General features: G+C 38.0%; 3 protein-coding genes and 1 long non-coding RNA gene across 9 annotated transcripts; 2 read left to right on the top strand and 2 right to left on the bottom strand.

Annotated features, from left to right (window-relative positions):
* The first annotated feature begins 26,432 nt into the window (after positions 1–26,432).
* Positions 26,433–50,845, top strand: PCF11 (PCF11 cleavage and polyadenylation factor subunit). Of its 4 annotated transcripts, none has more exons than XM_058545503.1 (16): positions 26,433–26,930; positions 30,644–30,769; positions 32,706–32,894; positions 33,248–33,442; positions 34,407–35,524; positions 35,926–36,106; positions 36,213–36,303; positions 37,239–38,803; positions 40,695–40,794; positions 44,180–44,299; positions 44,820–44,922; positions 46,954–47,137; positions 47,635–47,790; positions 48,197–48,289; positions 48,806–48,841; positions 49,761–50,845. In XM_058545503.1, the coding sequence occupies exons 1-16, from the start codon at positions 26,739–26,741 to the stop codon at positions 49,974–49,976; spliced, it is 4,665 nt and encodes a 1,554-aa protein (XP_058401486.1). In that variant the 5' UTR covers positions 26,433–26,738; the 3' UTR covers positions 49,977–50,845. The 4 variants fall into 4 exon arrangements, with proteins under 4 accessions (XP_058401486.1, XP_058401484.1, XP_058401483.1 ...); XM_058545501.1 differs by having other exon boundaries at positions 44,817–44,922; XM_058545500.1 differs by having other exon boundaries at positions 36,213–36,696.
* LOC131408586 (uncharacterized) lies at positions 49,851–59,455 on the bottom strand. 2 transcript variants are annotated; one of them, XR_009220787.1, is made up of 4 exons: positions 59,032–59,455; positions 57,757–57,870; positions 51,288–51,382; positions 49,876–49,935 (listed from the first exon to the last, which is right to left on the bottom strand). It is a non-coding gene; the product is annotated as an uncharacterized LOC131408586 (long non-coding RNA). The 2 variants fall into 2 exon arrangements; XR_009220786.1 differs by lacking the exon at positions 51,288–51,382 and having other exon boundaries at positions 49,851–49,935.
* Positions 59,456–59,534: 79 nt separating this feature from the next.
* Positions 59,535–105,504, top strand: ANKRD42 (ankyrin repeat domain 42; the record flags this gene model as incomplete). Its single annotated transcript, XM_058546219.1, has 12 exons — positions 59,535–60,546; positions 64,076–64,239; positions 70,368–70,475; positions 73,436–73,555; positions 74,576–74,711; positions 78,853–79,053; positions 83,488–83,613; positions 85,216–85,321; positions 89,196–89,371; positions 94,120–94,246; positions 97,623–97,767; positions 105,372–105,504. Coding segments are annotated over 12 exons (2,511 nt in total), but the record flags the coding sequence as incomplete, so codon positions are not given.
* Positions 105,505–111,803: 6,299 nt separating this feature from the next.
* Positions 111,804–130,624, bottom strand: CCDC90B (coiled-coil domain containing 90B). Of its 2 annotated transcripts, XM_058545498.1 has the most exons (10): positions 130,442–130,521; positions 127,753–127,837; positions 125,900–126,019; positions 124,597–124,700; positions 119,720–119,821; positions 119,020–119,061; positions 118,852–118,923; positions 118,379–118,432; positions 116,573–116,687; positions 111,804–112,566 (listed from the first exon to the last, which is right to left on the bottom strand). In XM_058545498.1, the coding sequence occupies exons 3-10, from the start codon at positions 125,982–125,984 to the stop codon at positions 112,505–112,507; spliced, it is 636 nt and encodes a 211-aa protein (XP_058401481.1). In that variant the 5' UTR covers positions 125,985–126,019; positions 127,753–127,837; positions 130,442–130,521; the 3' UTR covers positions 111,804–112,504. The 2 variants fall into 2 exon arrangements, with proteins under 2 accessions (XP_058401481.1, XP_058401480.1); XM_058545497.1 differs by lacking the exon at positions 127,753–127,837 and having other exon boundaries at positions 130,442–130,624.
* Between the last annotated feature and the right edge of the window lie 13,555 nt (positions 130,625–144,179).

The raw sequence follows: 144,179 nt of genomic DNA, 5'->3' as shown, positions 1-144,179 counted from the left end.
GCAGCAAGCGCTGGATTTTCCCTTCCATATCCTCATAACTATTAAGGCATATGATTATGGGGTTTATAATTAGACCAGATTTTAGTTCTGTCTCCAATACTATACAATCTTAGGCAATTCGCCTATCCTCTCTGAGCTTTAGCTCCTTTATCTGTAAAAAGATAACATCTATCTCAAAAGGTAGGAATTAAATGTGTGGAAAGCATGTAAGACACAGTCTAACACAGAGTAGGTATAGGGACACTCTCTACCACAAAAGGAAATGTGAATTCCCCTTTCCCTTTCCAAAATTCATTATTCCGGGGAGATTTATAATCCAGTGGAAAAAAGCAAGATCTACATAGATGAAGTAAACATTAAACACAATCGAAATGAACTTAGAAAACACATAGCACTTGCTATGTGCCAGACACTTTACTAAAAGCACTTTGCAAACATCGCCCATTTAATCCTCGTAAGAGGACTATTATAACCCCAATGTTAAGATGAATAAACTGACATCTCTACAGGTCCCACAGTTAGTAAGAGGTGGAGCGCAGGCAGTCTGGTACCGGTGTCCACACTCATAACTGCTGCATCGTACTCATTCATGCCTTGCATGTAGTAGGAACTGAAGAAATATCTTCAAGTCTCTCTTCTAATCCCTTTGACCAAAGCAAAGAGAATCACCACACATTCTCAGAAAAGCACTCCTTATCTATTCTTCAATCAAAAGAGTTGGCTGCTTTGCACAGAGGCTAAAACTCCAGTCTAGTCTGGTGCAAAGGAGCCAGGGGAAAACTGGAGTACCTTATACTGTCAAGGGTCTGGTTCCCCTAGGGCTAGTGACTCTGTAATAAGAAATATCCCAGAGTGTGAAGAGGATGACATTTTTAAATGTCCCTTTGGACTCCGCAGTCTCTTTCAGAGAGACATCATTTGGCAAGCCCCTTTTATATTGTTTTTCTCATTTAATTCACGTAACTAGCTTATGAAGTATTACTTATAGATCTAATTTATACTAATGGAGAAATTGGGGCTCATAGATTTTCAGTTCCCCAAGGTTAGCCTAGCCAGGAAGTGATTTAAGATTTGAACTTTGACTGTCCAAAGCCACTGATGTTTCCATTATCCTACTCATGGAGATGGTGATACCTATAAGGCTTGGCTGGGAATCTTTGCCTTATCACGACTGGAATCACTCACCTGTGGACTCAGAATTCTGACTACTTGTGTGAACCCTGGTATACTGTGAAAGAGTGTGAATCTGTCCTTAGAAACATTTGGAAGCACTCTGTGTTCTCAGTCAACAAGGAAGGGGTAACTAGCAATAACATTTTCTCTTAAAACAGAACATTTAGAATACATTTTCAGGATGCTAAGTTAGTAGCTCCGATTTAAGGCCATGATAAGGGGCAGAGAACATTTTGTTCTAGCCAGTCTGTGGCTCTATCCACCAAATTAATGATACCAAAATACTTTGAAGGTTCAGACTCCTGTAGAGAGACTAACTGTAAAAGCCCTGACTTTGATTGTATTTAACCTTGATTCGATAATGTTAATATCTCATCTTGCTGGGGAGGTTTTGCTGTGAGTGTCTCATTAAGACATTCGAGGATGTGGCCAGGAATATGGTTAACACCTCTGATGTTGATAGTTCTTATTGAAATCATTATGGACATTGACTTTTCTTGAAGTAAACAATGTAACCAGTAGAAGTTCCACAAATTTATATTTTTAAGCAGAACCTACACTCCATTCGAAAAGAAACTCCAAAATAATTCCATCACAAGGCATACTTTTAATGAGAAGATTATCTAGTTCCAAGGTGATGATCAAGTTCTTATATACAAGAACAAATGAATTCTGAAATCTCATTAATGTAGACATCACCTGTTTAGACTTGGCGATAATTTTGACTGGATTTAGGGTAAATTTACCTTAGCTTAGTAAACCCTTTTTTCTTGAGATTAACTCACAGTGTGGGGTTCCTGGATACAGTGAGGGGATCTGTGAAAGCAGTAATGGAGGTTTCAGAACAATTTTCAACCTCAAGCGGGCCTCCTCAGGCTAGCTTCCATCTCAACTTTGGGGTTGTAATGATCAACTCAGTGTGAAAGACCAGCTCTGAAGGGCGGTCAAGATGTTCTTGACTATTTAAAAATAATGAAACAAATAATTATTATGAATTAACATGGTTTGGTTACCAAAATTTTTCAAAATTTGGGATACATGATGGTAGAAGGTGAGGTGTAGGTGTACAAAAAAAGGTCTTTGATGGTGAAATGTTTGAGAATTACCATCCCAGAGTATAAATTCATAAAATCATCAAGACCACAGTGGGATATTAAAAATATAGTATAGTTTTATGCATATTATGAAAAGAATTGGATGGAAATAACTGAAATGTAACAGTGGTTATTTTGGTTTGTAGTCTATGGGCAATTAATCATTTTCTTCTTTTCTGTATTTTCCAAATTGTATTTAATGAGTGTGCATTAATTTATAATTGTAACTACATAAAATTTTTGCAATTAAAAAGTTAGATCATGAGGCTGGCCTGGTAGCATAGTGAAGTTCACATGCTCTGCTTCAGCAGCCCAGGGTTCACAGGTTCAGATCCTGGGCGTGGACCTATGCACCGCTTATCAAGCCATGCTGTGGCAGGCATCCCACATATAAAGTAGAGGAAGATGGGCACAGATGTTAGCCCAGGGCGAATCTTCCTCAGGAAAAAGAGGAGAATGGGCAACAGATGCTAGCTCAGGGCTAACATTCCTCACCAAAAAAAAAAACAAAAAAACTTAGATTATTATTTCTAAGCAAGTATTTTAGAAAACACTAACCTATACATTTTTATGTATTATTCTTATCTGTTTCATTTAATCAAGGTCCTTAACACCTCTACCTTTTCCCTATGTCACCCAGTTCAGACCTACTCGCCTCATTTAAAGCTTTTAGGTCAATGACGGAATGACTTATTGGGACCTTAGTCTTGATATTGGCTTGCAAATTTCAGAAAATAATGTCAAGCCTGTCAATTGATTGGGAGTAATCTAAAAGGGGATAGACCAAAAGCATACCCCAAGACAGGGCTACAGATTCTTCTCAAGAAGTAACTCTAAGTTTGCTGAAGTATCCAAGGGAATGAGTCAATTAAACCTCCAAACTCTATGCTGGGATATAGCCAAAAGCTATTCTTCCAGCGCATAGCCTGGGAAACTTATTTTTAACAAAAATAAAGTATTGGTTTTTATTTTCCTTTTGAAAAAAGCCATACATGGTCAATGTAGAAAAAAAGTAGAAAACAAAACAAAGCTATAAAGCAAAATAATAAAGAAAAAGTCACCTCAGATAAGTTTTTCTTCCTTTTTGGGATACTCTTTTAAAATATAGATTCAAGGGTTTTACCCTCAATCAACTGAATCAGAATATCTTGGGTGGAATCTAGAAATCTGCATTTTTGACCATCATGCCAGCTGAACTACTATCCAAGTGAAGACTGGTTAACGTGTACCCCATCTTGGGCAAAGTGCCTGTAGGGTGTTGAACTCAAGATAAATTGATTGCAAAATGTACACCCAGGTTCCTGATGAGTTATCTTGATATCTAAGGTAAGTTAGCTTTACACTCTCCTATTTTTTTTCTCATTTTAATTTAATAGCTTCTTTTTAGATATTTTGGCTCAATATACCTATGGAAGCCATGTGAATAAAAATTGAGACATCTCATATGGATTCTGTTATTCTTCTTCTTCTTCTTCTTCTTCTTATTATTATTATTATTACCACAACTACTACTCTTATTTTGATTTGGCAATGTATGTTAAAAGTCTTACAGTAGTATAAAATTAAGTTATGTTAATTTATGGAAAAGAATGAGATGGAAACAATCCTGGCAAATTTTGGACAAATGGTTTCTAACACTATGTAATAAGTTGAAGTATCCTTAGACAGAGGAAGGTCATAGAGTGAAGCTAATAACAAGGATAAAGCAAATATGTAAATACCAGTAAAATAAAATGTAAAACAGTATAAGTGTCAAAAGAGAAACACAAAGCACATGGAAAGGTGCTCCACATTGTATGTCATCAGGAAAATGCAAATTGAAACAATGAGATTCCACAATACACCTATTGGAATGGCCAAATCCAGAACACTGATGACACTAAATGCTGTTGAGGATGTGGAGCAACAGGAACTCCACTGCAGAATTCAAAAAGGTACAGCCACTTTGGAAGACAGTTTGACAGTTTGTTAAAAAACTAAACATACTCTTACCATATGATCCAACAATCACATTCCTTGGTATTTACTCAAAGGAGTTGAAAACTTATGTCCTCACAAAAATCTGCACATGGATGTTTATAGCAGTTTTATTCATAATTGCCAAATGTTGGAAACAACCAAGATGTCCTTCAGTAGGCAAATGGATAAATAAACTGTGGTACATCCAGATAATGGAATATTATTGAATGCTAAAAAGAAATGAGCTATCAAGCCATGAAAAGACATGGAGGAACCTTAAATGCATATTACTAAGTGAAACAAACCAGTCTGAAAAGGCTATATACTATAAGATTCCAACTATACGATTCTGGAAAAGGCAAATCTACAGAGACAGTAAAAAGCTCAGTTGCTGGCAGAGGTTAAGGGAAAGGGAGGGATGAGTAGGCGAAACACAGAGGATATTTAGGGCAGTGAAACTACTTTGTATGATACTGTATTGGTGGATACATGTCATTATACATTTGTCCAAACCCACAGTATATACAACACCAAGAGTGAACCCTAACGTGAACTACGGACTTTGGATGATAATGACGTGTCAATGTAGGTTCACCAATTGGAGCAAATGTACTACTCTGGTGGAGGATGTTGATAATGTAGGAGGCTGTGCATGTGTAGGGGCGGGGGGTATACAGGAAATCTCCATACTTTCTTCTCAGTTTTGCTGTGAACCTCAAACTGCTCTGAAAAATAAAGTCTATTTTAAATAATGAGAGAGAGATACAAATAACATGATATAGGGCTTCAAAAAAGAGAGAATTCTGTTAATTATGCATGCATGCATGCATGCGTGCATTCATTCAACAGACGTTTATTGAGCACCTATTATCTACCAGATACTGTGCTAATAAAGAGAGGAATGTCTGGGGGAGGTTTTTTTTTTTTTTAATTGAAGTATAATTGACATATAGCAATGGAAATTTTAAACTTAACATTATTGTTTGCCAATAATTTCTTCCAGGACTTCAAAGTCTATCTGTCCAGACCTGATAGGAACTAGATGTGTTGTAATTACAGAATTTTGCATCAAACGGTAGTTTCATGAAGGATGGAGGGGAAAAAAAACAGACATTTCTTGAGTGCCTACTAAATGCTAAGCATTGTGATACCAGCTTTAAAAACTTTATCTCGCTTAATCCTTACAACCTCCAGAGAGGTAGGTGTTTTTATCCCTAATGTACAGATGAGGAAACTGAGAAGTAGGAGTTGAAGTAACTTGCCTGAAGTCACACACAATATGATTAGGACTGTATTGAAACTAATTCTACTAATTGCATTCTGAGTACATTAATACTGAAGTTTTAATGGTGGTGTTTCTATAGAAACAGAATAGTTATGATCTCAGGATTTAAAAAAATTTTTTAATCAATTTATTGTTTTTTAGGAAAAATAAACAAATTTGTGGTGGAAGCTGTAGCTACTAATGCATAGTCTGCCCACAAAACCCAAACACACAAGAGAAAACTCTTAGAAAGGCTCAATCCTTGCTTAACATTCAAGCTTTTTCTCCTAGAATTTGTGGGTACCCCATATGCCTTGATGCTCATCTGATAGATGTTGTGTCTGGGTTGACTGTCCTGTTTCCAGGGTTTATTTGTTGAATTGATCATCAGTGTCTGCAGCAGAGAACATCAAGATAATGATTATTAAGATTGAGGAAGTATTTATGTTTTCTTTTATTAGCAGACCCCTGGAATTAAGATAGCCCAAAGAAAGAGAGCAGCAGAACACTCCAGTTAATAGCAGATTAGGAATAAAATGGTAGGTGCAAAATGGATGACTAAAATTCTGAAATTACCCATATTTGAAGAGGGCTAATCTGTAAAATGAATTTGCGTCATTATTCATGAGCTCTGTATATTTCAGATTTTGTGAATTTCTGTGATCTTGGACTATTCCTATTCTCAGGGGAGAAATAGGTTGAAGTGGGAGCACACCCCATAAGGATAGTTTCCAAGTTAGAGAGTGCTAGATCAAGAGGTTAGAAGTGATCTAGTGAAACACTGTCTGTTGGAAAGTTGGAACCTTCATTGGGAAGTGTCAAAATAGCATGATTAGGAGCAGGCAGGGAGAAGGCCTAAGGAGCAAGAGAAAGAATAGAGGAAGAAGACCTGTGAGAGAGAAATAGGACTGGATGCAAAACTCGAGGTGGAAAGGAGTCTGGTGTTTCCAGACCTGTCCCTGTGGCCGAGATTGCCACTGCCTCTTGTGTTCAATGTTTTCTGTTTGCTGCCTAGATCCACTCTTCACTTTCCTTCCCTACTCTATGCCTCAAGCTTCAGTGCCTTCCAGCTTTCAGTTAGGGTAGCATAAAGGAAAGCCCTGGCCTGAGAGTGGAGGGAGGGTAGGGTATTTATTGCCTTGGCTTCCTCCCTGCAAGGCCACTTCTGGCTGGCTGAGTCCCTCAACAAAAGTCACAGTTCCTCCAAGGCCATCAAATCTACAGATCCCTCTCTCCTTTTGGGTTCTGAGACTCCTCACTCCCTTGTCCCTTTGGATCTTGGGTTGGTAACAACATGGCTGCTACAAGCCCCCAGGTCACTGCACTGTGCCTTGTGGAACCCTGATCTTCACCTTTATAATAGTTCCTTTGTAAATAAACCTTCCTGAATTTAATGAGTATCAACTGTTTCCTGTTGAGATCTTGACTATTACACTTCCTATTCATTTCCCCCTTCTTTGGAAGCAGAATGCTCATTTTTACCTGAGTCTATTGCTACCCAGCTAAAAAACTATTTTTCAAGTTTTCCTTGTAGCTAGGCAGGGCCACAGTAACTAGAAATGATACATGATTCTTCTTATATCTCTTTAAAAGGAAGAGTATCTATCTTGGAAAATGAGAATTAGAGCCACACCCTAGAGATGGTGGAATAGAATGTTAGAAGGGGCCTGAGTCTCTGACAACTTGGTAACTTGCCATAACAGCCTTGAACTACCTATATCTTTTGCATGAGAAATAAACTCTATATTGTGTAAGTCGCTGTTATATTGGCTTTTTATGTTATGTGCAGCCAAACAAATCCTAAATAATGTATTTCTGGAACTGAGATTCTATGCTATGGTAGCTACCTGTTTACATAACGCTTATTACCTCCTAATGTATTTTTTTTATTACCTGTTTCTTCCCACTAGAATGTAGGCTCCTTAAGGGCAGGGACTTTGCCTATTTTGTTGTATTCCCAGCCCCTAGAACAGAGTTCACCACATAGTAGGGGCTCAATAAATATTTGCTAAATGAATGAATGGTATCTGGTGCAAACTGCAGAGGTGGGCACTGCTGATTAAAGTGGTGACTCCAGGAAGTGTAACTAGAATTCATTAGTGTATATTGATAACACTGAAGCCGTACTGTTTCACACCTCCATTCCTTTGCACAAGCTGTTCATTCTGTCAGGAATGCCTCTTCCCCTTGTCCACCAGTTGCACTCCTACTTACATCTCAAGTTTTCACTTAATCACCACTTTCTCTTGGACACTGTCCTCCAGTTACCACAAGTGGAGTTAATCTTTCTTTGTTCAACTCTATTTCCAAATCTTAGTTGAATTATAGCACACTGCATTGCAATTGATTGTTCACATGTGTGCCTCCTCGTCGGGACCCTGGGACCTTGAGGGCAAAGTCTATGACTTATTTATCTCTGTATTCCCAGCATTTATCCTAATTCCGGGCTCATGGGTGGCTCAGTATATATTTGCTGAGTTATTAGCAAGATGACAGATCTGAGGCTGTGATTTGATTCTGCTAGTGGGAATAAAAACCATAAAGATACTTTTGGATTGTTTAGTAGAAGAAAAATACTGTACTGGACCGGGTGAAGGAAAACCTGGATTCTGGTTCCAATCCTGGAACTTCCTACCCAATGACCTCTTTGAATATTTTTAGCCTCTTTGAACATCTAAACTCTCATCTATAAACCGAGATATAATGTCCTCACAGGGCTGTTGTGAGCATCAAGTCAGCGATTGTGGCTGAAAGTTTTTTTTAAATAAACTGGTAAGCTTCAGGCAAGAACAAACTTAAAACTGCCCAAGTACAGAGTTTGTCCTTTTTAAGACAACAATAATCCCTAGAATATTCTCCTCCCAGTCCTCTAGGCAAAAAGATAACTATGCTGTAGTTTAGGTCTCTTCTCCCTGTTCTCAGTCTTTGAAAGAGCTTCCGTGAGCTAGGGCAGCTTTCAAATTTTGAGGCCTGTCATCTTGAATCAATCTCTCTCAGATGTAGCTAGTCCTAAGGATGCATATATTTCATTTAGGATTAATGTTTATGACAAGGCCTTTCCTTGCCCCCTGCAAATTCAACACTAAATAGCAGCCAAAATCTGAGGCCTCCTTATGCTTGAAATGTGGGCTAAACGGCTCTGTAAAAGATCCCTCGCCTCGGCCTCTCAAAAGGGGAGGACCTCTTCTTAGTAGGAATAAGAAACAGTATAACACTTATTTTGTTTTTCTCTTATGCTTTGAGCCTCGCCTTGATTTGCTGTAGCAGTCTAAAGAATTTAGCAACTCAGCAGATGAGAGGGAGTCATTATGCTTTAGTGGGAAGGATGGAAGAAGGGGCAGGGAGGAGATTACAATGAAAGAAGTGCCTTGTAATTGGCTACCCTTAGTGCTCAGTGATGTTTTCATGTCCTCACCTAGAGCTATACTTAGGATCAAATGGAAGATGGGATCCTTAACTCAGCCCTGGAATGCAGTCCAGCAGCACAAATGAGGTGATTGCTACAGTCTGATTCCTCTGGGCTGGCTGCTCACAGAGGGTCTGGGTTGTTGGGAGATCATGAGCATTTTGCAAATTTCTCCAGTGCTCCCACTGCTTCTGTTTTCATGATAATTTTAACTACCTTTTCCCGTTTTCCCTTACTGTGTCTATAATTTCAGGTTAGTTTTCTGGACTGAAACGTCTTCCTTTCCAGGTCATAGGTGCCCCCATGAACATTGGAACAGCTATGGCATTCCATTTTTCAGACTTATACTCCGTTCAAACTATTTCCACCACACTTGCCGTAGTTAATCTTCCTTCCTCAGCTTTGCCTTCACTATTGCCACCACCCAGAATGCTCTACCCTTGTTAATCTTAAATTCTTCCCAGCTCTCAAAAGCCATCTCAATTTAATTCAACTTTTCTCAAACTCCTACTATCTATTGCGTAGTAGGCATTGTGTTAGACTGTGGGAACACAAAAGTTAATGGAAGAAGAATTTGGATCCTGACCTCAGGGAGCCCACATTCTTGGAGGGAAGGAAGGCAGGAAAACTAATTGAATACAATGGGATCAGAAGATCACTTAGCAGTATGAGAAATGCACATGCCTGGAAGAGGTTAGGGTAACTTATATATTTTCTATGAGGCTATTTTGAACCACTTAAGCCCACATTTATGTGTATTTTCTGGGAACTCATTATACTTGGAGTCACTTAGTTTAGTTCGTGTTATTTTTGTGTCACAACCTGATTTAAACTCTTAAGTTGAAGAATCATATTCTTCTGTATCCCACCCATGGCACATAACATTCAATAATACTTATTTGGCTTAATAGTTGGTTGCTTGATTTGGGGTAGAATGGGATTGGGGAAAGATCTTGGGTTGGGGAATCAAGCAGCACTGGGTTCTAATTTTAGCAATGGCATTTGTTAGTGGTGGACTTTGGCAAGACATTTCACTTCTCTGAGCTTCAGTTCTTCTTAAAATGGAGATAAGAACATCTTCCTCTCAAGTTGTTATGATTTAATTAGAGAAGTGAAGTGTCTGGCTTTAAAGTAAAATTCTCTTTCTTCTTCCTCCTCCTCTGTCTGAGAGAACTTCTGGGAAAGACATGATCCTTTGTGTCTCTTCACAGCTAAAGTGACCGTATTTTTAAAAGTGAAAAATATGTACACAAGCTTTGAAAATTTTTTTCCAATTTGTGAGTTTATTCATATGAAAAGTCTTGCATGAGCATAAAAATTAAACCACATCTAGTAGATTGTAAGCTCCATGAGGACAAGGATCATGTCTGTCTTGTTCAGTATGGTAGCTGTGCTTATCTCATAATAGGTATTCAATAAAAATCTGAGGAAGGAATGAATAAATTGATAATAAATTTATATAAAAAGAAATATAACAATTCACAAAAATCGGTTTAAAATATATGGATATTTGAAATTTGGACTGTCTCAAAAAACTCAGGTCAAATCTCTATACCTCTGACCCCAATCTGACTGCCTGTGGCATAGCCCACAAGCCTAGTGGAGTTTGATTCAGGGTGACTGACAGTAAGTTTTCATACCGAAGCAGTTGCTCCTGACAGCTCAGTGGCACAGCTGCAAGCAGAGCAGGTGCAGAAAGGGCAGTTTCACACAGAGTAAAAGTCTAAAAATGCCTCAAAATATTGATTTTGAGAAGAATAGGAAGAGTCACACCCATCTAGCCAACTATTCTCTGAAAAAAAATGAGGCTTTTGACCAGTCAAGGGTGAGGTAGGGGACAGATAGCACCACATCCCTATACTATTTTCTAGTTTTCAAAACACTTTTATACACATTCTATCATTTGATCTCTACAACAACTGTGTAGATAAAGTAATTCAATTTAATAAACATTTGAGCATCTTCTAGGTCCAAGGTACTGTGCTTAGTACCATAGGACATAAATATAAATGTCATTGTTCTCTCTTTACAGTAATAATAATAATTATCATTTATTGGGTTCTTAGTACTTGCCAACCACTAAGTTGTTTTTTAAATGGATCACTTCATTAATCCTCAAATAACCTGTGAAATTGGTACTTTTTTTGTGCTTGTTTTAGACATAAAGACACTTAGAGGTGTTAATAACTTGTCAAGGTCACATAGTTAACAAGTAAGATTAACTAGTAAGTTAATAAGTAAGATGTAGGACTCTAACCTGGGTTTACCTGGCTCCAAAGCCCCTGTTCTCTTAACGAGCTACTAAAAGATCCTAGTAAATAATTTAGCTAACAATTGCTCACTGCTAGAAATGTGTCTCAAATCCTATATGAAATTAAATAGGATATATGTTAAAAAATTAAAAATTTTAAATGGTCCTTGCTAAATAGGCACCAACTTTTTTGGAAAGCTATTTGGCATTATAAATCAAAATTTAAAATGCTTAACACTTGAGCCAGGGATTCTATTTTAGTAATTATCAAATGAATCTAAGTAAGCAAATATATGATAATGTTTTAGATTGGGTTCCTCCTGAAACAGTCCCTGGGACAAGGATTTGAATGTAAGTGGTTTATTTGGTCAGTGACCCAGAATCACTGGTGAGGAAGTGAGAGAGGGAAGGGAAGGCAGCCAAAACAGGGTGCAAGATTAATTAACAGGTTACTACTCTGGGCAACTGAGGCTCAATCCTACTCAAGGGGACTATATAGAATTTGTCTCAGATGTGTTTTACCCAAGGAAGCTGGGGTAGCTATCCACAAATTCCCATCCATCATTAGATGGTGGGCTGCTGGGTTGTTAACGCCCTGCCCATGTGTAGACCAAGCTCTCTCCTCCCACTGAGAAAGCCTAAAGCAGAGTCACAAGTGCTTGAAGTGGAAAGACATCCCCAAGTGTAAGGAAACAGTGAGGGCCAAGGGAGTATCCGGGGCACCAACAGCGTCTGTTATAGCATATTAATAACATACAAAAGTCTTAATTGAGTCATTGTGTATAATAGCAAAACACTATAAACAACCTAAATATACTTTAGAGGGGATGAACAACCCCTTATGGTTGCCTAACAATCATATGACAAGGAGATACGATTTCTGTTAAGATTTTTTAAAGACTTAAAACCAGGGGTCCTTAACCTAGTCTGGAGGGTCAGGAGGACTCTTTATAAAAGTATGAGTCAGTCATTTTGTATGTTGGGAGGAGGGGATGCTGAGGGCAACAATCCAAGCAGAGGGAATGGCATTGCTAAAGCCCTGAGAAAAGAAGAGACTTGGAGCTTTGCTTATGTGGCTGGAATATAGAGAACCAGGGCAGACTAGCTTCCTGAGGCTCAGGGGTAGGCAAGGCCCAGAGTAAATGGGACCTTGCAGGATTTGGGACTTGATCCTAGGGGCAATAGGAAGCCATGGAAGGGTTTAAGGTTTTGCGGCACATGTTTAGAATGACGGCTCTGGCTCAGACTAGAGAACACAGGAAACTGCACGACACTGCTTTGCCTCTAAGTTCTTTGGCAAAGTGAAAAATGTGGGCTGTCAAGAATGTATTCCAAGTTTTCTAACAGTCTGATTGTTGTTACATTTATTTATTTATTTACTTTTTTGTTTATTGCAGTAACATTGGTTTATAACATTGTGTAAGTTTCAGGTGTACATCATTATACTTCTATTTCTGAATAGATTACATCATGTTCACCAGCCAAATACTAACTACAACCCATCGCCACACACTTGTGCCGAATTATCCCTTTCACCCTCCTCCCTCCCCCCTTCCCCTCTGGTAACCACCAATCCAATCTCTGTCTCTATGTGTTTGTTTGTTGTTGTTATTATCTACTACTTAATGAGGGAAATCATACGGTATTTGACCTTCTCCCTCTGACTTATTTCACTTTGCATAATACCCTCAATGTCCATCCATGTTGTCACAAATGGCTGGATTTCATCGTTTCTTATGGCTGAGTAGTATTCCACTGTGTATATATACCACATCTTCTTTATCCATTCGTCCCTTGATGGGCACTTAGGTTGCTTCCAAGTCTTGGCTATTGTGAATAACGCTGCAATGAACACAGGGGTGCATGTATCTTTACGCATTGGTGTTTTCAAGTTCTTTGGATAAATACCCAGCAGTGGAATAGCTGGATCATATGGTAGTTCTATCCTTGATTTTTTGAGGAATCTCCATACTGTTTTCCATAGTGGCTGCACCAGTTTGCACTCCCACCAGCAGTGTATGAGAGTTCCCTTCTCTCCACATCCTCTCCAACACATGTTGTTTCCTGTCTTGTTAATTATAGCCATTCTGACGGGCATGAGGTGATATCTCATTGTAGTTTTGATTTGCATTTCCCTGATAGTTAATGACGTTGAACATCTTTTCATGTGTCTGTTGGCCATCTGTATATCTTCTTTGGAGAAATGTCTGTTCAGGTCTTTTGCCCATTTTTTAATTGGGTTGTTAGTTTTTTTGTTGTTGAGATGCATGAGTTCTTTACATATTTTGGAGATTAACCTCTTATCCGATGTATGGTTTGCAAATATCTTTTCCCAATTGTTAGGTTGTCTTTTCGTTTTGTTGATGGTTTCCTTTGCTTTGCAGAAGCTTTTTAGTTTAATGTAGTCCCATTTGTTTATTTTTTCTATTGTTTCTCTTGCCCGGTCAGACATGGTGCTTGAAAAGATGTTGCTAAGACCAATGTCGAAGAGCGTACTGCTTATGCTTTCTTCTAAAAGTTTCATAGTTTTAGGTCTTACATTCAAGTCTTTAATCCATTTTGAGTTAATTTTTGTGTATGGTGTAAGGTAAGGGTCTACTTTCACTTTTTTGCATGTGGCTATCCAGTTTTCCCAACACCATTTGTTGAAGAGACTTTCTTTTCTCCATTGTATGTTCTTGGCTCCTTTGTCAAAGATTAGCTGTCCATAGATGTGTGGGTTGATTGTTGTTATATTTAAACAAAACAGTGATATATTCATTTCAAATAATCAGAGATACTTTTAATTTTATTACCTAACCTAATTCAACAAAGGACTTTGTTAACATGAATTTTTAACTGTCCAAGAGTGGCTTTGTATATAGAACAGACTTTTCATTGATATTGGAGTTTTTAAAAATTAATATTCAATATATTAAGATGACAATTGAAGAAACTTAATTTTCGTTATAACTTTGAGTTAAAATAATAAATTTGGTTAATTAATTTATATACCTAGAAAATGTTAAAAATTGCCTAATTACTGGTCAATCAACTCCGCTTGAGTAAACAAATCTTCATCAGATAATTAATGCTATTTCCAACTTAGATAATTGCATTTTTTTAAACCTTTAAGCTGCATTTATAAATTCAATACATTCTATTTTTTTAACCACTTTAAATACTTGACCTCATAAACAAAACCTTTCCCAGTTCTTGATTTCTTTTAAATATTGCAATACTGTTTATGAACAGTAAAATTATTTTAAAAGTCTAAAATTAAGTAATCAATTGCACATTTTTGTTTGGAAATTGTAAGGTTATGTGTCAAAGTCTCTGAAATGCTAGATTCTCTAAAATTATAGATAGTACTTTTTAAAAGTGACTTACCCAAATTGATGTAATTTTCAATTTATTTAAATAATACCACTCATCTCAAAACAATGAGAGTTCTTTGAGAATATCATAAAAGATATAAAGTAGATTATCTGAGGCATAATGTTACAATTCTAGTTCAGAGGCAGATGTTCTTAGAGAAGGCTCTGGCTGTGGATTCCTTTGATTTGTAACAGGGAGAGTCAAACCATTTCAAGGATGGTACAATAAAACCATGTGAAATGTCTTGCAATCAGAATTTTTCTTTGATTTAAAATGAAGTGAATAAATAGAAAAATGAAGTGAATAAATGAAAACTCTGGCTCCTCCGAGATCACAGGGCAGCTGATTTTTCTGTATTAGTCTGTAAATGTCAAAACAATTTAAAAATAAATACGGTTATTTGTTTGACGGTAATAGAACTCTCCCCGAAATGTTCTAGATGGTGAAGCTGTATACGAGGTCATGAGTCCAAAACAGGGTGCATTTACAGACTTCTGGCAAAGGGTAAAATATGCATTAACATAAAAAATAAAACAAATCCTCTGAGAAAATGGTTTACTTAAGAGCTAGAATGTTAATGTGTTGCTAATGAGATCAAGATGTTTCTCAGGTCTTTATCAGCTATACCAAATGATCTCACATATCGAGTCAAGATGACTAGGAAATAATGGCCAGAAATTTACTGAGCCACCTTTATTTTTTTCAGTGAAGAAGATTAGTCCTGAGCTAACATCTGTTGCCAATCCTCCTCTTTTTGCTGAGGAAGACTGGCCCTGAGCTAACAACCAGGCCCACCTTCCTCTACTTTATATGTGGGATGCCTGCCACAGAATAGCTTGATAAGGGGTGCATAGGTCCGCGCCGGGGATCTGAACCTGCGAACCCCAGGCTGCCAAAGTAGAGCGCGCCAACTTAACCACTATGCCACCAGGCCGGCCCTTGAGCTACATTTTTAACTGCATATTTTTTCTTTTATTTCTATAATTTCCATTTGGTTCTCTTTTTTAGAGAGAGAGAGATTCATTTCCCTGTTGAAATTATCTTTTCATTCACTTTGTTCATCTTTTCCTCAAATTTCTTTAGCATATTTATAATAGTTATATTAAAGTCCTATTTTAATTCAACATATGGGTCATCTGTGGATCTGCTTCTACTGACTTTTTTTTCTCTTGATTTTGGGTCCCATTGCTCTGCTTCTTCTCAAGTCTTTTAATTTTTTTTTTTTATTGATGTTTTAATGGTTTCTAACATTGTGAAATTTTGGGTTGTACATTTTTGTTTGTCCATCACCATATATATGACTCCCTTCACCCCTTGTGCCCACCCCTCACCCCCCACCCCCACCCCCACTGCCCCTGGTAACCACAGTCCAGTTTTCTCTGTCCATGTGTTGGTTTATATTCCACATATGAGTGAGATCATACAGTGTTTGTCTTTCTCTTTTTGGCTTATTTCACTTAACATAATACGCTCCAGGCCCATCCATGTTGTTGCAAATGGGACGATTTTGTCTTTTTTTATGGCTGAGTAGTATTCCATTGTATATATATACCACATTTTCTTAATCCAGTCGTCTGTCGAGGGACACTTAGGTTGCTTCCACTTCTTGGCTATGGTGAATAATGCTGCAATGAACATAGGGGTGCATAAGCCTCTTTGGATTGTTGATTTCAGGTGCGTTGGATAGAGTCCCAGTAGTGGGATGGCTGGATCATAGGGCATCTCTATTTTTAATTCTTTGAGGAATCTCCATACCGTTTTCCATAGAGGCTGCACCAATTTGCATTCCCACCAGCTGTGTATGAGGGTTCCTGTTTCTCCACATCCTCTCCAACATTTGTTGTTTTTTGTCTTGGTGATTATAGCCATTCTAACGGGCATGAGGTGGTATCTTAGTGTTGTTTTGATTTGCATTTCCCTGATGATTAGTGATGTTGAGCATCTTTTCATGTGCCTATTGGCCACCTGTATATCTTCCTTGGAGAAGTGTCTGTTCATTTCCTCTGCCCATTTTTTGATCGGGTTGTTTGTTTTTTTGTTGTTCGATTGTGTGAGTTCTTTATATATTATGGAGTTCAACCCCTTGTCTGATGTATGTTTTGCAAATATTCTCTCCCAGCTGGTTGGTTGTCTGTTCATCTTGATTCTGGTTTCATTTGTCTTATAAAAGCTCTTTAGTCTGATAAAGTGCCACTTGTTTATTTTTTCTTTAGTTTCCCTAGTCCGGGTAGGCATGTCATCTGAAAAGATTCCTTTAAAACCAATGTCAAATAGTGTGTTGCCTATATTTTCTTCTATGAGTTTTATAGTTTCAGGTCTCACCTTCAGGTCTTTGATCCATTTTGAGTTAATTTTTGTGAATGGCGATAGCACATGGTCCACTTTCATTCTTTTGCATGTGGCTGTCCAGTTTTCCCAGCACCATTTATTGAAGAGACTTTCCTTTCTCCATTGCATGTTCTTAGCACCTTTGTCGAAAATTGGCTGTCCGTATATGTGTGGTTTTATTTCTGGGCTTTCAATTCTGTTCCATTGATCTGTGTGTCTGTTTTTGTACCAGTACCATGCTGTTTTGATTACTATTGCTTTGTAGTATGTTTTGAAGTCAGGGATTGTGATGCCTCCTGCTTTGTTCTTTTTCTTTAGGATTTCTTTAGCTATTCGGGGTCTTTTGTTGCCCCATATAAATTTTAGTATTCTTTTTTCTATTTCTGTGAAGAATGTCATTGGGATTCTGATTGGGATTGCATTGAATCTGTAGATTGCTTTAGGTAATATAGACATTTTAACTATGTTTATTCTTCCAATCCACGTGCGTGGGATATCTTTCCATTTCTTTATGTCATCATGGATTTCTTTCAATAATGTCTTGTAGTTCTCATTGTATAGGTCCTTCACCTCCTTGGTAAGATTTATTCCTAGGTATTTTATTCTTTTTGATGCAATTGTAAATGGTATTATCTTTTTGAGCTCTCTTTCTGTTAGTTCATTATTAGCATATAGAAATGCAACTGATTTTTGTAGATTGATTTTGTACCCTGCAACTTTGCTGTAGTTGTTGATTGTTTCTAATAGTTTTCCAACAGATTCTTTAGGGTTTTCTATATATACAATCATGTCATCTGCAAATAGTGAGAGTTTCACTTCTTTGTTACCTATTTGGATTCCTTTTATTCCTTTTTCTTGCCTAATTGATCTGGCCAAAACCTCCAGTACTATGTTGAACAGGAGTGGTGAGAGTGGGCAGCCCTGCCTCGTTCCTGTTCTCAGAGGAATGGCTTTCAGTCTTTCCCCGTTGAGTATGATGTTGGCTGTGGGTTTGTCATATATGGCCTTTATTATGTTGAGGTACTTTTCTTCTATTCCCATTTTATTGAGAGTTTTTATCATAAATGAATGTTGTATCTTGTCAAATGCCTTCTCTGCGTCTATTGAGATGATCATGTGGTTTTTATTCTTTGTTTTGTTGATGTGATGTATCACGTTGATTGATTTGCGGATGTTGAACCATCCCTGCGTCTCTGGTATAAATCCCACTTGATCATGGTGTATGATCTTTTTAATGTATTGTTGTATTCGGTTTGCCAATATTTTGTTGAGGATTTTTGCATCAGTGTTCATCAGCAATATTGGCCTGTAATTTTCTTTCTTTGTATTGTCTTTACCTGGTTTTGGTATCAGGGTGACGTTGGCCTCATAGAATGATTTAGGAAGTGTTCCATCTTCCTCTATTTTTTGGAATAGTTTGAGAAGGATGGGTGTTAAATCTTCTTTGAATGTTTGGTAAAATTCACTGGAGAAGCCATCTAGTCCTGGACTTTTATTTTTTGGGAGGTTTTTGATTACTATTTCAATCTCTTTACTTGTTATTGGTCTATTCAGATTCTCCATTTCTTCTTGGTTCAATTTTGGGAGGTTGTATAAGTCTAAGAATTTATCCATTTCTTCTAGATTGTCCAATTTGTTGGCATGTCTTTTAATTTTTAAGTGATGTCAGCCAGATATTGTTTTAAAAAGCTATGGCGATTGGTGTACATATTACCTTGCCTCCCCCAGAGAACACAGCATTTCTTCTGTTAGGCATCTGGGATGAGGAGATGATCACTTTGGTCCAATCAATAGTTGAGGTGGTCAGGGGTGGGTTGCATCTTTAATTAGTTTCATTTTATTTCTGATTTCAAATGTCTTGAGGGAAAGATAGATTCTGTGTATATTAGAGGACTCTCTTTTAGTAGCTTGTTGAGATCTAAGTACCACAAGACCCTGTCTTTGCCATTGAGCACAGCCCTCAGTTTTATACTCTGTCACACACTCAGCAAAAATCTTGCTGCTGGATCTTCCCATCATTCATGATGACCTAGTGTGTGATGGCAAAGGCACCTTCAGATGCTATACTCAGCAAGGCGGAAGGCCAGCCTGGGGTCAAAACATGGAAGCAGCTCGCACTGGCAACAAACCTCTACTGTGACCACTATCTTGCTCCCTTCTCCCGCAAATCAATACCAAATATATACAGATTATTCCAATAAAGTTTTGATTTACTTCATTGTCTCTATGTTTACCAACCCAAGGAAACTGGGGTTACCAGTTCAGCAGGATAAGGTTGTTTATGGATCAGAGATTTTACATCTTGGACTGCCTATACCCAGAGTCATTATTCTTGAGCTATTAAGGAGCACACTGAGCTCTTTTAAAATGGTGTGACATGGGGCTGGCCCCATGGCTTAGCGGTTAAGTGCGCGCACTCTGCTGCTGGCGGCCTGGGTTCGGATCCCAGGCGCCCACCGACGTACAGCTTCTCTGGCCATGCTGAGGCCGCGTCCCACATACAGCAACTAGAAGGATGTGCAAGTGTGATATACAACTATCTACTGGGGCTTTGGGGGAAAAATAAATAAATAAAATTATAAAAATTAAAAAAAAAATGGTGTGACAGATTGAATCATTATTCCCAATGCTTCATGACCTTCCTCTATTGGAATTCTATATCCACGTCCTTATCATATGACTCTTTAGTGTCTCTCACTAAAGGAGGCAGAGGACACCTCCCCTCCTCCCAGCTGAAGATATGCTTCGCCATGTAACTTGCTTTGGTCAATGAGGTGGGCCAAAGTGACAAGTGTGCCAGTTCCAGGCCAAGACCTCAAGAGGCATCTTATGTTTCTGCTTACTCTCTTGAATTCCAGTGACCCTCCGTGAGAAGAACATGTCCCAGGTAGCCAATGGTCCAAGGAGAATGAGGAAATATGTGGAACAGGCTTGAACCCAACCAGCAACCTGAAGTCAAGCCCAACTGACTTTAGTTAAGCCTAGCAGAGCCAAATCCAACCTACAGGCCTGTGAGAGAGGAAATAAATACCAGTTGCGGTAAGTCCTTGAGAATTTAAAGTTGATTGATATGCAGCAAAAATTGTTTCAAACCAATGGTTAGTATTAAATATTTTTAAAAGTGTATGCTGATTTGGCTTTATGAAATTTTCTAATTCACCTTAGGTTTCTTCACTTGATTGATCAGGTAGCTTGAATTGGACATTATTTGCAGATTCTTATTTGGCTATCTCCACAACTGTTATGATCTTTCTGATAACAGATTTCAAATGACTAAAATTATCAGGATGTTCAGATTTTGTGTATTTAATTCTGAGGCAGTTTAATAAGTGTGTGCATTCATAATAATAGATTTTCAATTGTTTTACATTTTCCCTATTGTTAAAAATCTTTTAAAATAATCGTTTTATCTCAGAATAAAAAGGCACTCTCTATAATTTATTGAGCATCTGCCAGGCACTGTGGCAAGTATATTTATATCATCTCTTTCTTTGAAAACAAATTGATTTTTTTGATTAGTTAATATTTTCATAACGTAGAAAGTTCAAAAGGCAAAAAAGGGAATGAAGTGAAAAGATTTCTTCTTGCTCTGTTTCCCAGGCTGTCCAGCGGCAATTAATGTTGCCAGTTTCTGTATATTCTTCCAGTGATATTACCTGCACATACAAGCATATGCATATCTATATGTATATATTCTGTTTCTCCGATTTTTATAAATGAATGCAGTGTTAGTATACTATTACAGTGTTCTATACTTTTCTTTTAGTTCTTTTGTTTCACTTAACAACGTATCTTAGAGATTTCTCTACAGCAATGCAGAAAGAGCCTCCTTATTCTTTTAAAAAGCCACATAGTATTCCAATTCACTGGTTCTCAAAATGAGACGGAGTCTTGAGGTCAAAATTATTTTCATAATAACACTAAGATACTATTTTTTCTTTTTCACTTTCATTCACTACAGGACAATGGAGTGTTCCAGAATCTACATGTCCTGTGCTATTGCTGCGCAATGAGTACAGAAGCAGACCTAAAAATCCAGCTGTTTTCTATTAAACCAGATGTTCAAGAGATTTGCAAATGTATAAACCATGCCACCTTTCTTACCGATTTTTTTTTTGTTTTGGAAAATATAGTTACTTTTTTAAAAAATGTGTTATTTATATTAACATGTAAAGGGTTTATTGTTGTTATCTTTAAATGAATAAATATTTTTATAATTTCTAAGTTTTAATAAATATTGATAGATGTAATCCATATAAACTAAAGCTATTGGGATCCTCAATAATTTTTAAGAGTGTAACAGGGTCCTGAGACCAAAAAAAAGTCTGAACTGCTATTCTAATGCGTAGATGTACTGTAATTTAACCTGTCCCCTACTAATGGACATTTCAATTGTTTTCAATTTGTTGTTACTACAAGCTATGCTGAAATGAATAACCTTCTACACACTTTATTTCACACATGTGTGAGTAAATCTGTCTTGTGTTCTTAGAAGTGGAATTACTGGGTCATATATACCATGGTAAAGTCCCACAGTCGTATATATCATCTCATTCCATTCTTGTAATAACCTTATGAGGTGGGAGCTATCATTAATTCCTTTTTACATATAAGAAAATGGAAGCTTAAAGAAGTTATATAACTTTCTTTTTTTTTTATAATTTTTATTTATTTATTTATTTTCCCCCCAAAGCCCCAGTAGATAGTTGTATGTCATAGCTGCACATCCTTCTAGTTGCTGTATGTGGGACGCGGCCTCAGCATGGCTGAAGAAGCAGTGCGTCAGTGTGCACCCGGGATCCGAATCCGGGCCGCCAGCAGCAGAGCGCGAGCACTTAACCGCTAAGCCACGGGGCCGGCCCTATATAACTTTCTTAGAGTCATTGCGCTAAGAAGCTGCTACAGAGACAGGAGTGAAACCATTATATCAGACTCTACTCTTCAAACTACTATTTTAAGTTACGGTTTCTGCATGCAGTACATGTACACATTCCTTCAGTTTAATTCACTTATCTGATACCAGTCTCTATTCTTGCCTTGGCCTAAGTTATTTCCTGGCACAGAATAGTCCTGAAATTAGATGAACTGGGCCTCTCAAAGCAAAAGTCAATACCAGAAAATGATAAGTGATAAGAAGAATAGAGCTTTTTATTTTGACTCATAAGAATTCCAACCACCAAACAATCTGGGAAATCAATTTTAGAATGTGATGCAATTAAAATTATTTCACATAATTCTCAGAGTAAACTTTATAACCAAACCTATATGTCAAAATAATGTATTATGATGTGTTTCCATTTCCCCCCAACAAACTTATACTGTACTGTTACTTTTGATTAAGCAACATCATTTTCTGCTTAAATACAAAAAGAAGACAACCCTAAGTGTTTTTAAAGAAATGTAATTTAATTTTTACCAAACCCGTAAATTGCAGAATTATCTTTTTGATACAAAAATCTGGCCACTCCCCTATAAAAATCCTTTAGTGGGCTCCCATTTCTTGTACTATAAAGCTCATAATAAGTCACTCCTGATTGGCCCTTATCTCATAAATTCTTCTACTCACACATTTTGATCTGTTTTGAAATACTTGGAGATCTCAGAGATCTGTTTCCTTCTTTGAATAGGTCTCTTCAAATAGGTCGATACACAGTAAAACTTACACAACCTCACTTACATGTGCCATAAAATTTTATATTTGTAATTTTGTGTTATTTTTCTCCAAATTGTTTATGCTTTGGGCTCCACAAAGCTTAGATCTACCTCTCTCTTTTTGCCTGGAATGCCCCTTTCTCTCTTAATTTACTTACTCCTAGTCACTCCTATGAAACCTGCCAACTGTCAGCCCTGCAGGAGGCTTCCCTCACCACTCCAGTCTGATTTAGATGCTTCTTTCACGCTCCCAGTCTATGCTGCTGTCTTATTATACTCTACTGTATGATTCGTCACACTGTACAGTAATTGGAGGTTTAATTCCTTATCTCACCCAGCAGACTATGATCTCCTTGTGAGCAGGGGCCATGTTGAATGAACTAATGAAAAAAATGAACAGCTTTTTATCAAGGAAATCTATTTATCTAAAATTTGCTATGAAATCATACTATTTGGGAGGTTTTCTATTAGTATTCATTTGCTGCATGTTCTTTTGCTTTTTTCATCCACGACTGGAAGGAAATGCCAAATGGTTAAGCTAAATATATGAGAGCAAAACTTAAATTGAGAAATTGTATCACTCATCATATTTTTGTGCAAATAAATGAAAAGGTTGCTAAGACTAGGATTGCTGGCAAAATAAGTGGAAAGATTGCCAAGACTAGGGTTGTTGGCAAATAAAATTTCTAAGCCCAAAAACCGTGAACTGGTTTTTGGAAGATAGTGATCACACCATCTGAATTGTCAGTCAGCCTCCCTCACTGATAATCTCTCTCTCTAAGCTCCATTACATCAAGACCAACCTCTATCCCAGGTTCTCAAATAAGCCTGTATTAGCCTGTTTGAGCTAGTGGAATAGAACAGTGGACAAGCAAGGTGAAATTGAAATCAGAAGGTCTGAATCAGTCAACAAATACTCATTGAATATCTACTACACATGGAATTTAAAGCTTCCTCTTGAGCTAACACTAGAATGGGTTTATTCTTGTGATAGCTATCTTTCTAAGCCACAAACTTTAAAAACAAATACTTTGAATTATACAACTTTAAGACTGCTCATGAAAGGATGTCCATGATACCTAGAGTTTAAAAAGCAAGTAACGGACTATATATAATGATCCCATTTTTGTAAAGATCAAAAATAAAAAGCTGTGCACATCACGTTTTTGTGTGTGTTCCTTGGAAAAGAGATGGAAGGATACACATTAAACTGCGAACAGTGATTACCTTGTGACCAAGGGCAGAGAGAGGGAACTTTCATTTTTTATTTAAATATTTGTATTTGAATTCCTTAGAATAAACATGGATTACTTTTGTAATTGTAAAATGTGTAAACAATAAAGAAAGTTTAAATAGGTAAAAAGCTTATTCGTGTTTTCAGCAAGTATATACATTATATATAATGTGCAAATATTTTTTATATATACATAAACATATATAAATATTATTCTTGCATTATTTACACAAATTTACACATTATTTACACACACTGAATTCACATGTTAAAGAGGAAATTCCACCTGTTGCAGTGCTAGTTATCTGTTTTAAAGGGATTGCCTCTTAATTCATTTTCCCTTGGTTCCTTTTTACTTTCTATGTTTGGTATACATATTTCAGTCTTTCTGATGACATCAAAAATTTACATCAGAAGGCTGCTTGATTGCCTAGAACAGAGGTTTTTTTTGTGTGTGAGGAATTAATTCCTCTTGTAAACACTTTGTGAACCAGGGGAGTATAGGTTGTTTTCTCAAAAAAATGGAAAGGCATCATATTCTGCAGAAACACAATAATCAGTGGGTTTGAGTTTTGAAAATAGCTCTGGGATACCCACTGTTTCCTGGTCAGATGTAGTCCTTTTTCATATTATTGCATGAGATTATAATTGGGCTATAAATTTTATGAAGGCCAGGCCAAGGGCCTGTCATGTTCACCACTACACCTAGCATAGCGGTGGGCAGATAACCAGGGCTTGATGTAACCAGGGCAGAGTGCATTAGTTGCATATTCAGATGAAAGAAATGGCACTGAAATTATCATGGGAGAAGTTTCATGCAATCATTTTTATATGTAAAATTACTGATTATCTAGTTTGTGGTCTGTCCTGAGGATCTAGAAAAAATATTCTTGTTGTAGTATAGCACAGGATTCGAATAAGATTGCTACATCACTCTTGAGTTTTCCTGGTCTTTTGTGGGTGAATAGATTTGTTGATTTATATGCTAAGCATATATTGTTTACTCTGTGTGTAGCCTGGGAGGGATACAATAGCAGCCAAATGAGGGCTTTGAAGGCTTTTATTTTTTAAAAGTTCATTTAGTTGTTAAAAGGATATTAAAAAATAATGAAAGGCAGATATTTTCTATAACTCAAAGTTTAGTAACTAAATTCATCTTTAAAATTACAAGGAAAACTGTTAGAGAACTATTTTACCCTGGACATTTCCTCCTGGAAAAAAGGAACTTTGAAAGTTCCTTAATTTTAACTGTGTCTGTTATATTTAAATATCACCAGTAACAATGGCATGAAATTATTGAGATCAATAAGTATCTACTCAATCATATTTCTTAAGTTCAAGTGAGAAAAGACAAACTCTCCTCCGCAGGCTTTACTTCTCATTCACACGCGATATCATGTTAAGAAGAAATGAAAAATACCTACGTCAAAACAATCTTGTTGTACACTTTAAGTATGTCAGTTTATTATATATCAATTATACCTCAATAAAGCTGCCCAAAAACCCAAAAACAAAAGAAATGAAATGAAAATGTTACTTTATATGGGACAAATAAAGGAATTCATTTATTTAAGAGCGGTTTCTTCTGGGTTACGACAAAGAGCCTAGTAGCCTAAGGAGGACAATGGCGAGGCAAACTTTACGTAACTAACACCTAATTTTTTTTAGCCTACATTTAGTTTACTATCTTTACTCAACGAAAAAATACTCTTCTAGTTTATTGTGGCATGCTGCAACTCCACGGAGAACTATTTCGACGCTTTGTGTTTTGAGAGCATCATTTCCAGCCTCCAAACAGGATGTTATTTTAGAAGCCTGGGAAAACATCCTTACAAGTAAAATATATAGTTTTTCCTTTGGTGCCCCAAATAGCGTATTCTAAGGCTGTTTCGAAATGCAGACGATTGAGAGGAGCTATCAGGCTCGGGGCTGGATGTGGCTGTTGTGAGAAACACTTCCTAGAGATCTGAGTGGGCTCCCCAAAGTTCCCCAAATCCCTAGGAAAAAGCCTTTCAAACACAACCTGTAAATAAAGGCATTTTCCTGAGGATTCAACACAAGAAAGCCAGCTTAGGTGTTTTTGCTTGTGGCCGTGGGAAGCAGCTTGCTGGAGTTGACGCTCCAGCGACTCTTCCCGAGGTTCCGGATAAAGTCGGCGCCTCCCTCTCGGTCTTAGTTCCGGGAGGGACAGTGGGCCAGGCGGCTGGACCCGCCCAGGCTCTCGGGAGCACCTGAGACGCGAGCGGCAGGGCGGGTGGGGCGGGCCGAAAGCTTCCCCTTGCCCCCACCCCGGCCGCGGCCGCCGGGGCAGGCGGGATGAGGAATGATTGACGGAGCCGCTCAGTGGCTGGGAGACTGCAGAAGGAGGGACGAAGAGGGGAAGACAGCGCTGTCGCCTTAAACTGGTTGGGTTGGGCCTCGGGAACAGCCTCCCCCAGGTCTATTGGCCTCCCTGAATGGGTTGTTATGGTAACAAATGACCGAACAGTCCCTTATGAATCGGCCAATGAGAGGGGCCGTCTTTTCCAGCACACCTCTGAGCAGTAGGTGTTGCGAAAGCCCGGGGAGGGCTCCGAGAAGAAGGCGGTGCTAGGACGCCCTGCGGAAGGGCCGGGGGCGGGGCTTGTGACGTTGCCCGGCGAGCCAATCACGCCTGGTTATATCAACGGCCCCGCCCCTTTACCGCACATTTCCCCTCCCCTAACTCATTTCGCACGACGCAGCGGTTGGGAACACAGACATTTTCGGAGCTGGAGCCGCCACTGCCGCCGCCATTTTGTGTCAGTGGAGAAAGAAGCTTCTGTGGCGGCTGGAAGTCGACGGAGATCACCCGTGAGACGGCGGCGTTTCATACCCGAGGTTCCCCCTGTGTCGTCCCCCAACCCCCCTCCGCGGTCAGCATGTGGTGAAGCCGGAGCCGCGAGAGAGCTGGGAGAGGAAGAGGAGTCGGAAGGGAGGCGGGGTATCGAGAGCGGCTTCAGCTTCAGCTGCGGCGGACCTCGGAGGGGGGCCGCGGCGCAATGTCAGAGCAGACGCCGGCCGAGGCCGGTACTGCGGGGGCCCGGGAGGACGCCTGTCGGGATTATCAGTCATCACTCGAAGACCTGACCTTCAATAGCAAACCGCACATCAATATGCTGACCATTCTAGCCGAGGAGAACCTGCCCTTCGCCAAGGAGATCGTCTCTCTCATCGAGGCCCAAACCGCCAAGGTTTTTATACACCCCGCAGCCTCCTATTCTTCTAATACTCCCTCATTTTAGGGTCAGCCTCATCCCAGGTCTCGCTTCCATCCAAAGGGGGGGACAGTGTTCCTCCTCTCCAATCCTCCCCCTCCAACTCAGGCTCGGTCTTTGGCCCAGGCTTCGAGCGTGGGCCTCTCTTGGGGGGAGGGAGTGGGGAGGATAAAGGGTGGGGTCCCACTTCCGCTCACGACTCCTATTTAGGCCACCGCATTGTATATCCCGACACACACGCTTTGACTAGAGCCCTTTGGGGAGGGGGAGACTTAAAGGCAGTTTGTGGTGTGGGGGAGTGAGAGTTAAAACCATTTTAATCCCTTGGGAAGGTGGGGAGTGGTTCTTCTCCCGTTTCCCCCCCAGTCCCCTTTGAGTCATTGTGCTCTGTGGGTTGGAAGGAGGTGAAGGGGGACCTGGGAGCGAGCTGTTGGTGGGTGGGAGTAGGGAATTGGTCCCGAGTGGAGCAGCCGCCTGTTAGGAGCCCAACATGGCGCCTGAAAAGCACATGATGCGAAAGGGAAGAGAGGAGAATCCATTCCCTGCCAGCCAGGCAGCTGCTCACACCCGTCAGCCCCATTTTGGGGTGGGGGCGGCTAGATAGAACTTTACTTCTCCTATCGGAGGGTTTAATTTGCCCCCAAATGCGGGAAATTGGGGTTGAGGGTGGGGTTCGGGTGGGGGAGGAGATCTTATCCAACCTGTAGGTGGAGAACTGGCCCACTGGGTAACAAGTACTTGTAGTTTTTTTTTGAAAAGTTCAGTCCCTCCTCCTCTTCCTTTTCTCTTTATTTCCTCCCTTCCCTGGTAGTGAAGACGTGCTTTTCTTCACCCCTTGACAGAAGTGGTCCTCTGCCACCCTATATTTCCCTGTAGTCCTCCTCTTCTGTGGATTTATGTGGGAGCGATATGTCATTTAAGTAAAGTTACTGTTAAACTTAGTTATCATAATGAGTTTTAATAGTTTCCCAGTACTACGTTTTAAGTTATTTTTCAAGCTTGTACTTATGGTTTAGTTTTTTCTAGTGTTAGTGATTGAAATTATCAGGATGAGCCTCCTTTTAGCAGAGTGAACCCCTTTTAAAAGGCCACTTGAACAACAACCACCAATATATTGTTTAGAGGCGGTTTCTGTCTAGTGTAAAACTGAGTGGTCTGACTCTAATAAATGGTTTTGAAATGTGTGACTGGTATTATAAAATTTGTGAATAAAACATATAAAATATGTATTTGTCTTTTTTATTTACCTTTGTAAGGTGTAGAATCTGTTTCCAAGACTTATTTTTATCTACGTGGTTGTGTGTTTTAAACAAAAGTCTTTAAGTGACTTGGGTTCATTCTTCTTTAGGTTCCATCCACTCTTTTGGGTAAATCTGTTCACAAGATACACGGTTTCAGGTGGTCCTTTCATACCTTAATTTAAAGAGGACAAAAAGTAAGGTTTTTTTTTTTTAAGGGCCCAACAAGTTTGTCATGCTCGTCTGACAGCCAAAATGCAAGTCTTCATTCATCTTTTCCTGTGAATGTCTGTCTGAAACAGTTATTGTTCTCTTTTTAAAGTATGAGATTTAAAAAGGAAGCATTCCTCATACTCAACATCCTTTTTATTGATACCACAAACATGTTGGACACGAGAACTTAGTTTTTGCCTTGTTGAAGGCTTAACTTGACATTGAATGCCTTTTTTAAGAAACAAAACTGCACTTGCGTTTAAAAAAAAATAACATTGATTTTTAAAATCTGATTATCTAGTATTTTGGGGATTACTAATATTCCACAGAGCCTAATATTTAGCAGCTCAGGTTGTCACTCAAGGAACAGTTTCCTTGCTAGTTTTTAATGGATCCAGAAGACCTTTAAGAAGTGAAAACTAAGTGCTGAATATAGTGACCACGTTAAAACTTGTGTTTGTGTACGGCTGCACAGAGTGGTGAAAATAGATGGACTATTTGCTGATAAAAGACCGCTGAAATTTTTTTGGCACACGTTTCCTAGTTATTTTTGTAAAGCCAGATTGAGGAAAATATGTAAAAGTCACTTTGGGGAAATAATCGGGGTTGGGGTTGAGGGTGAGGGGAGGGATTTTCTGTCATTTGGTAGCAAACTGGCTTGGTTTTGTGCTTTTGGAGGTGAATGTTTGTGTCCTTATTCTCTGGCATCTCAGCATTACTAAACGTAAGGATTCACACCTAATTTGACTCCTCCCATGAGGCAGTAGTAGTGAAAAAATATTACATATAAGGATTCACTTCTACAATAAAAAATTAGCCTGCTGAACAGCTTTTGGTTTTAAAGAGAGCGTGTTTATCTTAATAAGTACAACAATGACTAAAATGGTGTAAAACATGACATGGTAAGATGAAGACACAGCAATAAAGCATTTGACATGTTGGTACTTAATAGTTTACCCACATGCAGTGGCCTTGTGACCCCTTTTATTAGATAGAACCGTGAAAGAAATTTTTCATACAAAGTTATTCAAAGGTTTCTTTAGCCAACTTTGGTTGTAAAGGTGTTATCAGAAGCAAGAGCACTTCCACACACTTGTATGGGCAATTGGTTTTGTGAAATATGATGGCATTGTGTACTGCGGAACAGTGAGCCTACCCTAGCTACAGGTAGCTATGGGTAAGTGTTGTTCAGGGTTAAGATTCCTATACACATGGGATGGGTAAATGGGGATGATTTTTTTTTTTTTTGGTTTGTTTGTTTAAATCATGGGTGCCCCTGTGGAGTCAGAGTTAACACTTAGTTTATATGGTGTGTCTTAATGCTCCTCAACAAGTCTGTGAACCTGCTGATGCTTTCTGGAAACTTGCTGTGCCTTCTGAAAGCCAGTGATGGGTAGGCGTTGTGGTTGAACTGGGGCAACATTGCTTTGCTTTGGAAAGGGCCACCTGTATCAGCGTCACCACACTGGCTCTGCACAAATTTAGCACCTCTGGTTTGTGCATGTCAGAGGGAAAATATTACGACGGAGAGTCCATGCTGTGAAGAAAATCTTCAGGACAAATCCTGCTTTCCAGAGTCGAGCTCAACCTGATTTACATGACTCAGCGGCTGCTCCATCCAGTTTTTCTTGTATCAGTAACAACTTGCACCTTGTGTGTTCATGTGCAAGTTTAAAAGTGTTTTTTTGCCATTAACTTCGTATGTGAAGTGTACTTAATTTCTTTGTTCATTGGATTATAGAGAAGGAATCCTAATGATTTTACAGGTAACAAAAGATTCATAGACTAACATATAAAATATGCCTATGGAAATTAGGGTTTCTGCCAGAAGTCTGAAAACTTGACCTCGTTGAGTCTAGGTACACCATTATAAATTGATGTGGGTCACAAAGTTTACACTTGGATAACAGAAAATAATCCCCCCACCTTTTTGGTCACTTAAAACACAGGTCTTTACCATATAAACCTGAAATTCCATTGTGTGCTAAATGAGTGTACTAGAGATTACGGTTTTTCTACCTGGTAATTCTGAGCTTATTTTGTATGCTCAACTAAAGATCATTGTAAGAGACGAGAACTTGATTGAACACTTAAGTTTCATAAAGGTTGCTATTCAAAAGTATTTAATATCAACAAAAAGAGAGGTCTGTATTGTAGGTTTAAAAACTCACTTTAAGAAATAATTCTTTGGTGGCAATTCGTTATACTAAACTTCTCAGTTTCTTTTTATTGCTTCAGGCTCCTTCCTCAGAGAAGCTTCCTGTCATGTACCTTATGGATTCTATCGTGAAAAACGTTGGAAGAGAGTATCTCACTGCCTTTACTAAAAATCTAGTTGCAACATTTATTTGTGTGTTTGAAAAGGTATATATACATTTAGAAACATTTGAATTTTTAGAAAATGTTCCTGATTAAATAAATATTTGCCTTGGTGTTGGGTTTTCTTGGGTGGTGAAATGTTTTATTTTCTTGGATATTTATCAAGTACCATGCTAAAGTTAGTGTTTTATGTTAAATTTTTAAAGCAGATGCTAGAGGTTTTACATTATCCATTCAAGAATAGGTGGATTTGCTTTTAGAATTATTTGTGTGTGTTTTTTTAGTTGAGTTTGTTCATTTGATTGAAGATCTGTTCATCTGTAGAATTTGGGCAAAAAGACATGAAGCTATCAAGAGTACTTCAGAATGGTGTTAGGCTGTTGATTATTCCTATCTGGACAAAAGTATAATCCTCTAGTGTGTCTCAACTTGTGATTGATATGTGAAACTTATGTGATTTTTTTTTTTTTCCTGGAAACGTGTCCTTTTTTGTTACTTTGTTCAAGTATGGTTTATGTGAATGTTCTAGGTATGTGTGAATGGTGGACCAGTTAATTGCTTTAGGTTATTTTAGAACACCCCCTCCCCCCAATGTTTAGAAGAAAGGCTTGTTAGTTTCCATACCTAGAGATTGTAAATTCCTTCCATAACATTGTATCTGGTAGTTTGGTTAGTATGGTATTATGTTGAAGAAGACAAGGGGTTTTTCTGAAGTAATTCTCTTCCCATCAGGCTGTATCTTTCATACTAAGCATTAAGGGCATTTATAAGATATTTAGGTTTAAAGATTATTTCCTAACATGAAAAATTGGTGGTAGTTTTTATATTTTAGTAGATGCACCTGTTGTGTCTGGAGAAATCTTATAGTTGTCAGACTTGGAGAATTGGGATTATTTTGAAAGAACTATTCAGTATCAGATTTTACTGGTTTATTAAAGAGAAAATGTGTAGTTGCTACTTGAGTAATTTTTTTTCTTCTAAGTTCTTGGAGAAAAGAAATAGTGCTAAGTAAGTATATGCAGATGAAATTTGGAAAGCTGTATTTCAGATTGTATTAAGGAGCTTGTTAATAGTGTATTGTAGACCTTTGCTAAATACTGCTTACCTGAGACTGTAGTCTAAGGAGAAGCCAACTTTGTGTTATAGAAGTTGGGGAGCTAAACCAGCCTCTTGGTTACCATTTCAGTATGTTCAAATTCAGTTGGGTGTTTGGTAGAATACTTTTGCTGAGTCTAACAGGGCCTTAACACTACAGTTGATGGAACTGACCTTGTAGTAAATATAATTATTATCTAAAGACTCGAATAAAGTCAAGGCTTTATTATACTAGAGTTAAAAGTCTAATTCAGTTTTCCCAAGTACTAGCTTTCTCTGATGGCTAATTTTAAAAATATTGTTGATATCATGCCTGTCACAAGCTTGAGCAGATAAATTATTTAAACTAAAGACCATCAGTGGGTAAGATTTTGTGGGCTTCGATTATTAAGGTACCTTCCACACAAGTAGCTTGTTCATAGGTACCAACCATATTGTATTGCAGAAGGTTGGTTAGTGAGATAGTTTTGTCTTAATTTTAACTTTGTACTACCATGTTAATTTTGAAAATTCAAGCCATCAGGTAAACTATATTCTAGTTTTATATTTTTGTCCAGAGTGAGAGTAACATTAGGAATACTATATCAAGCCCTAAAACTTGGAAACATTTTGTATTTTTAAAAATACAAAGACTTGCCTAGTTGTTTGCTTTCCTGTAGGCTAGGTGATAATAACTTTAATTTTTCTAATTTTTTTGAGGGAGAAATTTATTAACTTTATTTGCAAACCAAATATACCTTTAATAAATTGTTACTGTTGTTTATGTTTATGAATGAGCAGTATGTGTGCTATATGTGAAGTAGAAAGAGATTTATGTAGCTTATAATTAATAATACAAAACATTCATAGTAACTTAACAAGCCATAGAATTGTTCTGTTGTTCTAGGTGGATGAAAATACTAGAAAAAGTTTATTTAAATTACGTTCCACATGGGATGAAATATTCCCTTTGAAGAAACTTTATGCCCTGGATGTCAGAGTCAATTCATTAGATCCTGCTTGGCCTATTAAACCTCTACCCCCTAATGTGAATACATCTAGCATCCATGTGAATCCTAAATTTTTAAATAAATCGGTAAGTTTTAATACGAATGGTATATAACTAATATTTCTAACTATCAAATTTTGACTTCTCTAACATTTCTTGCCAGAGAGAAATACCAAGAAGACCCTGTATGGAATCAGTTTAGTTTAAAAAAGATTTTTTTCCCCACCTCAGGTTCACAGTGCATTTAAAATATATTTTCCTTGTTTATACTTATCTTGGTTTTTAAATTCCTGAAAAGTTTTCTGTGTGCTTTTAAACATGATTGGCCATTTAAGATTATGGATTTTATTTACTAAGAGATAAGCTGATAATTTTTTAGTTCCTCCTTAGGTTCTTTTTTAGCTGTGATATATATTTTAATGAATTACTTTTTCTTATAGCCCGAAGAGCCTTCAACACCTGGCACAGTGGTCAGTTCCCCTAGCATCTCCACTCCTCCAATTGTTCCTGATATACAAAAGAATCTTACCCAAGAACAACTAATAAGGCAGCAGTTACTGGCAAAACAAAAACAGTTGTTAGAACTTCAGCAGAAAAAGCTGGAGCTTGAGTTAGAGCAAGCTAAGGCACAACTGGTAAGTAGAGGAGATTTGGCATTTTAAATATTTTAAACCTGTCTTTTGATAGAGAAGTAATTATTTTGTATTTGAATTGTATTAACATGTTACTCTTATTAATAGTGTATTCTTTTTCCACTTATTTTTGCAAATTATGATGTATTTATTAGACCAAAATTTTATATACTTATTGTAAAACTCACTTGAATAGCAACTGTACACTGTTTTCTTTCAAGTACTTTTCTATTAGATTGCTATCTTATAAAAATAGCACCTTAGTTTTTTTAACAGTTATATCATGTGGACTTGAATATCAATCCCAAGGTGGTAGGTGTGTTGTGGCAAATGTTTTTGCATAGTCTTTAATGTTTTATGAGCTTATGCTTTCTGAGCAGAAATCAGGTTCCTAGAAGCCTGCAGAAGAAAAGCCATCATAAGATTAAAGAGGCCAGGAAGATTATATATTTCTATGCATGAATGACCTTATACTAAGTTATTTTACTTAGCACTTGGACTCATTTGAGAATGAGGAGGTACAGGAAGGTAGAATTTTATATCTCTATCACTATCAGTGCCGCTTTGGGAGGAGCTCAGTTTTATGACATAAGATTTAGCTGGAATGACTCTTTGACTCTTGTGTAGCTGGAGTGCAGTGATTGATTTAGCAGTTTTTTAGTAGCAGTCTGGCTCAGAATCCTGAATAATTAGGAAGAGGGAGGATTCTTTTTTTCGTTCTACATAGAGATTATATTATAAAACCCCAAAGTAAAGGACTAGTAAGAAATAACAGGCCACATAAGTACATGAGCTTTCTTTTCTTTTCATTTTAATCTCCACTTAAACACTAGAAATAGACAATGTTAATACAGTATTGAATAAATGAATTTATTGAATAAAGCAATATATTCTTTAATTTTCAATTTCCTGACAAATAATCTGCATGTTTTACAGTATTAATATGAACATGTGTTTTGTATTTCAGGCAGTTTCTCTTAGTGTTCAGCAGGAGACTTCCAACTTAGGTGCTGGATCTGCACCGTCCAAATTACATGTTTCACAAATTCCCCCAATGGCAGTTAAAGCTCCCCATCAGGTTCCTGTGCAACCTGAGAAAAGCCGTCCAGGTCCATCCTTACAAATTCAGGATTTGAAAGGAACTAACAGGGATCCCCGTCTTAATAGGATGAGTCAACATTCTTCTCATGGAAAAGATCAGAGTCACAGGAAAGAATTCCTAATGAACACATTGAACCAATCTGATATTAAGACAAGTAAACCCATACCTTCTGAAAAACTAAACTCATCCAAGCAAGAAAAAAGTAAATCAGGTGAAAAAATAACCAAGAAAGAACTTGACCAATTAGATTCTAAATCTAAATCTAAATCTAAATCACCATCACCTTTGAAAAACAAATTATCCCACACAAAAGACTTGAAAAATCAGGAATCTGAAAGTGCAAGGGTCTCTGAGATGAGCAAGAGAGATCCAAGATTAAAAAAACATCTTCAGGATAAAACTGATAGCAAAGATGATGATGTAAAAGAGAAGAGAAAAACTGCAGAAAAAAAGGATAAAGATGAGCACATGAAATCATCTGAACACAGACTGGTTGGAAGTAGAAATAAAATCATAAATGGCATTGTACAAAAACAGGATACAATAATGGAAGAATCGGAAAAACAGGGGACAAAACCCGGGAGATCAAGTACTAGAAAGCGATCAAGATCTCGATCACCCAAGTCACGGTCACCAATTATACATTCTCCAAAGAGAAGAGATAGGCGGTCACCCAAACGAAGGCAAAGGAGTATGTCTCCAACCTTGACACCCAAAGCTGGAAAGATTCGCCAATCAGGAGTTAAGCAGTCACATATGGAGGAGTTTACACCACCTTCCAGGGAAGAAAGAAATGCCAAGAGAAGTACTAAACAGGATGTTCGAGATCCAAGGCGAATAAAAAAGACTGAAGAGGAACGACCACAAGAGACTGCAAATCAGCATTCTACCAAGTCAGGCACTGAACCAAAGGAGAATATAGAAAATTGGCAAAGTTCCAAGTCTACCAAAAGATGGAAATCTGGTTGGGAAGAAAATAAAAGGTAGGATTTTTAATCAAGTAGAACAATATGTACATTTTAAAATACAGTGTTAATTTAAAAATTGGATAATGTTTAGCAGGTGCTATAATTAGTGCTTTGTTTTTCCATTTAATTCTTACAACCCTATGGGTTAAATACTATTATTATTCCTATTTACAGATAAGAAAATTGAAGTTTAGAAAGGTTAACTAATCTACCTAAGGCTACATATCTAGGAAATGCAAGGATCAGAATTAATATCTGATTTTTCTGACTTCATATCTTGTGCTCTTAATCATTTAATTAACTTTTATGGTTACATATATTCATTTTAACCAGATCCTTTGAAAAGGATCCTTAAATATGGTCCTGAATATTTAAAAAAATTTTTAAGAAATAATGTACTGCTTTTGTGGTTTCAGCTTACAACCGGGTGATGAACATAGTAAATCTCCTCATCTAAGGCATAGGGAGAGCTGGTCAAGCACTAAAGGAATCTTGTCTCCTCGAGCCCCAAAGCAGCAGCATCGATTAAGTGTAGATGCCAATCTTCAGATTCCTAAAGAGTTAACTCTTGCAAGCAAAAGAGAATTACTTCAAAAGGTAGTTACTGTGATCCCATGTGGTCATTATTCGCCTTTGTTTAAGTTTTTTGATAAGTACTTTATATATTTAAAATACTTGATTTCCTTTTATCACCCCTATGCAGACGAGTGAACGTTTAGCATCTGGTGAAATCACACAGGATGAGTTCCTTGTTGTTGTGCATCAAATTCGACAGCTATTTCAGTATCAAGAAGGTAAACATAGATGCAATGTACGGGATAGTCCTACAGAAGAAAATAAAGGTGGATTAAAAAAGAAACCTCTCTTATCTGATGCTGAATTAACCTACTATGAACATAAAGCAAAACTGAAAAGGACACAGGTTCAGCATTCATTTCCAAGACTTGATCTCTTAGATCCTGATATTTTTGACTACCCTTTGACTGATGCCTTGTTGTCTGGAATAGAATGTGAGCCATCCAAAAGTAAACATGCAAGTAGGAATAGTGGAGCACAGTTTGACAGAAAAGAACAATTTAGTGAAAGAGCAAGACGTCTTTCTCCTATATCTGGGAGTCGTACTTATGCTGAGAATCTTGCACCCCATGAGGGCCGGAGAAGACATGACGAGCAAGTCTCTGCTAAAGGTAGAAAAAGTTAAATCAGATTATGCCTATTGAATCACACAGCAGTGAAGGGAAAAATGAACAAGCTAAGTGGGGAAGGATTTTTGTGACTGTTCAGACTACTCTTTTTTCTTTGTTTGTTTGTTTTTCCCCTCAAAGGGAAGGGAAGGGAGCTAATATTTATAAGGCCAACTGTGTGTCAGGTACTTTACTAGGTTCTTTATGTATGTAATCTGATTTAATCCTAATAACAACCCAATGAAATATATATTATCCCCATTTGACAGGTAGGAAACGAGACCAGAGAGGTTCAATAACTTGCTCTCAAAGTCAAATAATTAGTAAGTTGACAGAATGGGGATTTTTTTTTACCCAGGTGTTTCTGACTCTAGAGGGCATCCTCTTACCTGCTATTTGATGCTGTCTCTTCCCTCTCCTCTAATAAAGTGAGATAGTTATAGATATTTTTGAATATACATTTACATGAATGTAGAAAGACGATTTTAAGATAATTTGATATAAATTCAGATTCAGGGAAAATAAATTTTTTTTCTTTTTAAAAGGTGTACGAGAAGAGCAGAGATCGCCATTCAATGATCGTTTTCCACTTAAGCGACCTAGGTATGAAGATTCAGATAAACCATTTGTAGATAGCCCAGCGTCGAGATTCGCCGGCCTCGATACAAATCAGCGACTTACAGCTTTAGCTGAAGACAGACCATTATTTGATGGACCTGGTAGGCCATCAGTAACGAGAGATGGCCCAACCAAGATGATTTTTGAAGGACCTAATAAATTAAGCCCTAGAATTGATGGACCTCCTACACCAGGTTCTCTTCGGTTTGATGGGTCACCAGGACAAATGGGGGGAGGTGGCCCTTTGAGATTTGAAGGACCACAAGGTCAGCTAGGAGGTGGGTGTCCTTTGAGATTTGAAGGTCCTCCAGGACCAGTAGGGACACCTCTGCGGTTTGAGGGGCCAATTGGTCAAGCAGGAGGAGGTGGTTTTCGGTTTGAAGGTTCCCCTGGTTTGAGGTTTGACGGATCTGCAGGTGGTTTGCGATTTGAAGGACCAGGGGGCCAGCCTGTGGGTGGTCTCAGGTTTGAGGGACATCGGGGTCAACCTGTGGGTGGTCTAAGGTTTGAGGGACCTCATGGTCAGCCTGTGGGTGGACTTAGGTTTGATAATCCTCGAGGTCAGCCTGTAGGTGGACTTAGATTTGAGGGGGGTCATGGCCCATCAGGAGTTCCAATTAGGTTTGATGGACCTCATGGTCAGCCAGCAGGTGGGATCAGATTTGAGGGCCCTTTGCTACAACAAGGAGTTGGAATTAGGTTTGAGGGCCCCCATGGTCAGTCAGTAGCTGGTCTGAGGTTCGAAGGGCAACATAATCAACTTGGTGGGAATCTTAGGTTTGAGGGTCCACATGGTCAACCAGGGGTTGGGATCAGGTTTGAAGGACCTTTAGTCCAACAAGGAGGTGGAATGAGGTTTGAGGGTCCTTCTGTACCAGGAGGTGGCTTGAGAATTGAAGGACCTCTGGGTCAAGGTGGTCCAAGATTTGAAGGTTGTCATGCTTTAAGGTTTGATGGGCAGCCAGGTCAGCCATCACTCTTGCCAAGATTTGATGGATTACATGGTCAGCCAGGTCCTAGATTTGAAAGAACTGGTCAGCCAGGCCCACAGAGATTTGATGGACCACCTGGACAGCAGGTTCAACCAAGATTTGATGGTGTACCTCAAAGATTTGATGGTCCACAACACCAGCAAGCATCAAGGTTTGATATTCCGCTTGGTCTTCAAGGCACACGGTTTGACAATCATCCTTCACAAAGGCTTGAATCAGTATCTTTCAATCAAACTGGTCCATACAATGATCCACCTGGCAGTGGTTTTAATGCCCCATCCCAAGGACTACAGTTCCAAAGACATGAACAAATATTTGATTCACCTCAAGGACCAAATTTTAATGGACCACATGGCCCTGGAAACCAGAATTTCTCGAATCCCCTTAACAGAGCTTCTGGACACTACTTTGATGAAAAGAATCTTCAGAGTTCTCAGTTTGGAAACTTTGGCAATTTACCTGCTCCAATAACAGTAGGAAATATTCAGGCATCTCAACAGGTAAGTCTGTTGTAGTTCCTCTAAAATTATGTTGTATGCAGATACAAACCATTTTTAATGTTTCTAGGGCTTGAGGAAGGTTTTCAGGAGATAGTTTATTCTATAGATTGGAACGTTTTTAATGTACTCTAAAAACTCCCCATGGTAGGGAAGTGGGATGAGAGTCTTCTGGGGCTGAAATTTTCAATTTAAATCCAGAATTGATCTTAGCTCTTCCAGGATCTAGAGAAATCTCTCATTCTCAATCTCTTTCTCTCTGTGACACACACACAGTTTTTGTTTTTAATAGACTATTTGAGTCGTTTTAGGTTTATAGCAAAATTGAGCTGTGAGGTACAGAGATTTCCTATATACTCCTTGCCTTCACACATGCATAGCCTCCCATTATGTTTTTTTTGTTTTTGGCTTCAAAGCTAGTAAAATGTTACACAATTGTGTGTTTCATGGGCCTCTGCTACATTGTAGAACTGTTGAGCCCTGATAAGCTTTAAAGTAACCATAGAGCTAATTTTTTAGACTTTTCTTTGATTAAGAACTTCCTTAGCCTGAGTTAAACAAATAAGAAAATCAAATTGCCCATGCTTTTATAGTCTATAATTCTTTTTTTTTCCCTCTCTTACTATTTTTTTACCACCTTTCCAGTCATTCTGGTCAAATACAATTGTTTAATATTAGTGTTAACACAGCAAACTTAGAACTTGCCTCCCAAATATATTCATTATATCACCTAAATATGTATAGTTACCTGTTGGTATTCTTTTGCACTCGTTCTGCATACACTTTAAAATGCATATTGAAATAATTTTAAAGCAATGTGCTTACAATTTGTGATTAATTCAGTTGATATTTAATGACTACTTTTGCTTGCCTGCTGAAATTCTCCTGGGCTAAATTTACTTTTTTTCCAGGTGCTGATACTTTCTTACTAGGACAGATTCATTTCATGCCAGTAACATTGCATGGAAGAAAATGTAAAATAAGAGGAAAGATTTTAAAAGCACATTATAAGCATTATAGAAAGCAATCTTCTATTCATATCCAATGGTTTAAAAAAAACAATTGGCCTACCTAGAGTTACTCTTGTATGTTCTTAAAAAAAAAATGATATGTTATTGACAGAGACTCTAGAATGGGACTTAGTCTTGTTCCTATATTATACAAAATTGGTGGGGTTTTTATTATGTATACATACTACTGAAAGTTCATATGGCTACTGAACAGGCTTATAAATGGATGTTTGTTTACATAGCAGCAACATGTAGAAGTCCTACCTCACTCTGGACTATGAATGTAGTATTTGTATGCCCGTACAGTACTTGTTTCATGACTTTTATTTTTTAACGTTCCCTTGATGTGTTTTAGAATCTACTTTGTAACCCAAAGTATGATGGCCAAGCAGGATGATCACAAAGGAGTTCAGATAGCTGGTTAAACCAGACTTTTGACGTCTGTGCAAAGGAGTCAGGTCAGGAGTTCTGGCTTCAGCTTTACTCCTAACTAGCCATTATGATTGTGTACAAGTCATGTGTTTGGATGTCAGTTCTTCTATTTGTAAAATAAGGGAAAGCACCTGCAAGGTAAAGTGATTTGTGTAAGGTCACACAGCTAGTTGTTGGCTACTTTATATTTGCGTGGTATCTTAAACTTCAAAGAAGCATCACATCTGTTCTCAGTGCCTTATAATTCTGTGAAACAGATAAGAGAAGGTGTTACTGTTCCTTGTTGTAGAAAGCCTAGAAGTGAAGTGACCCAGTCAAGTTATACTTGTAAATCTTTATTATCATAGAAACCAGACCTTATGATATCTATGAATATTTTTATGTGATTAGAATGTTAAAGTTTTACTTAAAATATAGAAAAGATGTTCTTAAAACCAAGGTTTCTCTTAAAGGTTCTGACTGGTGTTGCTCAGCCAGTAGCTTTCGGCCAAGGACAACAATTTTTACCAGTTCATCCACAGAATCATGGAGCATTTGTTCAGAATCCTTCAGGTATGTACTTCCTGAACTTTGTGTTTTTCAAGAGACAAATAATTGATGTTTTGTTGAATAGCTACCTTGTCGATTTTAGAAAATGACAATTTTGAGAAGGCATATGCAATATAAAGAAATTTAATCGGGCTAGATATTTTGTTCCCTTTTTGAGTCTGTTTACATTGTTGATGTGTATTCACACTGATCCTGTTTACAACCAGAAGTGGTTAGCCAGGACTTGTAGACCATGAAAAAAGAGGGAAGGAAACCTGTTGGGTGGAAGCTGGAGAGAGGGTAGGAATATGATATTTGTGTTGAGGTAAAATGAAATAAATGACAAACCTCAGAAATCTCAATTATTTGATATTTTGAGTTTTTGTTTTGTGGTATGTGTGTGCGATGATCCAATAAACATTGAGTACTGGGAACATCGCCTTATAAAGTTGATTCATTCATATGTCTTTATGGGCACTCAAATAATAGTTGTACACAACATGTTAAAGACAAGTAGAGAAAAACTGTGATTCCCTAGCCAGGTCTCCTGATAAAGGTAATTGTTACTAAGGGGTGAAGCATAACAATATTGTTATGGATGCTGTAACAATATTGGATATGAGGGCTTTAAAAATGAATTTCAGTTTAAATGTGTGAATAAATGGCAAGTATATAAATTATGGTGATTTATAAAATAACTGCAAAGTTAATGTATTGAAACCAGCCCAACCAAATTGTAGTGGTACTTGCTTTATTTCTGAATCATTAAAACAGCCATCTTCAGAAACATGCTCTAGCATGGCACTATTCAATTTACAAATTTAGGGAGTTTTCCAAAACTTCTGTAGTAACTAGGGAAGTCCTAGCCAAGCTTTAGTTTAGGCATTGGTTTTTAAACTATGTCATCACAAGAAATTCATTCAATAAATTTGAAAACTTTTTGTTTTTAATTTCTAGATTGACAATTAGTATTAATTAATATTTTTTTTTATGTTTTTTGTTGTCACTGTAATGAAAAAGGAAGGAAAGAATTTGGGATCTAAAATCAGAAGACCAGGGTTAGATGCTCCACTCTGCTACTCTGTAGGTGGGCAGGGTGTAAGCAATTATCCTCTCTGCGGTTCAGTTTCTGACTCTGTAGACAGGATATGATAAAAGTCAGTATTTGCCTGGGAATTTTTTTAAGAAAATCTAATGAGAGTCCAGTTGGTCCTCTGTATTATTGGGTTGGTATCCATGGATTCAACCAACCTCAGATCAAAGGCCTATGGTGGTTGTATCTACTGAACATGTAAAGACTTTTTTTCTTGTTATTATTCTCTAATCAATACAGTATAACAACTATTTACATAGCATTTACATTGTATTAGGTATTATAAGTAATCTAGAGATGATCTAAAGTATACAGGAGGGTATGTGTAGGTTACATGCAAATACTACACCATTTTATATAAGGCACTTGGCCATCCTTGGATTTTGGTATCCTTGGGGTCCTGGAACCAATCCCCCGTGGATACCAACGGACGACTGTGTATGCAGAAGTACTTTGTAACTTGTAAAGTGCTATATTATTGTATTATCCTTTAGAACTCAGTTTTTCTTGTTGAGTGGAGGATTTGTTGTATTGGGGTTGGTGAGATAGTGCGCAAAATTTTCTTTTTGGTGTGAGATGATATACAAAAACTGCAAATTTTCTTTTCGCATTTACAACCTTGGGGTGTATGTGTATGTATACAGGGCCTAGCAGTGTCACAGGAGATCACATCTTATTTCCCTGGGTTGGAGGTATTGAATGAGATGTTACGTACGCCTTCCTTTTTTAAATTATACTTATTCTTAAAGGGATGTGAAAAGTATTCATTATTCTCTTCAGCTTCTCTCAAGGTTTCTTCTCTAAATTGAAAGTAAAAACATCCCTTTCCTAGTATACTGATCATTTGCTGTATGCTAGCCATTGTGCTAGGATGAATTTAATAAGGTTCCTTCTTCTAAGAGCTTTATAGTGTAGCGGAATCTATTGACTTTTTTTTTTTAACAAACACTGTGTGTAGTGCCAAACACCTCAGTGCCTTACAAATATTAATTCATTAAATTGTCATAACAACCTTAGGTAGGGACAGTTATTATTACCCTTTTACAGGTAAAGGAAACTGAGGCATAGAAAAGCAACTTGATCATGTCACACAACTAAAAAATCGCATTTCTAGTTAGAATCCCAAGAGTCTGGTTTCATAGTTCGTTCTCATGACAACTAAACCTGGCTGCCTGACACACATGTGAATAGCTAGTTATGACTGAGATATACAAAGAGTAATTTTAATGAAATGTAAATGTTAAATTAGTGTGTGAAATGCTATTGTAATTGACTAACTATTGAGGTTGATTAGTCATTCATGTATTCAGACATTTCATTTCAGTAGACATTAATTAGCTACTGTGTTCAAGGCATTGTGCTAAGTGTATACAGTATGCAATGATCAAGGGCAGGGATTATGTGTATTGTGGATGCAAATTGAATTTCTGTTATTAAAAGGAATTTTTAGTGGTTTAGAACTTTTTCTAGAGGTGTAGTAAGATGCATGATAGTGACATACAAATACATTAAAATATTGTTTTTATAGTTAAAGAGTTGTGATTATTAGAATAGTGCTTAGCAATATATGTAATTGGATTGATTCCCCACCAATGAGCTTAAGGAGATTATTACCCTTGTCTCATTTATTCAAATTATTGAAGCTTAGTAAGCCTAACACCTGTTCAGCAACAGCCTGAACTACTTTGCAAGGGCAGTAATTCAGCAAAGGTCAGAGGGGCAGGTATACTCAGCCACATGGCTCATCTCCCTGCATTAGTTCCCCTGGGTAGTCATGGGGGAAGCGGGGGGCAGGAGTATTTCCACTTCGGCTTTGGTTGTTATTTCTCCTAGAAATCTGTGGTAAGAGATGGTACTCTACTTCATCTATACAAAACTGCTTTTCCCAATATGGTTAGAAGATGAGGAATAGAAAATTAGGAAGGTGGGAAGCTGGATCTAGAGGTGGTGTTATACTGCACAGAAGGAGCATGAAGCTTTCTGCTTTCTGTATTCTTCTTTTCTTTGGCATGGATTTAATTAGGCAAAAGTATGTAATACTGGATTTTTTAGATAATACATATGTCCTTATAAAGTATCAGTGTTTTCAGTGTTAGTTTGCAGTATTTGTCCTAGAATATATTTTTAAGAGGTGATGATTTGCTGCCCTAAATGAAAAGTTCATTTTAGGAGCTTTTGAGATAATTCTCTCATTCTTAACAAGATTTCGTCACATTTATTGTTGCTAGGACATCATGAAGAAAACTTTGAAAAATCCTTAGTATAATTTGCATCTTTAAGTTCTACTTTCATTTTAAGAGTGTTATTTTTTTAAAGGAGCCCTTCCTAAGGCATATCCTGATAATCATCTCAGTCAGGTGGATGTAAATGAGTTATTTTCAAAACTGCTAAAAACAGGAATTCTCAAATTATCCCAGCCTGATTCAGCTACAACACGTAAGTATGGTTCTGTACTTCATCTACAAAAAGCTTTATTAAGTTATAAAGATGTATGATATGATATAATGATGTAAGTTATGATAAAAGTTCTTACAATAATTGAATTCTTAGGTATAGTTTTTATTTTTGCTTTTTGGATATCAAATATAATTGGTTTATAATGAACTTTTTAAATTTTCTACAATGGAACTATTATCTGTATAGTGGTCACTTTCATTTAACTAACATTCCTGCAAATATCATGTGCAGAATTTTTACTAGTTATTCTATATTAATTTAGCTTTTTAAAATAGTTTGAATATTAACGAAATAAAATTTCATTAAGATTGACTTTTAAGAGATCAGACCAAATATCACTCATCAAAATAATTAGGTTGCTTGGCCAGTAAATGTATGATCAGAAGCACTGAATGGATAAGATGGGGTTCTCTATATGCTTATAACAATATAGTGTTCCCCTATAAAGAATACATGGAGAATGGTGTTGAGAAATTTATGTTTCTTTTCATTGAAGAAGTAAATGAAGTTGCTGCTCAGCCTCCCCCTGAAGAGGAGGAAGATCAGAATGAAGATCAGGATGTTCCAGATCTTACCAATTTCACAATTGAAGAATTGAAACAGTATGTACTCTAATTTTCTTTCTAATTTTTTAAGATAAAAGGGACAATGACTTTAATAACAATGGACATTGTTACTAGTGCTGTTCATTTTATTCCTCTTTTAAAATTTAGGAAGCCTGATTTCCTTTTTTTTTTTGGTGAGGAAGAATGGCCTTGAGCTGACAATCTGTTACCAATCCTCCTCTTTTTGCTGAGGAAGCTTGGCTCTGAGCTAACACCTGTGCCTATCTTCCGCTATTTTATGTGTGGGGCACCTGCCACAGCATGGCTTGATAAGTGGGTGTAGGTCCATGCCTGGGATCCGAACTGGCAAACCCCGGGCCGCCAAAGTGGAGTGCGCGAACTTAATCACTATGCCACTGGGCTGGCCCCTGATTTCTTTTTTTTAATGTAGTGAAATACATATACATAATGTAAACTTTAGGAAGCCTATGTTTAAATCTAAAATATGACTGCTGCACAAGTATTTAGGCCAAAAGCCCACCCCAAAATTTCTATTTTTTTATATCTGTGTTAGGTACAGCAAATATAGGGAGTTTAAATATTAAGTGTTGATAATCACTCATGTCTTATTTTTATCTTCATTTTCTCTTAATCATCATTATTTTTCCTGTTTTGATTTTCTTATGTTTTTGAAGTTAAGAAAATGAGATTTTTGTAGTCTAATATTAAAAAAATTTTTTAAAAAATCTATTTTCATTTTATAAGTAATGCATGTTCGTTGTGGAAAATTAGAAAATACAAATAAAGTCAAGAAAATCAAATTACCTACAGTTCCCACTTTACTGATAACCACTGTTAACATTTAATGCATATCTTTTAATAATTTTCTATTGCCTATATTACTTATATAAAAAAACATTAAAGCTGCTTTATGGATTCACTATATCCTTATGAGTACTTTATAAAAAAAAATAGAACAGCTAATGGGTTTCACTTTTTTAAAGTCAATTTTTTTTTCAAAGTAATACTTTCACATAGTTCAAGCTCTCTAATGAAAGGCTTATAATAAAAGCTCTCTAATGAAAGGCTTATAATAAAAGATGGCATCCTTTTCTCTTAGTACTACTTCTCACCCAGAGGCAAAGATTTTTTTAACTCTTTTAACTATGGTTCCTTGCATTTACTTCTCTATTAAAAGATACATATTTTTCTGATTTATCATATGTCTTGATTTATCACATTTAGACAATCTCTTGACTTCCTGATAGTGAAGGTTTAGCTAGCTTTTTTACTATTCTACCAACTCCCTCATACAGTTATAAAACCATTTTTCATTAAATCGTTATTCAGTATTAATGTTATGACTCTAAATATTTATTTGTTTGCTGGCATACAAAGTATTAGTGTACTGTGCTTTGCTTTATTCTACTATTAAAAAAATTTTTCTTGGAGTTAATAACTGCCCTATTTGTTCATTTACTTGGTCTGTGTACCTATTTCTTTCCAAATAGGAAGCCCAGAATTTTAACAACTGATTATTGCTGACCTCAGTTTCTCATTAGTCTTTTAATGTTTCTTTTTAGTTATCTGTACTATTATTTCTTCTGTACCTCTTTCGCTGTGTTTTAGACCAGTGTGGGGCAGTTGAGTTATTCAGAACTCCAGAGATCTGGAGAGGTGAAATCTAATTGTTCTGCCATATCCACCTGCCATGTCCATCTTGATACTGACACTAATCTAAGAACAGGCCAACTATTGCCTTATTAATTAGCAGATGGTCATTCCATTTTTAGCTAGAAGGAAGTAAGTAACTGAGTCAGGCCTGTCAATAAGAGGATAAACTCCATGTTCCAAAATTCACTGAAGTTAAGGTAAAGAGAGTCAGTGACACACTGTTGGAGAATAACATTGATCTTTGGGTATTAACTGTTTCAGCCAACTTTTGGCTGAACCATTATTTTGTCACATAATAATGGCTTTACCATTACTACAATATGGAAAACTGAAATATTTGTAACTGCCTTTTTTTTAAAGGCCCTTAATCCACGCTACCAAAACTAAAGATTATTTGTGTGTTTTTCAAAATAGACGTTATGATAGTGTTATAAATCGACTGTACACTGGTATTCAGTGTTACTCTTGTGGAATGAGGTTTACAACATCACAGACAGATGTATACGCAGATCACTTGGATTGGCATTATCGGCAAAATAGAACTGAAAAAGACGTTAGCAGAAAAGTCACTCATAGACGTTGGTACTACAGTTTGACAGTAAGTAATCCATATGCCTCTGAACTATCTTTTAACCTTTAAATTATATCATTCTAAAAGTATATCAGTTTAAATTATTGCTGAGAGCTAACTTGGGAATTTTCTGAATAAAATTTGACCCCTAGAATATAAAAGCTTTTTTAAATAAAAGAAATTTTAAGAGTATGTATTTGCTTTTTGAGATTAGAGTAGGACACAAGTTTCTTCTACGTCTAAAATTCCAAGTTTCTGTGACTTAATTTGTTTTTTTTTTTGGTAAAAGATTTGTACATGGAATTTATCAGGTAATGGAAAATTAACATTAAGATCTTAATTGTTCATTAGTTGCTTTATGTTGTCTATTATGGGGTTCAAAGAGAAGCTATAATTTTAAATAATAAATATTAAAGCATATTGTAAAAGAATGTACCCTTATATTTAAATGGCATTCTATTGAAGATATGCCTTAAAATTTAGAAACAAATGAAAATATTTTTCCTAAATCAACTCCTTTTAAGGACTGGATAGAATTTGAGGAAATAGCTGATCTAGAAGAACGTGCAAAGAGCCAGTTTTTTGAAAAGGTGCATGAAGAAGTTGTGCTCAAAACTCAGGAGGCTGCTAAAGAAAAGGAGTTCCAAAGTGTACCTGCTGGGCCAGCTGGAGCAGTTGAGGTAGGAGAAGAATATTAAATTTTCTGCCTCTGGTCATGCTCCTCACTTCCTTTAAGGAAATAATCATCAATATATCACTTTATTTACATCCTTTTTTTAGTGATTTTAAGATTTCTTGTAAGCTTTACTCTTCAAATTTACTCTTATGATCTCGCTTTGGGTTTCATAACCACTGTAGATACATAATATCAGTGACCAGCAGCAGTGAACCACTAACTGTTTTTGTGTGGAAGAATGTAACATCCCTAGAACTTATTTTGTATCTGTATTATATATTGAACATTGTTTAAACTTTCAGAAAACACTTAGATTCCTTCCTGTACTTACCAAAATGTTTATATATTTTTATTTAGTGGGATTAGATGTGTTCTATTATGTAAATTTCATTTATATGATTCTGTTTTAGAGTTGTGAAATCTGTCAAGAACAATTTGAACAATATTGGGATGAGGAGGAGGAGGAATGGCATTTAAAAAATGCGATTAGAGTGGATGGAAAGGTAATTTTCATTTCTTTATTACGGAAGTGTTAAGATTAGTGTTTTTGGTAGGGATAGTTCACGACTTAGGAAGAAAAATGTTAATTGTTTTTTGGTTTTAATAAAAAAGGTATTTGGAGTCATAGAGTTTTTGAGTTGGAAGAGATCTTAGCAGTCATCTGGTTCTATACTCATTTTATATAAGAGGTTGCATAACTAGTTAATGATAAACCCAGGACTAGGTCTTCTGAATCTAGTCAGTCTTCTGCCTAAAACCACACTATTTTGATTCTGAATTTATAATTCATCATCAAAATTACTGTCTTGAAAACATACCATGTTATCTACTTAAATGTATAAAGCAAGTTTAAAGAGAAATGAGGATGAAAATTTTGTTTGTGGTGTGACCAAATGATTTTTCTTGCCTGTCTAAAGATAGCTGTCTTCTGGTTTAAATTAAAAAAGAAAATCTTATCAGAATAGCCATTAGGAATGAATATGCATGTGACTACATACTATTTTTTTTTTTTGCTTTAGATTTATCATCCATCATGTTATGAAGATTATCAAAATGTAAGTTCTTTTTGGTTAGTGTTTCTCATTTACATTACTAAATTGTTTTTTAATTTTTTTACATCAGAGAAATATTGTTTTAATCTTATTGAGCTGTTTTTATGTTTTGATGTAGCATTTAGATTGTTCACTAAATATTGGTGCTCAAATGATAGAATCTGATTTAAATTTTAAAATTTCTTTATCACTTGTACTCTGTTCACTTGAATCTTAATGATGTCTTTTACTAGAGCGCTAGGCCTAGAGAAATGTGAGGGAAACTAAAGAAGGATAATGATGAGAATAGGTTTCTTGAGGTAACGGGTTAGTATTTACTGCTTTTTTTTCTTACATACTCCACTCAACCATTTAATATAGGAATAATTTTTAAATGATCACACATGAAATCTAAAAAAGACATCAGTCTGTTAACTTGAGAATTTCAAATTTTCATATTCGTAAAGTGACCATTTTTTTAAACAATGGAACATATGGACTTTCAAAGAATATTTGTTCCACTGGGTTCAAGAGGCAGTTTGGAAGATATATTTATAGTCATCAAAAGACTAGACTTTCTAGGATGTTTTGATGGTTTGTGGGGATTTCAAAAAATCCTCAAGAGTATGTGCAATTAGGAGTCACAAAAATCCTACCATCTATGTGGGGTTAAATATAGAAGCACGTCTAAGCAACTTGTTTTGGCCTTACATCAGTTACGGCTTTTCTTTGTTCAGCTCATTGCTGAGTACATATTAAATGCTCGATATACATTTTATTATTTGTCTGCCTTTATGGCATGTTTTGTGGGAAAGCAGGTATTTCAGTTACATTCGTTATATGTATGTTTCTTCACGCATACAAAGGTCTTACAGAACTAAATGTCATTTAATGCGATACTTTTGGACTTGAATCAGTACTTATAGGGCTTTTCATTTTGTAGACGTCTTCATTTGATTGTACACCATCTCCCAGCAAGACACCAGTTGAAAACCCCTTGAACATTATGTTGAACATTGTCAAAAACGAATTGCAGGAACCCTGTGAAAGTCCCAAAGTTAAGGAAGAACAAATTGATACTCCACCAGCTTGTACAGAGGAAAGCATAGCAACACCCACTGAAATTAAAACAGAAAATGATACAGTTGAGTCAGTTTAAATAAAATGAGAAAGGTATGTTTTTCTTTTTTAAAAAAGCTGCTGTTGGATCTAGGTGAAGAATTTTTTATGTATATATAGACATATATCTATATAAATTGTCTGGCTGAGGCAGGGCCTTCAGCTATCATTTGGTTAATAAATACATTTTAGTATTTGCATTTCCTACTGCCTGCACAGTTTCAGGTGCTTGTTGTGTGAAAGTTCTGTAGATGTGTGCAAATTTAACAAAATGAAATTGTATGTGTAAAAATGTACGATTTTCACTTGCAAAACTGTAAATTATAAATAAAAAATATTTTTGCTATCCATGGAGTGTAATATTTATGCACACCATCAAATAAAGAGTGTTTCTGTACTTTTTATTGGGTGAAAATGGCAACTTCAACATGATTTTTTTTCTAGTAGCTTCCCATGATCAAAGAAGCAAAGTCTGAAGTTTTATCCTTCAAAAGGGGGTTGTGAGAGCACTGCAGGACTTTTCTCAAATAGAAAAGCCAGATTTGAAAAATTTTTAAAAACGAAATAGAACATATTTGCATATATATATATATCTCCAGCTATAGAGAAGCATCCAGATGTCCATTTTTGAAAAGTATCTAATGAAGCAACTTTTATTCTTGAACTTGGACACTGATGTCATCAAACGATTAACAAATATATTTAAGTACTAAACGTGATTTTTTTTTTAAATGACATTTTTCAAATTGTCAAATGATTTAATGCAGATGAACATATTTCTATTTTAAGTTACAGGGGAATCTGTAAGAATGTTCATTTGAAACATGGTTAACTTTTTTCCTTTGTTAGTTTTGACTGAATTAGATGGATACCATGAGATGTTAATATTCATACATGTAATAAATAGAATGATGAAGAAACTTCCAGTTTGTATCTCTTTATTTCTTGAATGGCTTTAGAATGTGAGTTTTTTTTCTTATGTCTGTCTTTCATCATTGCTCTTTAAAACATGAATGGGGCACCTGCTATGAGCCAGGCATTCTGAGATGCAAGATTAACCATTCCTGCAATCTATTAGAGATAGGCATGTAAAATAATGAATGTCATAGTTTGTTGAGCACCTACTTTGTGCTAGGCATTGGCACTCTTTTTACATTTATTTTCTTTGGTACTTACAAATAATCCTACATAGTAGATGGTATCCCCAGTTTACAGATGAAACTGAATCACACACTTAAAAAGTTGTATATCAAGAATGTGAACCTAGCTTTGCTTCATCTTATACTATTTCTGCAATTAAAAAAAAATACCCTAATATAATGCTAGGATAGAAACAGGCACATCAAACTACCTGGAGGTGGCTTAAGACAGACTTGATAGAGGTGGTCATATTTGAGTCTGTCTTGGAAGATAACTAGGAGTGAAGTCCATGTCGGTGGGAAGGGTCTATGGAGAATGAACAACAAATATAAAGGCTTGAAAACACTTCATGTGTATTCAAAATTAAATTTTATATGGTTAAAACCCAGTAACTTTGAATAGGTGGTTATGAAGAGTCTTCTTGGTCATGCTAAAGAATTTGTTCTACACCAATGACCATGGGAGCCACTAGAAATTTTCAACAGAAGTGACACCCTATCTGCATCTGATTTTTTTTTTTAAGAATTAACTGAATAGAGATTATCAAATGCAACAGAGAGGTCCAGTAAGAAAACTGGTAAGTGTCCACATGTGTAATAGCTGAACTTGTGAAGAACATTGTCATGGAAGAAATGCTGGGGTCTGAATCCAAAAATGTAGGCAAAATTTCCTGTTGTGCCTTTTTCTAGGGAGACCATCCATAGCTTTTATCAAACACCTAAAAGTATGTGACAATCAAAAGGAAGGTGGGCCAGCCCCTGTGGCCTAATAGTTCTGTGGCCTAATAGTTAAGTTCAGCGTGCTTTGCTTCTGCAGTCCAGGTTTGGTTCCTGGGCACGGACCCACACCACTCATCTGTCAGTGGCCATGCTGTGGCAGCAGCTCACATACCAAAAAAAGGAAGATTAGTAGCATATGTTAGCTCAGAGTGAATCTTCCTCAGCCAAAAAACAAAAAAGTAAAAGGGGCAGGGGTGCCAGCCCGGTGGTGTAGTGGTTAAGTTTGCACACTCTGCTTCAGTGGCCCAGGGTTTGCGGGTTTGGATCCTGGGCACGGACCTACACCACTCATCAAGCCACGCTGTGGCAGCAACCCACATACAAAAAAATACAGGAAGACTGGCACAGATGTTAGCTCAGGGCCAATCTTCCTCAAACAAAAAGAGGAGGATTGGCAACGGATGTTAGCTCAGGGCCAATCTTCCTCACCAAAAAAAAAAAAAAAAGGAAAAGAAAAAGGCAGGCAACATTCAAAGCTGCAAGTATATCAAGCATATTCACATAGAGGGAGAGAGTGAAGGACAAGTCCCTGGGGAACAAACATTTAAAGACTTGTAGGTGAGAAAGAAGCACTATTGAAGAAGTAAAATAGGAAAACAGCAATAGGGAAAAAAGTTTCCAAGGATGGGTAGTCAACAAAGTCAAGGAAATGTGGAAAGATTGGAAATACTTGCTAACTATTGACTTAAGACGAGTTGAGTAAGGTGGCCAACGGCAATTGCAATGGGTTGGGTGGGTGAGAGGTGACAAAATACTAGGTTACTCTCTTATGGGATTTAACTGGAGAGATTAGATTGTAGTTAGAATGAGACAAATAGGACAGACATTAGCATGTATGTTAAAAGGACCTCACTAGAGCGACAGGTTGAAGATAGAGATGATTGACAGGTCAGTCTCAGAGCTGGAACAAGATCAATAGCACAAGAGGAATTAGCTTTGGAATGGAAAAGGGACAGTACTTTCTCTGAGATGGTCACAGGTATTTAGTTGGAATTGAGAGTTCAATTCCTAATTTTTCTTTTGAGGTAGGAGGCTGGATGTGGGATAGTGATTTAGATGGGTGTGTCCAAATTTGGCTGTGCATTAGAATCACAGTGAATGTTAAGAACAGACTGCTTATCTCTGGAAAGTCTCATTTAGTAGATTCTCATTCAAGGACACCTCTAATAATTAGGAAGCTCCATAGTTGATTCTAATGAACAGTGAGATCTGATAACTGATCTAGAAATCAGCAACACTGAATTTTAGCCCCAAAAGATAGAATAGTAATAGTCAACACACACAATGTATTACACTGGAAAGTGCAGCAAGGAAGGTTGAAGGAAGCCTCAGGGAAGATGGAACATTGTCCTTTGAATTGAGTTGAAGTTTGTGAAAACCAATAAAAGGAACATTGTGTGATATATTTCCTAAATCTAGAAATTTCATTGTTTATACCCTCTTTACAATGTCCTGATTGCCACATAATTTACCTAATTAAAACTTCTAACTTCCATGTTCTGGAAAATACTACAAAGTAATCTGTTATTCGGCTAAAAACGAAATAAGCTTTGAGGAGAAAAAAGGACCTAATTATATACTAAAAATTTACAGGTTCTCATGTAACAGCTTAACCTAAAATAGAGAATTCTAGATTCTAGTTATATTTTCCTGGCTTTCTTTACAGCCTATTTAGCACCTAATAATTGCTTTCAGAAGTTTATACAAAGTATTCAGGAAAATATAAGGAAGCATCTATGTCCACAAATAGAAAGATTAGCTGACTAAAGAGGAGGTACTATGGAGGTAGAAATGGAAAATCAGGCTATTATCAAGAACTAGCCCTGAACTTCTGTAGGAGTGGGAAGTTTTCTCCTAACTATATGGGGTCAGCTCCCTGAAATAATGGACACTGTTGGGCAGGTAGGGAAGAGCAAGTTAAAAAGCCAAAAAGCACCTGGGGGGTGCCCTAGTGAGGGTGTGGAGGTGCACCCCAAAGGAAGATCAAGAATGCCTGGGAAGCATAAGAAGTAGGTACATAGGCAGAAAGGAGTAGATACGATTACCAAAACCCACTTAATTCAATTTTTGCCCTGGAGTTGGCCCTCCTCCCTCTTCTGAAACTAGAAGCAAAGACCTGATTTATAAAGGATTAAGGGGACATCCTGATTTATCACCCCACGTTGGAACAACTGAGGTAGAGGTAGAGGACTAGCCATTTTTACTAATTGGGACCATAAGCTTCCTACTCACAGAGTTCCAATTCTCTGGAATGCTGAGATGCCCACACACTTGTGTGTGTTCTGAAACTTGTTTCACTTGTCTCCCTTCATAGTCAGTCCCTCACTTACCTTGAAATCCTGTGCAATCTGGTTTTTACATCTTGACTATTTCATTACAATCGCTCTCCTCAGTATTATCAATGACTCCTTGCCAAAACCAGCGTCCTTTCCTTAGCCTCTTAATCTCTCCTGGCCCATGTACTCCTTTTATCTTTTTTTTTTTGTGAGGAAGATCAGCCCTGAGCTAACATCTGATGCTGATCCTCCTCTTTTTTTGCCGAGGAAGATTGGTCCTGAGCTAACACCTGTGCCCATCTTCCTCTACTTTATATGGGACACCGCCACAGCATGGCTTGACAAGCAGTGTATCAGCGTGCACCTGGGATCCGAACCCGCGAATCCTGGACCGCCGCAGCTGAACGCACGCACTTAACCGCTTGAGCCACTGGGCCGGCCCCCCACGTACTCCTTCTTAAAAGTATCTAATTTTACTTTACATAACAGTGCATGTTTTCTTGTGCTTCTGTGTTTTTAGGAAGAATTAAAAACATTTAAAAATCAAATACAAGAAGTACAGAAAATAAAGTCTCCTTTTGCATCCTCTTTCTTGTTCTATAAAGTAACCGCTGAATTAAAAATTTGGTATAGATCCTGCTCAAACTTTGAAAAAAAATACTTTTACAAAGTAATTTTTAAAAATTAAATGAGATCACATATGTATTGTTTTGCCTCTTTTTTTCATTTACTATATCTTACCAACTCTTTTCATGTTGATTAATACAAGCAGATCTGCATTTCTACCACTGAGTAATATTTCATATTATGAATGTAGCATAATTTAGCCATTCTTTCATTGATGGATATTCAAGTTTCTAATTATCCAGTAATTTCAGTGTTGCAATGACTATCCTAGTACATACATCTGAGCAAGTTATTTTGAAGATTTTACAACTGGATAGTTGCTGGTTCAAGGGTAACATATATTTATTTTGACAGATATTGCCAAATTGTCCTTTATGGGTCACACCAAATTAGTCTTTCACCAGCAGTTTTCAGAGTGCTTTGTTTAGCCATCCTCTTCCAACACTCATTATCTATTATCTTTTAGTTTTTATCATTGTGATGTGAAACAGCAGTCTTGATGAGTTAGAGTATCCCTTGTTGATTTGCTTTTGGCATTTTTATCACGTTTTTTGCTGATTAATTTTTCTATTGTCACTTTCTCACCGACTTAAATTTTTAGAAAATAATAAACATTAGGTCTTTCTCTGGTCTCAATCTCCTGGTAACATATCTTGTAGCTTTTTAAATGTTTATCTAGTAAATTTTTTTCTCTGTGGCCTCTAGGGCTTGTCTTTCTTATTAGGAAGGCCTTCCTAGGGTTTATAAAACAAATTTTCTGTATGTTCTTTGTATTTGTTACTATCTTTAATTCTTCCGAAATTTTTACATATGAAAATACTGAAGAGCCTACGTTTCTCTATTTGAAATGCCACCACTATAATAAACATATACGTGGCGTTATTTCTGGCTTCTAGTTTGTTCCACTAATCTATTTGTCTAGCTCTGTTCCAATACCATCCTCTTCGAAATATTCTAGCTCTATAGTTCTGAAATGTATTTGGGTAAGTCCTCATTCTCTTTTCAAAAATGTTTTGGGTTTCATCTTGCACATTTATTCTTCCAGATAAACTTCAAAATCATCTTGCCAATTTCCACTAAAAATTACATTAGAATTTTTACTTGAAATGCAACAAATTTATAGTCTGTGGAGAATCATATTTTTATAACACTGAGCCTACTCATGTACGGGCAAAGCATGTCCTTCCACTTATTCGGATCTTCAGTAACATCCATTAATGAAGTTTTATGGTTTTTCTCATGTCAGTTTTACTCATTTCTTGATAGGTTTATTTTCACCTATCAAGAATTCACCTAGAATATTTCACCATTATTGCTAATGTGAATGAGATCTTCTAAAATTGATTACTTTCAGTTTATAGGAAATCTTAATTGTGTGTTGCTCTGATAGCTTACCATCTTACTGAACTCTTTATTCTAATATTTAATATTTTACAGTTGTCTTAGATTTTCCAGGTAAAAAATGCTATCATTTGTCTTAATTTCCTTCTTTCCAGTTTCATACCTTATTTATCTTGCTTATTATTATTACAATGGGTCCAAAATTCTCAGAACAATGCTGAATTATAGGCATGATAGCAGATAACCTGAACCATGACATTAAGTGTGCTATTTATTTCTGGTTGATACCTTTCATCCAGTTAAGCAAACTTCCTTTTATTACTTGCTGAATATGAATTTTATTTTCTTCTTTTTTTTCTGTGAGGAAGATCACCCCTGAGCTAACACCTTACGCCAATCCTCTTTTTGCCGAGGAAGACTGGCCCTGGGCTAACATCTGTGCCCATCTTCCTCTACTTTATATGGGACGCCAACACGGCGTGGCTTGATGAGCAGTGCATTGGTCCGTGCCCGGGATCTGAACCTACGAAGCCCAGGCTGCTGAAGCAGAGCATGTGCACTTAACCACTACGTCATGGAGCCGGCCCCTATTTTCTTCTTTTTGAATCGGTAACAGATGCTAATTTTTCAAGTACTTTTTTAGTATCAATTAAGATCATACAGTTTTTTCCCTTTATCTATTAACACAGGCCATTTTCATTACTGTATTGTCTAATGTTGACCCATCCTTGTACTGGCAGGATAAATCCAACTTGGTTATCACATTATTCTCTAAACTCACTGCTGGCTTCATAGTTTCTTTAGGATTTTTTCATGTATATTCATAAGTAAGAATGTGCTATAAGTTTTTTTTCACTATCCTTGTTTAGATTCTGTTAGTGTTATGCTACCTTCATAGATGGAAAGTACTCCAGTCTTCTCTATGCTTTGTTCCTGGTGGCTTTTGTCATGGATACATATGGCATTCTTTTATGATAATCAGTTTATTAAGGTTTCCTAACTCTTGAAGCCAATCTTTTGAAATTTATACTTTCCTAGAAAATTGTGCAAGTCAATTTTCAAGATTATTAGTATAAGTTTACACTAAATAATTCACTTTTGATTTTCAAAGTCCCTCATATCTGCAATGTTTTGTTTCCTCTCCTTTTCTTCCTCAGATTTGCTATCTATTTATTGTTCTTTTCAAACACCCAACTATTATTATGATTGATTTTCTTTTCTATTTCATTAATTTCTGTTTTTTTTTTTTTGTGAGGAGGACTAGCCCTGAGCTAACATCTGATGCCAATCCTCCCCTTTTTTTCTTGAGGAAGATTGGCCCTGAGCTAACATCGGTGTTAGCTTTGTATGGGACGCCGCCACAGCATGGCTAACAAGTGGTGCGTCGGTGTGCGCCCAGAATCCGAACCTGCGAACCCGGGCCGCCGAAGCAGAGCGTGTGCGCTTAACCGCTTGCGCCACCAGGCCGGCCCCAATTTCTGCTTTTATTTTTAATTCCTTTGAACTTTATTTTGAGAGATTTTACTTTCTCTGCTTCTCTATCTGTTTCTGTTTCCTTTTCTGATCCTTCCCGCCATCTTTGTATCCTTCAAGGATGTGCTGCCTCATTCTCTCAGTGAGTTTATCCATACAACATAGCAAAAAATAAAGCCTTTACCATTATTATATAAGTGGCTACAAGCACTGTATTAATTTGGAGTCAGTCATAATGGGTTCCAACTCTGCACCTCCTACTTATGTGATCTTGGCCAAATCTGAGCAGTTTCTTCATCTGTAAAAATAGAAATAATAATACAGATTAAGTTTGAAACTATTTGCAAATCATTTAACATAGAAACTGGCCCATACTAATAATTCAATACATGTCTGGTAAGACAAAAGGTCTCAGTTGCCCCATTTCTAAAGACAAGGAGACTGGGATGACTAATCTCAAATTCCCTTCCAACTGTGAAAAACTTTCCTTTCAGCCTTTCAGTTCACCAACTAGACAATAAACCCATCAACTCACCCACTCACCAGTTACTAAGCCCTTTCCCTTGAACTAAGTATTCTAGATGTTAGGAACACCAAGATGAACAATGATACAGTCCCTACCTTCCAGAAGCTCAGAGTCCTTATAGAGAAGGAGTGAGGATCAACTGTTAAATATAGGTAATTATAACACAATATGATAAGTGGTCTAATAAAGGCTGTGGGAGTTCAGAGACTTTGAGGAGTATGTGCAGCAAAAGTAAAGATCTAGGTTGGAAACCTAATTCAGGTACTTACTACTTACTAGCTGTGTATCCTCGGGCAATTAACTTTGGTGCTTTATTTCTCTATCTGTAAAAAGGAACAGTAATACTATCTGGGTACGTTATATTAAGGATTAAATAAGAAAACTAACATAAAGCACTTAGTACAGTGCCAGATTCATCATATAAACTCAACACAGCAGTTATTACTATCATTAATATTACAAGATGCCATGTAGTTAAAGAAAAGCAATTTACTGTACTTCAAGAGAGGAAAAGTAGGGTCAGGGGAATTTCCCAAACGTGTTCACAAAACCAAACCTGTGGAAAGGCAATAAGGAGACAAAAAAACAGAGTGAGAGAGGAATTAGGGTGGGTGATGCCCTTGGAGGACAGAGAATTCTAATTTTTCTATTCTCAGCTTCTAACACAAAATCTGACCCATATATTTGTAATAAACAGTGAATGGAAGAATACACCTTAAGCAATAGGGTTGGAGAAAAAGATTTGGGCCAAACTGTTGAAAGTAAACATTTTACAGCAAAAGGAACCCAGGATTTGGAGTTAGAAGATCTGACACAGCCTTCCGACTAATGACCTGTGTTTTTATATTGGCTCTATAACTTACCCGCTGTTTGGCCTTAGCAAATTACTGATACCTTGAATTTCCTCACCTGTGAAATGGGGATAACACCTACCTTACAAAATTACTGTGAGAATTAAGTACCAAGCGATTATCAAAGAGGTTGGCACTAGTAAACACTCAACAATGATAGCGGCTGCAGCTGCTAACTTCTCCTTTAGGTCTTTCTCCACACTTGTGAAATAATGGTAAAAACAGATGTTCTCCAACGATCCAACTGGCAGTGAAAAATTACACTAGGTTTGCCAAGGACGAAAGGCCCCGCCCGGTCCGCGCCACGCAGGTCACCTACGCAGACTGCAATCCTGGAGCCTCCCCTGCGTCGCTGAGTCACGGAGGGCGCCATCGATGCCAGGCGGTTACAGAGACTGGGCCTAGATATGCTGGGTGCGAGACCGAACGCAAGCTCACCCAAAACCAGACTGCACCGCCATCCGATTTCTCTAGAGGCGAAGCCTTGGAAAAGGTGAAGGAAGAGAAGCCGGAAGTGACGCAAAGCCGCGAGGAACAGGAAATGAGCGCAGCACGCCGGAAGTTTATTTGTTTCCAAGGTGACGGCTCCTCCACCGCTCCGACCAGGTGGCCCGACACGGGACGGTGGAAAGCGACTCGGAGGAGAGGGTCCCCGCTGACGGCGGTCGCCGCCACAGCGACACGCGGGGAGCAGCAGCCGAAGACGGCGGCCGCCGCACTAACCATCGCACGTGGAGGATAAACGGCCGACACGGCCATCGCGGCGGCCAGCCAAAGGAGAGAGTTAGCGAAGACCAGGACTTGAGTCGCGGCGAAGACTGGGAAAGAAGCCGGGAAGACGGCGAGCACCGCTGCAGGGGCTCTACGGGAAGAGGAAGTGAAGACGTCGGCTTCTCCCGCAGTGACTCGAGAAGGGTCAGCGAGGACCTGGGCCACCGCCGCACTGTCTCTCGGGAGAGAGTTAGGGGAGACGGTGGCCTCCGTCCCAGCAGCTCTTGGGAGAGGGTAAGGGCGCATCGCAGCGACGGGAATTTAAGTGAAGTCGGCGGCCACCAAACTAGTGACTCCGGGGGAGCGGTCAGAGAAGACGGTGGCCTCCTCCTCAGTGGGACTTGGGAGGGAGTCAGGGAAGTCCGGGGCCCGCCAACCGCCGACTCCGGGGAGAGAGGCAGTGATGACCGCAGCAGCCGCCTCAGTGGCTCTGTGGAGGGGGGGAGTGTCGATGGCGGCCCCAGCCTCAGTAGTTCATGGGAGGGAGTAAGTGAAGACCGCGGCTACGCGGCCAGCGACTCCTCCGCGGTGAGCGTCGGCGAGGACGCCAGCCGCCGCCTCAGTGGCTTCTGGGAGAGGGACAGTGAAGAAGAAGGTTTCCGCTGCGGGGGCTCCTGGGAGAGAGCCAGGGAGGACGGCGGCCCCGGTCCTAGCGACGACGACGAAGACGGCCGCCGCAGTGGCTCGTGGGTGACAGCCAGTGAAGACCGCCGCAGCAGCAGCAGCGGCCGGGACTCAACCCCTCTCCGGAGTCCGAGGGATCGCGCCATGCCCGGGGTGCCCGGTTCAGGCCCCTCCACCTCCTCCGCGGAGACCGCAACCCCGGGTGAGTCGGACGGCTTCGCTGGCCCTTGTCTCTGCCACGCTCCTTTTCTCCCTTCAGCCCCCATCAGCCTTGGCCCTGTCTGGCAGTTCCCTTTCTCAGCTGTCACTCTTTGTTTTCCCTAATTGCTATTTTCAGTGGGCCCCAAAGCTGTTCGCCTGTCCCCCATCCTCCCTCATTTCAGCTTTCCTCCCTTTTTTTTCCATCTGCACCGTTCCTGAGACTTCTTGCCCAGATTGACATCAACTCTTGTTAAATCTTACTGACTCTTTTAAGTTCTTACTTGGCCTCTCTGCAGCGTTTGACCCTATGTAGATGACATTAGACTTACCTAGTTTTCTTCCTTACGTTCTGTTGACTCTCCCTTTCCTTTGCTGACTTTTCTTCCATCCTCTCCTTAGATATTGCTTTTTCCCTGGATAGTGCCATCACGGGTGCTTTTTTTCTTGTCATTTACTATGACTTCATCTCCCCTGAGGACCCCCAAATCTATGTTATTCGTTCAACCATCCAGTAATATTTGTTGAGTACCTATTATGTGCTATGTCTTCAAGATATGTCAGTAAAGAAGACAGGCACATTCCTTACTTTCTAGTGGGGAAGAGAAATACTGAGCAAGTGACGACTTGTGTGATGAATATTACAAAGAAGAATACAGTGCCATTGGCTCCAGTATGGGGTGAGAATGGGTATCAGGAAAAGCTACCAAAACTGAGACACCTAACACTGAGACTGAACTCCAGATTGTTCCTCTGAGCTGCAGACTCATATGTACAACTCCCTTCTGGAACTCTTCCTTGGGTACCTCAATATCAACATGTCCAAAATATAATTTTGTATCCATATGCCCTCTCTGTCCTTCAGTGTTCACTCTCTCAATGACACCATACCACTCAGACACCTTGGAGTTATCCCATGCCTCTTCCCTTAGTTCACTTACTTTATCCATCCGAGTTCAGTTCATCCTATTTCCATAATATTTGTTGAATCTCTTTCCTTTTCTGCTCCTACTGCCACTCTCTTAGTTGAGGGTCCCAACTTTTCTAATGTAGATTTCTTACATGGTCTCCCTGAATCTCTAGTCTTGCCTTTTTGCTGCCCAGTCAATGAAGTCCTCCCACCACAGCCAGCCATATAAACGCAGCATTACAAATCTGATCGTTGTTATTCTTCTGTTTAAAATCCCATGACTCCCCATTCTCTGCTCAAGTCCAACAAGTTCTGCCATAGCCTGTCCCTTGTCTAATTCTAGCCTCTTTTCCTTCCACTTTATGCTTCAGCAATAGGGTGGGGTTTTTTGTGGTTTCCTGACCATATCCTACTGTTCATGCTGTCTAGGATGCCTTTCCCTGCTCCCATTTTACCTGGTAAACTCCTGCTAATTCTTGAAGATTCATCTTAGATGTTACCTACCCCAGGAATCCTTTTCTATTCCCCTTCCTTATCTTAGCTGAGCTAGAAGTCTTCTGTGCTTCCATAAGTTCTTTTTTTTTTTTATAATTTTATTTATTTATTTTTTCCCCCAAAGCCCCAGTAGATAGTTGTATGTCATAGCTGCACATCCTTCTAGTTGCTGTATGTGGGACGCGGCCTCAGCATGGCCGGACAAGCGGTTCGTGGGTTTGCACCCGGGATCTGAACCCGGCCACCAGTAGTGGAGCGCGCGCACTTAACTGCTAAGCCACGGGGCCGGCCCCATAAGTTCTTATGAATATTTCTGTCATTGCTCTTACCACATTATTTTATAGTTTGTGTTTGTATCTCTCTGTGAGTTCCTTGAGGATGGAGACCATGTCTTCATCTTTTTATCCTCATGGTAGGCACCAAATTAATGTTAAGTGGATGGATGGGTGGATGAATGAATGAATTGAGATGGAATGTGGTGCGAAAAAAGGCCATGAAATTGGATGGAACCAAATTATGGGAGGATATAGCATGTCATACTGAAGATTTGGGCTTTGTTCTCTAGACTAGCAGTGGATAACCAGAAGCAGTTTGGAGTAGAGGCATGAAGTGGTCAGGATAGTGTCTTTGTATACAATGGTTTAGAGTGGTAGAAGATCATTTGTAGATCTTGCTGTATTAGTTTAAAGGAGAAGAATGAAGGTCTGACCTAGGAGATTAATTAACATCCTTAAACATTTATTAAGTGGTTTGGTTTTTTTTGTTCCCTTCACCATATGCATATATCTTAATTGTTCCCTTCACCATATGCATATATCTTAATTGTTCTTCAAGGTCTTGCTCAAATGTTTCCTCTTCCTCCTCCTTAATTTTACCTGTACTCTCTTAGGACATTACTCTCAGGTTTTTAGTTTCATTGAGTTTATCCAAATTGATTTTAAAGTGTTGGTGGAAAGCAAATGTATTAAATCTGAGTCTATTTTCCATTATGTTACCATGGTACCTGCCACATGATAGATGCTCAGAAAGGATTTTTGAGTAAAATCTATAGCATTTTGCTAAGAGTTGATATAAGATATGATTCCAGCCCTCAAGAAATTAATGTTCTGATTATGGAGAGAGGACATATACATAGATAAATAGTAATACGAAGTCGCATAGATTATCTGCCAGAAGTGTTGGTTTGAGGTCAGGAATTGTGCCTATTTGTTTTGTTTAGGAAATGCTTTGTTTGAACTCTTCTTCCTCCTCCAGCCACTGTCTATTCATGCTTAGACACCTTTATTGCTTCTGGTTCACAACGCACGTTAAAATATTTCATAGTACAGTAAGCCTGAGAATGCAGTCTTGATGTTTGGAACATTAAATTATAATATATGACACTAGAGTGTATGAAGTAAAAATTGTGACCTGCCATTCCTTTCTTAGTGTAGGACATATGAGAAAGATAAGAAAAATATTGATAAAACATATGGTATCTGCCTATGGGAGATAAGGCTCTGGTAAAGTCTTTTTCACTGGAGAGTAGGTCTTTGTTACAGAGAATGCACTGGGCATATTTCAGGATGGTTACTCTTCCCCTCCCCCTGCCAAAGACATCAGGTGATTTTTCTTGGCTTTTCACAGTAATAACCTGGTGGCATTTTGAAGGTAAAATCTATGAAAATGTGAGGGTCTCCTAAGACTGTGGCCCCAAGGAGTTTCTCACTCTGAGGCTAGTACATACCCAGCCCCTAGCAATTTGTCAAAATCGCCGTTTAAGTTCTTCTAGCGGTTTATGGCTCCCGTGGCTTCTGCTTCAGGTAAGTTGAACTTGACTGTGTTTCTCTATATTTGCCTGTTTTTCCAGATTCAGTTTACCCTGAGACCTCAATTCTCTGATGAGTCCAAGGAAAAGCATCGATTTTCAGTTTGTTCAGCTTTTTCCCTCTATGTTCGAGAGTGACAACTTCCCTGCTCTTTACGTGTTAGAGCTGGAATGGAAGTCTGATTAAGATGTTAGTCACAAACATCTTTGTAGTAAATTATTTGGAAAGCCAAAGTGATTTTCTGCTCTCTGTTGAATCATTGCTTTAGGTTTTTTTTTTTAGTTTTGTAATACATTTTAAGCAATTTGATTTTTCAATAGGTGCCAGGAAGAAGGTGCATTTTGGTAGCGTACATGATGCAGTACGAGCTGGAGATGTAAAGCAGCTTTCAGAAATAGTGGAACGTGGAGCCAGCATTAATGAAGTTGACATTCTTCATAAATTTACCCCTTTACATTGGGCAGCACATTCTGGAAGTTTGGAGGTAAGAAGCTATATAAATTATTAAACTGAAGTAAGTTTACAGCTGTTAGTAGTTTTGTAAATTTAGCAAACAGGACTGAGGTGTTATGCAATGCCTGCAAATATTTTTCTTTTCAATTCAGTCAAATATTTGGGTGTTCTGGTTCCTATGGCTTTGTAACAAATTATCCCCAAACTTAGTGGCATAAAATAACCATTTATTTATGCTCAGAAGTGAACCAGGAATTTGGATCCCAGGACAGCTTATCTCTGCTCCATGATGTCTGGGGCTTCAGCTAGAAGATTCAAAAGCTGGAGCTGGAATCTTCTGAAGGCTTCTTCATGCACATGTCTGGTGGTAGATGCTGGCTGTTGGCTGGGCGCCTTAATTCCTCTCCATGTGGGCCTTTTTGTGAGGTCTCCTGGGCTAGTTTGTGCTTCTTCACAATGTGGTGGCTGGGTTCCAAAGGCAAGCATAGAGGGTAACTTATAGGGGATAACATAATGAATACCTAGCTCTATCAAATCCTAACATTTTTGCATAGTTGCTTTAGATTTTTAGAAAAGAAAGGGAGTATTACATATACGTTTGAAGTCCCTGAACACTCCTCCCAGGTACTATTCTTCTCCTTCAACTCCAGAGATAACTGTTGCCCTGAATTTGGCATTTATTATTCCCATCTATGTTTTATGCTATTATTACGTAGGATTATATCATTGTTTTAAATGACATTTTATGTAAATGACATCATATTATATGTATCATTCTGTAGCTTTTTTTTGTTCAAAAATGTGTTTTTGACTTTTAACCATGTGGTTACAGTATGTATTCTAGTTGATTTCTTTCAGCCATGTTGTAATAATCTATTCTTAGACTAATATCAGAATTTATACATTTTTTGATTGATGGATATTTAGTTGGTTTCAATTTTTAGCTAGTACAAGCAGTGCTTAGTGAATATTTTTATGCAAAACTGATTATTCTTGGGCTGTGTACAAAGCCAACTGGAATTTTTCTCATGATTCAAGGTTGTGTGTGGGGAGCTTATTTTAGCTACTACATTTCCCCAGCCTGTAGGCTGCAGTAGGTCCGTTCACTATGCAGTCTCTTTTTTTTCCCCCCGCCACACAAACAGAGACTGCTTTCTATGAATATGGCTTCTCTGTGCCATTTCTTGTTTGTTTGGGCTTCTCTGTTTCTTGGAACCAAATCTGGTCCAGAGAATCTCTCTCGACCAGTTTGTGTGCCCTACTTGAACTGTTGTAAACAAGGATTTTCACTTTGGCCTTTTAGTGGCTTCCTCTCACCTGGGAGATATGTGCCTTGATGAGTCTTTCTGCACTTGCAGCCCTGGGTTGCTCGTTTCTCTGTTGTTTCCTACCACATCCCTGTTTGATCTATATGTTGGCAGCTTTTCCATCTGTTTTGTGGTTTGTTTCAGATGCATCTTAGTTTCATCAAAGGTGGGATTTTCTTCCTTTTTTTATTGTTCTTTTTTTTGTGATGAAATTGAAGAGAGAAGGAAATACTGATTTTACTCTGCCATATTCAAATAGGATAGGATTTCTTGATATACCATTTATTTCATCTCTTTCCTGGTATCCTTTCAGTCTCTCTGATTACTCTCACTTAGTCTTGTTTGGTTGACCTACCCTACCTATTGTATAAATATAGGTATTCTTTATGCTTCTGCCAATGGCCTTCTCTCTCCTACTTTACACTCTCTCTCCAGGCAGTCTTTTAGACTTCTTGGCTTTCTCACTTCTACATAATAATTCATTGATTTGGTTTTTCTCCTGAATTCTGGCTTATGTATCAGGTGCTTGATCAATAGGTTATGCATATCTGATTAGAATGTCAAATTCAATTATTCTAAAACTAAACCATTATTCTTTTCCCTTCCTTTTTTAGTTTTCCAGGCTAATGGCTTTTGAATCGTTATTGAGTTGTCTCAATTTTTTATAGAAGCAAAACACGTTATAAAGATTTGTCTAGATGAAAGTACACTTCATGATGCACATTGATGCAGTGAGAACTGATCACTAAATCAGTTGATTCTGTTTCATCTTTGTCTTTCGAATTTGTCCTCTTCATCTGCTTAGCCACTGCCTTAGATCTGATTGATTTTCCTCTTTTGTGTCTCGTCCACCTCTAGTTCATAGTCTGTATACAAAGTTACCACTCTAAAACTAAAATCTGATATTGCTTAAAGCCCTCCTTAAGTCCCTGTGGTGACTCTCTATCCCCTATAGGATCAAGTTCAAGCTATTTAATTTGGTAGACTTATCTCTCCAACCTCATCTCCCATCATACTTGTTTTATGCTGGAGTACTGGTGGAGTACTGTCATTTCCCAAATTAGTCTACTGTTTCATGTTATCCTAGACTTTGCACATGCTGTTTCATCTGCCATGTCTCACCTCTTCCCATCGGTTACCTGATTGAAATCCAGGTCAGGCAGCACCTATTTGGTAAAGCCTTCTGTGTTTCTCCTCTTAATATCCTCCAACTAGCTGCTTTCTCCTCAGTGCCACCTTTAAATCTTACACGTATTTTTTTTATTGTATTTATCACATTGAATTATATTCTCTATTAGATTTTGAGCTCTTTGAAGGTACCATTTTGGTTTTACTCATCTTTTTTTTCACAGCATCTAGCATAGTTTCTGGCATATTGGAGTCATATTGTAGGTTCTCAATAAATGTTTGTTGTATTGCTGAATTTGTTGGATTAAATTTAATTTATGTTTTTAGTCTAGCACAGTGCATAGCAGATGTTCAAGAAATGTTTGTTGAATTAAACAAAAACAAATCTAAACCAAAAGGTTTTAGTGCCTTTCTGCTTTCCCATTTAAAGATAATCTTCTAATTCTCTACTTGAGTACTACATTAACGCCCTTACATTTTGTTATCTTTTCTGACATTTCTTAGAACTTGTGGTGCTTATATGTTGGTAGTATGAAATAATCACTAACAACTGGTGAAAACTATACTTTATTAAACTTAATTTTTTTCTCTTGTCAGATGAAATCAGGTATTGAGCCCCTGTAGTGAACTTTTTATTTCAGATATACCTTTTACCTCCAGAATTTTCATTTGGTTCTTTTAAAAATAATTTCTATCTCTTTATCTATATTTTCTATTAGATGAGTCATTGTTGTCATACTTTCCTTTAATTCTTTAAACACAAATTCTTTAAAAAATAGTTTCTTTCTGAAGCTATCAATAATAGCTGCTTTGAAGTATTGCTAAGTCCAACATCTGAGCCCTTCCAGGGATAGTTTCCATTGATTGCCCTTTTTCTGTATATTGGTTATACATTCTTGTTTTCTTTGTATGTCTCATAAATTTTTAGTTTGACTGGACATTTTGAAAACTGGACATTTTAGATTATATATTGTAGCAACTCTGGAGTCTGATCCTACTCCCCTCACCCCTGCCCAGGGTTGATTGTTGCTGTGTGTTTGTTTGTTTGTTGACTTGCCTGGACTAATTGTGTGGAGTCTGTTTCCCTCACAGTGTATGACCAGTGTTTGTTTTTTTCTTTTTTCTAATTCTTGTTTTTATTTTTAATTCTGGTTTCCTAGGGGTCACTCCTGGGTCAGCATAACTTAGTGGTCAGCCAGTAATTTATCAGAGCATTTGCTTAAATACCTTGAGCCAGTAAGGATTTTGTCTTTTACTGATGGGTCTATGTGTGGCTTGGGGAATGTTTTCAAAGTCCAAGCAGTGTACAAGTCAGCCTGACATCTTTTTTTTTTTTTTCAGGGGAAGATTCACCCTTAGCTAACATCTGTTGCCAATCTTACTCCTTTTTTTTCCTCCCCAAAGCTCCAGTACATAGTTGTGTATAGTTGTAAGTTCTTCTGGTTTTTCTATGTGAGCCACTGCCACAGCATGACTACTGACAGATAAGTGGTGTGGTTCTGTGCCCAGGAGCTGAACCTGGGCCGCCAAAGCAGAGTGCACCAATCTTTAACGGCTAGGCCATCAGAGCTGGATCTCTCTCTCTTTTTCAAATGTGTTTGTAAGGGCTCATGTTGGACCCTCTTCAGTCTTCCCTGAGTATGAGCAGCCTTGTACATGCACACAGCCTTTTAGAGCACAAGGGATAAGTGGAATCTTAGCAAGGCCCTCTTTAGCTGTCTCATTTCTTAGATTTTCCTATTAATTTTCTGGATGATCTTTAGTTTTGTTGCTTGCCGCAACCAGTATCATGACTTCAGGCTAGTTCTGATGTTGGCTTTCTCAGATTGTTTGCCACTGAAAACTGGAATTGTTTTTTGACAATGTGCCTAGGCATGGAATTTCTCATGTTCAGCTCCAAATAAAGTCAATCCCTCCAGCAGGGCAATAGAGCTGTTCACCTGGGTAAAACTTCTGTGCCATTCAGCTGGGGATAGGAATAGTTGTAGTCTGAGGTTAATATGCCACAGACTCTCCCTGTTCTTACTGAGATTCAGTAGAATTTCTTGAATAAATGCTTCTTATTTTGTTATATACCTTTGGTCAATTTCCAGAGTCTTTAAATGGTTGTTTTTGACAGCTTTGTCTAGTTTTATTATTGCTTCTTGGGGAGGATTTGCCAAGCTCCTCACTTAGCCATTTCTGAAGTCCTACTGATTTGTCAATTGATTTTTGATAAAGATGCAAATATAATCTAATGGAGAATAGATAGTATTTTCATTAGATGGTGCTGGCACAATTGGACATTCATATGTAAGAAAATAAACCTTGACCTGTACCCGGCAACATCTGTAAAAATATACTCAAAACAGATCATAGACAAATGTGAAACTTAACCTTAAAAGACTTCCAGAAGAAAACATAAGAGAAAATCTTTGTAAATCATATATCTGATTAAGAACTTGTAACCGGAATATATGAGACTCTCACAACTCAGTAGACACCATCTCAAGGATGACATATGGATGGCAATTGAGCATATGAAAAGATATTCAACATCATTAACCATTAGGGAAATGCAAATTAAAACCACAATGAGATGCCACCACAAACCTATTAGAATGGCAAAACAAAAACAGAAAACTAAAAAAATGACAATGTGAAGTATTGGCAAGGATATGGAGCAACTGGAACTCATACGTTGCTGGTAGAAATGTAAAATGGTATAGCCACTTTGGAAAACAGTTTGGCAGCTTCTTATATAATCAACATATACTTAAGCGTGTCCTAGCTATCTTACTTCTCTGTGTTTACCTAGGAGAAATAAAAAACCTGTACATGAATATTTACAGTGGTTTTATTCTCCAGTGCTTGTACAGTGTTAGTATAGGATAGTCTCTCCATAAATATTTGTTGAATAAATGAATGACTTACTGTGATTATTAGTGAAGTTGACCTTTCTTTTCCGTATTTTGTTGACCACTAACCTCCATGACAAACGACACCTAAATGATAAGCCTTTTCAACAAATGATATGGCTGTGAATGATGTGACAGTGTATTTCCATAATATAATCAATTCTTTTAAAAAGAAAGAAACTTCTTGAAGATGGAATCTACAAACTTGAACATATAAAGACAATAATACCATAGGTGGCACAGACTTCTAAATACTGTATTATATTGAGACTTAGGTTAATTTAAAAAAATCTTAAATGAAGATGCATTTGACTCCTACCCCCCTCCCATTTTTTATATAAACCACTTATTATTTTAGAGAGTATCATCAGAATAACAGTGTTTGCTTTGCTACAAAAGCTTCTGGACTCGTTTAAAAATCTATGGAAGAGGTTGCAAACTGGTAGCACTTGAGTGAATTTGGCTCACAGATATGTTTTGTTTGGCTTGCACAGTATTGGTCAAACATAAGATTTGGATTGGCCTTCCACTCACAGCAACAACTGGCTAGGATTGAGTAGCATCTGCACCTTATGGACAAGGAACGTGGTCTTCAGTTTGCTGCAGTTCCCACTGCTCCCTGTTGTTTACCAACAGTAAGGCCAAATGTTGGTTACCATATCACTGTGCTTGTGTTTTGGTTTTTCTTACACCTGGCCCCCTCATTCACTTATTATGCTTCTCAGGCTTCAGTGAGTATTTCATGATGATAGACTAAAATTAAAAGATAAAAAATGTTTAAAACATTTGCCTTATTACTTGTTAACATGGTTATTTTCTTAATTTAGTGTCTTCATTGGCTCCTCTGGCATGGAGCTGATATTACACAAGCAACTACAAGAGGTTGGACAGCAGCTCACATAGCTGCAATCAGAGGTCAGGATGCTTGTATGCAGGTAGTAATAACTTCATTTACTTTTTTAAAATTCAGTAAGTTTAATTACTTTAGCATAGTTCTGTTAGGCTATTGCTTTTATTCTAATAATTTAAACTCATAGATTTTACTTCTGTGTTCTAAACAAGAACTTACTGGATTCCGTGACTTAGATATTTTGCTATCAACTATCCACTTAAACAAATGCTGTGAGATAAAAGATCCTTTTATCTCTGAAGTAGTTGGCTATCTTTTGGGTTATTTTAAGGGATGTCACAGTCGTGCCCAGATTGTCTCCTTTATAGCTTGCCATGCCTAAAATTCCTTATTTAATGTATTTCCTGGCCAGAGTAACATATTAATATGTGGCATATTAATATGTGGCAGGGTCTAGTTTATTAGAGTAACTAGACTTAGTCAGTGTATTGAAATAGACTGGAATTTAGAGAAATACAAAATTGTATAAGCTAACAGTCCCTGCCTGCAAGAAGCCTGAGATTCTGTTTGGAGTGATAGGAGCTTTACTCAGTGAGTTTAAAACAATGTGAAGCACAGTCTATGATTAAGGTTCTAATGAAAAATATAGAGAAAAATTGTAGAACTTAGGAGGAGATAGAGGAATCATAAATGGAGGAAATAAAACTTCAGCTAAGCCTAAAAGAATGGATTGATTTCAAAGAGGTAAGAGGTGAAGAAGCACTGTAGGTAGAGAATACGTCAGGAGCCAATAAAAATAATGATTATCATTTATTGGACATTTTTTATGTGTTAATCATGGTCTCCCATGCATCAGCTCACTTAACAATCTTATGAGTTCCCCTTTTTATAGATTAGGAAGCAGATTCAGAAAGTTAAGTACCTTGCTTAAGTAAGTGACAAAGCCAGGATTTGAACCTAGACTTCATCCTATTAACCTCTATGCTATGATTCTCTATGAAGTCTCTGAATAGGAAAAATGAGGCGTGTTCAGGGAATATACATTTATATGAGTTTGACTGAGTGTAGATGGTTTGTTGTGTGGCCTGTTACAAACTAAGTTTGGATAGGCTAGATTTTTAAAATATTTTAGAAATAGAATAAAGATTTTGGATTCATTTGCATAGGAAAGAGAGTTTTTATACATGTATTACATGTATATATTTATATACATATATACATACACATGGACATTAACAGGAGAATGAGGTAATGAAAGCAGTATTTCAGGAAATTATTCTAGCGAGATGTATCCAGGATTAACTAGGATGAAAAGACTGTGGAGGCAAGGATACCAGTTAGAGACTTTTGGTGTAATCACTAACCATAGAGGGTGAAATTAGGTGGTGGCAGTGGGAAAGAAAGGAAATGATTTAAAAGGTCTTGCATAGGAGGCGTTCACAGAGTATAGTGAGAATTTCAAGTTTTGAGTCAGAATGACATAATTATGACACTGTAGATAGGGAAATCTGAAAGGCAGGAGAGATTTGGGAGGAAAGATGTTGAGTTCAGTTTGGCTCATTTTGAGTGTAAGGTGCCTATAGGTCATTCAGGTGCAGAAAGTCCAGGCAGTTGAAAAGGGGGCTGGAGGCAAAGATTTCAAGAGTAATAAAAGAGAAGAGTATAGAGTATTGAGGATTGAGTGTTGAAGAATGTTGCTAGTAGGGATGGGAGGAAGCAGAGAAATGAGTAAAGAATTTAGAGGAGGAAGTCAGAGAGATAAGAGAGCCAGAATCCATTAGGGCTGTGCAAGTGAAGGAAGAAGTTTAAGAAGTTAGGCAGAGTATCAGCAACAGAATAAAACTAAGGGGAATAAAGCCTAAGGAAATGCCATTGAACTTGAGAGGTCACTGTAGGGGGAGGTTGGCTGTATTTCTTTGCAGTGATAGGAATGGCACCCAGTTTGCAGGTGGATTGGAAATTGAGGCATTGAGGTATTAATTTGAGAAGTAAGCAGTGAAAAGAAGGAGAAAACACAATAGTAACTTTAGGGGACATCAGGGTCAAATGAACTTTACTTGATGCTTTCCTTCCTCCAGGTGTTAGTTCAAACCAATCCCTCTGCCTTGGGTGTCCTTCTCTTCCTCAAAGTGATCTCTTACTTCTCAGAGCTGTTGAGGTGCTTTTTTTTGTACTGTACTGTGTAGTTGTTGCTTATCAAGGACTGCTTTGTACAGTTGATTATCTTTGTCTCTACATCTGTTCTAATTCCCTAAGTTGATATGTCTTCATATTCTTTGTAGTGACTTTTAAAACACAGTAAGCACTCATTATATCACAATACTCAATTGTGATGATTATTGAGTTTGTTTTGGGAGTCAGACAAAATCATGGAGACTATTTTTCCTAAAATTCTTAATAGGAATTATGACTGAGTAAAATTTGCTAAGATACTGGCAAATATAGGCTGGTTAAAAAAGAAAAAAGGCTGAGGGAGAAAGGATTAAAAATATTAACTAATAATTCCTTTAAACCAATTACTCTGTATATTATGTAGAGGGGCATTCTGTGTATATGATATAACCCATATAGAGAAACTGGGCCAGTTGTAAAGTCAGTTAGAATCTCCTCAGATGCAGTTAAAAGTTTGATTTGGAGCTTAGAACTAGTTACTTTAATAATGCAATCCTTTTGTTGTATTCAAAACCTAGTTAATAAAAGATTCTGCTTTTGAAATAGCAGAAGTTTAAATTTCAGTTTTATTAGCTTAGTATTAAAGTATTTAACTTAGTAGTTATTAATCTATGCTCATGTAAAGTGTGTCTTATAAATCGTATGTACATGCTCAAATCAGAATGTGAAATCAAGTATTATAAATATTTCCTAGGCAATGGTAAAAAGGATTTCAAGCGTTTTCTTAGGATTAGCTAAGAATTTCTCACCCTTTGTCTATGGTACATATATAAGAATATATGTAATAATTTAGCTATAGGTTAATAAATTGCTTGCCTTTAAATAATCTATACCTGCATTCATGTAAATTCATTCTTATTTCTCTATTTTTAGGCTCTTATAATCAATGGAGCAAATTTGGCAGCTCAAGATGATCGGGGATGCACCCCTTTACACCTTGCTGCAACACACGGACATTCTTTCACTTTACAAATAATGCTCCGAAGTGGAGTGGTGAGAGATTCCTGTTAATATGTCAGAATGTATAATCATATAGATGGAATAGCATTTGGTAGTCTGGTTTTCTCTTCCTGACTTTTTAAATCCTTTATGTGACTGAGGAAGTAATTTGATCTCTCGGTTTAGCTTTTCCATCTTTAAACATGGGAGTAATAATTTAGATAAATCTTTAAAAAAACCAGTTTAGTAGTACAAAATATTTCAGAGGCTATGGGTTCTTCATGTCAGTTCAGAGTTTAACTGGGAAGATTCTGAATCTTCCAAACATATCTTAACCAGTGATTGTAAATCTTTCTGAATTTCTCTGTGTTTACCTGGGTCTTTCTTTTGTAACACTTATTTCATACACTAATTTAGAAAGTGATTTACATATCCAGAAATTTCATTTATTATGATGTTTATTTTTAATATTACCCAGTAGTTGTAAAAAATAACTTCTTATAAGAAGAGAACTACCTATTTGAAGACATCATGTTAAGAGTTGGTGTTTCTATAGTTAGAGAAAAGGTAAAAAAAAGCCTATTAAATGTTTTTTCATTAACTCTTCGTTTATATTCTCAAGGATATAATTTGATCATTTGAATTCATCCCTTTCATTTTATTGGTCAGGAACTTGTGACCAGTAGAATAACTAGTTAAGTTCCTTTTTTTTTTGCTGGGACAGATTCACCCTGAGCTAACATCTGTTGCCAATCTTCCTCTTTCTTTTTTTTTCTTTCCCCCAAACCCGAGTACATAGTTGTATATTCTAGTTGTAAGTTAAGTTCCTTTTTAAAGCTATTTTGATGTGACTGGTTATATTCTTTTAAAAAAGACTATTTTTTAAACTTCTGTCATATCTTATTAGCTCATATGTTCAAATCAGTGGTTGCAGTAAATTTTCTCTTATATTTAGTGTTTGCCTTATAATTTTAAGAATAGCCTCCAATTCTCATTTGCAGAATTAAGCTGCTAGACTTAGTGTTTCCCCTACAAAAGGGAAAGAAATTGAGTCTTGGTGAATGTTACCTCTAGGATCCCAGCGTGACTGATAAGAGAGAATGGAAACCTGTACATTATGCAGCTTTTCATGGGCGGCTTGGCTGTTTGCAACTTCTAGTTAAGTGGGGATGTGGCATCGAAGATGTGGACTACAATGGAAACCTTCCAGGTAGTCATAAAAGCAAATATTTTGTTTTTCATTAATGTGAACTTTTAAAATGTTTGATCAGGTTTAAGAAATTTAAACTGTCATCGGTCTAATAGTCCCCTCACAAAACTAAAGTAGTAAATATGTTGACAGGAACATTTTTAAGCCTATGTTATGTATGTGTCATATGATTGATTTCTTTTCTGGAACCATATCAGCAAAAGAGAAATTGAGAAGGTTAAACTTGGATTTACTCTTCCTACCAGCTGTTTCCTTCATCTACTGTCTAGTGTTGTTATTTTTTAACTTCCTATCTCTGTCCCATAGACTACTTTAAAAAAAAATAGTATAAATTGTGGACACTAGTGTATTTGAGTTAATTTTCTGACTGCAGTTGTCTAGTCTGCAATCAACTGGCCAGTTGAAACCTGTACTCTAAACACCCTATCTTCTTCTAAGATGTGCTGTAGAAGCTCAGAAGAGGGATAGATCACAGTGAGATTGGAGTGAGAGTTACTGAAAATAATACTTGAGTTATGTCTTAAAGGAATCTTAAGCAGCAAACAAACGGAGAAGTCCAGGCAGAATTATATGAACAAGTTTGATCAGATCACTTTGCTGCTTAAAAACTCCCTGGATCCATAAGGAACTCTGATTCCTTGGCATGCTGCACCTTCATAATTTGGCTCTTACCTACCTCCCAGGCCTCATCTTCCGTCCTTTTACACTACTTTCTGGGATGGTTTTTGCTTCTATCTGAAGTATATCCTTTAGTGTTCATTTAGTAAAGGTCTGTTGGTGTGAACTCTCTCAGTTTTTGTGTTTCTGGAAATGACTATTTAGCTCTCATTCTTTTTTTTTTAAATAAATTTTTAAATTGAAGCATGACATGCATACGGAAAAGTGTTCAATTTCAAATGTACAGCTCATTAAATTTTCACAAATGAACACTTCTCTGTAACTGTTAGCTGGATCAAGAAATAGAATAGTCTCCTTCATGTCCTCTTTCAGGTTACTACCAACCTCCAAAGTTGATCACTATCTTGACTTCTAACATAAAAATTAGTATTTTTCTCTTTCTGAACTCTATAGAATAAAATAATACACTGGTATTCTTTTGTGTCTGCCTTCTTTTGATTTTCCAAGTGGTTGTTACCAATTTATACACCCACGAGCGGTGTTTAAGACTTTCAGTTGCTCTGCTTTCTCATTAACACTTGATATTATTAGTTTTTTTAGTTTTATTCATTCTTTTGGGCATATAGTAATATCTCACTGTTATTTTAATTTGCATTTTCTCTGATGACTAAAAATGTTAGAGTGTCATTTCATATGTTTAATGACCATTTGGTTATTCTCTTTTGTGAAGTGCCAGTTCAAATCTTTTGCCTATTTTTAATTGAATTGTCTTTTTTTAATTAAATTGTAGGGGTTCTTTATATATTCTAGATGCAAGTTCTTTGTCACTTACATGCACTGCTTATATCTTTTCCATTTAAATATCTTTTCCATTCAATAGCTTACCATTTCATTCTTTTAAGATATCTTTCGATGAATAGAAGTTTTAATTTTAGTGTAGTCCAGTTTAATAAGCTCTATCTTTATGGTTAGTGCTTTCTGAATCCTGTTAAAAAAATCTTTCCCTACTCTACGGTCATGAAGACATTCTTTTATATTTTCTTCTAGAAATTTTATTATTTTACTTTCATATTTAGATCTCCCACTTACCTGGAACTGACTTTTCTGTAATACAAGGTAGGGGGCAATTTCATTTTTATTTAGTTATTTATTAAATATGCCTGATCATTTTTGTTAATCTCTTATAGCCTGCTCATTAAAAAAATGGTCCAACTTTTATTTCTTTAAACGTGTATAATTATTTTTATAATCATGTAAAATATGTGTTTTAATATTATAGTGTAGAGGTTGAGAATATGGCCTCAGGACTAGACTGCTTGTGTTCAAACCTCTCTCTTAAAAAATTATTAATTCACCATTTATTTATTGAGCATCTACTATGTGTCAATCCCTCTTCTAGGTGTGGGGATGTCACAGCAAATAAAACAGACAAAAGTTTCTGCCTTCCTGTGGTGGTGAAGGGGGGGACAGACTATAATCAAATGAATGAATGAAATATATATTAAATAGGGATATGTGTTTGGATAAAATAGGAAAGGGGAGTAGAGTGGTAGAGGGGATGAAGTTTAAAATAGGGTGGTCAGGGAAGCCTTCACTGAAGAGGTAACAACTGGGTAAAGACCTGAAGGAGTTGAGGGAGCAAGTCTTGTGGATAACCTGGGGGAAGGACATTTCAGGAAGAGCAAGGGTAAACCTCCTGAGGCAGGGCTGCTCCTGGTGTATTTGAGTAACAGCAAGTAGTAACAGCGAGTCAGTGTGGTTGGAACAGAAGTGAGGGGGTGAGTAATAGATGATGAGATCAGAGAGGTAAGCGGAGCCATTGAAGGATTTTGAACACAGGAGTGATGTGATCTGACTATGTTTAAAAGCATCATTTTGGCTGTTATGTTTGTAATAGATTGCATTGAGGGTGTGGGGGTGGCAAGGGCAGAAATAGAGCAATTAGGAGTCTGATGCAATAATTTAGGCCATAATTTGGTTGGACCAGAGTAGAGGCAGCAAAGATAGTGACAAGAAATTGTGGTCTGTGTATATTTTAGAGATAGAGCTAATAAGATTTGCTGATTGATTAGATGTGGAGAGTGGCAGAAAGGGGATTCAAGGTTGGCTCCAGTGTTTTTGGCCTGAACTACATGGAAAGGAGAGAGTTTCCATTAACTGAGAATGGGAAAGACTATGTAAGGAAAATACATGCAAGAAGCATTCACTTTTTTTTTTTTGGTGAGGAAGATTAGCCCTGAGCTAACATCTGTTGCCAATCCTCCTCTTTTAGCTGAGGGAGATTGGCCCTGGGCTAACATCCCTGCCCATCTTCCTCTACTTTATATGTGGGATGCCTGCCACAGCATGGCTTGATAAGTGGTGTGTAGGTCCTCACCTGGGATCTGAACCTGCGAAGCCCAGGCCGCTGAAGCAGAGCGTGTGAACTTAACCACTATGCCATGGGGCCGGCCCCTAAGGAGTTTACTTTTTGACGTAAGTTCGAAATGCCTATAAAACATGTAAGTAGTACATGATGAATAAGCAGTTAGAGGAGTCTGAAGTTTCAGGGAGGGGGGAGTTTAGTGGGATATTTGGCTGAGAAAATGCAGAGTGGCAGGTATCAGCCACTTATCTTTTGAGCATTGTGACTTCTTGTTTCTTCTGAGTTATACTGGCCACTTGGGCACTGCCCTGCTTCTCCAGAGTCAAGATTTGTGTGTTGATTGGGCTATTTCCGAAATAGTCACTTCTCAAAAGGTGTAAAGCCTCTCTTATTTTTTTGTAATCATTACCTCTAAGCTTGTAATACCCCAGAACCATTCCTACTTTTTTGCAGATTTTGGATTGTGACTCTCCCTCAGTCTGATTCAATATATCTTCTTTCAGGGATTCCTTAACATTTCTTGTCCTTCATGATGTTCTTGTTTGTTTTTCTAGTCCTTTATGACTTTAAAAAGTATCTTTTCTATTATTTTCAAGGATTTAGAGTAGAAATGGTGAGGTAGTATGTGTACTTAGTCTGTAGTTTTGATCCGGTCTTCTTGTTTATAATAAAAATAATAAATGTTTATGGAAAAGTGACAAAATACATAGTGATAAAAATAACATCATTCATATTTGCATGATGACTATTTTGGTTTATTCTACTTTTTTTCAAAATATTAAAATAAATCTATCTCATCTATCATCTATCTTACATAGCAAGCATTTTCTCATGTAATTATAAACGACATAATTGGGATTTCATGTTCTAAGAAAATTTTCTGGGGCCTGCTCTTTGGTGACTCTCGTCTGGCCTTTCTATAGTCACGGTAAGTGTAACTATTCGACCATTTTGTGTATTGCTTTGACATGACCAGAAGGCTGACTGAGTAAGGAGAGGTAGGCTGGAAAAAAGGTCTATGTTTGCTCAGAGTAAGTCCCGGTTATATAGGGCAGGGATAGTCATCTCCCTATGAGGATTAGAGCCAATGTGTTACTTTTATTTCAAGTTATTTTTTTGTCAATTTAAAATTAAAAATTTTTTTTCTCTCACTTTTAGTTCACTTAGCAGCCATGGAAGGCCACCTTCACTGTTTTAAATTCCTACTCAGTAGAATGAGCAGTGCAACACAAGCTTTAAAAGCTTTCAATGATAATGGAGAAAATGTATTGGACCTGGCCCAGAGGTTCTTTAAGCAGAACATTTTACAGTTTATCCAGGGGGCTGAGTATGAAGGAAATGATCCAAAAGATCAGGAAAGTAAGTAATAAACCTGAAATGTTTTAGCATTTAATAAGTGGAATAAACGGGAAAGGAAAATAAAGTTTTAAGGCAAATATTATATTAAAATATGTTATATATCATTGTCCACACGTTCATCCAGATTCTTTTCTTTATTATGAAATATTTTAGGCAGAAATATATAGAGATTGATGTAATTAATACTCTTTATATCACTGAATTTAAGAATAAAATATTATAGATACAGTTGAAGCTTCTTGGATCTCTCTCCCTAATACCATTCATTCCCTCTTTTTTTCTCCTCAGAGGTAACTATTGTTTTGGATTTATAATTCTATTCTGTGGTTTTATATTTTAGTATATATATGTACTCACGAAAATATGCAGTACTGTGCTTTTTTTTTTTTTGATGAGGAAGATTTGCTCTGAGCTAACATCTATTGCCAGTCTTCCTCTTTTTGTGCCTGAGGAAGATTAGCCCTGAGCTAACATCTGTGCCAGTCTTCCTCCGTTTTGTATATGGGTTGCTGCCACAGTATGGCTTGACAAGTGGTGTAGGTCCATACTCGGGATCCAAACCTGTGAACCCAGGCCACCGAAGTAGAGTGTGCCAGACTTAACCACTACACCATGGGACCAGGCCCATGTTTTGTGCATTTTTAAAGTAAGAGACTAAACTGTTATAACTAAGAAATCCTAAAATTCAGCGGCTTAAATGATATAGAAGTTTCTTTCTTTTATATGACAGCCTGGGGTTGGAGAGTGAATCTGTTCTATGCAGTCATTCAGGGACCTGCTGTCGTCCCAACTAGCTCTCTGTAGTTGTTGCTGATCCAGCAGGAGGTGGGGAGGGAACAAGAGTATAAGCCTAGGACCAGAGATTTTCAGTGTCTAATTTGCACTTATCACTTTTGCTAACATTCCATTAGCAAGAGTTGAGTCACATGGCCATATCTAGCTGCAAGAAAGCCTGGAGGATTCAGAACCTCGCTGAGAAGCCTCATCTCAGCTGCAAGTCTCTTACTGTTGAAGGAAGGAAATTTTAGTGGACAGCTAGCAGTGTTTGAAACTTCTTTTAAAACTTCATAAAAATGGCCTAAAACAGTTTGTATCCTTCTGACTTGCTTTTTTCGTGAAATACTATGTTTTTGAGATTTATTAAGTTGATAGATATGTCCTAGTTTATTCTTTTTAAGTGTTGGTATAGTATTGCATTTTATAAGATTCATTTTTTTAATCCATTCTCCAATTTGACAGATTGTTTACAGTTTTTCACCGTTACAGTCAATGTGGTAATGGCTGTTCTTGTACATGTCTCCTTATGTACATGTATAAGAGTTTCTTGAGAGAAGTGCTGCCCTACTTTTCTCACACATAGTCCACATAGAAAATGATATTTGTATGGCACACTGGGATCGTTGGATGATGCTTCTTAAAGTACTGTCTATCTTCTCTGAACATGAGAGTTTGGTAAATAGTTGGGAAACTGTATTTTGGGTTTTTCTTGGTGGAATATGCCCATCTTCAGTATAAATAGGTATTACTACATTCTTCATCAAAGAGGTTGTAGAAATTTACACTCTCATCAGTAGTGCGTGGTGAGAGTTTAGAGAAATAATATTCAGTGTTGTCAGACTTTAAAATTTTTGCCAGTTGGTTGGGTAGGTTTAATTTGTTTTGATTTGTGTTTTCTTGATTACTAATGAGGTTGAACATCCTTTTGTAAAGTTATTGCCTATTCTGGTTTTGTCTTCTATGAATTCCCTGCCTATACCTTTCTCCCTTTTTAAAAATATGTTCTCTGTCCTTTTCTAAATAATTCGAATTCTTTATAGAGTCTTTTTTTTTTTTTAATAATTTTATTTATTTATTTTTTCCCCCAAAGCCCCAGTAGATAGTTGTATGTCATAGCTACACATCCTTCTAGTTGCTGTATGTGGGACACGGCCTCAGCATGGCTGGAGAAGCAGTGCCTCGTGTGCCCGGGATCCGAACCCGGGCCGCCAGCAGCGGAGCGCGAGCACTCAACCGCTAAACCACGGGGCCGGCCCTCTTTATAGAGTCTTGATACCAATCTTTTATTAATTTTATCTGATATAGAAATTTTCTCTCACACTGTGCTTGTTTTTTCATTTTGATTATGATGTCCTTTTTTTTCTTAAAAAAACAACTTTATTAAAGTATGATTTACATACAATAAACTGTATTCATTTAAAGTTTGCAATTTGGTGAGTTTTGACATATGTATACACTCATGAAACCACCACCACAATCAAGAGACAAAACATTTTCATCACCTTGAAGGTTTTTTCTTACCCCCTTGCACTTCATCCCTACTTTCACCCACACAACCACTGATTTGCTTTCTGTCACTATAGATTAGTTTGAAAATTCTAACGGAACCATTTTGAGGTTCATCCATGTTATGTATATATTAGTAGTTCATTCCCTTTTATTGCTGAGTAGTATTCCACTGTACGGATGTACCATATTTTGTTTATCAATTCATGCTGGTGAGCATTTGGATTGTTTTGAATTTTGGGCTATTATTAATAAAGCTACTCTAAACATTTACCTAGACATATGTTTGCATTTTTATTGGTAAATACCTAGGAATGGGGTGTATGGAGGGTGTGTGTTTAATTTTAAGAAGTTGTCAAACCGTTTCCCAAAGCAGTTGTATCACTTTACATCCCCACCAGATATGTGTTAGAATTCCATTTGATCCATGGAATTGCCAACACTTGATATAGTCAGTCTGTTTTATTTTAGCCACTCTAATGGATGCGGTAGTGTTATCTTATTGTGGTTTTAATCTGCATTTTCCTGAGAACTCATGATATTGAGCATCTTTTCATATGGACATTTGTATATCTTCTTCTTCTTTTTTGTTTTTATTGTGAGGAAGATTAGCCCTGAGCTAACATCTGTTGCCAATCATCCTCTTTTTGCTTGAGGAAGATTGTCCCTGAGCTAACATCTATGCCAGTCTTCCTCCATTTTGTGCTTGGGTGGCCGCCACAGCATGGCTTGATGAGTGGTGTGTAGGTCCGCGGCCAGGATCCGAACCTGCCAACCCCAGGCCTCTGAAGTGGAGCACGTGAACTTAACCACTATGCCACCAGGCCGGCCCCTATATATCTTTTTTTATGAAGTGTCTGTTCAATTCTTTTGTCCATTTTTTAAGTTGGGATGTTTCTCTACTAATTATTGAATTTTGACAGTTTTTTATGTTTCATCAGATATATGTATTGCAAATATTTTTTGCCATTTTGAAGCTAGCCTGTTTTGGCTAGCAGTGTCTTTCAAAGAGTCAAAGTTTTAAATTTTGACAAAGCACAATTTATTATTTCCTTTTACAGGTCATGTTTTTTGTGTCCTATCTGTGAAATATTTGCCTATGCCAAGATCAGCAAGATATTCTTGTATGTTTTCAGAAGTTTTACAGTTTTGGCTTTTTAATTCAGATCTTTATCTCCATCAAGTTAAATTTTACATATTGAGTGAAATAAAGTATTGATTTAAAAATTTTTGTTTCTTTTTTTTTACGTATAGCCACTTGTCCTACCACAATTTTTTTGGAAAGACTTCGTTTTTCCCAATGAAATATCTTGGCAGCTTTGTCAAAAATCAGTGGCCTGTATGTGTATGGCTGTATTTCTGGCCTCTGCATTCTGTCTTATTGATATGTCTGTTTATTTGACGATACTATACTGTCTTGATTACTGTAGCTTTATAGTAAGACTTAGAATCAGGTAGTGTAAGTCTCCAACTTTGTTCTTTTTAAAATACTCTTTGGCTGGTCTAGGTTGTTTCCTTTCCATATGAAAAAATGAGAATAGCTCTATCTCAGTGTTGTTAAGAGGATTAAATGAGGCAATCCTTACAAATGCTTACTGTTGTGCCTGACATTCAGTAAGGGCTCAATATATGTAGTTATTATCATTAAAAACATTTATCAAGTATCTACTATGTGCTAGACACTAGGTCAGGTACATTCACACATATATATGTATTTGTATGTGTATACAAACACGCATATACTTTATCTGCTTCCAGTTTATTTTGCTTTCTTTACTTCCTTGCAAATAGAGAGAGTGGTGTGTAAATTCAGGACTTGACACCAAGTATGTCTTTATATAAAGGGTTGAAAATGACCATCTCCTTGTGTTTTGTGGTGGCATGAGGGAAAAGGGAATATGGCTAAGAATAGTTCTGGTACAATACTACTCCTGGCATGTTGGAAGTCCTGAGGGTGGAAGGGCTACACAGTTAATAATACTCTTACTTTATGATTCTCTTTTTATTACTTGTCATTGCATCAACTGAACTAATTCCAATATAACATTCTCATACTTGGGTTAATGTTGAAACTTGAAATGTGTGACTGTTTAAGGCAGGGAAAAAGAATGAACTTATGTATTTACTGAAATGCTGAATTTTTTTTCATAGCTTTAGCATTTCCAGGTCATGTGGCTGCCTTTAAGGGTGATTTGGAAATGCTTAAGAAATTAATAGAAGATGGAGTAATTAATGTTAATGAACGTGATAATAATGGATCAACTCCTATGCATAAAGGTGAGTTATGATTCCTACTTCATTTTCAGTTCTAACACAATTGTCATTGAGTTATTTATCTTTTAAAATAATTATCCATGAGAAACACATGAAAATATAAAACTTTTCCTGATACCCTACAGAATATCAGTCTACCTTATATAGTATATAGAGTGCTTAAGATTTTTTTTTTGTGAGAAAGATTAGCCCTGAGCTAACATCTGATGCCAATCCTCCTCTTTTTGCTGAGGAAGATTGGCCCTGGGCTAACATCCGTGCCCATCTTCCTCTACTTTATATGGGACACCGCCACAGCATGGCTTGACAAGCAGTGTGTCCGTCCACGCCCAGGATCCAAACCTGTGAACCCTGGGCTGCCGAAGCAGAGTGTGCAAACTTAACTGGTATGCCACCGGGCCGGCCCCAACAACTAGAGATTTTTATAAGTCAGGAAGTAATTAATGGCAAAAAGTATTTGGTTGTTAAAATACATACAATAGGAATTCAGGAGTAGGAATTCGGGAACAGAAGAAGTTGCTAGGGGTTAAATTATTGAGGAAGTGTTCATGGGAATTCAGAAATAATACCTTATGTTTCTATGACACTCAATAGGGTGCAAAACTGTCATCACACTTAATCTTTATTGTAATTTTATGAAGCAGCAGTGTACTCTCCTTGTAAGTATGAAATCAACTCTGTAAAAGATGAGGAAATTGAGGTCCAGAGGGATCAGGTTTCTTGACTGAGGTTACATAGCTAGTAAGAGCAGAGCTGAGATTTCATTCATTTTTTTCATTCATTCATTCACTCATCAACTCTATAGATATTTCTTGAGGGTCTATGTGTGCCAGCCACTTGCTAAACTCTGTTCTGTCCTCTAGTCTCATGGTTTAGTAGACATAAACTCAGATCTTTTAAGTCTACTAAGTTTTTTCCCCACAGTTTCCCTAAGTCTTGAGTTGGACCTAGAAGGATGGGTAGAAGTTAGATGAGCACATAGTTGAGTGATGGGCACTAGGTGAGAAAACATGTAAGCAGAGTTGTGGAGGTGAAAATTAATATTGAGTGCATGTGTTTTAAGGACAAGATCTAGAAAAAGATGGTTAACAGTTGAGGTAATCAATGAAGGGCCTATACATTTTGAGTTGTGAGGGTCAGGAGAATAAGCTGTAAGATGGCACAAGATTTTTGAAGTCATTGTGGGTCCCTATGGCTGGATTGTGCTCACATTCTGGTCTGATACAAGATTGGTTAGGAGCTATATAGATAGCAGACGAGCACTGGATAAGGATTAGAAAAACCTAGATTCTAGTTTCAAATCCATTACTTTCTACGTGTGTGATGTTAAATAAATAACCTCTTTGAGCTACAACTTTTATATCTGTATATAGAATTTTCTGTATAGGGGCTGAGCACAGTAGATATTTGATTAGATGTTTGTCTAATGAATGAATAAATGAAATAGAGAAAGTAACATCTGCCCAACCTACTTTTGTTGGTTATTGCTAGGATCAGTACTTATGAAAGTACTCTCTAATGCTACTGTCCAAAATTTTAGAAAATTGTTACTAGTAACGATAACTTTTTTGTGTATTTTCTGGTTATTATTATTACTTTTTACAGCTGCTGGACAAGGCCACATAGAGTGTTTGCAGTGGATAATTAAAATGGGAGCAGACAGTAATATTACCAACAAAGCAGGGGAGAAACCCAGTGATGTGGCTAAGAGGTATCCCTATCCACTTTGCTCCTTTGTTTTGTTTTTAAAGTTTTGTATGTACTTCCTTATATTTAGAAATCTCTGAGGATTTAATAGAATTATTTGCTGATGGAATGGCAATTTTCAAGCTGAATTAACATTTGACAGTATATCAGCTCTTCTCAAGCAGTGATTCTCAACTGGGAGGTAGTATTGTCCCTTTTCTGGTGGGGAGGGACATTTCGAAATGACTGGAGACCATCACTAATATTTAGTGAGGTCAGGTCCAGGAATGCTAAATGTTCTACAGTGCTCAGAACAGTGGGGCACAATGAAGAATTGTCGCCCCAAATGCCAGTACCTGTTGAGAAATATTGTGTGATTAAAAAGGAGTAATCAAAAGGAGTCCCATGGGTTTTGAAACAAATTTTGATATTTACATTTGAATTAAATGTAATACTTATTATCGAACACCTCTAGCTCATTCAAGTCAGGTCCTCAAGGAATCCATTTGTTCATTTGGTTGTTTTTTCATTCAACTTCCTGTATACTTACCATGTTCTAAGTGCTATGATTAGTGTCAAGATTACAAAGATGAAAAAACACAGTCCTTGCCTTCAAGGAGCTTATAGTATTGTGGAAAAACATATGTACAAACATAATTATTATTAATTATCATTATATCATATCACATGTTATATATAAGGTACAGTAAAAAAAGGTACAGAAGAAGTGCCCAAGTCTTCCTATTTGCAAGTTATGGAGGAGAAACGTTAATATAGATGTGATGGTAAGAGTTATGAAAGAAACTTAGGGGGAGAGAATTTATATAGAGGTCAGGGAAAACTTTTATTTTTTTGGAGGAAACACTTTTTTTATGCCAACACTTGAAGGAGAAGGAGTTCTAAGGATAACACTTTGTGTGTTTGAGGAACTGCATGTGGTTCAGAACTGCATGAATCATAAAGTAGGAGTGTAGGCTAAAAGTTGCAAATGAGGCTTGACAGGAGGCAAGGACCTAATCGTTCATTAAATTGCCATGTAATTTTTGTTTGTGAGTTCATGTTCCTTAGAATTTTGTCTGTGGAATTTCTTTTTTCTTCTTTATTTTTTTTGTGAGGAAGATCAGCCCTGAGCTAACGTCCATGCCAATCCTCCTCTTTTTGCTGAGGAAGACCAGCTCTGAGCTAACATCTATTGCCAATCCTCCTCCTTTGTTTTTTTCCCCCCAAAGCCCCAGTAGATAGTTGTATGTCATAGTTGCACAGCCTTCTATTTGCTGTATGTGGGATGCGGCCTCAGCATGGCCAGAGAAGCGGTGCGTCAGTACGCGCCTGGGATCCGAACCCGGGCCGCCAGTAGCGGAGCGCGGGCACTTAACCGCTAAGCCACGGGGCCGGCCCCTGTCTGTGGAATTTCTTTGAAGCTTTTGAGTGTGGTTTTCTTGTACCATGTACCTACGATCTTTATCAACTCAGGCCCACTTTATTTTTATTTTTTAGAACAGTTTTATCAAGGTATAATATGGATACAATAAATTATTTACACATATTTGTATAGTACAAACTGTTGAATTCTGTTATGTATACACCTATGAAAGCATCACTACAATCAAGATAGTGAATATATCCATCACCTCAAAAGTTTCCTTGGTTCTTTTTGTAATCTCTCTCCCTTCCACTTCTCCCCATTGCCTCTTCCCCAAGCAAACACTGATCTGCTTTCTGTCACTATAGATTAATTTGCATTTCCTAGAGTTTTATATAAATGGAATCATACAGTATGTACTTTTGTAGATCTGGCTTCTTTCACCCAGCATAATTATTTTGAGATTCATTCATGTGTATTAGTGGTTATTTCTTTCTTGTTGTTGAGTAGTATTCCATTGGATGTAGAATTCCATAGTATTCCATAGTTTGATTATCCACTAACCTGTTGAAGGACATTTTGATTGTATCCATTTTTTGGTGATTATGAATAAAGCTCAGGTACAAGTTTTTGTGTGAACATAGGTTTTCAGTTTACTTGGGTAAATACTCAGGAGTAGGATTGCTGGGTCATACACCAAGAGTATGTTGAACTTTGTAGGAAACTGCTAAAGTGACTTCCAAAGTTACTATACCAATTTGCATTCCCACCAGCAATGGATGAGTGTTTTTGTTGCTCCTTATTTTGTCAGCATTTGATATTGTCAGGTTTTTTGATTTTAATAATTCTAATAGATATGTAGTGGTATCTTACTGTGGTTTTAATTTACCTTTTCTTAATGAAAAATGATTTTGAGCATCTTTTCATATATGTATTTGCCATTTGTATATTTTCCTTTGGTGAAGTGACTGTTCAGATCTTTTGTCCACTTTTTAAAATTGGATCATTTTCTTATTGTTGAGTTTTAAGAGCTCTTTATATATTCTGGATACTAGTTCTTTCTCAGATTTCTGTTTGCGAAAATTTTTCCCAGTTGTGGCTTGTTTTTTCACTCCTCTAACAATGTCTTTGTAGAGCAAAAATGTTTATCAATTTTTTCTTGTATGGATTATGCTTTTAGTATCATATCTAAGAAATCTTTGATTAACAGCAAGTCACAAAGATTTTCTCCTATGTTTTCTTTTATATGTTGAATAGTTTTAGGTTTTACATTGAAGTCTATGATCCATTTTGAGTTAATTTTTTGAATATGGTATGAGGTATGCATCCAAGTTTGTTTTTTTTGTATATGGGTATTCAGTTGTTTTAGCACCATTTGTTGAAAAGCCTGTCCTTTCTCCACTGTATTGCCTTTGTGTTTTTGTCCAAGTCGGTTGTCCATGTATGTGTAGGCTTATTTCTGGACTCTGAATTTTGTTCATTGATTTGTCTATCTTTATACCAATATCACATGGATGATTTAGTACTATGGGTTTTTCTGGAGCTGTTCTTAACTTCTGGCCCATGTTTCTTTCTCATTCAAGCATCAAAATGCTAGGTATGAGTGTCGTGTTATAGAAATAACCTTGAATCTGGCATAAAGCAAGTCGTCAGTAAAAGATAGCTGTTAAATTACAACCTAGTAATAATAGAAGTAATGAATTCTATTAACCTTACAACTTCCTACATATGTTTATTACTATATCTTTAATGATTTGCAGTGCCTGGTGAAAGGTAAGGATATATGTGTGCATGTGCATGTGGTTATGTAAGTATGTGAAAAAAATAAGATTTGAGGTTTTTGTCTTTAGTGAGTAATTCTCCATGTCCTTATAGAAAGCATTAAACATTTCAATTAGTGAAACTATGGAAAAAATGTGCAGATTCCTTGCAATAACAACAACTCTAAACCAAGAGAATACTACTGGAAGCTTCATAGAGATGTGGGAAAGAGCAAAGAAAATAGAAAAGGTGGATGAAAAAGTTATTATTTTTTCATTAAATTTGAAAGCTGTGCCAAGTGCCTTGGGTTGAGGAAGGATGAAGATTAAGAGAGCTAGAGCTATAATTAACCCTAAAACTGAAACCAGATCTAATTCTACAACCTAAATTAAGCCATCAAAAAAAGGTAGTAAATACAAGTAATCAAGTAGGGTAGTTCTGGGTTTTTTGTTCAGTTTAGCAGCTCCGTTTGGGACCCACCAAATATTCTTTTGATATTGGGTCTCCCTCCCAGTTGGATTTTTGCCCATAAAAATTATGGAATTAGTCTTTATAATATTTCTGCTTGTCCTTAGTGTCCAGCAACTGTTTGAATTTCCCACGCAGCTAGATATACATCGAATTGTCACTGACCTTCAGATACAGTTTTGCTCCTTTACTGGTTGGTGGGTTGGTAGCATAATATACAGAGTGTAAGTCCCTAAATTAAGTTCAAACTGCAGTTTCAATTTGAAGAAGATTGTGGATCTTGTTAATTATTGATTCTTTCCTACAGGTTTGCCCATTTAGCAGCAGTAAAGCTATTAGAGGGACTACAGAAGTATGATATTGATGATGAGAATGAAATTGATGAAAATGATATGAAGTTTTTTATAAGACATGGTGTTGAGGGAAGCACTGATGCCCAGGATGATTTATGTCTCAATGAGTCAGATAAAACAGATGCCAGAAGTAAGTATGCCACCTCTGTCACGATTTATCCTTTAAGAAATACCATAGCCAGTTTTTACCACAACTTTGGAAATTATTCTAAAGACAATTACCATCTACAAAGTAAAATAGTTTGATATTTTTTTGGGAACCAGAACTAGTACATATTTTTGTACTAGGGGTTATTGAACATATAAAGAATGTAAGACATGATCTCTGTCCCTCAAGGAGGGAAAAGTTATACAAGAGGGAAAAATACTGAACTGGCTCATAGGAAACAGGGAAAGAGACATCTGAAGGATTTCAATGGCAAATTATTTTTACAGATAATACTAACAACAAATATTTAATGAGTGTCTACTATTTGCCAGACACTGTTGTAGGTATTAGAGAAATGGTGAAAAAAACAAAGTCCTTGCCCTGCCACCAGGAACTTATATTCTGGTGGTGGTAGTGGTTGGGGGAGGGTGACAAATAATTAATAAGAAAATAGATAAAGAAAACAAAGTAGGGTGGTGCTATAGATAAGAGAACCATTAGAGGAGGCCTCTATGAGAGGGTGACATTTGAGAAGACACCTAAATGATGAGAAGAAGCCATATGAGGATCTTAGAAGAACATTCCAAGCAGAGGGAGCAGTATGTGTGAAGGCCATGAGGTGGAATTGAGCTTGATCAGTGTGGTTGGAGTAGAATCCCGACCAAGGAAGTAGTGACAGATAACGGTGGAGAGGTAAGCAGGGACCCAATCAGATCATATAGGGTCTAATAAAGATTACAGATTTAGATTTTACGCCATTGGAAGGTTTTGGGGTCGGGAATGATGTGATCTGATTTATGTTTAAAAATAATATCACTCTAGCTGCTGGGTCGAGAATAGATTGGGAAGTGGAGGGGAGCATTTCAGGTGGATTATGAATAGGTGGGAAGAGAACATACTCACCTGCCAATTAAGGTTAGATGAAGTTTCTGATATAATTTAAATTTGCCAAGGATATTAAATCAGAATTTTACAAGAGCAGATGCAGAATATCTGCATAGATCTCCTGGGCTCCTAGAGTCCCTGGTGTGGGCCTGCAACTACCAGTGATGCTGGAAAGCTCCATTCCTGTTTTGCTTCAGCCTTTTTATCCTCAAGGCTTTCATTGTCATTCCAGAAGAGCTCACATAAACAATCTATGTATTTCCATTTAGTGATATTTATATACCAGGCTTTTTAGGTTTTTGAACCAAACAGCATTAGTGAGACCATACTTTATCTGGAGAGTGGTGAGAGAGAAAGCCAAATCAGGATCCAGTTGGCCTTGACTATTTTTGCCTCCAGGTTTCCAGTGTTGTGGAAAGCCCATTTCCCTTCACAAGGCAAAAGTAGAAGAGAGGAGATCAGTTAGGGAGCCGTTCAGGAGAGAATCGATGATGGCTTGGACTAGGTAGAGATGAAGGGGGTGGTGAGAAATGGTCAGACTTGGGTGTATTTTGAATTTGCTGATAGATTTGGATATAAGGTGTTAGAGAACAAGAGTAATCAAGGATGACTCTTAGATTCTCGGCCTGGGCTACTAGGCGGTAAGTTTAAAAGGACTGTTCACTCAGGATAGAGTAGCAGGGAAGGCTTTTCAGAAGTGGAATTTGGACTTTTCTTTGAAGCATGACCAGGACTTAGAGAGACAAAGCAGATGAGGGAGGCATTCTACTTATCTAACATATATTTGAATGTATACTGTGTGCACAGTCCTAGATTAAGAGCTATAGCAGTGCATCAGAAATAGTCTTGCTTTCTGGAATTCAGAAAATATTCTGAACCTTTCAATATAGTACTAAAAGAAGCAACTGAAATTGTGCATAATCAGTTCTTCTTTCCCATCATTCAACGTCTATTTATTGAGTATCTGTTATGTGTCAGGCACTGTTCTAGGTGCTAGGGTTACATTGGTGAACAGACAAATTATTTCTCCATGTTCACTTGTTTCCTAAACTGGTCTGATTTTTTATTTTTTATTATTACTTTTTTTTGTGAGGCAGATCAGCCGTGAGCTAACATCTGCCAATCCTCCTCTTTTTTGCTGAGGAAGTCTGGCCCTGGGCTAACACCCATGCCCATCTTCCTCCGCTTTATATGGGACGCTGCCACAGCATGGCTGGACAAGTGGTGCGTTGGTGTGCACCCGGGATCTGAACCCCAGGCCGCTGCAGCAGAGTGCGCGCACTTAACCGCTTGCACCACCGGGCCGGCCCCTGCTTTTTTATTTTTTAAAGCTATGAAAATCTTGATCATCTGTTCTTTGTTTTCCACAATGGCAAGATTAATAACCTACCATATTCGTTAGTGAGGTTTCCTGGAATAGTTTTGTAATTTCATTTTTTTCTTTCATACTAATTGCATTATGGAGACATATATGCCAAAGATTTAATTTTTGTGATTACCAGCTGAAGGACAATCTTATTAAATGGTGTCTTAGTGGGCTTAGGTTGCCGTAATAAAATATCATTGACTGGGTCGGGGGCTTAAACAACAGAAATTTATTTTCTCACAGTTTTGGAGGCTAGAAGTCCCAGATCAAAATCCGGCAGGGTCTGTTTCTAGTGAGGACTCTCTGGCTTGGAGACAGCTGCCTTCTCGCTGCACCCTCACACGGTGGGGAGAGAGTAAGCAAGCTCTCTGGTGTCTCTTCTCATAAGGGTACTAATCCCATTGGACCAGGGCTCCACCTTCATGATCTAATATAACCCTAATTACCTTCCAAAGGTTCCATCTCCAAATACCATCACATTGGGGGCTAGGGCTTCAACATATGAATTTTGAGGAGGTACAAACATTGTTATGAATTCATTAATCATTTGTTTAACCATTCGTAACTCATTGAGTTATGAACCAATGGTTGAAGATTAAAGTACTCAAAATTAGTGAGTAAAAGTAGGAATATTTCTTTCTCTCAAGGGAATGTGTGATTAGGTTGAAGCAAATGGCTATCTAGGAGCCAGAAGGACAGTGACTTATATGGCTTATATAACATCTCAGTGTTATAATTATTAATGAACATGTTTGGAACTAAATTGAAGTCTAGTAATTGGAGCAAATTTTAATTCCTGTAGTATTTTTACTGGTGGTTCAGCTACTGGCATACAACTCTCCTGACAGAATTTTTATTCTCCAAAATCCAGCCGCTTCTTGGGACACTAGGTTTTGCCAGAGCACCTATAGGGGACTGGTTGGATTTCTTATCTTTCCAGACTTCCTGGAACTGAGCCTCAATTCAGCGCATTCTTTAGTGACTTATGTTTAGGGTCATGGCATCATACAACCCTATAACCCTGAGGTTTGCCTCCTGGCTTGACATTCCAATTGTCACATGTCATCCAGCATCCAGTCACCTTCAGTGACAAGGCACTCACTATTGCCCAGGAGGCCCATTTCCATCTTTCGACAGGGTTCTTGTGAGGATTAAAATATGTAAGGTCCTTAGTGTAGTGTCTTGCACCTCATAGATACTCCCCAAATACATGATAGCTCTTATTGCTTTTGTTGAAAAGTTTCTCGTTTGTTGAGTTAAAAATCTCACTTCATGGAGTTAATCCCAATTAATCCTAGCTCTTGCCTCTGATGACCCCACAGAACAGCTCTTTCAAAATATAGCCTTCAAATATTGAAGAAATTATTATGTAAGCTAAATAGCCATAGTTCTTTTGATCTTATGTAACATTTTTAAAATCCCCTCTACTTGCTTGCTAGTAGTTATGGTGGTTCCCAAACCTGTCTGCCCATCAGAGTTGTCTGAGGAGCTTTTACTGAGTACCAATACCTAAATTTGTAGGTCTGGTATGGGGCTCAAACATGTACATTTTAAAAAAGTACCTCAGTTGATTCTGATGTCTGTAGTTTTGAACCTGCAGCTCTAATCTATTGAGAGATAAATCAGAGTGGTAAGTGTTAGAAGTGTAAGTATTAAGTATAAGTGTGAGGTATGTGTAAGTCTTAGAGAAGAGGCTGTGATTTCCTAACCTGATCCCCAAAAGCAGCGTTTCTCAACTTCTATACATTGACATTTTGGGCCAGATACTTATTTGTTAAGGGGGCTTCTCTTGTGCATTTTAAGATGTTTAGTAGCATCCCATACCCACTAGATGCCAATAGCCTGTTCCCCTCCACTGCCAAGTTGTGACAAGCAAAAATGTCTCCAGGTGTTGCCAGATGTCCTTTGGGGGAGAAAATCGCTCTACACTGAGAACATCTACAAAGGATAGAAATATCATAGTTTTGATAGTTGGAGAATAGCTAAAAGGAGCTCTCAACACACTTACTTCTCTCAGTATCCTCCTGCATAGGTGTTACAACTGACTAATCATAAAATTGGGGAGATGGATTAGTTCTTCTTTCTTTTAAATGAATCAAGCATATTTCAGTTTTTCTAATTTTCTGACATACAGTAGATTATGAATGGTCCTATCATATACCACAAGTCGTAAAATACTGGTATTTTTCTTTAAACTTGCCTTAAACCTTCTTCTTCATAATATTAATAGTCATAACAATCTGATATATCCTCCAATAGCAGGAAAAGAATCCTCCATTTAGATATTTCATTGCTTGTTCATCGTAATATTCTGTTACTGATATTTATCATTCTATGTATGTGCCACCCTTCCATCATCCCCCTCCCCAAACCACACAGATACTGGCTCTAGAGGAAGAATATGCTCCAGGACAGCATCCTGTGAGCACATGAGCTGTTATCTGTCTAAACTAGGTTCCTATTCAACTCTGTCTTGCAGTGAGAGCTTATAAGAAAATTGTAGAGTTGAGACAGCTCCTGGAAATTGCTGACAGCAACTATAAACACTTGGGAGGGATAACAGAAGAAGATCTAAAGCAGAAGAAAGAACAGCTTGAGTCTGAAAAGTAATGTACTCAAAACTTGAATGGTTTATTTATACTTACCTCTCTAAATGCCATATGAGGGTTTGTTGACCAGTAACTTGTTTTTTTATCCCCACTAGAGGGTGTAAGATTCCATCCTGTTTTCCTCCTAAGCCCCCAGATGGAGAAGGTTTAAGATATTTTTTTAATTGCGGTAAAATCCACATAACATAAAATGTATCATCTTACCCATTTTTAAGTGTACAATTCAGTCGTGTTAACTACGTTATGTTTTTGCACAATCTCCAGAACTTTTTTCACCTTGTTCATCTTGTGAAACTGAAACTCTATAAGGAGTTTCATCTTGTTCATCTTGTGAAACTGAAAATCTATAAGATTTTTTTTTGAGACCACAGTTAGAGTTTTTTAACCAACACAGTCTCTAACCATCCTCTATCAAATTGGACTGCTTACTCAGGACTCTGAGACCCAGTCCTGTGTTCACTGACCATAGTACCCCGTCAGAGAATGCTCTCATGTCTAGAGGCAGTGAGCAGTTGCATAGCTGACCTCACCTTTTACTTCCTGCACCCTAAATTAGCTCTCTGCACATTTGGGACCTCTCTGATTAATTAATGGCTGCTGGAATAGAGGATGCCTAGTGCTTGTTTCCTTCCCCTGCCTCTCTGCCTGTCTATCTGCTTTCCAGAGTGAGCAGGGAACAAAGGGAGACAGGAGAGGAAACTTCTACTTTAATCAAATCATGGGTCTGTAAAGAGCAGTACACGTGGGTTCTCCGCTTTCTTTCTCTTTCCTTTGGTTAGGTCTCTTTCCCTCATACTCTTAGAACCTCTTGTTTCCCTTTCCTCCACCCCCTTCTGAATATAGCCTCAGAAAGAGGTCTGGTATATATATTCAGAGTAAGATCTAAATCTTTGATAAGGGTAAATGTGTTCTTCTTCCATGGATACTTGGGAATTTGAACAGAAGGCAAAGCCTTAAGACGAAATACTCTTAGTGGGATTTTGCACACTAGGAACTTGTGGCAGACCCCCTGATTTTTTTTTTTAATCGGGGGCCTTCTTGATATCTCACAAATCATATCATATAGGTAGCTGTCCACTGCCTCTATATTGATTAAAGTGATTTGAGATGTGAAATATTTTTAGTATTGGCCTTTTGCTTAAGAGCCTAGCTAAAAGTTCTTAGATCCCTTGTAGTCTAGAAGAGCACTTCACAGTAGAGCAATTATTTCCTAGATAATGAGCTTTAAATTTTGGTTGTCTTTGCTTCTGTTCTAAGGCAGATGACTATAGTACTGCCACTGCTGCTTGAATTACTTCTGATCACTACTGTATGATAGGCACTAGATAAGCCTCTTATATACATTATCTCGTGCAGTCTTTACAGCTCCATGAGCTATTATCTACAGCTCCATGAGCTATTATCTCACTATGCAGATGAGGAAACCAAGACTTAATATAGAGGTTAAGTGACTTGCATAAAGTCACAAAGGGAGGAGTAAGGATGGAGCCAAGATTTGAAGCCTGAATCCATAGAATTCCAAACCTGTAATCTAAGCTCATTATGATTTTAGTAGTCCTTAATGGAATTTTTAACTCTAATGTTCACATTTCAGTGTGAAATGGTTATAGTATTGATGTAAATGATTTTGAGCAGAATTTTTTTTTAAAGATTGCATTAGCCTTTGTGCCAGAAAATAGTTTCATATCAGCTAAGACTATGGTGTTTCTTCTGAGTAAGCTTTAATTCTTCTCTAAAATTTGTTCCCCACTTTGTGTTGAGTGCATCTGAAGACGTTTGTTTTTTTGGGCACAAACTCCTGATCTTAGATCTAATTGTAAAGAAAAACTGGATAAGTATTGGTTTGAAGTATGTCCTTTTGATGTTGTTGTTATCCATTAGTTAGATCACACTCACAACAAAACATGGTTGTATTACTCTGTCCTGGGGATGATTTTCCCTTCTTATTTGCTGAATTTTAGGTTTCCACAATTGACATTCTTCTTCCTTAGCCCCAATCTTAACCCCACTCACTTTCATACTAGAGCTACTACTGTATACTCTTAGATTGTCCTCCTTGGAACCTGATGTCCAACCCAGCATGCCTTGGGAATTCTCTTTCCCTCACCATCCAGCTATAAGGCAAACAAACAAACAAACAAACAAACAAAACAAAGCCCTGGTTCAAGTCACAGCATCTCCTGTCTGAATTAATTTTAACATCTTCCTGATATGTCTCCCAGCTTCCTGTCCCTGCCCCCTAATCCCCTACCCCCATTCTCTGCAGTTTGTTCTCAACACAGCATCCAGAGTAATCATGTTAAAACCTAAGTCAGATAAATCTCACATGCTGTTGACTGAAAGAAGCCAGGCACACAAATATATATAATGTACAATTTCATTTACAAGCATAGGCAAAACTAATCTAACATGATAGGTATATATAGTCACCTATTCACTGCCTATGGGAAATGAGGATTGCCTGGGAAGGGCATGGGAAACTTTCTGAAGTGATGGAAATATTCTATATTTTGGTAGTGGTGGTGGATGCAAGGGTTTATACATTAATCAAAATTCAATGAATTGTTCACTTGATGTTTGTGTATTTCGCTCAAAGTAAATTTTACATCATTAAAACAAAAACAAAAACAAAACAAAAATCTAAGTCAGATCATGGCATTTCTCTGGTCAGACCCTCCATTGGCTTCCCATTTCACTCACAGTGAAACCTTGGGTCCTTGCTAGAGTAAAAGCTTGGGTCCTTGCTATGACTTATACGGTGCTACTTATCTTACCTTACCTCTCTGACCTACTACTCTCCCTTTTATACTTTAAACTATTCCAGCCACATTGGCCTCTGGTTTTCTTCCAATTCACTAGGCATACTTCTACCTTAAGGCCTTTGCACTTGCTGTTCTCTCTGTCTGGAATGCTCTTCCCCCAGATGTCTACTTGATTATCTCTCTTATTTCCTTTAGGACTTTGCTCCAAAGTCTCCTTCTCAGTAAGGCCTTCCCTGGCCACTGTGTATGAAGTGTTAACCCTCTCCTCGACAATATTTTATATCAATCTTTCTTGCTTTATTTTTTTCTCCTTTACCATTTATCACCTGCTAATAAACCATTTGTTTACTTATTTATTTTCTTTACTGTCTGTCTTACTCCACTACTAAGGTAAGCCACATGATGGCAGATTTGACTTGTTTTGTTTACTATTGAATCCCTAGTATCTAGATCAGTGCTGGCTCATAGTAAATTCTCAATAGATATTTGTTGAATAAATGATTTCTTTGTTTTATTTGCCTTAAATACAATGCATGGATGCGTTTCACTATTACCAAAAATAATTGTTAGTTGATACTGGAGATTGACTGAAAACAATTTTTTTTGGATAGGACTATCAAAGAGCTTCAGGGCCAGCTGGAGTATGAACGACTACGCAGAGAAAAATTAGAATGTCAGCTGGATGAGTGTCGAGCAGAGGTGGATCAACTCAGGGAGACACTGGAAAAAATTCAGGTCCCCAACTTTGTGGCTGTGGTTAGTATCCTTCTTAACACGTTTATCTTTCTCATGATATTCAAGAGTAGCTAAGAGTACAAACTTTGCCCTGGGGCTCTTTGGGTTTGAATCCTGGCTAAAACGCTTTTTGGTTTGGACAAATTGTTTTACCTCTCTGTGCCTTAGTTGTAAACTGGGGATAATAGTTTATACTTTCTGGAGTATTGTACAGATTAGAAGAGAATATATATATATATATATTCTAATGTATATATAAGTATATAACTATATATAAATATAACTGTATATATAAAAATTTATATATATATACACACACATACATACATATATATCCATATATATATATTGGTTAGAACAGCAGCCTGGTTCATAAGTGTGCTTGTTATTATTGTGCCATATAAGGACAAAATATTTTTTTATAAGCAGAGTATCAATAAGAATTCTAAGAGAGCTAGTGAGTGTGTATATTTTAACATTCTAAATAGCCAAAATAAAGTGCTTTGAATGGAGCCACGTAAGAAAGCTTTAGCTCCTCAAAAGTGCGGTTTTAAGAGTAGACAGGAGCCAGCATGGAAGTTGTCATAGCATCCCTTTGTTTAAATTACTAAGTAATAAAAACTAACATTTGTAACACTTTACCTTTGCAAAATTCTTTCACATGTTATCTTACCATATGTCATTTGATCTGCCCTCATTTAACATATGAGGAAACCAAGGCTCAGAGAGGTTAAGCAACTTGTCTAAATTCACACAGCTAATATGGTAGGATCAGTATTCAGTCTCTAGTTTTTGACTCCGTAGCCTTAGCTCTTTTCATAATTCCAAGCTGGAATATTATGAATTTAGAATTCAGAATATAGCTTTAGAATATAGAAAAATGCTTAGAGTGACAAATAAAAAGGACAAATATGTAGAAGGAAGCTAGAAAGAAACTGATATGAGAAACAAATAAAAAGAACCAATGCAGAAAAGCAGGTGGAGTAGAGAAAAGAGAGTGAAAGTGACAGCAAGAAACCCCGGTAGTTCTTCTACTTGAGGCCGTCTAGTCTCAGAGTGGAGCAGGCAGGAAGTGCACTGGGGAAACATTGACTCTCACTCTCTTCTGCGAGTGAAGACAGCCATGATGTGGCCTTGTGGACAGCTTGTGTGGCATAGTGTAGGGATTCAGGTACGTTTCATATTTTCCTTCCACAGGAAAATTTTGTCTTTAGTCATCTTGGGTGAGTTAACTGTTCCAGACCTGTTTCACCTCAAATCTGATCTATAATAAAAACTTCCTGGTTCCCTTTTATTTTGCACAAACTAATCATTAGTCTCTTTAATAACCACTTTTAGAATATTAAAATAATATATGTGCTTGTTGTAAAATGTTAAAAACAGGGCAGACGTTCCTTCCCACACCGAGTTTCACTCTCCAGAGGAAGCTACTATTAACGGTTTGGTATGTCATATTAGACAACATTCTATTCTCTACAAACACATATCTATATTTCTAGCATATACAAATGTAATCACTTTCTCTGGGTTTTGGTATCTCACCAGTGCTTAATTTTCCAAGGGACATAATTAAGTATAATAATCCATTCTCTTCATTTTTGCGGTACTCATCGTGTACCGCCTTTAGCCCCTGGGGAAACTTGAGTATAGAGAGGCCAGCCTGTGCAGCCTTTGTGATGTTGGCTAGAGGACACATACCTTTCATAAACTACCACTTACACTCCAAATCAGGAACTCTGCTGACTCCCACAGTCTCCTCAAAGGCAGGAACATATGTTGTTCTCCAGCTGCCTAGATCTTGTGGAGATCACCCAAGCTGCACACCTTTTGAGTCATTCCGTATTGATTGTCTACTTAGAAAAAATTTTTTTTTTTTTTGTGAGGAAGATCAGCCCTGAGCTAACATCCATGCTAATCCTCCTCTTTTTGCTGAGGAAGACCGGCTCTGAGCTAACATCTATTGCCAATCCTCCTCCTTTTTTTTTCCCCCAAAGCCCCAGTAGATAGTTGTATGTCATAGTTGCACATCCTTCTAGTTGCTGTATGGGGTACGCAGCCTCAGCATGGCCGGAGAAGTGGTGTGTCAGTGCGTGCCCGGGATCCGAACCTGGGCCGCCAGTAGCGGAGTGCGCGCACTTAACCGCTAAGCCACGGGGCTTGCCCCTGAACATTTTTGTTTTTTAGCTATTTAAAAATATGATTTTCTTGTCCAGAAGTGTCTGTCCTCAGGGTTGGTCTTTATTTCATACTCTCCAGCACATCCTCCCTCAAACCGTGCTCTCTACCAACAATGTGTAGGCTTTCAGGAGAGCCCTCTCCAAGGTCCTTGTACCCTGGGCCCATCGTTTTTTGCAGTCCTGCTTTCAATTATCCAATTTTTGTAAGTGAGCAAATGTCACTGACCTTTCATAGCAGCTGCACCCCTGGTGCTGTTTATTTTCTCTTCTGCAAAAGTTTCTGAGTCTCAATTTCGTCATCTGTAAGATGGGGATAAAAACCTACCTCACGGGATTGTATTGATGTTAAATGAAGTACTGTGTAGAAATCCTGAGGTATTTTCTGTGTAGTAATATTCGTAGTATTATATTCTCCCTTCCTTATGTCTTTTTCTCTTTTTTCCTTCCTTTCTTTCCATTTTCTATATTCGAGTTGAATAAACATAGTCAGTGGATAGATAAGTCTATAGAGCCCTATGCTGAGAGTAGGAGGAATTAGTTTGTTTTGGAGTCTAAATATATAGAGTATAAATAAAATGAACTTTTCATTCAGTGCTCATTTATATAGTTTCTTCTCAAGAAGCTCTGACTAAATCTTTCTCCTGCCACCTTCTGGCCAGGACCTATGATTGCATGCAACTTTTTCCCCTGTAAAAGAATCTGCACTAGTATAATTTTTATCCAGAAAAAAAATTCTTAGTGTAATTTCTTAGGATAGTCTGACATATATAATGCACTTAAATCGTTTTTTGATAATAATAATAGTAATAACTGGTTTTGATAGTAATAACTATTTTTATATGCTTTCTCACATATTATCTCGTCTTAGCCTGCATTAACCTAGCTCACCAGACTTATTTCTTTTTCTCTTTTCCTATATGTAGGCTGTCTTTTCTGTACTTGCCCTACACTTTCCCACCACCTAGTCTTTGTTCGTTTTGTCCATGTACCTTGAAGGCTCTCAGTTAACTCTGCCTCTCAAAATCCTACAGGAACCATCTCGTTTGTCAACCCTTTCGTAATCCCCTTGATCACATTATTATCTCTCCTTCTTTCACCAAGCACTTGGTACTGCTCTGAGGTCACCTCATCATTTGTATTATAATTTAGTTGGGCATTTACTTTACCTATAGTACCGCAAATTTAAGTTCCATGAGATCATCTAACTTATCTTAATAATGTCTTCGCATCATCAATAGCTATTGAGTACTTGTTTTGTGTTGGGCTCAGTGCTAAGAACTTTATATCTGGTAGGTGTTATCTTCATTTATAAATAAAGAACCAAATCTCAGGGAGAATAAAGAATTTGCCTTAAGTCACGTAGCTTGTTAGATGGGTAGCCATGATTTGAACCTAACTGCCTAGCCCCAAGTTGAGGCTTTTAACACCACTTGTTACTGCCGTTATAACCCCCTTGCCCTTCCTTCTCACTCACTGTGCTTGTAAGAAAATTTATTTTGAAAAATTGGTCTTTAAAAACATTTGATGATAACTCTTCAATAGAGTTAATTTATTTATAAAAACTTAAATATAAAATTTATAGTAATTTTGATACAATGTTATTTATTGTGCAGTTGTACACTTATTAATTCAAACATTTATTTCAAGATGTGTCTTAAGTTTGAAGTTGAGGTAATAAAGCTTCTAAAAGATAACACAGTAGGATACCTCCTTGACCTTGGTGTAGGAAAAAAATTGATAGATTGGACTTCGTTAAAATACGTGTTTAGTTCATCAGAGACAACGTTAGCAGATTGAAAAGACAAGCCAAAGAGTAGGAAAATATATTGCCTTCCTTGTATCCAGAATGTATAAAGAACTTATACAAATCAATATAAGAAAGGCAGACAACCCAGTAAAAAACTGGGCAAGACTTGAATAGACACTTCACAAAAGAAGATATCCAAGTGACCAATAAACATATGGAAATGTACTCCAAATCATTAGTTATCAGAAATGTAAATTAAAACCCAAACATATATACCCCCAGAATGGCTAAAATATATATATACTTTATATATTACCACCAGAATGGCTAAAATTAAAATAAAATAAAACAGACATTACCAAGCGTTGGTGGGGATGTGGGGCAACTGGAACTTTTATATACCACTGATGGGAGTGTAAATTGGTTTAAGTACTTTGGGAAAATTGTTTGGCAGTATCTGTTAAAGCTGAACATATACATGCCTATAACTCATTAATTCCTAGTGGAATTAGTATATGTCTCTTAATGTACACAGAGGGGGACCAAAAGACATGTACAAGAATGTTCATATCAGCATTATTATAAATATCTTCCAAACTAGAAAGAACCCAAATATTCTATCAACAGTAAGAATAAATACATTTTGGTATAATCTGTGAATTACTGCTCTACACATCACCATGGATCAATTTCACAAACATGATGCTGAGCAAAAGAAAACTATACAAAAGAGTACTGTGTGATTCCTAGCAGTCCAAAAATAGGTAAAATAAGTCAGTAGCGCCTGGGAGGAGGCAAATGGAGGCTTCTGGGATACAGGTAATGTTCAATTTCTTGATCTCTGTTGTGCTCACATTGGCTGGGTTCACTTTGTAAAAATTTATCAAGCTGTACATTTTTTCCTGTGTGCTCTTTGGTATGTATATTAAATAAAAATGTTTACTTAAGAGATTTAAACTGGTTGGGAACTATAATAAATTCAGCAGAGATGTCTGTCCACAAATTTATGCAGCACTGAACTCCTTATAGCTTCCATCTCCAAAAGTAGTCTCAATCAGGAATTCATTGTTCTAAAGCTAATGCTTGCTAATCAAGAATGGCCAAACTGGAACTGGTAATATTCTATGATTACTTCCATATTTAACTTACCCTTGTTTTCTGCCTGCAAGGGTATGGAACTGGGTTGGACTAGTCTCCATTGGGCCTCTCTCTGTCCTCTGACATTCTAAGCTATGGACCTGTAATGGTCCTTGGAACAATTTGAGGGCTTAAGTGAGCTTATTCAAGTTGAGGTATGTATGTATGAGGTATGTATATATGATACATATACTGCCAAACAATTTTGCCAAAGTACTTATCCAAGTTGAGCTTTTAGTCTAGGGAAGTTCTAAAAGTTTGTGATCTCTCTCTCTTTCTCTGGTTATACTGTTTTGATACTCTGTTAAGAAGAGTCTGTTCTACTAATCAAGAAGGTGGGATTTATCTCCTTTTATTTTCATATGCTTCCCAGAACTTCTGAGATTGCATGGAATTTTTTAAAACAAGAATTCCATATACCCAAGCAGTAATTTGTAGATACATAACCTCTGTCAACAGTTTTATCTGTAGTATTATTAATCTCTTCAACAAACCTGTAAATTCTTTCAGAATAAAAAAATACTGGTTATATTTAAAATATATACATTTTCACACAGAGTTGTTTAATTTTGTTGTTGCACTAGACTGAATTTACTGTTAGAACTGCTTTCGGTGCCTAAGCACCATGATTCATATATTCAATATCTCAATATTATGGTTCTCTTTTCTTGAGTTTTGGAGAAAACACATATTAGGAAGAAATATGTTTCTGGCTGTAATTTATGATTAAAAAAATGAGTAATCTTGGTGAAGAAGTTTCAAATGCAGAAACTTCTGGAATTTGAAAGTTTGGAACTTTCAGAGAACGCTCACTGGAGGCCTGTCGAGTGCCAAGCACATATTTTCTTTTAAACTAGTACAGTGAGGCTTGATTTGATAGAACGAGTTACATATTTGGTGTTAGTAGAGGCTTTGGTATTTAACCATTATTTCTAGAGTATTTGGAATCCTTAAAACCTCCTTTAGAAGTTAGCATACGTGAAAGGGAAAGGAAAATAAACATTACTGTTTCTGAAGGTCTTCTAAACTCTATTAAGCACTAGAAAATTGGCTACCTCTGGCTAGTAGCTACCTCTCTTTTCCTACATTTTCTATGTTCTTTCTCTAATTCCATCTAGTTGGATGAGGTTAAAATTCTGCCCTACCTCAGTGTTTTTCTTTCATGGACATCTTTGCATCCATCCGCTAATGATCTTGAGGACCTCCTGGAACTTCAGGGACGAATGGAGCACATTCTTTTATATCTGCTACTCCACCGCAGACTCCTGAGTGGGAACCGGATCTTGTTCCTTTTTGATACCTACAGTATAGTGTATACAGTACAGTTGTAGAAACTAAATGATTGAGCATACTTTTTGCTGGAAGACAGGATTAAGGAATGGTTATAATATGAACTTTTGGTGTCAGACAAAATTTAGATTTGAATCCTGTCATTTAATTACTTTTGTGACCTTGGAAGTCTTTGACTTCTGTTCCTGCATGTGTAAAATGTTGGTAATACTACCTACCTCACCTTGTTATATATGTAAAGTATGAAATACGGTGGTGCCAAATGCCAAGTCCTGTTAAAAGGTTTGTTGTTATTGGTTTTCAAATTAATTGGTAAGCTTTTTCAAAGGAAGAGATCTATAATACCCTATGTCCACTGGTGCCTTGCCACACTGTAAGGGAGGGCTACCAGATTCTCCATCTGTTCCTCTCTCAAGTTTGCAGCTGAGAGAGGGGGAAGGAACAGACACATGGTTCTGTTTTTCCAGGTGGTGTTGGGAGCTTACGTCCGTGTTCACACACTACTGTAAGAGTTAAGCTGACTGACCTCATTAGCAAAGGTGTGGGCAGGAACACCCTGGGGAATACTAACTCCAGCCCTGGGGACATGTGCCTTGTGCTGTTCTTGGAGCCCCTGCATTCAGATCTGTCCTGCCTCACTGAGTGCAGAGCATTTGTGACTGGAAGAATTATTCAAAGATGATTAACATCTAGTGAGCATCCACTGTGTCTCTAGCCCTCTCTTGCTCTTTCCCATAGCATTTATTAAGTGAATCTTCTGTGCCAGGTCCTGAGAATACCACAATGGATGAGAAATATTCAGAAACAGTGGGTGGCAGGGCAAAGTGGAAAAGGAGACAAGAGCAGTAGAGGGATGTTGTGTGAACATGGATGAGGGAATGGAGGAGCCAGAAAATGTGATTGCTAGCACTATGGGCTTGCAAAGAACCCAGAGGATGACATACTAACGCTGTGCATTTCATTTAGCAGTGTGTTATGAAAAGTTAGTCTAAGAGAGAAGCAGAAACAATAAGATGTTCTCTTTTGGGGATATATTGGGTAGAGATAGTACTGGATGTTTCTCAATGTGCCTCCCAGTCTTATGAGTCAGTACAGTGTGATGCACGGGTAGTTCAGATTTAAGAACTTGTTTACACAAAATCCTAAAAGAAATTTAGTCCAGAGTTGAAAATATTAGTACGGTTAAATTTTTGCTTTTGGAACAGATAATGTAGAAAGATGAAGATGTGTCTAGGACAGAAATATTGTTTGGCTTTCTTTTCCTTTGTTTATAGGAAGATGACTCTTCTTGTGAATCAAGCAAAGAGAAGAGGCGAGTGAAGAAAAAGATGTCTTCTGGGGGAGTTTTTGTGAGAAGGTACTAATCAGTGAAATAACTAAATAAACTTGCTTGGTTTTTATCTTTTATTTTTAAGTTGATATAAATGTAAATCTATATAAACTCTTCTCAGAATTATTCTGATATGCTATTACTCCAGTTCTGAAGGCAGAAATATAACATCAAAGGGATGTTAAAATTACATGCCTCAGTTGTACTCCTCCTTCCAATATACTTTTTTTTTTTTTTTTTTTGTGAGGAGATCAGCCCTGAGCTAACATCCGCCAATCCTCCTCTTTTTTTTGCTGAGGAAGACAGCCCTGGGCTAACATCGGTGCCCATCTTCCTCCACTTTATATGGGACGCCGCCACAGCATGGCTTACCAAGCAGTGCGTCGGTGCGCGCCGGGATCCGAACCAGCGAACCCCGGGCCGCCGCAGCGGAGCACGCGCACTTAACCGCTTGCGCCACCGGGCCGGCCCCCTTCCAATATACTTTTTATATATTTATGTAGGCAAGTCAAGACTTGAGATAGAGTAATTAATTTTGCAAATATTCACATGAACTTTAAAGTATAATATGTTACAGTCTAGTAATCAAAAGAAATCCAGTTCTAGATATTAAAATTACTGAAAATTCTCTTAGGGCTTCAGAATAGAATTATAATATTTCTTTTACTTTCTAGAGATTACTACTGCTAGTATAGATATGATTTTTTTTTTTAACTTTTCAAGTAACTTGACTTTTAAAAAGCATCTGGACTTGGGAGAAAATGCACCATAAGACCAGTAAGTTCTAGAAAAGGACAGCTTTATAATAACAACCCAATATCTCAGGAAAGTTTTGCAAAAAATGAAAATCAGCGCTTGTAAAAGGAAAAGAAAAAAACATAATGTGTGCTTGCTAAGAATATTCATGTAATAATCTGCTTTAGAATTCAACCATTGTTCTGTCTCGCAAGCTTTATAAGAAAGGAATACAGAGATGAGGCAGATTGGACAGGATAAAAAAACACATGGCTTTATTATTCTTTCTCCCCTTTTTTCCCCTTGATTTTGCTGACCAAAAAACAGCCATGGTATTTCATTTCAGGTCTGACTTCAATTCCCTCACTTTTCCTATCCCATGCCCCCCTCTTTGACCTAGCAAAGATTTGTGACTCTCTTGGGGCAATTATCTAGATCTTGCCTCCCCCTGAAGATCTGTTTGCTAGCTTTTGGTTTCACTGGCAGCACCCTTCTCATCATACACCAGACTGCCCACCCTCTAGGCCCTGGCATGTGCCTTATATGGATGCTAAAGGCCATTTTGACTCAGTATCATCAGGACCAGTTTGCCCTGACATGAGTGCATTTGATTGCTTAAGACCAGTTCAGGCTGGTCAAGGAGTTGTAAGCAAGTGTTAAAAAATGGCTTACCTATCTTTTTGATAACCTTTATAGTCATTATTGTTAGTTTCTCTATGGTTTCCAATAGGCTTTCAATCTGTAGTAATAATAATTGTCAACATTTATGGGGCACTTACTACGTGTGAGGTCTATGCCAAGTCCTTTACATGTATTCTGTCTTAATTCTCACAACAGCTGTATGATAGATATATTTTAAAGATGGAGATTAAGTAATTCGCCCAGAATCACACAGCAATGTGGAGCCAGGATTCTAACCTTAGCAGAGAAAGTTCAGAGTCTGTATTCTTCTTAACCACTATTGGAATTCACAAATCCAACATTTCCCTCACCTTCTTGGACTACACATAGCCTTACTTCTTCCTTCTAGCCTGGTGACCCTAAAGTTAATCTTAACCCTGGAATTTGTTTGTTATACTTGTTACAGTTTTCTCAAGGCCACGTCTCTAGTTTCTGTCTGTACCAGTGAGGAAGGAAATACCAGAAGAGTGTTGTTATAGAAGCATGCACCTGTGGCAGAGATTCCCTGGTTGTCCCCAAATATCTGTTCTCCCCTTTTTCCATAGTATTAGATTTACCTGGGCTTCTGGCTGCTTAGGATAAGTACTTACTTTCCAGCCTCCTTTAAAGCTAAGATAGCAAGTTGTGGCCAATAGAGTATGAGCAAAAATGATGTGTATAACCTTAGGATCATGTTCCTAAAGGGAAAGGGCTTGCCCACCTCTTGCCCCTGTGGGGGATCAGAATTGGCCGCCCCAAAATGTGTCTCTTTGGCATGACGATTATTTTGGGTTGGTTACTTTTAAGAAACCACGGACAAGGGAGAAGCTCTGAAAAATAGAAGTTACCCTTTGTAAGGGACATTTACGTTTGTGAGGGAAATCTCCATTTATAAAGGTATCTCCCTGTCTGTACCAGGAAGAAGGGAGGATGACCTTATCTCTAGAAACTCTTATCAGTGTGGAAGGCAAAGACTTAAATCTGCATAATAACCTTACTCTTGTTTACTGTGCTTTTCTGGTACTCTCCCATAACTGACTCCCCCTACCCCCAACATCCTCCTTTGTCTTTAGCTGAAGATCGTATTTAAGATGTCAACCTTGGCCATTTTAGCGAGTTACACGTTTTTCCTGGGTTTCCCCCATGTGTACATACATGTTATTAAACTTGTTTGATTTTTCTCCTGTTATTCTGTCTCATGTCAATTTAATTCCTAGCCCAGCCATAAGGACCCAGAGGGTAGAGGATTTGTCTTCCTCCCCTACACCCCTTCTTCTGGAATGTAGATGTGATGGTGAGTCATTGGACCTTGTGAATGAGGGCAATACCAGGGATGGTAGAGCAATAAGATAAGTAGGAGCCTACGCTCTGACACCATGGAGCTGATATATTAGCCCTGGAATGCTTACGCTTGGACTGTAGGTGAGAGAAATAAGCCTCTATATTATTTAAGCCACTGTTATTTTGGATTTTATTATAGCAGCTAAATCTAATTGTAATACAACCCCCAAATTATGTGTATTTAATTATAAATCACGTATATGTATTATTGTCATGTTATATGTAGTCTATTCCAGCACTAACAACCAATTCTTTAATTTTTCTGGACACCAATTGGGTGTTCAACAATTCACTTCTGATGCTAACTACCCAGAGTTAGCGTCAGACTCCCAGGTTAAGGGCTCAGTCTTACAAAACTGCCCCCTCTTCAGATACCATTCACAAGTTCCAGGTTGTCACTGGTACTTCTGATTGATTGACTATATTTAGAGGTTCCTAAACCTCCTCCTCAAGTTCAATAATTTGCTGGAATGACTCACAGAACTCAGGAATACACTTTACATACTATTACCAGTTTATTAGAAAGAATACATCTCAGGAACAGCCAAATGGAAGAGATGCATAGGGCAAGGTATGGGGTGAGAGAGCTTCCATGCCCTCTCTGGGTGTGCCACCCTCCTAGCACCTCGATGTGTTCACCGGGTTGGCCATTGGTGATTGAACTCAACCTCCAGCTCCTCTCCTTTCCTCTCCCCTCCCTGGAGGTTGATGTGGTGGGTCGGGGAGGCTGAAGTCATGCCTTGGTCTTTCTGGCAACCAGTCCCTATTCTGAAGCTATGTAGGAGCTCCCAGCCACCAGTCATCTCAGCATACAAAAGACACTCTGAGATTCCAAGGCTTTTAGGAACTGTGTGCCAGGAAAACAAAAGCAGCTCCTAATCACCCCTTATCACTCAGGAAATTACAAGGGTTTTAGAAGCTCTGTGCCAGGAACTGGGAACAAAGGCCAAATATATATTTATTATGACACATTATGTCAATGAAACACAAAAATAGAAGTGAGGATGTTAAAAAGAGACATAAGTAGAAATTCTAATTTTTTTTGCCATGCCTCAGTAGATTGTTTATTCATCTCTTGAAGTAGAGGACTCAACTTGGAGATTATTAAGGTGTCGAGTAAGAGCAATGAAATTTGGAGTTAAAGTCTATGTGACTTACCTGCTGTGTGACCTTGGCATGTCGCTTCACTTCACTTAGTTTGTTTCTTGAGCTATAAAGTAAGCATAATACCACCTGCCTAAGAGGATTGCTGTGAAAAATAGGTGAGTTGATATGTTTTTTAGCATATTCACTGTTGTATAGTCAATAGTAGCTATTCTACAAGACAATCACTAATTTCAGTGTTGGTGACCATGGCCTTTTCCACTGCCTCATTTTTCTCTTTATGTTAAAAATATTTAAAACTTTAAAACTTAAACTTGCATATCTGAATTCTTAAAGATTGACAAAATGGGCATTATAAGCTTTGAACTGTTTTTCAAATACGGTGAAGGGTTTTTTATTGACTCTTGACTAGTCCTTACATAATCTTGCCTGGTCTACTTTGTTACCAAGCAGTATGAATGGGCAAGTTAGGATCTAATGTATGGCCATAAACAAAGCGACGGTGGCTGATCCTCTTGGAGTCTTCTTACAGACTTACAGAAAACACCCAAAAGGTTTAGTGTTCTCAGAAACCCAGTATAAATGAGACAGCACACCCATAATAAAATATTTAAAAGATTAAAAAGTTTGGATTAAGGTCAGTTGAGATCTGTTCATATCATTTATTCCACAGGCATTTAACAAGCACCTCATATATGCCTAGAGGCCTCCTGAAAACTCAACAGTTTAGTATAAGAACCAGACATATACAACAGTAGCTATTTTATAGTGGGGTACAAGTGCTGGAATAGAGGTGTAGTTTTGAGGCACGTGGGAACACAATCCTCTCATCTTTCTTCATTTCAGATATTTCCACCCCCTAAACAAAATCTGTCTAAATTCCAAAACTACCACCAAAATGAAGTTTCCATGGAAAAGATATAGGATCTAGAAGTAATGGAAATAGGGTATGGTGTATATGTTACTTCTATTCTTCCATTATTGGATGCAAAGCACTTCACTTGCTAAATCCCTAAAGACTGAACACAAAATCTATTTTATCATTAATGGCTATGAACTGGGAATATGCATCTTTATTTGTTGAGGTTTGAGGAGATCTAATACATGGCACCCCTCCTTCCCATCTGGGTTGTGAACCTAATTGAAATGAAGAACAAATGAACTACTATAGAGGCCTAAATAGTACCTTTATTTACTGATAAAACTGATATTGGAGAATATGGTTTATATCTTCAGTCCAGTAAGTTTCCTATCACTGAAACCTAGAATTGGACAGACTAACTCACCCTGTCCCAAGCATCACTGTACTGGCAGGCCTCACCCTAGAGGCTGAGCCTGATCCCACAAAAGGAGAACAGAATGAATGCTCTCTGTAGACAGGCTGGTCTCAAACAGGAGTAGGGAGGAAGTGGCTGGGCTACTTGGGCCTTGTTTCTCCTTTCATTTCACTTGGGGCAGGGTGGATGAGGGGAGGAAGAGTGATGACAATAATGTTATGCTACTAGAGCTTCCTTCACATGGAGGAAAGAAGTATTCCCTCTCAACATTTTAGCATATTTTAAATTGTAACAAACCAACAATTACTTATTTGTTTACTCTCTGTCTTCACTGAGATCGTAAGTTCTATGAGAACAACCATGTTCACCTCTGCGCACATGGGGACAAGCATGTTTTCTGGCATGTAGCACACATTCTTATTTACTGAGTAAACAAATGCACTATAGAGTTTGTTACAATGGAAACTTTTGGTTCTTATTTAATAATCCAATAAAAATTTATAATGTGCGAAGAATTTTCTTAGGCAAGAGGATTCTGAGATAGAAATGAAGCAGAATGTAACAAGATAATATTAAACTAGAGAGAGTTTTGTTTTGAAAACAACTCAGCATTTAGATGTTTGAAGAAAATTTAGTTGGAAAGCCTCTGATACTCACTCACTGGACCATATAGGCCAGTCTTTTGACTGCTCTTTACTTCAGATTCCCTATTTATAACTAAATAAATGACAGGGTTATTTTGAATAACTAATGGATTATCAAACTTTTAAAGCTATTGCCAAGGCATTAAGAAACCTTTTGAAATGTTTAGCACTTCCTGGCCTTGGCTTCTTGATCTGGATAAAACTAAAGGTCTGAGATGAAAATGATATTTTGTACTTTCCTTGAAATGACCTGTATACTACTAACAGATACTATTATATATGAAAAAAAATATAGTAGACCCAATAACAACAAAAGTATGAATTTCCCCATAATTTTCTTGAGAGTAGGGGTTATATATCAATAGACATTTGTGGAATTAAAGTAAATCATAAAAAAAGCTTTATCAAATAAATTTAAGATGGGTTCCTAAGAAGCAGGAATAAACTGGTTTTTGTGAATCAGAAAATTTTAAAATATATGTAATAATCAGAGCTCCAGATTTAGCAACTCTACAGATTTCATAGTGTCATACACTTGCACTAGGGCACACATTATTTTAAAATTTATTGTTTTAGTTCCTTACAAAAAAAATCAATCTCCAGCTATATGGTAAGTCACTTATTTAAAATCCAGACAACTTTATTATAATATTTTATTTTATATGAAAAGGTAATTGTGCAGGAGTTATCTGGGAAGATAAATACAGTAACAAGTGTGTAGGCTTTGAAATGGTTTTCAAATTTGTTGCAGATACCAAAGAAATCCTATATGATTTACGTAATTGTTAAAGCAAACACAAGAAAACTCTGGTTCAGCTTCTATGAACTATCAAAAGGGTAAAGACAAAAGGCTCTTCTATCTCAAATTAATAGGTTTGGAATGGAGCTTTTCAACATAATAAAGACACATATGGAAAACAAAGACAGAACCTGCCGGTTGCGTGTAGTGGTTAAGTGGTTAAGTTCGTGCACTCAGCTTCAGTGGCCTGGGGTTCGCAGGTTTGGATCAAGCCATGCTGTGGCGGCATCCCATATAAAGTGGAGGAAGTTGGGCACAGATGTTAGCCCAGGGCCAATCTTCCTCAGCAAAAAGGAGGATTGGCAACGGATGTTAGCTCCGGGCTGATCTTCCTCCAAAACAAAACAAAGACAAAATACATCTTCCCATTCTAAAAGATTTCTTTTTAGTCCATATGTACTTTGAATAATGTTTTTGTATTAAGTTTCTACTGCAACTTTCAACGTTCAAAGTCAATCTCTCCTGGCGTGGCGTTCTAAGGAGTCAACAGCAGCAGGAAGAGCACAACATAGCCGTGTCACTCCTTTTTCCAGAGTCTATAAAATCCCAGCGCTATCGCTAGGCAAGTAAACACTGAGGCTGTGAAAAGAAGAAACCATGTTACAGATCATGCATTTGTGATTATTTTACAGAGACAAACAGAATAACATCATCTGCAGTTTAAATGAAGAGCAAAAAACAAATGAAATCCTACCAATTTTCTATCTTACGTTTTTCATTCCCTAGAAAATTAAGCTAAAGAGGGCAGGATTAATACCAATTCTTCTTAAAAGCTTCCTGTATTTTAAACCAGAATAAGGATGACAGTAATTTTAAAATGTAGATTATAAGTCAGAATCTATAAACTTTTTAAAAGTCATTATTAACATTAGTATTATTAACTACTTTAAATAATTATGAACTCTAATGTCAGATCTTATAAGTGAAAAACTATCTTACCTATATTAAAAGACACATATCATTCACAAGAAAATTTTAATTGCCTTTTCAGTAAATTTAAAAATAATTTTTCTCATAACTATTAAAAATTTATAAATAAAAAATGAAATTTTAATGAAAATCCCTAAAAAAAATCAATGAGGTAGAAGAAAAGGCAGAAAAAGCATCAGGCTTTTTAAACAGTAAATATACCACCTGCTCTTTGTTACATCATTCTGGACAGAAAACCTTCTATTCTACAGAAGCTGAATCTTTTAGGGACTCCCTAGTTTCTAGTTTGTGTAAACAGCCACAACTTGTAAAATACAGAGTCTGAGACAAAGGGCAAAGTTCTATGACTAAAGACACAAGAAATAGCCTTTCATAGTAAAGCTATCCTAATTTTAATGTATGAATTTAATTATACATTACCCCATTTCATCCCATTACTTACTGAAACTTTGTTAATGACAAGATCATTTCCTTAATTTTAAGAAATGGGATTAGGTGTTTCTAAGACACATAGGGAAGCTGGACATTTGAGGAGAAAGAATAACACTTCAAGTTTCTTGCCTTGTTGCCACTGGTCTATTATACATTCTCCCATTTGATCCTATACTGTTTTCCATGTTCCAGGCAGCGTGCTGAGCAATTACATACATTACTTTATTTAACCACAATTAAAACCCTATGAGGTTTTACTATGAGGTTAGTAATATTATTCCTATTGTATAAACAAGGCAACAAACCCAAAGTTATAATGCTAGCAAATGGTGGAACCAGGACTCAACACTATGTGGACCTGACTCCAAAGTTGTTTTTAAAAAAACATTCTGTTATCCTTATTTATCCCTTGTGACTGAAGGACTCAATCTAATTTGTCATTTTTTGAGCCATATAGTGCTAGCTAAGTGGTTATAGTCTTTGCTAACCCAAACAGCTGATAAATTAAGTCAGACTAACAAATGAACACTTATTTATTGTGAGGAAGGAGGTATTTCATTCCTTTATTAGAATAAACAACACAATGGTTACTGCATTTAAGTTTCTCTCTCATTTCTGTTGTCAGCTGTTATTTCTCATTGTTGCCACTGTGCTATCCCAAATTGCTTTCAAATCTGTTGTTTATCTTCTATGGCCTGTCTAGGACACATCTACATATATGTAAACTGCTCATGTGAGCATGTGCCTGGTACAGCTTAAGTATTCTGTAAGTGGTTTATTATTACTTGTCTGCCCAGAACAGAATCTCCTACCTTTTACTATATAAAGTAAATGGAAACTGCCATTATCTTTACAGCTCTTCCCTCCTGGGCAACAGTGATCCGGGTTAAAAGGGTGATATTTGACCCAAGATGGGCCCTTCAGACTCCTTCCCTGGGATTTTCTGAATTGGAACTAAGGAAAGGGGTGAAACTGGAATGATATGAGTCTGGGAGCTACTGGTGGCCATGTTTCCAATCCATGGAGGAAGCTGGTATAAGAAAATGAGGCAGATATTCAGAGACAGGATATGGAGTAAGTTGTGATTCCAGTTATCCCTGGGATCAAGCTATACCTCTGTCTTTTCGTAATTCAGTATGTAAGCCAATAAATTCCCTTTTATAAAAGCCTAAGCTAGTTCAAGTTGGATGTATGATACTTGAAACTAACAGAGCCTTGACTGATACATGCTAGGAAACCAAATAACCACAATGATTAAGATTTACAATTTTATAAGGATTTCTTCTCTAAGGGAAATGCAAGATATTTAATGCTGGGGCTTTATTAGTATTTTCTACTTTTTTTCCTGTGCTCATGATTGAATTCAATATGTGAATCTCAGGTAAGTGGAGTATTATTGTCTCACTGGCAACATCTCAGGTATTCTACGACCCAATGGATCCACTCCTGACATTAACTTCCCATCTACTGAGAGTGTGGGATGCGGATTTCCTAGAAGGCTTACCAGTAATAGCAGCAGTAAGCATATGTTTGGAGAAGGATAAGGAAGGAGAAAAAAATGCCTTCAGAACTGTTGGTTGCAAATCCTCAGTGAAAAAAAGGAAAGGAAGATATCTTAGGAAAGGTATTTTTCTAAACAATGACTTGCTGATTTCTTTTGCCACTGCCATTAAGTCTATTAGAGTGAGTCAGCCTTGTATATATCCACTTCTGAATGAAAGCTTCACCATCTTCAAACTGAGGGTAAAAAGGATTGTATTTTTAACTAAGATATTGATTCTTCAGGTAAATACTCGAGAGGAAGCTGAGTGGAATTTGAGATCTATTTTTAAAGTGGGAATGAAGACTCCAAACTGGACTGTTTCAAAATTTCCCCTGAGAGTTACCATTGAACTGAAGATCTCTAGTTCCAGAGACTTTGCTAGAATAGGGGTTTTCCAAAACTTCTTTTAGCCTTAGAACCCTTTCTGCAAGTAAATCTTCAGCAGAAGCCCAATATTTTAAAAAGACGAAGCTGAGCCATTCAAGTTGAAGACAGGAAGTGGGTATGCATCAGCTGAGGAATGGGGGTTCCATCTTCACTCCTCCTGCCATCTCAACATAATTAGTAGCTGCCCAGAAAACCACCGGTGGTATAAATCAGTGCTTTTATTTTGGACGACAATTTAGATGTGCATAGCAATTTATTATACAGAAATACTAGCTTAAGGACACAAAGATACGTTTATGTGTGTGTTTACTCAAACACAAACATATATATGGCTGTTTGGTGCAACATTGTTTTTAATAATGAAAAATTGGAAGCAAATGTCTGTTAGAGGTTTGGATAAATTATGGCATTTTCATACAAGGGAATACTATGCTTTCTAGTAAAAAGATGTCTATATATGTATTGATGTGGAAAGATATTTAAGACATTTGGTTAAACTGCAAAAAGTTATAGTCTGTACAGTATGATGTAGTTATTATTTTAAAAATCTGTAATGTTTACATACAGAAGAAAAAGCCTAGAAAGATATACACTACTAATAGTAAATACATATGGGTACAGAGTGGAAGCTTTTCACTTTTACTATATTGCTTTTGAATTATATGAACAATTTATAATGAAAATATATTACTTTTTATAAAAAGAAAGAAAAAAGAAAAGTACTACTTGACTAGGGCATTCTTCTAACTCCTTGGGGCCCTGGAATTGGGTCAGGTCACACGGTACTTGAGGAGCTCAGGATGTGACAAATAATCTAATTTTGGTCTAGTATCTGTGCTCAGTCAGTTGGATTCAAGGTAGGAGGTAATTTTTTCCCCCTTTGCTTGCTATGATTTATAATGACCTATGTCTATTTTAGTTATCTTTCTCTGTAAGTCTACTCAAGTCCTTATGGAAAAGCATAGCAATAAAAATTAAATTTTCATTTTTTTCATTGTAGAATACCCAGTTTATCTTTGCATCATTTTGTACTTATGTTTATATATTTCTTTGGGATCCGTATGCTTTTTCCTATTAGTAAATTGTAGAGTTGCCTGTTAAACTTACATCCTAAACTTACTGCTTATTAAACTTACATTCTTCAGGCACTGCAGAGGACCAAGCAATAAAGGAAACCTGTTATAGCTCCTCTGTTTTTTCTTCTGTGCTGGCCATGGTTACCTTGGGAGGTAGTAGCTAACAGGTCTGAAAATCAAATGACAGTAATTCCTTTTCTGACAAACACAGCCTTACCTGCCAGATAACGAATTGTCTCAAGCTTGTTAGACTCCATCAGAGTTTTTAAAGAAGCAATTTCAGTGTCAATTTTATTACTGGTTTCTGAAATAATACTGTTGGTTTTGGTATCCTGTAGTAAATAAGAATAAATCAGACAATTAAATTTTGTTTCTATGTATTATGGACAAAAATATTTACATTAAAAAAACCCTCACTTATGGGCTAATTATTTACTACAAAAGTCTTAAGTGAGGAAACACAGAAAAGCCCCATGATATAAAAAATTAACATTACATGAACATCACAAACTGACAAAAAATATTTCTTCTACTTTGATATTTGGAGACCATTTCTTAGGATTATCACATTCTGAGCACTGTCTACTAAGGCCTCATAATAAGATATTTGAGACCTAAATATATAAAAGGATAAACTAAGAAAAAAAATTTTATCACAGAGCTATGACTTCGTGTGTATAAAGTCCTTAGGATATCACAGTTAAAATTTTAAATACATTTTGCAAAAGAAAAAACCCACCAGGCTTATAACATAAACTGGCACCATTGTTAAAGGAAACAGAAGGGCCGGCCGCGTGGCTTAGCGGTTAAGTGTGCGCGCTCTGCTACTGGCGGCCTAGGTTGGGGATCCTGGGCACGCACCAACGCACCGCTTCTCCGGCCATGCTGAGGCCGAGTCCCACATACAGCAACTAGAAGGATCTGCAACTATGACATACACCTATCTACTGGGGCTTTGGGGAAAAAAAAAAGGAGGAGGATTGGCAATAGATGTTAGCTCAGAGCCGGTCTTCCTCAGCAAAAAGAGGAGGATTAGCACGGATGTTAGCTCAGGGCTGATCTTACTCACACACACAAAAAAAGGAAACAGCAGAAATGCTTGTTGGGTAACACTAAATGCTATGTATATAGGGGCTAAGGGGTAAGAAGAGAGGGAGAGAAGATGATACTTAGAGCTCAGAAATTAGCTGTGAGAGAATTTGTTGATTTCCTTGCTTATCTCCTTTATCTGGCCAGAAGTAAGAGAAGAGAATAGGATGTTTGGAAGGACAAATGAGACCTTCTCTTCTATTAAATTATAAGAAAGAAAGAGTAATGTCTCTTCTGTTAGAATGTAGACCAAATGCCTTTTACTTTAAAGAAAAGGACTAGGCTGAGTCAGAAAGCTGGGTTTTACTAAAGCCATAGAGACTGATTACAATTGAGGATTACTGACAAGGTAAACAGCAGTTATGAGTATATGAGTATGGGGTTTAGAATCCAGTTTCATATCTTGGCTCTACCACTTATTAGCTCTGTGACCTTAACCTCCCATTTTCCAAACTGGTAAAACGGGAATAAGAGCGTCTACCTCACGGAGGCTGATATGAGGATTAAAGAAATTAATAGACAGAAGTAAAGCAAGTAAAACAATATCTAACATATAATAAACACTCAATAAATATTTATTATTTTTTAAAATTTTAAGATAATTATTTAATTCAACCTAGGCACGCAATTAAATACTAACTGTGAATGCTGTCTTTTAAAAAATGGTTCTTTTCTATGTAAAAGTAATTTAGTTAAAAATAAAAGTATGCTACCTGGAAAGCTTGATTGTGGCTCAGAGGTCACAGCTCAGACTACCATCCACCTGGTGGCAACTTCCCCCAAAGTGCTGGTTAACTATAGTAGCTATGAGATAATCATGGATTCTATAGGGCTAGCTTTTTAAAGTCCAAACTTATAAAATGATACACACAAAAGCAGTTACAAAGGCTCTCTGAGAGCTGTACAAAAGAGAAATTTTTACATAGTAGCTTACCTTTTTGGTAAATTCTGTGGTTGCTTCCATAAGTTTCTTTTCTTGATCTGTAAACTAAAGGATGTGACGTATCAGGAGGTTAAAAAAAAGACTAAAAGGAATTAAAAAGGAATAAATAACCAAGAAAGTACATTTAAAAGCACATTACGGGCCGGCCCCATGGCTTAGTGGTTAAGTGCGCACGCTCCGCTACTGGCGGCCTGGGGTTCGGATCCCGGGAGTGCACCAATGCACCGCATCTCTGGCCATGCTGAGGCCACGTCCCACATACAGCAACTAGAAGGATGTGCAACTATGACATACAACTATCTACCAGGGCTTTGGGGTAAAAAAAGGAGGAGGATTGGCAATAGATGTTAGCTCAGAGCCGGTCTTCCTCAGCAAAAAAAAGAGGAGGATTAGCATGGATGTTAGCTCAGGGCTGATCTTCCTCACACACCAAAAAAACAAACAAACAAAAAAAAACACATTACCATATCTGTGACTCTGCTCCTTTCTAGGTTGATGTCCAGTTTATTATCTGCTCTGATTCGACTGGTTTCATTCTTTAAAGAAAACAAAAATATTAAAGTGATCTTGTAATGAATATTTGTTCTGAAATTAATAAAATATTCTGAAGTGGAAAAAAAAGTTTCACTTACTATCAGTTGTTGCTTAACTTGTTCTAATTCAATTTTCATTTTCTAGGTATAAAAAAGATCACATGCAATTGACATTAAACCAAAAGCCCATATTATGGTTTATTCAAAAAATCTGAAACTCTGGATTAGCAAAAATTGGACAATCTATGGATTTCTAATATACAATTTGATTAAAAATAAAGACAAAAAAAGAACTGCTAGTTCATCATATTCAGAAAATTCTTATGAACAAAACATTAGAAAATATATTTATGTTTTAGTATTCTACTTTAAAAAAATGACTGATATTCTAAATTTAAAAATATCTAAGCTAGTGGATAACAAAATTCCAACTGAATTACAGAAACACATTTTTCTCTTAAGTGACAAAAATAATTAGTACAGAATCAAAATGGAAAATGCCATATTACTTTCAGTTCTGAGAACATAATACTGAGTTACACTAGAAATTTTATATAATATATACAGCTCAAAGATTTTTCCTTTTATGTGACTTTATAAGATACTACTCCTTTAGTATGCAAGAAACTATGATTTATACATAGATTGGGTATGGTTAAACATATAGTATATTTTTATCTAAAAACTTGTTAATAATAATTTAATAACCACATAAAATCATTATTTTGTCCTATTATTCACCAAGTAGAATACTGGTGAGACCAGTTATTTTATTGGTATTAAATTACACATGTATCACCTCATTCTCTGCTCTCAGATTTGCAAATTCACTTTTCTCTAGGATGACCATGTCTTTCCTGATGGAGTCCAAATGAGCCATTAGCTGTTGTACTGTTATTTCCTAGAAAAGCAAAATTAAAGTAACCTAGTGATCTACAGAATGCCATCCCTTTACATGGAATTGTTTGTATGAAACTTAAAAGAATTTGTGATCATGCTACAAAGTACAATGTTGCTTGGCTAAGTAAAAAAAACAAAACAAAACATATGAAACCTATATATCTGCAATATCAAAATGAAAAGGAACAGGAGATTCAAGGAAGAAAAAGTATTTCCCAGTAAAGAGAAATAAATGTCTAAGTCTTTTTATTGAAAGAACCCCAATAAAATGCTTATTTAATCTCTGAGAGTTCCTCAACAATTATTTTTAATACCTACATGGAAAGGGTTTTCTTATCTTTTATTGCTTTGATTTTAAGAAATTTTCTACCATCAGAAAATTCTAGGGTACTGGATAAGACTCAGCAGTCAGGTACCAAAACAAAATAGGTAGAAGTATAGTTTAAAAAATTACCCTGTGTCAGCATAACATAATTAGTTTTGTTTAAATTCTCTTCCTATATTTGGCACTGCAAAGAACATGTGAAAGAAAAGGGGGCCCCTATCTGATAGATTTATAAGCTTTTGCTTTGCTAGGGAGGGACATTTTTGTAGAAATGATTTAAGGCAGCCTTACAAAGAAAATGTAACTTTTACCACTAAACTTCTTAAAATCAGGTGGCTTGTTAACTCATCATTTATCCCTCGTTACCAGAAGAAAAAGCAGATGAGGATGTAACCTTGAAAAGGACCCTCTATAACAGGGTTTATAAACAAAACAAAAAAGCCCAAAGAAGAACAGGATCACTAATGGAACTCCCATTTTTTGTCACAATTTGTGGCCTTGTTGCATTGTTGGGATTACTGTCCTCCACTGATTGATATGGGTGAGAAAGACTATTTCAAAACTGACTTGACTTTTAGAAAACAGAGGCTATAACAGTTCCAGATGCATGACCAAGAAATGACTCAGTCTTCAAAGGGTCTGGAATGCACACATCTTCTCTAAGTACAACTCTCAGATGGCAGTCACATAGAGTAGAGGTTAAAAATGTGAGTTCTGGGGGCCGGCTGGGTGGCACAGCGGTTAAGTGCGCACTCTGCTTTGGCAGCCTGGGGTTTGCAGGTTCGGATCCTGGGGGCACACTGACGCACCGCTTGTCAAGCCATGCTGTGGCGGTGTCCCATATCAAGTAGAGGAAGATGGGCACAGATGTTAGCCCAGGGCCAATCTTCCTCAGCGAAAAAGAGGAGGATTGGCAACAGATGTTAGCTCAGGGCTGATCTTCCTCTCTCTCTCTCTCTCTCTCTCTCTCTCTCTCTCTCTCTCTCTCACACACACACACACACACACACACACAAAAGATGTGAGTTCTGGAGTCATGCTACTTGGGTTTGAATCTAAATGCTGCCATTTACTGTGAGACCTTGGGCAAGTTATTTAACTTCTTTGACCTCCTCATTGGTAAAATGGAAATAATAACTGTACTCACACCTTATAGAGATGTTTTGAAAATTAAATAAGATAATGCACATAAAATGCTTAAAATAATACTTAGCACATGGTTAGCTCTCAATGAGTGTTAGCTATTATTACCAATGAGAGCCATCTAATGGCTGAAGCGGGACAGTGTGACTCCAATGTTTTGATGTGGAGGAAGTGTTGCCTTAAATATTAATCCTGTCATAATATAAAGAAGTATTTTTTTACTGTGTATAACAGATACTCTGACTCTTGTCTTCCCTAACCCTCATCTATATTACTGGAGAGGGGGTTCATTTTCTTTTACGCAGTTCTGCTTGAAATATTCATGAGAATTAATTCATAAGTCATATAGAAGTGGCCTCTCGTGGTTTGTCAGTCTTGTTCTCCCAAAATATCATTATAAAGGAGTTCTAAGACATTAAATATGTTATCTTTATTTAAATCTTTAATAAAATGTTACTTTATTGCCAAGGCTACATAAGGAAGAACTGAAAATGTAATTACAAGATTTCTTGTCGAGTCTGAACCTGAGAATAAGGAATTGTACCGTGACTCTAATAGCCTCTTTTTATCTCCCATTCCTCTAAATACAGTCTATGACTCAAAAAGCCTACAAAACACAGGTGTCCATCTTCAAAAACTTTAAGTGGAAAAATATAATCCAGTATTAACTAGTCACGTCTATTAAAAGAGTGATCATTGTAACTGTTGTGGGGCCACCAGAGAATATGAATATACAGTAGTCCCCTTCTTATCCTCAGGGGATACATTCCAAGATCCCCAGTGGATGCCTGAGACCACGGATAGTACCTATCTCTATAAATACACTATGTATTTTCCTATATAGTTAGCCCTCCATATACACGGGTTCTGTATACTCGGACTGAACCAACCACAGATCAAAAGGCCTACAATGGTTGGGTTGCATCTGTACTGAACATGTACAGACTTTTTTTTTCTTGTCATTATTCCCTAAACAATACAGTATAACAACTATTTATATAGCAGTTACATTGTATTAGGTATTATAAGTAATCTGGAGATGATTTAAAGTATACAGGAGAATATGTGTCGATTATATGCAAATACTACGCCATTTTATATAATGGACTGGAGCAACCGCAGATTTTGGTATCCACGGGGGTCCTGGAACCAATCCCCTGCAGATACCTAGGGATGACTGTACATACATACCTATGATAAAGTTTAATTTATAAATTAGGCACAGTAAGAGATTACTAATAATAACTAATAATAACTGATAATAACTAATAACTAATAATAAAATAGAACAATTATAACAATATACTGTAATAAAAGTTACCGTAGATCTTAGCAACCTCAGCATACGATTTTTTTTCTTTGCTTATTAAGTCAAAAACTTGCACCTTTTCACGTAAGGGAAGCACTTCACGGCTTCTCTTTGGCATATCTGAATTGCCAGCATCACTACACTTGTGCTTTGGGGCTATTATTAAGTTAAATAAGGGTTACTTGAACACAAACACTGCAGTACTGTGACACTCAATCTGATAACCGAGACAGCTACTGAGTGACTAACAGGTGGGTAGCGTTGAAGTGGGAGAGTGTAAGATGTCATTATATTATTCAGAACTGCCCAATTTAAAACTTATGAATTGCTTATTTCTGGAATTTTCCATGTAATATTTTCAGACTGTGTTTGACCAAAGGTAACAACCCACAGAGAGTGAAACCGTGGATAAGAGGGGACTACTGTAATTCAGATTATAAGTGAATTCAGAATATAACTGAATTCTCAGATTGAGCAGACTTGATTTAATACGGCACTTTCTGAAGTGACCAAGTACAAGGCTTGTTTGCCTGTTGGCCCTGAGCCTCAGCCCCATCTTTCATGACAACTTTGTGCCTTATTCTATCCTAGAGGTGGGGTCAGCAGTGGGATTAGGCTTAAGGATGGAAAGGGATTTTAATTTCACACACCAGTAATAAAAAAACCAAAAGGTGAGTAGCAACAGTCCTACATCCAGTCCTACATTTTGAATGCAGGAATAAATGGTCCTGGCAGGATAAAAATTCCCCAAACCACAGTTTTAATTCATTGATTATATTATAGGTAAACTTTAAAAAATCTGATTTAAGAGTAAATTATTTTATTAAAAATGTCAGTAGCTCCATTAGCTTTTTCGGGATAGCTCAGAGGTCTGGGGAAATTAATTAAATAACTGGCTTTCTCTTTAGTGGATTTAGTAGTCTGTTACGATCCTGAATAAATTAAGCTAAAATAATGCACACACAAATTTAAAGGCAAGTTAAATCTAGGGGTTGAATGCTTTTAATTCTAATTAATTGGAGTTTAGTAAAAAATATTTAAAAGCTTTTGATCCTGCATGACCTTTAAAGTAATGAAACTTTATGCAAGAGCTTCTAATTTTATGTAAGAAAGAAATCCTAATTTCTCTCTGCTGTGAAATATTTATCTGAGGAAGGAAGCCTAAATTTGAAAAATTAAATTTAAAAAATCTAACCATAGGAAGAAGACAAATTCTTAAACATAGTGAATTAATTCATGATTGAGAGACTATGAATTATTCCACAATTAAGCTCATTTAGCTTATTCTAGCCTATATATAAAATTATTGCTTTTTATCCGTAGCACCACAATGACAATGCTTGCAAATTACTCAACCTCTCTGATCCTCTCTTCAGTGGCAAAACACAATAATTCTACCTACTTTTTTCAAGGTTGTTAGAGGGATTAAATAAAATTATATGTGAGAAGTCCCCAGCACTGCACCTCTCACATCTTAAGTTCTTAGTAAATGGTATTATTTGACTTTAAGGATTTGTGTATCCAATTGAAGCATCTTAGCCAGGTGATTTATGAAGTCCTTCCCAGCCATATAAGTCCTTTCTAGCTTTCTAAGTTTGTGAAAACTAACCAGAACAGACACATGACTGCAGTAAAATGTTCTGATTATACAGAAAGGTTAGCTCTTCTACTGTGGTGGATCTTCTATGGGGAAAAAGTTGTTCACTAACAATCTATTACCATCTCGTGATTCAAAATAATATAATTATCTCACACAAGGCGATTTGACAAAATTTCATTCTCTGTGTTACCATAATTTTGCTGTGACTATTCTAACTCCTCAATCTCTCTAGATATTGACTTGACCAAAGGTTTTTTTTTTGGGGGGGAGGGTGTCCCTTTAGAGAGAACAGTAAGGAAGATGTAGGTGTGGTTGGGAGGTGGGTGGGTAGACAGAGACGCAGTTATGAAAAAGACTGTCTAATGAAACTGTCAGAAGTGATAAAAATGAAAATATTACCTGTTGAGCTTGAGTGACCATCTCCTTATAGATACTATCCAGGCTGACATTTGATAAAGTCGTCAATAATGACACAAGAGTTTTTGCTTGTGCTTTGTCAAATCCTGTAGGCAGCAAATAGGTATTTATATTTTTTAAAAAGTGAACATCCTTATCAGAATAGACAGCTAGAATGACTTTCCTCATCATTTAAATTGTTATACTCCTTAAGAAAATGGTCACAATTAAAAATTTGACAGATGATGCTAAATTACTAAAAGCACTCTACAATTTTAATTCCCACTGACCCAGTTCCCCACATCTACATCAATACTGGATATTACTAGTCTTTTTTTGAGTGTATAATTGGCATAAAAAATGGTATTGCAATTGTTATTTTAATTTATACTTAAGATTTACATTTCCTTGGTCAAGCATCATTTATTGGTGCTTTTTATTTTTCTGTGAGCTGTTTGTTTATAGTCTTTGTCCATTTTTCTATAAAATAGCTGAACTTTTTCTTATTGATTCATATGAACACTTTATTTATTAAAGCAACAGCCTGTCATGTGTTGGTAACATTTTTAACTTTATAGATATCCTTTGACTCATAGGTTTGAATATTTCTGTAGTCACATCTGTCAGTCTTTACTTTCATTGCTTTTGAGTTTTATATCTTGCTTCCTTACTCTAAAAGTCTAAAAATATCCTATATTCTAGTATTTTTTGTAGTTTTTATTTTATTTTTTATATTTAGCTTTTAATCAATCTGAAATTTTTTTTCAGTAAGGGGATCTAATATATTTTTTCCAATGGCTAGTCATTTATCATGTCATTTATTAAATAGATTTTCCTTTTCCTAATTTGTAATACCTTCTTTATTGCTTGCTAAATCCATATATATACATGTATTATGATTATATATATATGTTTTGAATGCCATTCTGTTTGGGGTCTGGAAATTTTTTGTGCTTGTTCTTTTTCCTTTTTGCTATTCTTACACATGTCCTTGTATTTCCACATGGACTTCCGTATCAGCCTAGAAACTCTAGGGTTTTTTTCTTTTTTACATAATTGGAATCATTCTACACATGTAATTTTATGTAGTGCTTTTCTCACTTAACATATCTTGACCATTTCTCATGTCAGTAAATATTCTTCAAGCAATACCATTTTTATGACTGTAAAATATTCCACTGTATGGATGGTTCTTTTATTTAAATAGTGACTCTTAATGGTTCATAACAGTTATATTATCTTGATTAGGTAATTTATTATGAGTGCTGTTAATTTTCTTCTTTCAAGAGGTACCCATGTTTCTCACCATGAGTTTCCAAGTCCTGAACCAATGCATGGGTATCAAAAGTTAACTTCCTTTGTTCTAAAGGAGTTATGTCCACTCGCCTCATATCATATCCTTCCTTGGTTGTGGTGGTTAAGAAATCTGGAAAGAGAAGACAATGGTTTTTTTATTTTTCTTGTAGTAACTAATAGAAGTATCACACTTTAGCTTCTAAAGCATTTTCCCCCATCTATTTATAATACACTTCCAACTTTTCTACTTAGGAATTCTGTAATCTCAAGCAAGATTTATTGACTCCTCTGCATCCCTGACTTTATCTGAAAAGTCTCTAACATTTTTTGTACATAGCAAACATTCAATAAGTGTTTCCTTTCCTTCTTTTAGTGTTCAGAAATATTTTATTTGTTGAGTCAGTCTGAAATCATAATATACTATACACCAAAAGCTTTGGATATCACTACCACGTCTCTCATTACTGGTGAGCAGAAACTGCCCAACTCCCCTCAGTGCTCAGAAGTCCTTCATAGAGCTATGAACATTTTTTACACCTATATCCCCATCTAAAGCAGCTTTCTATACTCCACTCTCTTACATATCCACAGTTTATTTCCTACGTAGTTCTCAATTCTAATCTGAAATTATCTTGTTTACTGTTTGTCTCTCTGAACCAAAATATAAGCTCCAAGAGGCCTTGACTGTTTTTCATTATTGTATCTTCAGCACCTAGAACAGTGCCTGGCAAATAGTTGGGTCACAATACTTGATTGCTGAATCAATCAATGAATTTGATTTTAAATCCTGGAGTATTTACTGGTGTCAACACAAAAACCTAGGAAAGGTTTCTCACTTTTGAAATAAATGTCCTGTTTCAGTAAATTCATAATTTTTAACCTAGACACAGTATGGTCCTTTTCCAAATACTGCTGCTAAGTTTTATTAAAAGGCACTCTCTTTTGGGGAGAACTTTGCCCATATACAACTTCATTACTATTACTACATATTAAGTAAAATAACTGCTAATTAGTATAACTACTAAGCGAACACAAGGTATTATACTAGATACTTTATATACTGCCAAGTCAAGGTGGTATTTTCAACATTTGTAGATAAGAAAACCGAGCCTAGGACAGGTAAAGGTTTTGCCTAAGGTCACAAAGTCACTGGCAGATCAGGATTCAGACTTAGATTCTTCTGACTCCAAAGCTCAGGCTCTTTCTGTCACCCCATGCTGTCTCTCTTATTCATCCTAAACCACTTAAGATATTTAGGTACTTAAAATACATAGCTGCAACCTCAGGTATTACTTTTCTGCTAGTATAGTGTAGGGCAGATGTGATTCCTTCCTATTTATCTTTCCAGCCAACAAACATTTGAGTGCCAGGCACTGTGTGAGGCACAGGGGATGATGAGCAAAACCAGACATAACTGATGTTTTCATTGACTTTATAGACTAGTAGGCAGACAACAGGTGTTTTAAAAAAAAATCTAAACATAAACTCTAAATTCATTTATTTATTTTTGTGAGGAAGATGAGCCCTGAGCTAACATCCATGCCAATCCTCCTCCTTTTGCTGAGGAAGACTGGCCCTGGGCTAACATCTGTGCCTATCTTCCTCCACTTTATATGGGACGCCGCCACAGCATGGCCTGAGAAGCAGTGCCTCGATGAGCGCCCGGGATCTGAACCCGGGCCGCTAGTAGCGGAGCGCGTGCACTTAACCGCTACGCCACGGGGCCGGCCCTAAACTCTAAATTCAAATGATAAAAGAGTAACGTCCAGTCCTTTAGATTAATTCATTCAAATACCCAAATGTATTCTGTTTAACCAAAGATAAGAGAAAGCAGATGTAAAAGTGGATCAATTTTGAACACACACGTTAGTACAGTGGTCAGCAATCTTTTTGGCTTTGAGTGCCATCTGGAAGGGTTAAGCAGTGTGCCTTTGTGTGTCAATTAGACCTAAGGAGGGGGAGAAAAGGACAAATTAGAGGAAAAGGAATGGCAGATTTCAATAATAGTTTCAATAATAATTGCATTAGGAATAATGATTGGTACCCTTAGTTACCTACCTTGATTAGAAGTTCGGTCTTTTATTTGGGGTTTAGAGGAAAAAAATCAGTAATAATATTTATAAACATTTTACTGTTTTCACACCTATTAATTATTATCCTTAAAATTCTCATGTTATGGATGAGGAAAACTAAGGCTCAGACCAGCTCAATAACTAGAGGTCTCATGGTCTCAGAGCTAGGCAGGTGAGTACACAGTTCCTCTGACTTCAGTCAATGAACATTTGAATGCCTTCCACAAAGAGAAGCTTCCTACTGAACTTGGGATAGAGAGCAAATACCTTAACACTGCCAGCAAATCTTTGCAGGGTGCAGCTCCAGTCTCATGTGCCCCCACGCTCTCTGTCCCCCCTGGCTCTCAAGGGCTCTTTTATTTTAATTCCAGACATGCCATGTGCCTTCCCATGTACCCCTGCCCAGCCCGTTCAGAAAGCTCTGCTTTTCTTTGCCTACTCGTTATTATCCTTTAGAGTTCAGTCCGAAAGTCTCCTCCTCCGGAAAGCCTGCCCAGACTCCTTCAGGTCAGGTCCTTCTTGTTAGGGTCTTTCACAGTATCCTATGTTTTTTTGCCATACTTCTCACAATTTACACATTTATGTAACTGATAACTGTTTAACTTCCCCACTAGGCCAGAGGTCGGGTCAGCAAACTACAGCCTGCAGGCCGCCACCACCTGGTTTTCTGACCAGCTTTATTGTAATACAGCCATGCTCATTCATGTATGTATTATCTCTGGCTGCTTTCATGCTGCCACGGCAGAGTAGCTGCAAGAGACTGTATGGCCTAATGTTCTGCTAAGTCTGGGAAGTAGTAATGAACTAGGAGTCTGGCACTATTGGTCATAAAACTTAAGACAAATCCTATCACCTTCCTGTGCCTTCTCTTCTTCATCTTTAAAAAGGGAATTGGACTAGATGGTAACTAAGATCCTTCCATGGGTCAGAGGTCAAATTTTTCAAATTCCTTAATTACTGACATTATTAGGCAAGTTTAAACTACTTGTACACAGTAAACATTCAGTAATATATTGAACCAATAATGTGATGAGGGACACAAATCAAGTGTAAGGGGCCACTTAAGTTTCTCCAAGAACACTCAGATTCAAGTGGGGTAACTCAACAAGTATGTTGAAATATTATCATTTCCTTATGATTATCTATTTTCCAGTATGATATGAACTTTAAAGTTCCAGTATGATATGAATGAACTTTAAAGTTCATTCTTGGGCCGGCCCCGTGGCTTAGCGGTTAAGTGCTTGTGCTCCGCTGCTGGTGGCCCGGGTTCGGATCCCGGGCGCTCACTGACGCACCGCTTCTCTGGCCATGCTGAGGCCGTGTCCCACATACAGCAACTAGAAGGATGTGCAGCTATGACATACAACTATCTACGGGGGCTTTGGGGGAATAAATAAATAAATAAATAAATAAAATTAAAAAAAAAAAATAAAGTTCATTCTCTAAAAATGTTTAATATTGTTTTCATTTGAATATGTAAACAAGGTATATCTCTAAAAGTTTACAAAGATAGGATTGAGATTGGGGTGATTTCCCAGGGTTCAAAAAATGCTACCTCCTTTTATGTAAAATCCATCCTAATATGTACGTATGCATGCTAATCACCCAAATACATAACCAAAGACCTTGTGAAGGATCCTGGCAGCTCAACAGCAGTCATAATTACAGACAGGCGGTCAACAAATGCAGTCTTGCTGTGTGAGTAAAACGAAATAATGAGCAAAACAGCACAAAGCACAGTGGGTACCGGGTGGCTCAACTCCCTTGGCACTTAAGATTTAAGGTGACCAGAGCATGCTAAGGTTAGTACGAGGTGCCTACTGTGTGGACAACCTTCAAGAGTTTAAAAATTGGAGGAAAAAAAGATTCTGGAAACGTCTCTCAGAATAAAGTCAGATATGCTTCAGGACATACTGCTAACAGGGGGGCCAGCTAGTTCAACACTTATAACTTCTGGCATTCACGTTTTGTCTTTGTTTTTGAATGGCTCCTACGTGATTGCAGAGTACTGAAAATTACAGCGGAAATAAAGCAGACCTGACCTGAAATGTATGCTGTAGTCTACCGAAATCCTGGGCTCGAGGCCAGCACCCACATAACAGTCTAAGTTTGACCAAGCCACGAAAGAAATCAGGGCTCCGCAAAACAGATTAGCTTAACGCTTGCTCTGACCGGGCTACGACAGGGCGGGGATTATCAGCCTCATTTGATGCTAAGAAGGAAACAACCGGTCAGCAAGAAGCCTGGCGGAGCCAAATGGAAACCTCAGGCTCGCTCTCAGAAGAGGAAGGCGGTCTTCTTTTCAGTCCTCGCCCTTCCCGCCTCAATCTAACGGGGCGACAGCGAGCAGCAGGGTCGCCAGCGCCAGGAGTTGGGTGGGAGGAGGGCGTGGCACTCTCGCCTCCCGCTCGCCGGAGCGGGCGCGAACCACCGCCATCGTCTCCCTAGAGAGCACTCAGGTGCCACGTGCCTTTTCTCACCTCTCCGCAGGGCCGGCGAGAAACGCCCGCGGCGGGTTGAAAGCCGGCGACCCCCGCTGCCTTCAGAACGCAGGAGCCGCCACACACAGCGACCCCACATGTCCCCAGTTTTCGGGTTCGGGGGAGGAGGCGAAAGGTTCGATGAATCACGCTCAGGCTTTCGGGCAAGGTAGTTCTGGCACCATGAGGATGCTGGGAAATGTAGTTTTCGGCCTGCAGCAGAATCCTGTCCCAGGGCAGGCTCGACCCACCTTCCCGCAAAGCTGGGCCTCTTCACGGACGGACCCACAGTTCACTAGCATCATTCAGAGCGGCTCCGCTTCTCCCACCGTCCCACCCGTGCACGTCGTTACCGCCCTTAGAAAGCGGGATCTTGTCTGAGAACCTTCCGGCACCCGTTTCCTGGCAACGACATACACCGCAACAGCAGAAACCCCCTGGATAGCCAGCGGCCATTAAGCGCTTGGGCCGGTGGGAAACGGAGTCACATCTAGCCGCACAGCAACCCGGGACCTGAAGTCTGCGGCCGCTGAGCATTCTGGGGGCTCGCGAAGAAGCCTTCCGGGAAATGTAGTCCAGCGAGCCCCTCATTCTTGCTGCTTCGTATCCTGCTGCTTTGCCCTCTGGTGTACAGGAGGACGAACTTTAGTTGGTTTAGTCCCTCTTCAGGGAAACTCAATTCTTCCGTTTCTGGGGTGGTGCTGATTTTCACCACTTATTCCTCTCAGACCTCAGTTACTCCAGACTTTGCTCCACGTGGTAAAATGCTGAAAATAAGAACACAGTAGTTGTGGGGTTCAAATGTGCTAATATATTCTATGTAAATTCTAAAGTGGTACACAATTGTTAGGTTTCAGTGGCTTAATTATTCTCACAAGGATGTAAACAGTTACCACTGGATTTTTCTAGGTATTTGTTTTCGAAGCTTTGTCAGCATCAGCTATGCAACAAGCGCCATGCTAAACACTGAGGCACATTAAAAGAACAACGCTTGATTCGCCAGCTAGGGCCTTAGACAGTTTATGGATAGGAAATATAAATGGCTATTAAAAAATTGAAAAAAAAGGACAGTTTAATCTCACCAGTTTAAAAAAAAAGCAACACATAAAGATTACCATTTTTACCTAGTAAAGATTTTTTAAAAAATTATTAATACTAGCAAATATGCAATTAGATAGGGCCACTCATGCTGCTGGCAGAGTGTAAGTTGGTACAACATATTTGGAAAGCAATTCCATAATATATGAAACTCTAAAGAGTATGTAGCCAGAGTTTCGCTTCTAAGAATCTATCCTAAGAAAAAATAATCACATCTGTAGCTAAGATTTTAAAAAATTATAACCCTTGTGGTGTTATTTATAATAGTGAAAAATTGGAAATAATCTAAATATTCATTGATTCAGTAACTTGCAGAAATGTCCCAAATTGGAATGTTATGCAATCATTAAATATTTAAAAAAAAATCTTAGTGACAGGAAAATTCTTAATTTATATATATACATATCAAATATGATTATAATTCTGTTAAATGATATGATCTCTGCTCTGAAGGAGCTCACAGCCTACTGAAAGATACAGACCAGTAAGTGGGACCACAATATTTTTACTTACCTTAAATTAAATAATGATTATAAAAAAAAAGTGTACCTCTTATATATTAATACATATTGGTTATTTTTGTATTATTGTAAAACTATCTCCCCAGTACAAATAAAGAGTGTTGATTAGTCACATGACCAAAGCTGGGCCAATCATGGAACGGGAATTGGAGTCAGAGATTCTTAATTATCTTCTGAAGCTGGCTAGAACTACAGCAAGTGAAATTTGGGAGCTGAGACAGCCATGTTCTGCCAAGTGGGCTGGAGAAGTACAGAGAGGCAGAAGCAGAGACAGCAGATGGAGTGAAAGTCCAGATGGTATTCAGCTAATAGATTTAGCCACTCCCTGAGACCTCTCTAATGCTCCTGTGTGTTTCCAAACTCTTCATTGTTGCTATTATTTGTATGCTGAATGTCTTAATTTATAAAAATATTTTCCCATAAATTTGTTAGTATTTTCTCATTGTGTGTTGAGGGAATAAAGGAGATAATACATATAAAATACTTAGCACAGTACATGGCACATATAAAGACCCAATAAACAGTAGCTATTTTTATTCATAATGTCTGTTGACTTTACTCAGTGTTGGGAGATAATTCTCCCTGGATCTCTCATGTTTCTGCGTGCCTCCCACGTCCTCTCTGCCTTCTGTTGTGAACTCTCTTTTTAAGGAAGTTTGTATAATGAACAGCCTTGGGAAATATAGTATCTCCCTCTGGAGCAAAAGGCCTCATGCTTACTGCCTATTATAAAAGATTTGGATTTTTCTAGCTCAGGGTTCCTCTCTGCAATGCAATCCATTGCACACTAAGGCACATACCTGGGCCTATCTGCATCATCTCCATGGGATTTGGGAGCAAGGGGAACTGACGTGAATATGCTGATGCTCATCCTTGCTTGCTGTGCCATGAGTAATTACGTCCTTTGTCTCTGGCCAAGGAGCCTCATGTCTTCCGCCAGCATCCATGCAACTGTGGCAGGCTAACTTGTTATCTTGCCAATAGAGTAAGATCTCAGACCCTTCACAGTTCTTGGCAATCATTGCCCTTCTCTGGACTTCTAAAAAATTTTTCATTTTTTCAGTTTCACTCACAGAAATATCTGAGTGCCAGCTAGGTTTAAGGCTAGATGTTGTGAGGAGTGTAAAGAACCATATCTCAGTCCAACATTTGCGTTCCTACCGTATGCAAAGGTTGCTGCTCTCCAAGAACTTGTAATATAACTGGGAGAAGAGAGCAAGTATACTAATGGCTTCAACACAAGACAGTAATAGATTAGTGTCATCTAAATGTTATGGAAAAGAAATCCTTTGGTTTAGTTGAGGATGATACTTTTTGGTCATAGTTATTAAGAAGAGATCAGATTTGAGCCCTGTTTTTCAGGGTTTAAGGTAGAGATTGTAGGGACGAGGTCTAAGAGAGAGGATTGGGGCAAGCAAGGACACTTGAGTAATCTCCATGCTCCTTCCCCCTTTGGAGCCTTCGCACGTGGTGGTCTCTCAACTTGGAGCACTCTCTCTTCCTCTTTACCTGGTTAATTCCTTCTTATCCTTCTGATCTCATTTTAAATGCCACTTCTTTAGGGGGTCCCCCCTCCCTGCATGTAGATTTTGTGTTTTTGTCGTGGGCTCCTATAGCAACCCAACCTTCCCATGTCACTTCTTGTTTGTGTCCTCCGTGATGGGAGAGACACAGCTCTCACTGTTTTCTCCAACACCTAACAGAATGCCTGGCTCGTAATGAGCCTTTGGTAAATATGTGTTGAATCAGTGAATAAATGTCCAAAATAAAGCCTTTGTTTGATGAGGAGACCTGATAAACTGGGGCATAAGAGTCATTTGGAAGATTGGGTGGAATTGGGGGAGATAAAACTGAAAAAAAGAAGAAGAAAAAAGACCAAGGAATTTGGGTGTCATACAGTAGACTCTCAGGAGGTTGCAAAAGTTTTTGAGCCCAAATTGATAAAAGCCAGTCTGAGTGCCTTTCCAGAAAACACTATTTGCCATTCACTAGCGCAGGCTAATGAATCAAGACACCTCCCAGTATCTGATGAGGCGGCCTGGCTGTGAGAAATGCTCTCCTTCTGAAAGCCTAGCTTATCCATACCTCAGAGGCCAAGAGGGTAGCAGGGAAGTGGGCCCTGGTTTTTTCATTGCAAAGGACCACTTTTATTATGTTTTTACCATGATAAGCCCCAAATTTAAGCAAGTCTTACACTTTTTACCAACCACATGTATAAAGCCATTACTTATTTTCCTGTTTTCAATTAATTCAAGACATAGATAACTAGTGAATGGGAGGTAAGCAGTGCCGATCCAACACCAAGCTGATAACTTCTAGCTGAAGGCAAAGATACTTGCCAATTTCTTCGGTGGTTTCCAGTTTCAGCTCCGGTGATGGAACAATTTCCTTACACATTTTGAAATGCCAGGACCCTCTCGAGGACCCCAATACTCTTTCCTGTGATGCCCAGAGGTCTGGGGACCCAGGCTGGACATAATTGCATGAGACGGCCAGAGGCCCTCCAGCTCTGTAAATGTAGCTCTGGTGACTTCAAGGACAGAGGATGCAGCCTGGACCACTCACACTGGTCAGTTCTTTCTCAGAATAGGTGATGTCAAGGAATCCCAATGCATTTTTTAAAGCAGGTCAATGAGGCATTGAGAGAGAGATGACAGGACCCAACGGGCTCCGTTTCCTTCCTTAGCTTACTTGGAATTCTTGACACTAGAGGGAGTATGTGAACAGAACAGAGGACAATCTTTTGCCTTTATTTCTACAACTAAATTTTATGGTTTTTGTCCAATCCTTGAATCTGAGGAGCCCATTGTCACAAAAGCTTTGTGTTATTTTATGTTAATATCACATTTTTCATGGCTTGAAAGTGACCACTAACCCATGTCCCCCACAAATCTGGGGAAAATATTTTCCTGATTGTCCTAGGGGGAGGCAATGACACCCAATTACAAGTTTGCTGATTACAATGAATCAAAGAAAAGAATGATTAAAGGAAAATGAAAGAAAAAGGAAGAAAAGAATTGTTAAAACATTATATACTTTGTAATGTTACATCATATCTGACAGTATTTCGCATTGATTATTCATTTATTCCTTCAACTAATCCTTGTTGAGCACTTTTTACGGTGCCAGCCACTGTGCTCAGCCATGAGGATCCAGACAGAAGACACAGTCCTGCCCCCAGGTTACTATCAGTCTAATTGTAATCAATATATGTGATGAAGGGAAGTATAGGCTGTGAAGAGAATGCATAATTCAGGCTTATACTACCCAAAGCAGGGAGCCCTGGGAAGGCTTGAGTTTGGAAGGATGGGTAGAAAAGTCGTTTAGTTAAATGGATTTGGTGGATGGTGGCATGGGATATGCTGTATGCAAAAATCAACAGCACTTGCAAAAGCCAGGAAGTATGTGTGAGAGAGCCTGGTTTGTTTGAGAGGATGGCTGGAGCAAGGGTTCAGGGTATAAGGATTCAGAAGGTGAGGTTGGAAAAGGTGGGGCTGGCCCTCAAGTTCTCTTTGACTTCATCCTGGGGTAAAAAGGAATCGCTGAAGGGCATTGGGCTGGGGAGTGGCATTGAAAAGAAAGGGTCTTGGCCTGCTCTTTGCTCAGTCCTCTTGTCTGGACTTTCAGGAATCAGGGCCGTGTATTTCGCCTCGGTCCCTGTCCTAGATACTGGACTAAGGAGGTTCAAAACCCCCTCTGTCCTGACCAGGGTTTGATCTCTTGTCTGGCAAAGTCCACAGCTCCAGCCTCAAGGTGCCTAATCAGAGAAGCCTTCCTCACTGTATGGCTTGCCTGCCTTGAATCTCACAGAGACCTGCCTGGGAAATAGGATTTTGGGGTCTCCTCATTCTTTGGGGCTCAATTTCTGCCCTGGGGTATAGGAGAGCTGGCAAATCTCACCAAAGCCTCGTCACGGCCCGTGTTCTCCCTCCCCAACCATAGAGCGAGACATTCTTCCCCAAAGAACTCCTCATATACGGGTGTGGCTTTACCTCTTCATGTAAGCTCGTTCCTATGCGTTAGCTCATTTGAGCTCCTCAGCAATTCCCTGAGTTGGGTATTATTGCTCCTATTTTACAGATGGGAGAACTGAAGCTCAGAAGGCTGACGTGACCTATCCTAGGTTACAGAGCAAGTGGTGGAGATCAGAAGTGACCACGCTGCACTCTGTACAGAGAAGTCACCCCTGTTACTCTCCCTTCCACCATGTGTTTTCCTTGGGCACGTATTGTGCAATCATGGCTTCTCTTAGGACACAGGACCTCTCATTCTCCAACAGGCTGTTCCATATCTTTTTTCATTCATTCAAGAAAACAAAATATCTAGGTCAGGGGTGGCAAATAGGTTTCCTTTTCCTGACAACTCCCTTGGATTGACTGCTCGGAACAAAGCATTGTGTTGTATGAGGCCACACACTGGTGCAGCAGGAAAGAATGTCACTTGTGATTGGCAATGTCCGCTATGGATGCAGGAGAGGGAGGGGGCAGCACAGATGCTATTTCTAGTACATCAATCTTGTGCTAGTGATGGAGTTTTTGCTGAGACCCATCTTCACCCCCAACACCCGTTTTGCTCCCTTTTTCTTATTCCTTCCCTTCCCTGCAGGAACTGTCCCTGCCTATTTAATGAGAGCTTCAATTTACTGAACAGGTAACGGGGGCCGGACACTTTGCTTATATTATTGCCAGTCCTTACAACAATCTTGCAAGGTAGGTAGAGAGAAAAACAATGTTTAGAGAGGTTAAGTAACTTGTCCAAGGGCATGCTGCAAGTAGGCTGGTATTTGAACCCTGAACCACAGAGAAAACCTTGCATTTTTATGGAGGGCAATGGGTACTCTCATATTCACTGTTTGCTTTAAGCCTCACAACAGCCCCGTGAGGTAGTTCTCTGGGTTTGCAGCTGAGGGAGTTTGAGAACTGAGAGGAGGGGAGCTGGCTACTTAGTGGCAGAGCCCCGTCTCCTGACTCCTGGTCCAGGCCTTCCCCCACTGTCCCACTGTACCCCTTTGGGGAGAACTTGGAGGCCCTTGATTAATTTTACTCCTGCCATCTTTACCCTGTTTTCAGCTCCTATCTTGAAGAAGGTCTTTCTTTTATTGGTAGCCCCTTCTTGCGTAACTTGGCATCTTTAAAAATATATATATATATATATTTTTTTGTGAGGGAGATCAGCCCTGAGCTAACATCCATGCTAATGCTCCTCTTTTTTTGCTGAGGAAGACTGGCTCTGAGCTAACATCTATTGCCAATCCTCCTCCTTTTTTTCCCCGAAAGCCCCAGTAGATAGCTGTATGTCATAGTTGCACATCCTTCTAGTTGCTGTATGTGGGACGCGGCCTCAGCATGGCCTGACAAGCGGTGCGTCGGTGCGCGCCCGGGATCCGAACCCAGGCTGCCAGTAGCGGAGTGTGCACTTAACCACTAAGCCATGGGGCCAGCCCCCAAAAAATATTTTTTTGAGGTGAATTCACATAACGTAAAATTAACCATTTTAAAGTGGACAATTCAGTAGCATTTAGTACATTCACAGTGTTGTACAACTTCTGCCTCTATCTAGGTCCAAAATATTTCCATCACCCCACAGTAAAACCCTTTACTTGGTAAGCAGGCTCTCCTCACTCCCCACTCCTTCCAGACCTCAGCTACCACCAATCTTCGTTCTGTCTCTATGGATTTATCTATTTTGGATATTTCATATAAAATCCAATGAATTATACCATATGTAGTCTTTTGTGTCTGGTTTCTTTCACTTAGCATAATGTTTGGGAGGTTCATCCACACTGTAGCATATATCAGTACTTCATTCCTTTTTATGGCTGAATAATATTTTGTTGTATATATACCACAATTTGTCTCTCCATTCATCTGTTGATGGACATTTGGGCTGTTTCTACCTTTTGGCTATTATGAATAGTGCTGCTATGAACATGTGTGTACATGTACTTGTTTGAGTATCTGTTGTCAATTCTTTGGGTATGTACCTAGGAGTGGAATTGCAGTGTCATATGGTAATTCTATTTTTAACTTTTTGAGAGAAAGCCCATTTCTTTTTGAAGTGAATGAGGAATTCCTTGTGAAAGGGGTGGACATTTGCTTGTGGAAAACCCAGAGATGACAAAGGGTGTCCACTACAGGGTAGCAGAACATGTGGAGGCTAGATATAAGAGAATTCGAGGGAAGAAACTGCAATTCTCAAACTTCAATAGGCAGGAGGGGATGTTTATGAGCCATGAGGAAGTAGCCTGCAGTAGAGGACCTCTGGGTGGTGGGAGACCCCTGAAGACAGCACTTCATCTGGAGGTGGTGCTCTTCCCTCTAAAGCCCAAGGGACACATGTGACACTGCTCAGCTCCAAGGAGCTGCAGAAAGGCCAGCGGGATTGTGAACCTCTTTAACTTTGAGCATTTGTAGATATTTGCATTGGTATAATAGGAATAAGGGCCACTAGAGCCATAAAAATATTGATACAGTGATTCTATCAGTACTTAAGTCATGAACTTGGAACTAATACAGAAAGAGATACTGAGAATTCTCAAAACCTCAAGACTAGGAGGTGGCTGTTAAAGGCAGATATATGTGGAACACGGGCCCTGTGGGGTCTAGAAAAGGATCATAATGCAGAATCAGGATGACAAATGAAGACCTTCTGGACAGGAAGAGGGCATAAATGTTTCATTAGCCAAACCTGGCTAAAGATCAAAGAGTTTCACCATTCCTGAAAATATCTTCCCATCCCACTGTGGTGGTTATAATCGGTTTAATGTATACTTACTCTTAAATAATTTGCATAGTAGTCTGTATATAGTTTATTCCCTAGGTTGTTTATTCTCTGCTATTTGCAGCCGTGATAAGGTTCCAGACCTTGAATCATGCAGATCAGAGTCTGATGTCCAGAATGGGCAGACCAGTTATGCAGCTTACAGACACAAAATGTGATCAGATACAGATACAGCTTATGCAGATACAAAATGCAATGTAAATATAGCTTTTTCTGTATTCAAGGCCTTGATAGAGACACTATTTATGCTGCCACCTTGGTCAAATGGCTGCCAAGATGTCAGTACGGTTTCTGAAAAGACAGTCAGCTCTTAAGTGGATGGACCCATGCAGAGGGTCTAGTTCTGCTGGCTTAAGTTATCCAGACAATTGCCTTGGCTCACCTCTAAATTTAAAAGCACAGCACAAAAGAGAATCATCAAAATTTATGTCCTTTTGGTAAGGTAGGCACTGGAAGACATTCACATCTAGATGTGAAATACAAAGCCTGTGGCCCTGGAACATAAGCAGTTTCTTCACAGAAAGTTCCAACAAGGAGGAGAAAATCTGGGAACCAATCTTGCCTTTGCCTACAAAATGATCAAACTGCAATTACCATATTTAACGAGTAATTGTTCCAATTGTACCAGAAGGGGGATTCTCCAGCCCTCTTTCTTCTGCTGACACAAATAGAATTGCTGTGAAGATGGAATGGTGTTTGCAGAACAGCTTGCTTTGAGCTTGTTCTTTTTATAGTGAATCTCGGGTCAGGGGAAGGTACTGTGTGGGCAGGCCCTATTGGGTCTGCTGGGGTGTCAGCCTCTGAAGCTCTTCCCTCTTCACACTAGGCCCTTTGATACTCACCTGCAGCCACAGACCCAGACCTTGAAGTAGCAGCCACCTTGACCTAAGGCATTAGGACTTGAACCATTATTGTCAGATCTTAGGACTTGGATGGGAGGCCTGACAGTTCTCAGATACGCCACAGGGCAGGTGAAGTGGGGAGTCTGGCCTGAGATTCTTTCATGGGGGCAGGATGAGGACAATAGCACTTCAATAATAGGGTTCCCAGGAGAGGAAGGAAGGAAGGAAGGAAGGAAAGAAAATATCACACACTGAGCAACTGCTATGTTCTGGGCACTTTCCCATGCGTCATTTCAGTTAGGTAGCAGAATCCCAAGTAGTTGAAGCACAGTGGACAGAAATGATGGGGGAGTGTTTGGGAGTCAGGCAGGTTGCTCACCTGGCTTGTCTGGGGGTGCTGAAGTCTTGAGCTTCTGTCTCTGGTTTTCTGCCTCAGGAGCAGGAAGTAGCAAAAGCCAGTCAGGGAGTAGCAGGTCCCAAAGCAGATGCCAGTCCTGAGAGCTACTTGTGAGCTACTGGGGTGAACTTAGAAAAAATGGTGGTGGGGTTGGGGGAGGAGAGCACATGGGAGCCCAGGAATTCATTTTTCTCCCTCTAGCTGTGGATCCCCGTGAGAAGGGGGCAGGGGCAGAGGAATGGTGTGAAATGAAGCAGAGCAAGACCCTGAAGCACTTTGTATGTTACACAGAGAAGTCTCGACTTTCTCCTAGGGCACTAGAAGGATATTGGAGGGTTTTAAGGATTTCATTTCCTTTGGAAGTGGAATCTCACTTTGGCTGCCTGGTTGAGCTGGGAAGAGAAAGATGCAGAGCAAGAAGGTTGTTGGTGGACAACATGCTACATGCTGGGGAGATACTGTCTTTGTCAGGAATTCTTTAGTTACTAGTGACAGAAACTCACCTTGAGAACCAACCCTGTGTTGGTTGCACACATGTCCTTCTCTACAGACGCAGGGCAGAATGGTTCCAGATGTAGTCTGGAACAGCTGGAACAGGGGCATGAACGTGACCAGGCCTCTTGTCATCTCTCATTGTTCCTCCCTTCCGCCTATAGAGTAGTGGTTAAGACAATGGGCTCTGGAGCCAGACGAAATTGGGCTTTGTTACTTTCTAGCTGTGTGATATTGAGCAAGTGACTTAACCTTGCTTTGCCTCAGTTTCCTCATTTGTAAACAAAGATAATCATATTACTTACGTTCTGTGGTTGTTGTGAGGACTAAATGAGTTAATGCACATAAAGGGCTTGGCATAGTGCCTGATTTAAGCATGTAGAAGGTGCCTAAAAAATGTTAGCTGTTAGTACTATTATTTCTATTATTCAACTGCAGACTGGCTTTTTCCGTATGGTAGGAAAACAGTCTCTGACAGCTCTGAAGTTTTACATCTGACTTCTGCCATCAGCGAGAGACTGGCTGAGTTTTCTCAGGTTCCAAGTCCAAACACTCAAAGGGAAAAGATTCACAGGCCAGCTTGAATTTGATTTCACTCCAGGACCAATCACATGATCAAGTGGACAAGTGCCGTGATTGTTCCACTCTGATCTGTGGTCCCACAGATAGCTACAAGGACCACCAAGACAAAGTCGCTGGCCAGGCTAGTGGAGGAGAAGGCAGGATCCCCAGATCCTCCAGATGACAGATGTTGTGATGGAGGCACTCACCAACAGTGGACTTGCACATTTCAGAGGCCACATACCAAGGACTTCGGGACTTCTGCACCTGGGGGATCCTCTGTAGCTTCATATTCCCCCACAGAACTCAGGAAAAATACAACAGAAATATTGTGACTCTATCAGGCTCGATTAGTAGGTGTGACAAAGAAGTATGGAAATATGATGCTTGGCTCCTCGGTACCGGGTCAGCTCTCTGGCCCTAAGGCCTTGAGCTCCTGCCTGACAACTGGTGCCTTAGCCCTGGTTTCTAATCAGTAGTGCTTCAGTCCTGCCGCCTTGGTCCTTGGCCATCCCTCCTACATAGCCCTAATCTTTTCGCTTATTAAAGGGCCTGGCCTGCACCTCCTGATGCCCCCAGACCCTTTTGCTGGGCTTCAGGGACTAGATTCCAATCCCTTGCCAATCCCTTCTTCTCTAACAGAGTGGGATAAAGGTGAGGGTGAAAATAGGAAGTGCCTCTATTCTCTGTCCTCTTTATCCTCCAGGACCTTGTCACCACCCTCATGGCTCAGTGACACTTTCCTGTACACCAGCCTCACAGCAACTGTGATTCAAATTCTCTCCTCAACAAAATTCCAAATTAGGCCATGTCTTGGACCTTTGGGGTGGTTTGAAAATGTTCAAAATGGAGAATGTTAGAATGTATAAACGTCAAGGGTCTATGGTACAGAGGTAAAAAGTTAATCCTGACCCTAGGGATGGATTGAAGGCTTTTTGGTGCAGGTGGCATTCAGCTCAGTCAGGGAGGATGAATAGGATTTTATCAAGGCTGGAGAGTGTATGGAGGGTTAGAGGGGGAAGGCACAAGGGGACAAGGCAGGTCGTATTTTGAGGAAGGTGAAAGTTAGATGTGCTTGAGCCTCAGGATGAACGGAGAGATTAATAGGAGATAAAACTGGAATACCACAAAGTCTTTAGATTCTCCATGTCAAGCAGCATTCTTTTCTCCAGCGGCCACAGGTGGGTAAGATTTCCGGTGTCCCTTGCACTGTTGTAAGCAGTGAGCGGGCGCCTTTATTACGAAGAAACATGTAGAGTTGGTGGGGCGTGTGTGTGTTTTCTCCTTATGGAAGTCAGCCTGACCATGGGGAACAGTGTTGTTTGTCCATGGTAGATATAAAAATCCCTCACCTCATAAAATCTTTACTGGTCCTTGTTTCACTTTCCAGAAGACGCTCAGAGTAGTGCTCAGTGAACACTTGTGGAACAGAGATGAGCTGCCTTCCAAGCGAGCTTCCCAGAACATAAATATCTCCCATTTAAAACCGCCTTGGGTTCCCTGTCTCAGACGGATAAATTATTTGCTTGCACAGTTAGTTGCCTCGCTAGACTATAAACTCCAGGAGGGCAAGACTAGGTCCCATTTGTGTCGGTAATTCCAGAGTCTAGCCCAAGGCCCCAAGCAGAGCAAGTTCTTAACAGAGCTTAGGTAAACTGAGTCGTGATGAAGAGCATGGGAGTTTGAGTTTGGGGAATAGCTTTGGAAGGTGGAGGGGCAGGAGCAGTCTGAGAGGGGTTGAGGGGGTCAGTCAGGATTCCTAGTTAGAAATAATGGTATCTGTTCACTTGGCTAGCAGAAAGGAGTTTAGGAAAGCATTTATGGCTCACAGAATTGTTGGGAGGGCGAAGAAACAGAATCTAAATTGAGCTTCCAGGAATGACTCCCCAAAATAATACTGTAGAGTCGCTGCCTTTGCGAAAATCACGAAGCTGCTGCCACAGCTATTGTCTCTGGACTCAACGCAGTTCAGCTCTGATCTACACACAAAAATGGATGCCTCGCGCCTTGTCTCATTTCCCCATGCAACTCCATTCTGAATTTAAGTCTCCGACAGTGCATCTGATTACAGAAACTAAATCACAGTCAGAACCCAGATGAAAAGAAGTGTTGGAAATTTTGTTTTTAGTTTTGTGGCCTCTGTCGAGAGCACCACAGAGGGGCATGAACAAGCCAATTCACCGTGTCTACCACAGTGGGGTTGCTGGGAAGGCTGCCAGGATGCAGATTAGGCACAGGGAGATACACTCTCTGATTCCTTCAGTGAACATTCTCTGAGAACCTGCTGTGTTTAGGGCCTTAGCCAAAAGAAGTGCAGAGGCACGGTTCCTGCCCTTGGGGCACTGATAGTCTGAAGGAACAATACAGAGATGGTTAGGACAAAACTCTCATGTCTGCCTCTGGACAGGACTAGCTCCAGAGACGGAGTGAGGATGCTCCTGCAGGCAGGAGTCATGTAGCATCCCCAGACCCCACCCACTTGAGTACAAGAGGTACAGATGCTGGCAATGAATGCACTGTGCCTACCAGCATGAGACTTACCCTTTCAGGCAAAAGCCACTCTTGCAAAGATTCTCAGAGCTGGAAGGGCCTTGGAGGTTAGCTAGTCCAACTGTGGTGGTTGCACAAACTTCCTTCTCTCCAGCTTCTCTGAAGAGTGATTGAAATTATTTTTAGTTTTATCTAGACTCTTGGTTTATTTGTTAGTTTTCAGTTCTCATTTTATGGGTCAATATGTAGCAGGTTGCCTCCCAGATAAAATATGTGAACAGGTCTAAGAATAGAAAATTAAGTGACAGCAAGCTTAAAAATGTTAATGAAATCAGGACACAAAGGAATCCCAAGAGCTTGGTGCCCACTGCAGCTTGGTTAATGTGTCAGATATTTGAGGCTATGAACACAAGGGTGAGGCTGTGCTCTGTGTCCTTTCTGAAGGACAGACGATACTAAAGAAGAGCCAGAGAGGATGCTGCTTAAATCAGAAGAAAATGAGTATAACTGAGCTTCCTTTGTAAGCATAGGGCTCAAATTTTTCCTACTTCATTTAT

The sequence above is a fragment of the Diceros bicornis genome, chromosome 7 (genome assembly GCF_020826845.1).
Source record: "Diceros bicornis minor isolate mBicDic1 chromosome 7, mDicBic1.mat.cur, whole genome shotgun sequence".
NCBI lineage: Eukaryota > Metazoa > Chordata > Mammalia > Perissodactyla > Rhinocerotidae > Diceros > Diceros bicornis.
This window is presented reverse-complemented; position numbering and strand designations above follow the sequence as displayed.

Excerpts from the sequence above, each read along its gene's own strand:
- CCDC90B (XM_058545497.1), bottom strand. The coding sequence starts at position 130,541 with ATGTGGGGTCGCTGTGTGTGGCGGCTCCTGCGTTCTGAAGGCAGCGGG. Across the intron at positions 118,924-119,019 it reads AAGTTAAGCAACAACTGATA|AATGAAACCAGTCGAATCAG; the intron begins GTAAGTGAAACT and ends TTTTCTTTAAAG. Across the intron at positions 112,567-116,572 it reads GACAATTCGTTATCTGGCAG|CCTCAGTGTTTACTTGCCTA; the intron begins GTAAGGCTGTGT and ends TTCTTTTCACAG.
- PCF11 (XM_058545499.1), top strand. The coding sequence starts at position 26,739 with ATGTCAGAGCAGACGCCGGCCGAGGCCGGTACTGCGGGGGCCCGGGAG. Across the intron at positions 26,931-30,643 it reads TCGAGGCCCAAACCGCCAAG|GCTCCTTCCTCAGAGAAGCT; the intron begins GTTTTTATACAC and ends TTATTGCTTCAG. Across the intron at positions 30,770-32,705 it reads TTATTTGTGTGTTTGAAAAG|GTGGATGAAAATACTAGAAA; the intron begins GTATATATACAT and ends CTGTTGTTCTAG.